Source organism: Equus caballus, chromosome 9 (assembly GCF_041296265.1).
Source record: "Equus caballus isolate H_3958 breed thoroughbred chromosome 9, TB-T2T, whole genome shotgun sequence".
Classification (NCBI taxonomy): Eukaryota; Metazoa; Chordata; class Mammalia; order Perissodactyla; family Equidae; genus Equus; species Equus caballus.
Genome location: NC_091692.1, coordinates 68,161,184 through 68,305,362, shown reverse-complemented (window position 1 = coordinate 68,305,362; position 144,179 = coordinate 68,161,184). Strand labels below are relative to the sequence as shown.

The 144,179-nt window shown below is 36.8% G+C and overlaps 1 long non-coding RNA gene across 1 annotated transcript; it reads right to left on the bottom strand.

Annotated features, from left to right (window-relative positions):
• Window positions 1-53,761: 53,761 nt before the first annotated feature.
• On the bottom strand, window positions 53,762-129,136 carry LOC102149631 (uncharacterized). The gene is made up of 4 exons (XR_001377473.3): window positions 129,012-129,136; window positions 112,331-112,398; window positions 97,308-97,390; window positions 53,762-56,578 (listed from the first exon to the last, which is right to left on the bottom strand). It is a non-coding gene; the product is annotated as an uncharacterized lncRNA (long non-coding RNA).
• Window positions 129,137-144,179: the final 15,043 nt, after the last annotated feature.

Below are 144,179 nucleotides of genomic sequence, written 5' to 3'. Positions count from 1 at the left end.
TCCATCCAGAAACACGTAGGCAGTAAAATAGATTACATCACCGGCTCCGTTAAAGATTTGCCACTAATTGTGTCTTACACAGGGGTATTAGATTTCTATTGTGGTAACAAATTACCACAAATTTATTAGCTTAAAACAACACAAATGTATTATCTTACAGTTCTGGAGGTAGGAAGTGTCGGCAGGGCTGCCTTCCTTCTGGAGGCTCTAGAGGAGAATCGTTTCCCTGCCTATTTTCAGCTTCTAGATACCACCCGCATTCTTTGCCTCATGGCCTCTTCCTCTATTTTCAAAGCCAACAGCATCTTCAAATCAAACCCAACAGCATCTTCAAATCAAACCCACACATGCTCTTCCTCTCTGCTTCTGTGGTCCCATACCCTCCCTGACTCTGATGAGGCTCTTTGTGATTTTACTGGGTCCAAACGAATAATCCAGAATAATCTCCCCATCTCAAGATATTTAATCACATCTGCAAAGTCTCTTTGCATTTTAAAATAAAATATTCACAGGTCCCAGGGACTAGGAAGTGAACATTTTTCGGGGCCATTATTCTGCCTACCATACCTGGTCAAGAAGGAGATTAGACACTTAGAAGATTACACAATCAATAAGCATGTCTTGACTTTCAGCTACAAAAGAGCTGACACTTCAAATGGGGAAAGTAACATTTGGCCTTTCTAATTTACAAGTTTATTGTGAAGACTAAAATAATGTGGAACCCTCTTTACATTCCGCATGCATGTAGAATGCAGAATATGCCTCAGTCAAATCCCAAAACACAATTATGCTTGAACTTTCACCTGTCAGGAGTAGCAGGAGTTTTGGTCTGTATTTCTTCAAGGTCTTAAGCCTCTACATATTTTAATTACAAGGAACCTCTTGTGCTTAATAGTTTCCCGGAAAGAAGAAGAGTACTTACCACAGTGGAGAGCTACTGAGTAGAAGCTGGGTTTGACTTGGCTGGTCACAGCCACAGCACAGTAGCTGAGACAAATTTTCCTTTCATCTCCATTCTTTGAGGAGACGGGGCTCCATTGCCCAGTGTAACAGTCATAAAGAGTGCTGGGGCTCCCAGGATCAAAGAGTTTCACTTCTCTCCCTCAGCAACTTCCACAGGATATACCGTATCAGCTGTGAGGCCTGAATGAAACTCGGGCAGTGCTGGTTCTGGGCAAAGTGGTTTCCAATAGTTGTACCCAGAGATGTGATTAGAAATAAAATCTCTTTATACTTCCCACTGCTGGCTCCAGGGTTCCTTTACAAAAGTGTATTTTCTAAGCCTCAGTGTAGGCCTGACCCCCAAGCACTATGGCCTTGGTTTTCAGATCACTTGGCCTGTTGTTCCCCAGAACAGATCATCCCCAAGCAGAGCTGAACTAAAGCTGATTCCAGAGTTTGCTGCCTCAGACATAGAAAACAACAGTCACTTTTTTCCTCCTTCTAAAGGCCATCTTTCTCTGAGCTTGTGTTAATTTTATTTAAAGGCTCTGGTTGCCTTCTCTCACCACTGGTGTTTGGTCAGGACCACCCTCAAACAGTCAGAGCTCCCTAATTCTGAATTTCAGGGAGCAGGAGCTGAGGGAAATGAGTTGCTTCTCTCCCAGACAACTCTCCGGGCTCCTCATGCAGGCCAGCCCAGTCCCATTTAAAAGTTCCTCATACTGACAGAAGGTTTGATGAACAAGACAGAAGCTCTCCTTACAACTTTTTGTCACTACAGCGGTCTATCTGGCATATATTTGGTTACTCGAATAGGTACTAAGGCCTCTTCCATGGTGACCTTTCAACTCTACAGAATGTGGTCAGCAGCTACTTTCTGTGATTGAAAATAAATTACTCAAATTCTGGTAAGGCTTTCTGGTTCAATGATAATGTATACGAAAAGACTCCATAAACTTTAAAGCACTATTTAGATAGAAATAGTAGAAAATTTTATCTTTTATCAGGGAATGACAGATGGACATCACAAAAATTAGCCTCTGTCCACTTGAAAGAGAATTTATAGTAGTCTCTGATCCTTGATGAGTTCACACTCTAATTGGAAAGATGAGGCTAACTGTTATTAAAGTATTCAAGAAAAATACAAAACAACATTCAATTAGAAGAGTGAGATTAACAGAAATTCAAAGAAGTTAAAAAATCAGTCAAGGCTGAAGGCCAGAGTGGCCAGAGAAAGCTTCATGAAAAGGGTGAGAGCTGAGATTTGGATTTTAATTAGTAGGACTTGTATAAATAGAAAGTATTTTTTAAAACCTTCTAAGTGAGGAAAGATATGAGAGTTAAAGATAAACCCAAAGTTGGTGAGGTGAATGAGAATTATCTTTTCTGATGCTGAGATGTGTTTAAGGGAATAGCAAGAAAACAGGTTTGGTAAATTTGGAGAAGGTTCTATAACACCTTAAAAATTAGCAAAGCATTTAGAGTTGATTCAGGAGATCCTAGATCCTACTTCAGGCTTCTGAACAGAGGGGAAACATAAGGAAAACACTGTCTTGAGAAAAGTATAAATATGATATACAGAAAGGATTGGAAGAAACAAGGCTAGAGACAGCAGTATTAGCAAGGACATGATTACAGTTTCCTGGATGTAAAGGCTGGGAGAGCATCAGTGGCAGGAAAAACAAATGAACTAAGACCAGCTATACTATGGAGGGAGAAGAAATAGATTTTGTCCTTTTTTTTTTTTTTTAAGTGGACATAGCGTGGTTAAGAGTGGAGTCTCCCACCCTTTTCTTTTTTTGATTTGAAGATTGTAATTTTTCTTTTGATGGGAAAGATTTGCCCTGAGCTAACATCTGTTGCCAATCTTTCCTCTTTTTCTTTTTCCCAAAGCCCCAGTACATGGTTGTATATCCTAGTTGTAAGTTGCTCTAGTTCTTCTATGTGAGCCGTGGCCACAACATGGCAAGTAAGAGATGGGTAGTGTGGTTGCACGACAAGGAAGCCAACCCGGGCCACTGCAGCAGTGAGCACCGAACTTCAACCACTAGGGTCATCAGGGTTTGCTCATGTTTTTTGTTTTTTTGGGTTTTTTTCAATTGAGTTGATATTGAGAAGAGAGATAAGGATAAGAATTTGAGGCAGCAGTCAAAGATTACTTTTTCTTAACAGACATGGGAGAGATTCATAAAGAGGCCAGCCAGTTGAGTGGGGAAGGTGAAGGACCTGGTTTGGCCATGATATATTTGAAATTATGAAGAGACATTCTGAGGGTGGGCAATATGAGACTAGAAGGCTATGGAATCAGGGCTGGAGGTGAAGATGAGACCAGCTACAATGGTGAGTGAGAACAAGAAGGAAGAGAATCTTCTGATAGCCCCTCATGCCAGAGTAAAAAGACTTACTTGGGGGGCAGGGGTGCAGAAAACTCTCAAATCACTTCTACTGCTCAGACTAGAAAACTGAACTCTTCACTCTGAAGGGTGGTTCATTTGGAACACTTGGTGCTATGAATACAATACTGTGCAAACCCACTGGCATTGCCAAGATTTTAGGGCTTACGTGTCCAGGTCAGCTGCAATGTCAAGTTGAGGGAAACTCTCTCCCTGGATGCTTAAAGAAGAGCAGCAGTTCTCAGTTCTAAGCAGTTCTCCATTCTAAGAAAACCAAGAATAGAGAGTCCCCCGAAAATCAGCCATATTGCCAAAATAAAGAAGAGAAATGGAGTGGCTGGCCATAAACAAAGGAAGAGGTTTGACAAAAACTAAATATCCTTTGAGCTGGGGTGGGTAGCCTTATCCTGCAGAACATTTTCAACAGTTACAACAGGCCCACAAGACAGCAGCTTCTTTCTGAAATGGTTAACAGATTTTAGGCTAATGTATAGTATTGAGAGAGGAGAGGAACAATTTATAGGTGGAAAATAAGAGTAATATTTGGTTGAACATAGCTAAATAATGCTAGAGCATGCTAAGCAACCCCTTCTGCAAATGCCAAAACATGATTTTCTCTTCTTGTTTTTAGGCATGTTTCATCAGCTGTCCTTTGTTAAATACCATTTTGTTGGGGGTGGGGACAGGGAGGAGAGTTTATTATTGCAGTTTCTCCAATTATTCTGTTTCTGTTCTGATTCCTCCAACAGAATGTTGAGTCATGTGGCCATCAAAATACTCCTGGCTGACTGCTTTCTGTTCTATGCCCACACACTTGCTTTTCTCTCAACCACCATATGAAATGCCAATAAGGATCCTCAATTTGTCACTGGTTTTTTGTCACCTACTCAGTAAATTCTCTTTCTGCCTTTGGGTTATTGTCACTTCGTATTGACAAAGATACTTGTCTTTAAGATTTCTGCAAAGCAAACCTCTCACTAAAACCAAACAAAATAAAATACAAAACACTTACCCCATCTAAATAATGTTTAGTTGCTTCAAAAATGCACATGTTGAAATGTTATGCCCAACCTCATGGCAGAAAGAAGAGATTTAGCTCCCCCAACATTATATGTGAGGGGGGTAATCACTGAAACATGTTAAGGAATATGGCCAAGCTCCATGAGAAAGCATGAACTATCATTTAGAAATCAATATTGATACTTATTTAGATATCAATATTGATCCAAGAACTATAAAATTGATACCCACAACAAGCATGCTTATTGGGGACCAGCTAACTTTTCCCTAGAGAGAGAGAGAGAGAATGATTTAGAACAAGGACTAGTGGGAAACCAAACCTGGGTTCCGATCCGAGCTTTAATATTTACTAGTTATATGGTCTTGGGAAAGTTATCTCATATCGCAGAGTCTCAATTTCCTTACCTGTGGAAAGGGGATAATGGTATCCTCTTCATGGATTATTATAAGGAATACAAGGGCTCATTTTCTCAAATTCATAATTAGTGGCTGATAAGCATCAGTCATTCATTGGCTACCAACCTAAATGAGAAGCAGTCGAGGTGAGGGTAGAGAAAAAAAGGAGGAGTCCTTAGCACGATCAGGGAGGGAAGGAGATACAAGCACAAATTCTATTTGCTTGAGATATTTCCCCAAGCCCAGCCATGTTTCTCTCAACACTTAATATTTTCACAATTGAGTCATAATTGCTCATAAACTAAGATGTAAAAAATCCTATTGTTTCTTGGGGAAAGAACGAGTGTAAAAATGTCTATGATTATTACAGTAACCCTCTGAGTGATAAAAACCAGTTTCCACAGAGACATGACAGATTTTTCACAGAAACAACGAATGCTCATGGTTTTTATTTCATACGAGTCATAAATGTGTGACTTTTATTACTCTGGGAGAAAGAGATTGCTGCCTAATGGGACTGTTATTTAAACACTCTTCTTCCCAATATGGAATTATTAACTCGGTATACTCAGGGCCAGGCACTCTGAGTTACAACAGTGGGGAAATGAACCAACCCGGTTCTACCGGTTGGTTCTACCCATGTCAACTAGGAGAACATGTTCTTCTGACTGTTCATGGCAAGAACATTTTAGAACTAAGAGTGACCGTGGTTCAGCTCTTTCATTTTGCCGAAGAGGAAATTAAGTGCAGATTCTCCCACTTTAGGTTAGTGACTTGCTCAGAACCCACACAGCAAGGAAATGACACAGCCAAGAGGCAGACGTAGACCTTTCCCATGAGGTGAAAAATAACCACTCTATCCACTAATCCTAACATATTTAGAACTTTAATAAATATTTATTAAATGAATGAATTCTAACTCCAAAATTAGTTCATTTTCTACTTCATGTGGCTACTACACGTCTTCTTTCTTAAGCATAGCCTTTCCTCTATCATACCCCACCCTCTAGTAACTGCCCATCCTTCTTCTTCCCTCCCTAGTTAACCTCTTCTTGAAGAAAAATCATTCGCACTTCGCAGATGTGCCATGTTCTCTCATTCCTCTATGACACTGCCTATGTTATGCCCACTGTCTGGGTTTCCCTCTCTTATCCCTCCACCTCTATTCACTTAGGTAGGAGGGCCTATTAGACTTTGTTCAGGTATCATCTATTTCTTGAAGCCTTTCATAGCCCTCCCCATCCCCTCCAGACTGGGGTAATGCCCTTCTTATGTGCTCTCATAGCATCCCTGAGTGACTCAGCAACTGTTCCAGTCTGCTATAGCCCTCTGTTTACTCACCTGCATCCCTCTCTAGACTAAATCCTCTGAAGACAAGAACCAAGTTTTATCTGCCACTGAAGCCCTAATGTCAATGGACTCAATAAATGTCTGACAAAAGACTGGATGAATATGTTACCAATTAATTTCATCCAACTATCTACAACTCCAGTGGGCTGTATCATTCAAAACAAAAGTAGAAAAATTTCTATTTTTTGTTTCCTATCATCTGAGTTTGATTTACAAAAATGGAGGAGGGAGGAGTTAGGAAGTAAAGTTCTTACCTTCTTCTTCCCATGTGAGTCCCTACAAATATGTTGAGCCCGTTTAGCATGCTTTGGACACCAAGTACAAAGCAAATGGAAGGGTTATTCCCAATGTGCTCCAGGAACTCTTGGAAAACTAAAGGAGAGAAAGGTTCCAGGATCCTATTTCTCCCAAGCAACATAACAGGATCAAACCACGTCCAAACTGGCAACTCCCCTCAGATACCTTTGAACTCCACTTTGGGACAACTTTTAATTAAGTATCTGCATTAGTTTGCTAGGGCTGCCATGACAAAGTACCATGAACTGGGTGGCTTCAACAACAGAAATTTATTGTCTCACATTCCAAAATCCAAGGTGTTGGCAGAATTGGTTCCTTCTGAAGGCTGTGAGGGAGGGCTCTATTCCAGGCCTCTCTCCTTGGCTTGCGGATGGCTGTCTCCTCCCTGTGACTCTTCACCTGGTGTTCTCCTTCTACTCATATCTCTCTGTCCAAATTGCTTCTTTTTATAAGGACACTAGTCATATTGGGTTAGGGCTCACCTTAATAACCTCATTTTAATTTGATTACCTCTGTAAAGACTCTATCTCCAAACAAGGTCACATTCTGAGTTACTGGGGGTTAGGACTTCAATAAATGAATTTGGAGGGGTCACAATTCAGCACACAACAGTATTCAAGGTCCTAGACAAAGGGGCTTTGCTGGGCTGATGAAAAAGGTCTCTTCACTCTACTGAGCATCCAAGATGTCCACATGTTAAGTTTGATTTGCTGGTTTTCTTAGACACTATAACCTTTTGCCGCTTCTCTTCCAGCCCAAAGTGCTAGCTAGGGTATCCTCCTCCATGTTTTTAGTTCTCTGGTTCCCTAAGGATCCCACCGCTACTACATTTAACTCAAAGACAATTTTATCTCACTAGATTAGCTTTCTGAAATGGAGTCAACAGTGTTTCGAAAGGATTAACCACAAAAACCCTAATTTGTCGAGCAATTAAAATGTTCCAATAAATGAGCTAAATTCTTTACTTTAATTTCCTGATTTATCCACAAAAAAACCCTAGGAAATAGATCTCATTTTAGAGATGGAGAAATTAGAGTTAAGAGGCTAAAAGATTCCCAAGGTCCCCAGGTATAAAAGTAGCTAAGTTAGACTCTAAATCCAGGCGGTCTAAGTTCAGATGGAGAATGCTTAACCAACTCACTAGGCTACACTACTTCCCTAACTAGTGGGGTGACTGATTCTTTACTTTGATACTGTAGCTGAGAAAGGAACTAACCCAGAGGAGGAAGTTCTAAGCCAAAAATGGTGGGATCTGGAAATGCCAAGTTCTTTCCAAGGCATCACTCTCCTTATTCATGGAATGTCCTTCACTGTGATAGTTTCTCTCTTTGCCTGGCCTCTCCAATTGGCTTGCTAAGCTTAACTAGCCTAATGGAGACTACATGGTGGTCTGCTCATATAAGCACATCTGTCTGTATGTTCCTAATCAAATTTGGGAAAGTGGAAAGACTCATTACACAAATTCTCCTAAAGACACCCCACTATCCCCACTATGCGTACCTCCCATAGTGAATGTGGAAAGCATTTAAACAAACCTCTTGATAATGCCTGTTGTGCTCAAACATACTTACAAGGATGAAAACTCCCAACTTTTACGGATTGCAATAGATGATGTCATCCAAAGGTCCTTTTGCAGTGTTTATAACTGAATGATGACAAATTGGTTTGAATTAGCTCTACAGCTTCTAAACAGGGGTGTTGCAACTTTGGAGACCATTGAAGACAGTAACTTCCACTTTTGACCAGATTTCTACTAATATACCAAGTTTAGTGACAATACTGAGCATAACTCAGAGAACAAAACTGCAGACCTTTTTATGAGCCTTTAATTGTATAGTTGTATGTGACTCTTAACAAGCTCCAATAAATAGCACCATTCCCCAGCCTGAGGGTCTCAGTGAAAATTCTAGTCTCTCATTTTGGGGTTTGTTTTTAACTTGCTTAATATATTCCTACAGTGACCACATTGCACAGGGGTCCTCCTCTTTGAGTGTGAGAAGTCTTTCTCAAAGTACTTTCTCAGGTACGGAAATGGGAATAAGAGTAACAACTAACCTTACTCGGTACTTACTGCATAACAGGAACTGTGCTAGGAGTTTTTATTTATTATTCCATTTATTCTTTAACAACCATATAAAGTCAGTCATCATCCCTGCTTTACAGGTGACTTGCCCAAAGCACACAACTAGAGTATGGTCGAGCCAGGATTTGAACTCCATCTGTATTATTCTAAATCCCATGTTTCTATGTTATATTATATCCCACAGCACTGTAGATGATTCCTCAGATGGCACAGGTACCCATAGGAACTTGGAACTATATTCAAACTCAATATTACTAAGCGTTTTGTCTATAGCTGCTTTTACTCAAGGGGCCAACCAGAAGCGTGGGGAGAAGGATAATAATCAGAATTCCTCGCTCTCTTTGTAAATTATAGCACTTTTGCAACTTCCTTACTTTAACATCCAACATACTGTAATAATGGAGAGTGAAAATGGAATTTTCCCATTTATAATACTGGTTTTACTGAGTGGTAAACATTTTGTACCATTTTTATATACTCAAAAGGGAAATGATAGTATTAACAGAAGAGAATAAGAGAATTCGCATATTAAAGATTTCTTTTTTTGTCTCCATACAATGACTTCTAGCCAGTCCAAGATTGTTTAATACTGATTAGTAATGACCATTAAGAAATCATTTATGGATTTTTTTGTGAGTGTTCAGAGATACTAATGGGTTTTAGAATTACTTGGGAATCTTCCTGAGGTCAAAGGAAGAAAATAAAGTATGAAGTGATAATAAAATGTATGAGGTGACTAATGGACAGGTTGTATATATATAATGGTTCCAGCAAAAAAACATTCAGTTTTTACAGCATACATTTAAACAAATGGAAATCTCACTGCCATAACCTCTTATCTTCACTCAAGAGCCAGGAAGGATGACAACTGTGCATCACTATCATCCATATCAGATTCTCAACCATTTTCAGCCATCAGATCACTAGCTGTAAACACCTCTGCAGCCACTCCCACCCTCAGCTGCCAAAAATCTTATGAAAAGTATTGGGAAAGTAATGCCACATTTGATGAGACACCAATAAAATGATTTGCTCTTACATAGCACAATAAATACCTAACTCAAACAGAGTTTTTACATGGCAAACATTAATACTCGAAATAGCTCCCCATAGCCCAGCTAGGGATCAGGTATCTCTCCAAGCTTTTGCTACATGTGTAAGCCAACAAGGTGACAATAAATCAAATGAAACAAAGAGGTGTGTGATATAAAATTCTGAACTGTAAGAGAAAAATTCAGAGTAAAATTTAATTTGAGGATTCTATTTTACATCACACAATAGCCTCCTGATTTCCCCACTATGGAGACAAACACACAGAGTAATGTTTTACTGAAAATAAATATTAGAGATAATGTAATAATGTAAATAAGGTAGAAAAAAGATGTAACAGAAGTAATAGAATAATGGATGTTGTTTTATTTTTAATTTTTTTAATTGAAGTATAATTGACATACAATATTATATTAGTTTCAGGTACACAACATAGTGATTTGATATTTTTATACATTATGAAATGATCACCATGCTAAGTCTAGGTACCATCTGTCACTATATAACATTATTACAATATTATTGACTAAATTCCCTATGCTGTACATTACATCTCCATGACATTTATTTATTTATTTATTTATTTATTTATTCCTTTTCTCGGTGAGGAACAGCTAACATCCTTGCCAATCTTCCTCTATTTTGTATGTGGGATGCCGTCACAGAAGGCTTGATGAGCGGTGTATAGGTGCACCAAGGATCTGAACCCGCAAACCCCAGGCTGCCGAAGCAGAGGGCGTGAACTCAACCGCTATGCCACTGGGCTGGCTCCTGACTTATTTATTTTATAACTGGAAGTTTTTCTTCTTAATCCCCTTCACCTATTTTGCCCATCCCCTCACCGGCCTCCCCTCTGGCAACCACTAGTTTGTTCTCTGTATCCATGAGTCCGCGTCTGTTTTATTATGCTTGTTCATTTATTTTATTTTTCAGATTCCACATATAAGTAAAATCACACAGTATTTGTCTTTCTCTGTCTGACTCATTTCACTTCACATAATACCCTCTGGCTCCATCCATGTTGTTGCAAATGGCAAGATTTTATTCTCTTTATGGCTGAGTAACACTCCATTGCATATATATACATCTCCTTTATGCGTTTATCCATCCATGGACACTGAGATTGCTGCTGTATCTTGGCTATTGTAAATAATGCTGCAATGAACATTGGGATGCTTACATCTTTTCAAATTAGTGTTTTTGTTTTCTTCAGATAAATACCCAGAAGTGGAATTGCTGGATTGTATGGTAGTTCTATTTTTAATTTTTTGAGGCAACACCATACTGTTTTCCATAGTGGCTCCACTAATTTACATTCCCACTAATAGGAAGAGAGGTTCCTTCCTCTCCACTGGATGTTATTTATCATTTTGAAAGAACTTTGTCTGGAGTAATCAGCAAAGTCAATGAAGGAGGCTGAATGAGATGTTTAGTTGTTGTTCAATAAAACCATCTTGATTCTGGCTCTCAGTAAATTAGTTCTTAATATATAAGGTCATCAAGTCAATTGCTACATTATTGAGTTATTTAATTATACACTAATTGTTCTTCTGAGGCTTAGAGTGTATACATAAAGTTTACATTAAGTATGCTTGACCTATTATGTACCTCTTACATACTATTTCTGTATTTGAAGAATGTGTTTGTTTGAAATAGAATGTAATTGGTATTTTCCAAATATAAAATCTCTTTTTAGATATATCAGACTTTATAACTACAACATCCCTATAGTGAGATTAAGCTTGCATCTAGGTTAATATTGAGTAGAGAGTCTTAAAAATGAATAGATTTCCTCAAGAGCAAAATAATTCAACAAAAATTATATTGAATAGTGGCGACAGAGTAAGCACATTGGGGACGTTAAATGATATATAATTGATAAAATATACCCTGCAAAGATTTTGACCTCTATACTTTATCTTTTAAACCTTAAACTACAATCCTATTTTTAATCTAAAGAATTCACATCTGCAATATATAATGTTATGTCTTGTTTGGAAAAGAAAATTTGAATAGTCCAAAGAATTTTTAGTACTGAGAAGGGAAGAGTAAAGCTACTTGTGAAGTGGAAAGCAATAGATGAAAACACTTTCAAGGGAATACTGGAAAGAAATATGCTAGTGTTTAACCATGATCTCATCGCATGACTATATAGAATGTTTACCTCATCATATTTTGATTTGTTCTTTATGGTATGAACATAGTTAGGGAAACTTTTTAAAAAACAAATGCAGAATTGCAAAACTTGGTGCTTTATTTTCATGTTTCATTGCTACCCTCTCACATGTGTGGTTTGCGCAGCAGTTAGCAGTTTAAAATCTATGAGCTCCCTCTTCCACATGATTAACAAATATGTGAGATAAGCTCCAGGGATCCAGGCCAAAGTCTCCCACCATTTTCTGCCCTGTGAGAAACACACATCTAAATTCTTATCTGTCCTCACCTCTTACCCTCCACCTCTCTCCCTCCATAGTTTTCATTACCAGGAAAGAACATTCTATGGGAAAGGTTTGTAGAAAATCTAAATGCTTTAAAGTATACCCAAAGCAAGATAATTCATGCTTGTGTGGCTCTCTGTCTTTCTAGCATTGGATAATAAACTCTTTCTATCTTTTTCTGGTACTTTAAAACATAGTGAAATCATCTAAATGAGGGTATTTGAAAGACAACAGAAGTTAAAATGAACAATAAGTAATTCTATTCAGCATGTTATAAACATACAGTTCCTCCACAATAAGGAATGTTATTTTAGTAATATCTTTATCTTTACTATGGTTTTGAGCTCCATGGGAAAGGAAAACCTGCAAATATCCACTAATCAGCCTGAACTATCGAATGCCAATTAAGTGCATATTCAGTATAGATGTTATGAGAAAAATAAAAGATATAAAGTAGAGAGTCTTACCTTTAAAATATAAAATATTTAAAATTCAGTTGCAGGCACTATATATTTTTAATAAGATACACATGTTTATAAATACATATGCATATATTTTTTGACAGAGGACCACAGAAAGAATGCTGGAATCCACAAAATTCATTTAAGGAGGAAGCAATAATTTTTTCTTGGGCTAGACCAGAAAGGTTTTACAGAGAGCCAGACCTTGAGGCATGGATAGAATTGCAATAGTTAGAGAAGAGTGGAATAGTGTGAGCAAAGGTCCTAAAGGAGGAAACCTTAGGGGATTCTGGGAAAAGTGAAAGTAACTCGCAATGGTCCCCAAAATGTTGATGCTTTAACAAGTGGTGGTCACATTCATTATTCTTCTATGTTTCTACCTGACCAACCAAGACCATGTTAAACCTTTAGAGATCTTAAACACTGAAAAGATCTTGGGTCATTCCTATCCATACATAAACATATACACATACAACATTTAAAATAAAAGCAAGAAAGCCTTTAAAATGAGTCAAAGGAAGTCAAAATTCTGATTTGTTTCATTTTTGGAATAATAAAATCTATTGGGTGAGGTGTTGCTGGGTCCTCTACTTCGCTGATGAATTAAGTTTACAAGATTGCGCTTATCCTGATAGTGGGAAATCTAAGACTATGGCTGACAGAATTAACCTTAAAGAATGCAATTATATCTCTCAAAGTTTTCAAATAAGAATAAGGTTAGATTTGCAGTTTCTCAACCACGGCATTGTAGATATTTGGAGTCAGAAAATTCTTTGTTGTAGGGGACTGCCCCATGCGTTGTATGGTACTGAGCAGTATGCCTGGGGTCTATACCTACTAGATGGTTGTAGCAGTTGTAATAACCAAAATGTCTCCAGATATTGCCAAACGTTCTCTGGGGGCAAAATCACTCCTTAAAAACCTCCAGGCTAGAGGAAGGCATCAAAACTTTAGTGATATACAGAAAAACCCGTCAACTTTCCTCTGAAAATTTAGAAATACATTTCCAAGCTCTATTTGCACTTATATACTGATTGATTATTTAGGAGTGAAAAGGCATTTATTGTGTGTATTATCTGTTAAGGCCAGTATTGGGCCAAGAGATGGGTAGGTAGATAGCTAATTATATACAAGTGGAAAGATTAACACAAATCAGGAAACCATTAAAGGCTATTCACAGCCAACATAGAAACATTGTTATCTGCACCTGTGAGAAACTAGGCACCAAACAATGAAGCCCATTAGAAAGTTCTCAGTTTGGAGGATAAGTCATTTTTTTTTAGATTGTGGCTTCCTTGACCTTCAAAAGCCAACAAAGGCAGCAGAACTAGTCTCACTTGGAAAGGGGTTTGTTTATTCTGCTTATCTACAGCCAAAACTAACAATCTTAATGGTTTTAAAGATCTTACTGTTTCACAGCATTAAGAAGGCCTAATTTGCAGATAGAGGTGTCTATCTAGCAATGAGCACACATGTTCATGAGAGTCTTGACACATAGTCAAAACTAACTTAAAAGCATTTAGACTTTATTTCTAAACAATAAGGAGAGGGCAAACACAATGGTGAGTTGGCTATCGTTTTTTCTCAGTTAACACAGAGATTACAAAAGAAAGAGAGAGAGAGAAAGAGAGAGAAAGAAAGAAAAAGAAAAAAAGAAGGAAAGAACGAAGGAAAGAACAAAAGAAAGAATGAAAGAAAGGAAGAAGGAAGGAAGGATGGAAGGAAGGAAGAAGAAAAGAAAAGAAAGAAAGAAAAGAAAGACAGACAGGGAGGTGAGAAAACAAAACCTCACCACCATAATTTCCCTGCCACTCTTTTGAGAAAAATTCTGAAAGACATTGTTTATGATCCTAGTTTAGGTAATTTGAATGTAGGTACCATGTGACTGACTTCATCTTTATATTCCCAGCTCATAAAACATGCCTTATCCAGTAAGTATTTAATACAGGTTTGTGAAATGAATCAATAAGACGAAAGAGAAGGAGAAAGAATATAAATTAGAAACTCTAAAATATGTAAGTATGAAGTTTATTATAAAATAATTTAAAATCTGAACTCCCTTGTCACTATTTTCATTCATACAGACTCTCAGCCTCTCATTTAAAAACTTTTATCCTTTTATATGATCAAATTTTTATCGTACTGAATTATAAAGTACTTATATAATTTCATTTGATCCCCAAAACAACCCTATGGAGTAAATACCATTATTCCTCTTTCACAGAAAACATAACATAATGGGCTCAAGACCACAAGTAATTGAGTAAGATTCAACACAAGCTTCAACTCTAAACCACCCTGAGTACACAGTATCTCAAGTGATGTCAGTGGACAATAGCATTTAGCTTGTTGCAGTGTTTCAGCTGCACATAGTGGTTAAAAGACATGCATTGGTGTCAGACTCCCAGCCCCACAAATTACCAGTTGGGGGATCATGAGCAAGTTATTTCAATTTTCTGAATCTTTGTCTTCATCTGAAGAACTGAACTGATAATATCTACCCCATAGATTTGATATAAAGATTAAGTGAGATAATGCATGTAGCACATTTAGCACATGCCCGATTAGTAGTAATCACTGTCATATTTCATCCCTAATACAAAGGAATCTATGTCATAGCGGGTACTGTTTATGTGGAGCTCTGAGGATATCCAGACTGTTTATGGCAACACCAGCACTTTCTGGTTTTCAGAACCTCTTGTCACTATGCCCGCCTATAAACTTGTATCCCTTAAAAGTTTAATCTCTGATGACTCAAAATTTGGGTAGATTACATGTTAAGATATATGGGAAGTCCTGGGTCTGGGAGAGTAGAATTTGATGGTGGAATGTAAAAGAAAGCTTTATAGTTAAAGAATTTACTAGGAAGATGTTTGAAATTCCAGTTCCATATCTGTAAAATTTAGGAGGCAATATAGGTCTCTTGCATGACCAGAAATAACATGCTTGAATGCTTATTTTGGGATTGGCACTGTTGTAAATGCTTTACATATGGTAGCTCATTTTAACTTGACACCAACACACTTGAGGTAGGCTTTATTATCATCACTTCACTATATACAGATGAGGGAACAGGTACTGAAAAGTTAAATAACTTGACCAAGTTAATCCAGCTAGTAAGAGATGATCTCAATCCAAAGCTGCCACAAGGGTCCATGCTTGTACTCACTGCACTATACTGCTTCTCTCCAATATCCTATCATTAATCTACCACACATATACTAGGAGTCTACAGAACAGAGCAAAGCACTTCTATACTTTTCCCATCAAATTTCCTGTCAGTTCAGAGATGTCTGTAGCAGATGCTGCTGATATCCTGTCCCATACTCCCTTGGCTCCCCAGTTCACGTACAGCTACAGTAAAATTCATGATAAATGGATAACTTCTCATTTGGGTTTCTCTTGATCCTGCCTGAAGGCTTTTTCAGAGACTATGGAAGTAAGACCTACCAAAGATAGGCACAACCTAGAAGTGCAAGAGAATTAAAGACCCCAGGGGCAACCTTCTACCAAAACAAAATAGGAATTGATAAATAAATGCCCAGCCTCACCATCTCATTCACTTTCTCAGAGGTTACCTAGTGGAACTGGATCTAGTTGGCTCACAGCAACAACTTGTTCATTAAAGCACCTTGTATTGGCTCTTCCCCCTTTCTTGTCTCACTTTTCACCCTCCTTCACCTGTGTTTTCCAGAACACCTTTTAAATAAACTACCTGCACCCACAGTCCTGTCTTTAGGTCTGCTTTGGGGTAACTAAAGTCAAAACAACCTCAGCTGGGCATCTGGAAGTTTCCTACTCCCTCCAATCCCACAATCCGCTTGACCCTAGCTCCATCTACATCAGATTGCCAAGGATCAGGCATCATGGGAGGAGCAGAAGTGACACGAGGAAGGGCTTCAGAAACAGACTTTGATCCTTTGGATTCTTCAAACTGAAATAAAACACTTCCTCTTGCTGATGTTGGTCATTCTCATAATATTGCTTCAATATGTTATGCTGATAACCAAGTTTCTTTCTCTTTACTCTTACTAGGGACTTCCTACTAAGAAGGCAGAGTAGAGGTAGAGAAGGGGTAAGAAGGGAATAAAGCACAATACCACCAGACAAGGATTCTGAAAACCAAAGGAGAGTTATTAATGTATCTAAAAATATTGTCTTGAATGTGCTGCCATTAGGAAGCTTAATGCTTCTATTAAGAGATACCCTTCTGAGAGATGCAATTCAGTGGGAAGAATATGCACAAATCTGAAGACATACAGACCTGAGTTTGAATGCCAGCTTTACCACAAAGGGTATGACATTAAGAAAGTTAACTTCTTGAAGCCTGATTTTTCATACATATACAGTGGAGTGGGAATATTTACCTCCCAAAATTGTTAAAGATTTAAATGAGATGCTGTATGTGAAAATTTCTGGCAGAAGTTTAATAAATGTTAGTTTCCTTTCCTTGTCTACCCCTGCCTCATCCCAACCCACCACGCCACAGAGAAAATACCATGGGAAATTTTCTTAATGATCCTCAGTCTTACACATGTAGGGATCTCTGCTGTTCTATCAACCATCTGTAAATTCTTCCAAATTTTTATGGTCAAAAAAATTAATTCAGTGAGCATTTCTTTTGTGGCCTTTATGTCCCAGGTTCTACAGGTTAACTAAGGAAAACTAAAGAAGTTAGGGAAAGTCAGGAAAGATGAAAATAAACATCAGATATTAAAACAAAAAAGTACCTACGTTAACATAGCCAAAGATGTGGGAAGTCAATTTAAGACAAACGATAGCTTCTATTAAGTGACATTGATAATAGCAAGGGAAATAGATAAGCCCCCCTACCCTTATGACAAATGGACTAGTTTTCACCAAACCATTTTAAAGAAAAGAGAGAAGAAGCAAAAGACATAGACCATCTTTTGTCTCTGATACCAGCATAGGCTCTCCTGCCTTTCACATTTCTCCCACAGAGTCAGGTGGCCCATGATTAAGTGATGCAGACTTTTAAAGGATCAGCTCAAGCAAGTTTTGTACATAAACGTGCTTTTTAATGTTTTGAATAACTTAGCAAAATAATCTAGCTTCAAATCAGAAGAGAATGCATGTATGTGAATAACTGCTCTCCCAGAACCTGAAGGCTGGACTCTGAGAGTTCCTTTAACTTTTAAAGCTTCAATTTTCTCAGGGCAGGAGATACACTTAAGATTCAACTAGAAAGCTGGAGAGAGGATAACTACCACAGTTACATCCATTCCACAGAGACAGAGAAAGCACAGGGAGCTATGGTCTAGGGTCGCCCAGCATCTGGCTTGCACCACAACTTATGACATATATTGCAGCGGCCCATCCACTTCTTTGGTGACTGGAAATTGTGGACAATGGACAGGCCTTAGCCCTCACGAGTCACATGACCAGTGCAACATCTGTATATGCATGTGGGATTCAGAGTAGTCCAGAACCTTCAGTAGGACAATATTCCATACCTCCAAACTTTAATAACTGAACTTCTTACTCTGCTTTTTCTTGGATGTTTTTTACTATTATTCAGAGTTCTTAGTTTCTTTTTAGTTTCTATTCCTGGAAGCAGTGTTTTATAGAGGCAACAACATTTGTTAACTAGAAATATAACATCTGGATTTGAATATTTACTCTGCCACTTAATAACTATATAAGCTCTCTGTGCCTCAATTTCCTCATCTATAGAATTAGGATTGACAGAATTTATACAATAAAGTTGTTCTTAGGATTAAATAAAGGTTTAAAACTGTGCTATAAACCAATATGTTTGGTGAAAACATATAATAATTTTCTTTCTTAGAAATGAACACTTGCAAAAAGGAGACCATGGTTTGCTAGGTTCTTTAACGTGGCCCTTGGCCTTTCACAGCATTATCACCTTAACAGATACTGGACAATGGTGCTGACAATGATGGCCCATTATCATAGCTTCCATTTTGCTGACTGCGTGAAATGGTTTGGGTGGTTACTAAAACTTCTACATTATGTCTACTTTGTCCCATTAATCCATCTAAAAATCAAAACTGTGCACAAAGTCACTAAATCATTCTTTCCTGTCTCAACAAATAATAGTCAATGTAAGTAACTCCTTTCAGAGCTGTGAAGGTGAGTGGTATTTCAATTATCACAGCACTTCCTGGGGTGTTTCAATGAATATGTGGTATTTTCAGTGCATCAGTCCCTACAGGCTGCAGTGTGTTGGAAAAGACTTAGTGAGCAACTTCAAACAGTATAGAATCCAACCTTTACTGAAGTACTCCAACAACCACTGATAACCAGTGACAGAACTACCATCATATAGTACAAAGAACTATAATACGTTCAAGCTGGAACAGAAGAGCCATCATGATTGTCTATCCTTCACCTCCTTAGGTCACAGATGACAAAACTGAGGACCAGAGAGACCAAATTGTAGTAAAATTGATTTCCCATTAAGAAAATTAAGTTCCAAAACCACAAACAAGCAAAGATCTAAATCCAGATCTATATCAAGATAGGCAAAGATCTAAAAGGAGAATTATGTCCATAAGAATACATAAAATCTAGCAACTAGTCTGGATCCCCACCATTAAATCCTTTTCATCCATTATCACTGCTTCAAAGTATTTAAACACTGAATGCATCACATATGTTATAAACAATATACTACTTACTTTCAAAATATAGACTCTGCAGTCGATGGGAGAATCATGGAGTACACCAAGGGCAAAAGGCACAAGAGACTGAGTTGCTGTGAGAGAGGCAGTGGAGAGAGAGTGCCTGGATCATCCACTTCTATCATTTCTGGAAGCTAACATAGAGGACAAAAGCTTGCTGTTTGATAGTTTCCCCTTTAGCCTTTTGCAAAGCAGTAAAGATAGGAATGGAGTATGCATTCCTTTTGCCACACTACAAATCTTAACATCATGACTCGAATAACGATATACCTTCAATATCTTTAAGGAACATGACTGTAAAGTTCACCCATCAAGAGTCTGCATATTTCTGAGACTCTCTCTTCCCAGCTCCACACTAGTGCTTCCAAGACGAGCTAGGAGAACCAGAGCGGGAAAGGCTTTAGGAAAACTACTTGAGAATCAATGCTGGTAAATTTCCCTTGTAATTAAGGGAGTTCCGAGTCTTTGTTTTACACATTTGCATGCCCTCTCTCAGGCTTTGGTTCCCCACTTCCTCTTCCTCCCTCCCTCCAGGGCTCCTTGTGTTTCGTTTTCATGAGGCTCTTCTGCTAGATCATCTGTAAGAAAATTAAATGCCCCTCAGAACATTTGCTTTTTTAAATGATGACTCCCTATAAAACCAAGAGGCACTCAAAAGCCAACCAAATGAATTTTAAATGATCTGATAAATGGATAGGAGGTCAAAAAGACAGTATGGGGTAGCAGCTTTCCTATATTCCCTGAGCAAAATCACAGCAGAAGCAACTGCTTCTGTGTTAGCTTCCCAATTTGCAGGACTTAGTTTAAAACAAAAAGGTCTTCAATAATATTAGCACTGACTCCACCAAAATTAAAGGAGATTAGACAACTCATAGGAGTACTTATAGGCCATGGTGCCATTTATGCTCTGAATTAGATAAGTTTCATGAGACCAAAGAGCCAAACTAAAAAATGAAGTAAATAAACCTCACCCTTATCTGCTCCTTCCTACCTCAGGTCCTTTGCATCTGCTTTCCTTTGCCTGGAATGCTCTTCTGAAGGTTCCCCTCAGTCCCTACCTTTGCCTAATTGATTCCTACTTATCTTTCAGTGCTCAGGTGATACTGAATGAGGGAAGAGTTCCCAGACGTGCAGAATAAATCATCTCCTCCTCCCACTCTAAACTGCTCTGCTCTATGACTCCATATAAATATATATAGTCAGATGAAGTTGACCAACTCCAGATATCTTTATTTATAATAGTCATCTGAGGGAGGATCATTAACCAAGAATTTTATAAAAACAATACTCTTGGGAATGATAGTACCTACACCACTGAGCAACAACTATATGAAGTTTATAGTAAGTCAATTTAAGTATACTTCAATATAACAACTCACAGTTCCAGCAATGGCTTAGCAACAAACTTTTGGAACTTAGCTCACTTCTAAGTTGGTACATGTTTGTATATTTTCCTATTTTAGTATGAAAGTCAGTGTACTTAAAAGTCTTATAATGTAGAAACACAGAAATAAATTTTTTCTCCCGAAGCATAAACCTATCATAATGCCATATTCTAGTATAGTAGACCATAACTAAAAATTCAGTATTGCCTATTTTATGAATCTGATTTTTAAAAGATCTCTCCCAAACTTTCCATTAAATACTGATAAGAATTTTGGACAATATTTTTCTAAGGAAATAAAATGCATTGTTGCATGACCACGCAAAATGTCCAACAACAATTATACAATGGGGATTCCAATTAAACATAGTATTCTGCCTAATTTGACGTTTCCTTTTGAATTAAAGTTACCCTTACAGTCTCAAGTTTTGTTTACTTTGATCTCAAAGGGAAATCACGACAAATACATAAGAGGTACCTGTGTAGCCAGCTGTGATGTGCTGCCCAGATTCCCCTTCAAGAATGTGGGAGCTATCTCCCCAGCTGCTGGGAGTGCTGATGCGGGGTTAGGTGAGCCAAGGAGTCAAAAGAAAGATTTCTTAGACTCTTAAGATCTGGCAGTAGTGCTCTTTTATTTAGAGAATAGAATAGCATGGGTGCAGGACCCATGGGCAGTCAGAGCTTCTGCTGCTGGCATGGGGACAGGACCCATGGGCAGGCAGAGCCACTGCTGCTGCCGCTTCTGCTGCCTCTGCTGCAAAATTGGGTGGAGAGTAAGGCTAAATTTAAGGCATAGGTATGTGAGTTATCTCTTTACAAGACAAAGGAATATGTAAAAAAGTTAAAATGGTGTCAGTGCCCATAGGGTCCGGCCATTTGGCGGTCCCACAAATTTTAGATAAGTGTTGATGAAAATAATCTATAATCAATCTGTAAATGAAAATTTGGGTGAGTTTATTCTGAGCTGAAATCTGAGGACCATGGCCCGGGGCCTATCTTCCCAAAGGAAGAAAGGGCACTGAAGAAGTGGGGTGCACAGAGTGGTTATATACCCCCAAACAGGGTGTTTCACATATGATTGAAATGTCCCTCCCACAATAGTCACAAGATTGGCACAGCACTTGATGGACACAGCAGGTAGTGGGTCTGCTATCTTGGTGGGCGTAGCAGGAGGCAAGTCTATTGTCTCGAGCTGGGGGTCACAGGTGAGCGCAGCAATCAGTTCCTAGCCTAAGGAAAGATGCTGAATCCTTAAGGAGACGCCAACGTTGGGAGGGGCAGGGAAGTTGCAGCTTTACCTCAAGGGCCTTTGTTCTTGCCATAGGGAAAATCTAAAGCAGATATACAATGCATGCTCAACCGGCCACGGTCAGGCCCTTTTGGAAAGACAAGGTCAGGCCGAATTAGGTTTATGCCAAATGGCTTCCTCATATTCTCCAATATATCCTATTGCTTGCCATTTTTATTTGTCATAAGAATCAAACCGGATTGAGTAAATGGCAGAAGTCACCGCTTGAATTTTATCCTCAGCTAAAGACAAAGGAGGATTTGGCGGGGGGTGCGGGGGGGGGGGGGGGGGGTCAGTTACATGAGGTTGCCAGACAGTAACCAACTTAAGTTCTTGCCTCTGGCATTAAGAGTTTCTAAAAATAAGGCCATCCTCCTTCTTCCTGGCACAGAGAGGGAGGCATCTTTACAGATAGAGGTTTCCCTTAGAAATGTAAATGTTTCCCAACAAAGGGACAAGCAAATTCCACTCCTCAGAGCCTGCTTCTCATCTGTAGTTTTAAAATTAACCAGCCTAAAAATCCTCATCAGTGCTGCCTGAAGATGGCTATCTGCTGTCAGCCCTCTTGGAAGATTGTCTCACCTGAAGAAAATTGCATTACCTAAGGTCATCTCTACTTTAAAGGGAAGCCCCTATCCAATGTCCCCATCCCAACTCATTCAAGGTAGGGATATAAAAGTCCAGCCACCCTGCCCCAACTCTAAAGTGTCATCCCAGCTCCAGAGCTCCCCAAGGGATTTGCTGAGGTCTTCAGTGGAATCGCATCACATCTCAACTTCTCTGCCTGCCCAACTCTGCTTCCTTTCCCTCCCGTCCACTGGCATTCATCTCCAGAGTGCTTCCTAATAAATGTCCTGCACATTAATCTCCATCTCAGAATCTACTTCAGGGAGAACCCAACCTGCAACAACCTGGAAGTAAAGGTCACCTCCTAACATGCAAACACATTTTGTTTAATAATAATCTGGGTGCTAACCATTCCCTAGGTGAAAGATTTGCTGCCATGAGATATGAGGCCCCTAGGCCACATTCACCTTGGTGATTTCTATTGGGTCAGTGACCCTCTCCTTTGAGCCATCATTGGAAATCAGTCTTTTGCTTTCTGTGCAGCTTCTGGACCTACAGGTTGCCCAGCATCTCCTGGGATGGAAAGGGTGGGTAGCAAACATTTACTGAGCCAGTTCACTATTCTACCTGTCTCCTTCTCTCACAAGCCGAGAGAAGAAAAGAATGAGCCATTTGGTTTATTTTTCCTTTCATTTAGGAAGATCCAAGATATTGACCTATCAATATAATGTGTGTTAGTCTTTTGTACTATTCTAATAAGGCAGTTTTTATAAGAATAGTGCAGGTCTCAGAACATTCTACGAATATGGTTCTATACCTGGAATACAAATTTAAATTTAATTACATTTTGCTCTTAACATCTATTTTATTATAGCATTTAATTTGTTTGTTCATTTTCATCCACTTATTCAAATATTCATTCATTTGACATATCTATTCAGGGTCTACCATGAAGCACATACTTTAATATTCCTATGAAGTAAATATAGCATTCAATGCTCATCTGCCAGCCCTCACCTAAATACACTGCCCCTGTTGAAGTCAATTAAATTTTTGAGCCCTCACTCTGAGTTTCTTACAAAAGCCTCTATAATTACACAACTCATCTATCATCAGGATCTATGTGAATTCTACTAAAACTTTGCCAACCTAGTTTACTAGCACTCAGATATTAAGTAAGTTTGATCCCCCCTCCCTCTTTCTTACAGGAATTTTCATACTTGGACTTTCTGGCTCATTCTCTTTGGCATCTGGACCTATTCCTCCTTCTTTCCTCTTGCCTTTTTGTCTTTGCAAGTCCTATTCCTATTCCCTTTTAACCTCTGGCCACTAACAGTGCATTTTCTCCAGAATATATTCTTAAAATCAAAGTAAAATCATGTCAAATGCACTTGATATGCACTCAGGGGTATGGGGACAAAGGAAAATGTTGATTTGGCCTTAGTGAAAATGAGAAAAGACTTTAGTTTGGGCTAAAGCATAAAAGAGAAAGAGAGGGAAAGAAGCAGTGACAGTATTGCAATATGTTAGACAGAAATTATTGTATAAGTAATACCCATTCAAGATTTTTTAAAACTAAGTCTGTAATATTGTGTAATTGCTTATTTAGCCTCCTCTAGTAATAAGATTTCAATTCATTTACATGAAAAAGGAAATATGCAAATGAAAATAAACTTTACCAGAAAATTGGTTCTTCCCAATCTTCTCATAAATTGCTTATTGTGTATCAGTAATTTTGAAAAAATTATTGTATTCCATCTAATACAGTATTGCAGGAAATTTGGTACTCTTACTACCCCACTGGAAGATGAAGTAAACTGAAGCTAAATAAGATGAAGCAATTTGCTCAAAGGTACAGTCAGGGGATTTGAATTCAGGTGGTCTGTCCCACAGTATGCGCTCTTCGTTATGACATCATACTGTCCTATTGACGTAAGGTCTGTCCCTGGAGAATATTTCTGGCCAAGAGTAGAAACCAATCAGAGTTTGTGGGTTTGGACTTTCAAAGTGAACTCAGACCTTTTGGCATTTGTGTTCTCTTTGTGGTGGACAAAATGCAAACTTCTATTTGAAAAGGGGGAAAGAAAGCGGTCTAAATGGCTTTAAGGTTTTTGAACATCAAATAGGTCTTACCAAAGAACAGTACAATCACTGAAGTGTGTCTGAATCAAAAAATACATGGATTTGACAGCAATCTGATTTAGAAAATATCCAGAGCCATTTCGTGGTTATCATGGTTCCAAGTTAAACAGAAAGCTCCGTCTTGCCTTCTTCTCCCCATTAATTAATTCCTGACTGGGTATTCCTGCTCTTCCAAGGGCATGCCAGTGGACACACATTGTGGAGCTTCACCATTTAGGAAATACTGTTGGTAAGACGGAGAGGTTTGGAAGGGTGGGTGGTGTGGGGGCAGGCCTGGCTGGAGCTGCCGTCTCTCATATGGCCCAAGTCAGCAGCAGCAACAATTGTAGGTACTTTCAGCCTGGAAGTTTCACAATGGGTGAGTATTTTTCCATGTCCTTCAAAGTCTGTGGATGGAGGGATGGACAAGTAATTGTGCCTGCAACTTGGCATGTGGGCAGCTCAGATCAAAGCAAGGGAAATTGTACAAATTGTCCACTTGAATACTAAAGAGATAAAGAAAGCCAAGCTAACTCAACCAAATATTGCTTCTTTTTCTTTGAATTCTTTATTTTTCTGGTCCAGAAGTTTATGTTCTAAATGTCTGGTTAGCAAAGCAGCTGAAGTGGCTCACTGTCAAGATTTTGAGATTGCTACCAGAAAACCTGACTTAAAAAAATAGAAGACCTAGACTTTTTATTTTGCTGCCAGTGAAGATAATAAGCTGGCCTAATTCAAATAATCATGTCAAGCAAATTTAAGCTGTAATGATTTACAGAAGAGCACTGAGTTAGAAAGTAGTATCAGCTTGAAGAAAAAATGTACTAGAGCCAGATTGCAGCTGGAGCGACAGTCTCACAGAACACATTTCTTATCTAAAAGATGAGAGATTTGGACTACCTTCTCCACTGTGCTTTCCCATTCTAACCTTCCATGACCATATTTTATGTTAAATGTGCACATGGAGCTAGATAAATCACTTTATCTTGAGTCTAGGGGCTTTCAGTAAGAATCATAGGTAGCATCTATCATTTCTTACAGGATTTTTACTAAAGCTCTGATATTGTAGAATATTCCAGAGTCTGATGCTGAAAGTGAGAGAAACTAGACTTAACCTAGCTCAAATATTGGTTAACTATGTGAAATTGGGCAAGCCAAATAGCTTCATTTCTTCATCTGGAAAATGAGACTAATCCTTACACTTCTAATATTTGATTACCGAATAGTCACTATTCATTATTCTTGTGACCCTTTGTAAAATTACGTTAAATGTCATTTTAGTATTTCTTGAGCTAGAATAATTTTAGCCAGCCCTGGTGGTCTAGTGGTTAAGATTTGGAGCTCTCGCTGCCACAGCCCAGATTCATTTCCTGGTCAAAGAACCATACCAATCGCCTGTTGGTTGTCAGACCGCGGTAGCGGCATGTTGCTGTGATGCTGAAAGCCATGCCACTGGTATTTCAAATACCAGCAGGATCACCCATGGTGGACAGGTTTCAGTGGAGCTTTCAGACTAAGACAGACTAGGACGAAGGACCTGGCCACCTACTTCCAAAGAAACTGGCCATGAAAACCCTATGAATAGCAGCAGAGCATTGTCTGATATAGCGCCAGAAGGTGAGAGGATGGCACAAGAAGACCAGACAGGGTTCCACTCTGCTGTCCACAGGGTCACTAGGAGTTGGAATTAACTCAATGGCACTAACGAAGGATAATGTTAAGTAGGTTCCAGTATCTTTAACACCCAGGAACCTAATTTAATATGGGTAGCATCTGTAATCTCATTTTCTTTAACGCAGAAATAATATGGACTTAAAGAATCCAAGAGTCAATGCCCAGGAAAAAAAATAGCTATCAGTCATGAACAAATATTTGAAGATATGTATACCTTTCTGGTAGTATATGACAGATCAGTTCGTTGACAGAAAACTTTAGTCACACTGGTTACTTGGCATTATTAGTTAATTAGAAGAGAGATGAGATCAAAGATATTGCTGAGCAAGAATGAAATCAGGCAACAACACACACAAGAGCCCTCACCTAACCAAACTCTCTCACCAGCTCTTGTTTGTGCATTAAGTCTTATTCCAATGAGAGCACTATTTATTTATTTGAAACATCAGCATGTTTCCTATGAGCCCGGCTGCACCTTAGCAAACTGGAAAATAAACACCCCTTGGCTCTATAATCTGAAATATCAACTATAATTTACTAGTGACTGAACAGTCATTGTGTTGAAGAGGTCAGGAACACTTTGTTATTCCCAGTTATTTTACAAGACTTGTTCACATCTTCTTGGGTTCCCTAGCTTAGGAAATTTAATGATTCTGATTTATTGTTCTTAATGTTCTCTCTCATGTACTAGCTTTATTTAAAACCCAAGGACTTTGAAAATGGAAATGGAAGATTTCACTAACCATGGATATATACACTCTACTTTAATCCACAAATTCAAATACCTTTCCAAGATGACCAAACTCTCATTTCCTTCATACTTAAATGAAAATACTCCACATTTACATGCTTAAAAGAATTCTGAAAATTGAGGCAAATATTGACTAGCCTGGACGATAACTGTTCAGAGACTAAATGATTTATATAATCCCCAGCTATACTGTAACGTCATTTGAGGACACAGTCAGGTTTTTCACATTTTATTTAGCCTTTTCCCTCCTCTGACCACCATCCATCCAAACATCCCCACAACGCAAATACTGCACACTGCTAGCTCTGTGAATGTTATAGAGTGAATAATTGAATTGGCACTTTATTCCTACTTCACTTATGGTGGAAACATTCTATGTAAGTTTTGCCTGTGCTCAAACCCTCTAATAGCATCCCTACCACTCAGAGGAGAAACCTAAGTCTGTGATCTGGTAAATGCCACTCCCATTTAGCTCTCTCTCACCTCTTTGCCTTCTACTCTCCTGGCCCCCTCCATTCCATGTACACCAGCCATGCTTCCACTTCAAGGCCTTTGCAATTGCTGGTCCCTCAGCTTGGAAATGTCCCACCTAGGATATTCCAGTGACTGTTCCCCATTCCCTTGTTTCCTTTAAGTTTTACTCAAATGTCACCTTCTTAACAAGGCCTTTTCTCTCCATTCTCCCTAAAATTTCAACACCATCCCCACTTCCTTTTTCTCCTCGACAATTATCACCATCTGATATACAAGCCATTTTACTTCTTTTCTTTTTTTTTTTTTTGAGGAAGATTCGCCCCGAGCTAACATCCATGCCCATCTTCTTCTACTTTATATGTGGGATGCTGCCACAGCATGGCTTGACAAGTGTTGCATAGGTCCACACCCAAGATCCAAACCGGGGAACCCCGGGCCACCAGAGCACAACATGCAAACTTAACCGCTGCACCACCTGGCTGGCCCCTACTTGTTTCCTTTTTGTAGAATGTGTGCCCCAACTAGAATGTAAAATTCATAAAGGCATGGACTTGTGTTTTTATTTTTTCAGAATTTATTTAGCATTTAATGAAGACTTATTGAATGAACAGATGTATTTCTGGAAATTCATGATTATAGTCTAAAAATAGCATCTATACAGACTGGTTCTGGTTAGGTGGTGTAACTGTCCTTATCTCCTTATGTCTTGGGGTAGAATTTCTTCAGTCCTTCTTACCAATATTTATCTCAATAAGTTTTCACTTCTCACTTCTAAATCCATATTTGTACTACTCGGATAATCTTCATCACATCAACTTGGATTCTTATTGAAAAATGTAGATTTCTGGCCCCTGATTCAGGTCAAAACCTCTGGGCAGGGCAGGAGAACTTTCCATTCTGTATTTCTAATAACCTCTCCATAAGGGTGATAGGCACACTTAAGTGGGAGAGACACTGACAGAAATATTTTGTGGCCCATTTATTTCTTAACGTCTTTCTTCTGCTATGGTAGGGTATACACATCCATGTCTGTCTAATTACAAGGGGCCATATCCACATGGTTCTCCTTAAATTGAGCTGGGCACAGGGACATAAATGCTTAATCAATTATTTGATGATTTTTGACAGAGAAGATGAGAAGAATGATAACAACTGTTACAATGAAACTTATTTTGACCCTAAAACACTTCCTTTCACTAAGCAGGATTTGGAGACTAAATTACTTTCAAGTTTGTTGTTTGAAGGATAAAGGCGTTTTCTCCTTTTCACACATGTATATCATGTCCAAGCTTTGAATATTTTAGGGATAGTTTAAGTTGAACAAGTCAGCTGTTTCTCTTATGAAGTAACTTTTTTGGGATAAAATCTTCAGTTAACATTCAGAAATCAAATAAATCTAACAAATACACCTTACATCACTCAATCCATTGAAATATATTGAGAAACATCAGCATCACTTACATTCTCAGGAGCATTTATCTATATATCTATTTGTCTCCAATGATCAGGCAAAGGAGGAAGCCATAGACTTCTCAAAAACCACTATGAAATCTGCCTACGAGCTGACCTGAGGTTTTTACAGTGAGTATGAGGTTTTACAAGGCAAAAGTGAAATAAAACTTGTTTGTTTGTTTATCGAACCAGTACATGCATTTTTCAAACAATCTGGGTTTGGCATCACCCACAACACATCTAGCCAAACACTTTTTCTCCTTAATCTTTATAACCAAAGAAATTTTCAGGGAAATTTAATACACATGTTTCTGATTCGTTCCATATTCAGTAATATTTCAGTAAAAGGTATTTGATTTCAAGAACTTTGGAAAAGATTCATCATTGGCAGTTCTTATGACTGCAGGTAAGTCAGTGTAAATAATAGGGAAGCTCAAGGAGGTAGACTCAGGCATAGAAAGACTCACCCAAAATGCAACTGGACAAACAATCCTAAGGGGACAAACGTTTTCATCAAGGTTCTGGGAAGTTGGAGTAGCCTGTTTTGATTTCAAATTCCCAGTGTGGTCAAATCAGAATCAGTTTACCAGCAGGAGTAGTTCCATTTGCACAGAAACTCCACTCCAGAGTTGAATATTCAATATTTATTGGGTACATAAAATCTGCCAGGTACTGTTGCTGTAGAAAAAAATAGATGCATAAGACATAGTGTTGACCTTCAAGAACTTCTAATTTAATGGTGAGGATAAGACCCAATGAGATAATACCAATATTCTACCTTGAAAAGATAGGTTGTCTAGTTCTCTATGTAGCCTACATCAGCAAACTCACTCAAATCCTTATACACATAAATACATACAGACACCTGCACAGGACTGTAATCTTAGAGTAGGGAACTATGATCTCATTCCACTCAATTTAACCAAAATGTATCTTTTATCCTACATGACACACAAAGCATTTTAAATACGTACACATTTAAAATGTATTTTAGGGGCCGGCCTGGTGGCATCGCCGTTTAGTTTGTGTGCTCTGATTCAGTGGCCTGGGGTTCGCAGGTTCAGATCCCAGGCGTGGACCTAGCACTGCTCATCAAGCTACACTGTGGTGGCATCCCACATACAACAGAGAAAGATTGACACAGATGTTAGCTCAGCAACAATCTTCCCCAGGCAAAAAGAGGAGGTTTGGCAACAGATGTTAGCTCAGGGCCAATCTTCCACACACACACACAAGATTGTATTTTAATGGTAATAAGAAAGTGAATTATAAAATAATTTATTTTCTTGCTTGTTTTATGGGTTAATCTGTAGAACTAAAAAGAATACTATAAGATTGGAATTGATGACACTTGAGACTGGAGAGCTAAGCTGGAAAGGCGATGAATACCTTTTTAATAGGTTAGACTTCAAACTAAATTCCAGGCCATTTACAGAGAGAACACCATGGCCATGTCATTACTATATTTGACCCAGCAAGAGCTGTTGAAATAGAATTAGTAATTACTGCATTCAACCTAATCAAAGAACAGAGTCTACCGCAATACCAATAGCCCATCATTTCATAGCCACCAGGTAGACCACAGTACTTCAGGCTAGAATCTAACCATGCAGATCCTCTTAATAAGATATTGGTCTATACGTTTGTTTTTTATTGATTGGTTGGTCTAAAATAGCATTCATTTTACACATTCTAACTTTTGATTCTTTAATTTCTATATTGTACATTTTACTCAAATGCATTTCTAAAATAAAATCACTGAATTCACTCTGCAGATTGTCACATTATATTTTTCAAAAGTGGCCTCAATAATAAGTCCTATCCTGCATGCTCTCCTGCATTGTGAGCTTGTCATGCTCCCATCAAGAACTGAGTCCATTTCCTCCTCTTGAATCTGAGGCCTTGTGACTGCTTTGGCCAATAGAAGAATAGGACCGAAGTATTACTGTGCCAGTTCTAGGTGTATCCCTTAACTGGCGTGGCAGCTTCTGCCTTCTCCCTCTTGGAAGCCGGCCATCATGCAAGAAGTGTGATTATCTCAAGGCAACATTGCTGTGAGAAGCCCAAGCCACACGGAGAAGGCTTGTAGGATAAGACACCATGTAGATAGAGACAGGCCAAGGACCACCAAGGTACCTAACATGTGAGTGAAGAGTCATCATGGAAGTAGACCCTCCAGCCCCAGCTGCCCCAGCTGACATCATAGGGATGAGAGACAAACCATCAGCCCAGCCATTCCCAAGTTCCTCATACCCAAAACCATAAGGAGAATAAAATGGTTGTTTTAAGCACTGAATTCTGGAGGTGCTTGTTATGAAGCAACAAAATTGAGACAGACTATTAAGGAACTGTCTGCTCTCTACCTAAACCTGTACTAATATGTGAAAAGGAAAATCTAAGAGATCTAGAAGGCAAGTCAGTGCAGAAGTTTGCAATCCAGTGAGTGTCAAGAAGTATATTACTACAGGAGAATGACCAATAACAAATCAAGAACTACAAACAACCAGTCACTAATGGTAACATAATCATAACTTCTAGAATAAAAGAGAAAATTAGTACTCTGACTCAAGTGTAGCAGCCAGGGAAGGTTTCTCAAGGGTAAATGACATCTATAAATGGTGATTGGTTAGAACTGTTAGAAGAGGGGAGGGAAGTCTTTTAAGAGGAAATAGTTTGGGCAAAAGTATTACAGAGAAAATAAGCCAACAGAAAGAAAGTTGGGAGGGAGGGAAGGAAGAAGGAAGGAAAAAAGGAAGACACAAACGAAAAAGGATCAAGAAGAAAAAAAGGAAATTAAGGGGAACAGTAGGAAAACTGGCCTGGCAGCTATAAAGGGCCAACTGGGGCTGGGAAAGTGTATTTTGGGACAAAAACTTGTATTTGAAGCAGAGGAACAAAAAAATACTTGAACAGATATATACACACAGTGAGCTCTAACCTAAGAAGCTAGAAAAACCACACAAAGGCCTTGTTATAAACCCCAAGGCATTACACCACTAATTTGGATGTGGGTTTGATTTCACACAGTAAAGACATAAAATAATAAATAAGTAAATAGATAGATGTCACATTCAGCTTTACTCAAACAAATACATTTGCATTTATCACCACTGAGAGTGCCAAGTGAGGCAAATGTCACCAGTTAGCAACCAGCTCTGGGAAACCTTGCCCCACTTAACAAGGTTACTAGATCTGGCTGTACTTGGGAATCTAAGAAGCAGATTAGCATATTTGGTAGGCTCCCTTGACCTGCTGATACTCCAAAGTGATTTTTTAGTTGAACCGATGTTGAAGAATTGGGAAACTTTTGCAGTGTCACTTGGCTTATTTGGCTCTAGAATGGACCTTACAGATTATCTACTTCAACTATCTTCTGCAAGCCAAAAACTGTGGTGCCCAGATTCTGCCTGCTTAGGGACAGGGCTTGAACTCAGACTCCTGCCAGTCAGTACAACTTTCTTCCCCCCAGAAATCCTGATATCTACCAAGAGGATTCTGTAAACATGTCTAGGAGGAAGCACAGGATAGTGAAAAGAAAGGTAGAGTGGAGTTCAAAGACCTGAGTTGTATTCTGCTCCTCCCTACGAGACATTGAACAAGTAAGTTACTTTCTCTAAGTATTGGTATTCTCTTCTAATGGGTAGTCATGTGCTCAGTCATAGGGCAGAATATATACCAGGCACTGCTCTAGGAGATGTAAATGTGACAATAATAGTGACATGATCTGACTGCTATGTTAAAGGACTGTTCTGGCTGCTATGTTGAAAATAGACTGTAAAGGGGCGAGACTGACAGCAGGAAGACAAGTTAGGGCCTACTGCAATGATCCAGTGAGAGATGAGAGGTGACAGAGGAGGCAGAGGAAAGCAGTTAAATTCTGGACATATTTTGAATGTAAAGCCAACAAGGTTTCCTGATGGACTGAATATAATATGGGGAGTAAAGAGTCAAAGAGACTCTAAAGTTTGAGACCTGAGCAACCAGAAAGATGCAATTATCATCAACTGAGAGGAGGAAGGCTCTAGGTGGAAGAGGTGCCAGGGAAAGATCCAGAGATTGTTTTTTAGACACTTCGAAATTTGAATGTCTAAAAGATAGCCAAGTGGAGATGTTGAGTGGGAATTTGGATAGGCATATCTAGAGTTTACCTGGCTGAAGATGTTAATATGGGAATTCTCAGCATATAGATAGCAGAATCTTTTTATTTGCTGCAATTTTTTTGTGTAGTACCTACAGAGGGAGAGATAAACCTTGTTTAAACAGCATTTTGTAGGGAGTACAAATCACCTGACTTTGTTCAATTCTGGACTCAAAAATTTTTCCTTAAAGAGCAAAAAATACTCTTATCAGTTAGTCAACTGTAATGAAAGTTGCAGGGAAATTTCAGTCTTAGACTTAAGGAAAGATAACAAAAAATAATTTTAAATGACTAAAAGTGCATTATATACTGAATACTGTACAGATTTTAATAAAATGATTCAAGCATAGATTTTTCAAAGTTAATTTCATATTATTTACAGTGGGTTTCTGATGTCAGTTTCTAGTTTCTCCTTATAAAACTTTTATCCAGTTATGCCTAAGAAGATGGGTTGCAGTGTGTACTTCTCCTTGTGTTTTCCAGTTTCTGAAAATCTGCTTCTTTATCTTCCCAATCTTCTTCCTACTAATCTGCACCGGGAACTGTCTTTGTCATATCATGGCCATAGCAATTCGGATTTTTCTTAGTTTTTTTCTGGGCTTTGGACCCAAGTTCACTCTTACATACCAAGTCACAGGATTATTGAGGAGCTTTCCTTCTTAGGGTTTTCTGCAAAAAGCTGATCGTCTGGCTGCTGCTAAAGCTCTGTTCTGCAATCTTGTAATCTTGGCACTCCATGTCCTGAGGCTCCTCTGCTTTCGATCAATTATTTGATCATTTGGTTTTTATTTCCTGCCTCCTTTCACAAAGAGTTTAAGGTTTATTTCAATCATTCTTAAAATCTGAAAGGATATCATACAAATGTATGCCACAGAGCAGAGACTTCAAATGATATACCATGCACGGTTTTCAGGTGTGCAAACATATTGAACTCCCATCTCTCAGGGAAGCCAGGAGTGGTTGGGTGACCCAACCCTGAGCTGGCTATCTCTGGACACAAGCAACCTCTTCTCTTTTCCTCAGTGTGCCATGAAAATATAAGCATTTCCTTGTTGTGCCTGACCTGATAAAAGTTCAGAAAAATAGAAAGTTGCTAGAAACAACAAGATTCCTAGTGGCCAAAGCAAATAAGGAACCAGAATAAGATTTTTTTTTAAATTGTTATAATGAAGGAATCACAATTTTCTCTAAGAAATCTTAGAATAATTTTTCCAGTGCTCTCCTTTATGTAGCGGATAATGTCTTTAACAATGCACCTACAGTAGACACAATGATGAATTTGGTGAAATTCAATAAAATCAGTTTTATGATGGCTCCAAACAATATAGCAGTAGTACCCCCTTCTGGTGGTGTTCCTTGATTTCAGAGCTCTATTTTGAAGACTTCACGTCAACTGGATAATTTTCCATACATATGAGTTTCTTTTTTGAATAACAGTTGGTCATCAGGGAGTTCAAAGAACATTCCCCAGAGGAAACATTCAATGCAAATATCCCATTACATATTTCACAGCCAGCTAGGCAGAAAGTAAGGTTAACGTTTTCTTATGAAAAAATCTAATTGAGACACATATCTGAATGAAAGGCCATCTCACTTGAACAGCCAAGAGATTACTTATATGCAGTGCCAACACTTTCCTCTGATAACAGGCCTAATTTCAAGCTACATATGGATGAATGGTCAGTCAAACCTTCAAATCTCTGGATCTATATGGCATACCATAAGAATTTTAGTTGGAAATTTTTAGGCAGGAACTGCCAATCATCTCTCAGAACAGAGTCAATTATAATGATTTATTATAAAGATGATGTCTAATTTTGGAAAATATAATACACATGTGTACTTTCTGAGATGTTTCCTGTATGCCTGGGGTTAATAAATGATTTGTCTTGCTGTACTAAACTATTGGACATAAACCAATTAAACATCACGACATCTCTCAGGATAGATGATTTCAATATCAGAGTGCTGATCTTAAACTATCCTTTCTGGCAATAACATATAGCAAGACTAACTACATATGGGGGTTATTTCCAGGGTATGATAATAAAATCCAATCATCGGTAATAACTCAAAATAACCAACGTGCTGAGTGTTTATGACATGCCAAACTCTGTTCTAATTGCTTTACTTTTATTAACTCATTCAATCCTCAAAACTCTTAGAGGTAAATACATTGGTATCCCCATGTTACACATAAGAAAACTGAGGTATTGTGAGATTATTTCACTTGCTAAGGTCACATAATTAGAAAGCAGGGGAACTGGGATTCCAACTATGGCAGTCTGGCCCTAGAGCTCACATTTTCATTATTATTTTATACCTCCTCTCAGTATAGAGAAGAATAATCTTTCTATTCTCACCACCAGGAAACAGCGGTCCACCTCATCTAAGCAGTTATCATTAGCCTACAATTTTAAAGGCAGAAAGAGCTAAAAAAATCACTAAAAATTATCATCATTTCTGCCATCTCTGTAGTCTACTCTTGTGTTTTCTGCAAACTACTGTGGTTTTGTTGTTTTTTGGTTTTGTTCTTGTTTTGTTTTACAAAGAAGTGCAAATTCCTGATTGACATTCAACCTATTTAGTCTTTTTCCTAAAAGGGCAAAAACCTGAGCACTTGGAGCATCTCTATATAGCTCCATTAAGTTTTCTCTGAATGATAAAACTCCAGGTGATTAATGTTTAATTAAATTTCATGCTCAAAATTATGCAAGGTAGAGCTTGAAAAATAAATTCTGCAAAAACGCTTTCAGTAAACCCATGCAATGTTTTGGAGGTATTCTTTGGAGGCTTAAGTTTTTGAAGGTCCTTCTCACATTTGGGTAAAAAGCAAGACTATCCTTGAATTAACCACCCTTGCTGTCAAGGAAGTCTTAGTGTTTTCTAAAACTTATACTTACAATAAAATACGTTAAATAAGAAATTATTGCTTAACAAAGTATCTTATCAAAGGTTGATGTGGAATACTGTCCCCTGCCCGGTGGTTTCCGTTCTTTCCATTAGAAAAGAGATAACAGCTGAGGTGGAAGAGAAATCACTAACAAATGGAACTGAAAAATGGCTTCCTGACATGGCAGAAAAGAGTCTTGTTGACTGCTCAGAGACATTTAAGAGAGATCTATTTCTCTACACATAAAAACTGTTTCCTAATGTTAATGGAATAATCATGTTACAATACAAGCATGTTTTTATGAGAACTTACACCAAAGAATTACTGTACTTCCTCTTTTTCAGAAGCTTTTTCTAACGTTTGGTTTTCTCTTTTGACTCCTTTTTCCAACTTTGCATGTTTCTTTTAAGTTTTTCTTCTTTAGGAGAGAGAGATGAGCCATGGGAGTGACTCTTATCTGCAAACAATAGATTGGCAAAGATACAGAAAAAGAAAGAAGTATCAGAGAAATTACCACAGATATTCACTTGCTATCATAAAAAAGTATAGCTAGACTTAGTCTCAGAGGAAAACGAACTGGAGAGCTGAAGATTCCATTACGTGATGTCAATTTTTTTTACTAGGACAGGGGACAACTAACCAATTTACAAATTAAGAGTTTTATTTCTTTCATGTTAATTTAATACAATACCTGCTACCCCCATTTTTACCTTATTTCAGACATTTTACTAGGTCCCAGGGATAAAATGATCCATTAAAATTGGGCTCTGCCCTCAAATTGTTCACAGTTTAGTGGGCACGTATACATGTATATAATGGATTTTAATTATATGATCATATACTCAGTTGTGCAAAACTGGAACCAGTTCAGCAGTGGAACGCTTAATCTTGGCAATTTGAGACACTTCTGGTTTCAAACTTAGTATCTTCATTGGTAACAAGTCAGTTCGTTCTGGAGTCTCACTCTCTTCTCCTTCTTGGGTGGTGTCTGGTTTTGGAGGAGGCTCAGAATACCGTGGTACCCCAGAAGGTGGGGGTGGAGGGAGTGGGAACATGTCCTGTCCATATTAATCACTTGACCTCCCTGATGAAGTTTAATATGTCCTGCCTGGTCATGGCCACTGGCCACTGAACCCATGTTTTTTAAAGCTGTTGATATTCATGGCCCTGCAAGGAATCCAGGATTCAGGGCCACACAGTCTGGGTTCTACAAGGTCTCTTCCAGGTCATCTGCCACTCTTCCCTGTCACACTGATGGGAAAATGTTGACTGTTCTCCCAGACCACTAGAGGTCAGGGCCTGGTCTCAGGTCTTCTCGCTGTCATTCCCTGCCTTTTTGTTTTGCTATTCCAACTTCTGCTCTATCCTGGATGTGGGATGTCTAAAAGGTGGACAGCATTTCCTGTGGTCATCCTACAGGGTAAGACACAAATATCTGCTCTTGGGTCCCCAAAACCTATCTGTAGTTTCTCTCCCGACACAGATTTGGGTGGAGGGAGACATGTGAGGATTCCCTCACCTTCTTCCAAACCTTGTTTTTGTGTCTCCCTTTCTTATGAAGTTTCTCTCCCCCACTTCTCTGCCTGGTGGCAAAATCATTTTTACATCAACAGGCAGTTATCCACACTTTGGTAAATGATATAAAAGCCTGAAATTTCTAGACTCTGAAATTCAAAGCAGCGCAATGACTCTTTTCTTTCTCTTTTCATTTCTGCAGTGACGTCCAATCCTGAGGACAATGCATGTAGAAAGCCCTAACTGATAGTGCCATTAGAATAAAAAATACTAGAATATTAGAATATAATGGTAAAGAATGTAACTAGTACTCTATCATATGTATACAACTAGTCTGTTTCTCCGCTAAGTCACCAGGTACAATTGATACATGATTTATCTTCTTCCAGCTAACATGTGCTATCAGTCACGTAAAGATCAAAGGAATTATTTATAAATGTAATAGGAAGTTAAAAAGAGACTCATCTCTCGGTTTTGGTTAGGTTACCTACTCACATTTCAAAGTAAGCTGCTACACTATACAAGTAGGACTTGTAAAGATAGTGGCAGAGAACTACTTTGTGACCTTTCCATTAACCCCCCCCCTATAAAATAAGCTGGAGAGTCTGAGACAAGTTAGTAGAAAATCAGAGTCTATCTTTTGGGAGAATTGTTGATGTGTTATGAGTTCCACCGGGCATAAGACTAATCTAGAAAGACTCAAGAATGCTTGCATGGTTTAGGAGATATGGTAGACTGTGGTCTGTCTCACACCTGAGACATTTAAAGAATAAGAAGCCGCAGAGTAGAGAGCTATGCTTTGAGACGTTAAGTGTATTTTCCAGTAGACTATACGTGTATGTGAAGAGAGAGGGACAGAGGAAGAGGATGAGAGAGAGAGAGGGAGGAAGAGAGACAGAGAGAGCCCTGGCCTGGAATAATCTTAAATCAATTTTGCCTAAAAGAGCCACCTGGATGGGTGTTGGAAGCCTAACACTGAGAGTTTATGTGAAGGTGGTGCATCACCTGTGTCATAGAACTATAGGTGAGAGCTGCAGTGAGGGAGGAGAGTCTGAAAACCCAGCAAGTGGGAAAGAGTCACTTAAGCTTTAAACATCTGCCAAGACTAGGGCCAATGTCAACTCACAATAGTGCCAGCCAAGTAATACTTTTCCTGACCCTTAGTTCTTCTCCACATTTCTAACCCTACCCTTCAGTCCTGAGGAAGCCCAAGTTGCCTAGTGAGTGGAGGAGAAAAAAAGAAGTGCTGGTAGGCAATAGAGAAAATGACAACTCTGCCTCCTTGCCCCTATTGGACCTTGGTCTGGAGGAGGCCCAAGGAAAAACCTTCAACTTTAAAATGAGGCTGGAGTTCTGATTATTATATAGGGATGTACATAATAATTCCTGAACCAAAATGGTTTGGCAGAATACAATGACTGCAGGATTTTCTTTCACCTGAGAGTGACCAGATGAGTAATGAGGCCGCCCAAATTTGACTGAAAGGCAAGGAAAGAATTAGCCCCACTATGTGTGTCTGTTTGAGCATGAAGAGAAAACTATTTTCACCTGTCCCCTATAATCATTTGCCTTAAATATTGGGATATTTAACACAAAAACCCCACCCTTCAAGAAACACACACAGAAAGAAATGCAAAGAGGAGAAAATTTTTTCCAAAGTATTTTTTCTATTTTCAGGATTAAAACATTTTCCCCAAAAATCCCCTTAAAGTTACTCCCAAAATTTATAGAAACAAAAAATTCTCTTAATTATAAAACATAAAAGGGTTCTGACTTCAGGTAAGATGGAGGAAACACACTCCATCCTGTTTCTCCCAGTGAATGCAGCTATAAAACGCAGACTAGACACTTGGAGCATATATTTGAGGACTTGGAAAAATAAAGGGTAGTAGGTAGTTTACGGGAAAATACTATAATTCAAAGTATTGCCAAACTAGTGGTAAGATCACAATTTCGTTTTCCTCTGCTATCACTTGGCCTGGACACAAGGCAGCCTGAAACCTGGAAGTGGCATCAGTGTGGAAAGAGAAAACTAAAGGAGAAGACCTCTAGCTCTGTCTCAAGGAGCAGGAAAGGGGTTCCCTAACATTCAGAGAGAATAGGGAAAAATCCTCTATAAGATTGAAAAACAAGTCAAAGATGTCTCTTTCTACCACTCCTATTCAACAACACACTGGAAGTCCTAGCTAGTGCAGTAAGGTAAGACTAAGTAGAAGGCACACAGATTGGAAAGTTAGAAATGAAACCATCCCTACTTACTGACAATATATTTCTCTACATAGAAAATCCCGAAAGAGCTACCAAAAACATAATAACTCCTTAAACTCGTGAGTTTAGCAAGATCACAGCATAAAAAGTCAACACTCAAAAATCAATAGTATTTCTATATATAATCAATAACTGGAATCCAAAATTAAATCACAAGCCCATTTATAATAGCTCCAAAATATGAAATGCTTAGGTATAAATCTAATAAAATATACAAGACCTGTTTTCAAAAAACTACAAACGCTAGTGAAAAAAATAAAAAATAAAGAAAATAAAGACCTAATAAATGGAGAAACATTCCATGTTCATGGATTGCAACACTCAACAATAATACAGATGATAATTCTTCCCAAATTGATCTACAGAGTTAATGCAATTCTAATCAAATACTAGAAAGGATTATTTTGGAGATATAGACAAATTTATTTTAAAATTTACACTGAAAAGCAAAGGAACTGAAATAGCTAAAACAACTTCAAGAAACAGGAGTAAAATTGAGATTATCTCATCACCCAATCTTAAGATTTCTATAAAGCTACAGTAATCAAGACACTGTGGTATTGGTAAAAGGATAGATACACAGATCAATGTACAGAATAGAGTCCAGAAGCAGAGCTTCACAAATACAACCGATTTTTGCAAAGATGCAAAGATAGTCATTTCAATAAATAGTATTAGAAAATTTGAACATCCATATGCAAAAATAAAAATGAACTGCTCTAAACTTCAATCCTTATACAAAAATTAACTCTAAATGGATCAAAGATGTAAATGTAAAACATAAAGCCATAAATGTCCTAGAAGAAAACGTACAAGAAATTCTTTTTGATCTTGGGTTAAGCAAAGAATTCTTAGACATGACACCAAAAGCACAATCCATAAAATAAAAATTAATACATTTGACTTTATAAATATTAAAAAATTTTGCTCTACAAAAGACACTCTTAAGAAAATGAAAAAGAAGCTACAGACTGAAAGAAAATATTTAAAATATTTGTAAATCACATATTCAACAAATGACTTCTATCCAGAATATATAAAGAACTCTCAAGTACTGAAAAAACAAATAGCTCAATTTAAAAAATGGGCAAAAGATTTGAATAAAAACTTCACCAAAGAGAATATAAGAAAGGCAAATAAGCATATAAAAAGATGTTCAACATCATTAGCCATTAAGGAAATGCAAATTGAAACCAAAATGAGATACTGCTACACACCCATTAAAATGGCTAAAATTAGAAATATTAATAATAAAAGTGCAGATGAGGATACAGAACAAATGGAACTCTCCCACATTGCTGATAGGAATGTAAAATGGTACAGCCACTCTGAAAAACAGTTTGGTAGTGTCTTATAAAGTTAAATAAACACTTACTAAATGATCCAGCAATTCCACACCTTGCTATTTATCCTAGAGAAATGAAATTCACATTCAACAAAAACCTATATATTAATGTTTATAGCAGCTCTATTAATAATTGCTAAAAATTGGAAGTAACTGAAATGTCCTTCAACGGATAAACACCCTGTGGCACATCCATACAATGCAATCTACTCAGCAACAAAAAGGAACGAACTATTGATATACACAACTTGGATGAATCTCAAAGGCATTATACCAAGTGAAAGGACACAGTCTGAAAACGTTGCATATTATATGATTCCATTTATAGGATATTATTAAAAAGATAAGCTATAGGAGGCTGGCCCAGTGGTATAGTAGTTGAGTTTGTGTGCTCCGCTTTGGCAGCCTAGGATTCACAGGTTCGTATCCCGGGTGCAGACCTACAAGCTGCTCATCAAGCCATGATGTGGCAGCATCCCACATACGAAATAGAGGAAGATTGGCATGGATATTAGCTAAATGACAATCTTCCTTAAGCAAAAAGAGGAAAAATGGCAACAGAGGTTAGCTCAGGGCCAATCTTCCTCACACACACACAAAAAAGATAAAACTATAACTATAGAGAATAGATCAGTGGTTTCCAGGGGTTAGGCATAGAATGAAAGTGTGGCTATGGAGGGATACAGTCCAGAAGAGTTTAGGGGCAATGGACTACTCTGTATCCTTACTGTGGTGGTGGTTATACAAATTGATGCCTATGTTAAAATTTACATAATTGGACACCAAAAAGGGTCAATTTTACTCTTTATTCAAAAAACTAAAATAAAATAAAGGGGAAGGTAGTTGGGAAATTTCTTATTCACTCCCTTTACTTTCTGGTAACAGACAATTCAGAACGCCAACAACTTCTAACCAGGCTAGATTGCCCTCCCGGACATGCATTAAATTGTCTAGCCGAGATGTAACTCTTAATCACACAGGTCCATTACAGAAGGTGTTATCCAAGAATTACAAAAGAACTTCCAAAAAATTTGCCAGAATGAGAACTGCAAAAAAAAAAAGACTGAGGGAAGCCAGGTTCTGTTATTCTTGGCAAGTTTGATTGCCAAACCAAACCCCGTCAATTACAAGATAACGTTTACACGGGATTGGGACAATTTCCCTTCCTACCAAGGGAATGGGGCACTTACATATTGCTGATTTAAATACGTCAAACTGAACGTTATTTCTATTGAGAAATAAAGACCTCAATTTATTGCTCAATTCTGATTTCAAAGTTAACTTTACCATTATAAAGACTAAAACTGGGCCTCTTTTAAGATACATCATGATCACATAAAGGGCAGATCTGGGGGAAAAATGCACAGGAAACCTACTTTTCGGTCATGCATGTGGGTTGGTAAAAATATATAATTTATTTGCTGGACATATGTTAATTTGTTCTTAAAATGAAAACACTCAACAAGCCTAGGAAAGTATTAAAATAAAAATAATGAAAAAAGGGCAAGACTATTTCTCAAAAGACGTGTAGAAAACACCCACCCTCACCAAAGCAGGGTCCTTAGAAGTGGTTTGGCTTTAAGAAAAAATGTCAATGAGTCGGTCAAAAAGTGGAGGATGTCATCCAGCCTGTGTGGTTCTTTCTCATTATGAATGTATTATAATCTCATTTCAGTAACTATTCGCGGTCTAATTTCTATCCACTGAAACAATTAAAACATTCCAGCTTTGAACCTCGTCTTCTGCTTTGCTGATTCACATACGACAAACGTGAATACACATTCTGATAACTGAACAATCATGCATGACAATATTCAGAGCCATTCGTTATTTTACAACTAATGTGTTTCAGGATGATGTTGTCTGAGGACGTAGCATTTACACTGAGCAGGTATTTGGATACCTATTCAAGGTTTAGCCGTCTTGACAAACACTGATGCATTTTTAAAAGTGTTGCCTGGCTGGTTTGAAGGAATGAATCAAAGTAAGTGTTCGTGTATGTATGTGTCTGATGTGTGTGCTTATTTAGCTATAAATAAAAAGTGCTTTTTCTTTTTTTGAGGAAGATTAACCCTGAGCTAACTGCTGCCAATCTCCCTCTTTTTGCTGAGGAAGACTGGCCCTGAGCTAACATCTGTTCCCATCTTCCTCTACTTTATATGTAGGACACCTACCACAGCATGGCTTGCCAAGCGGCGCCATGTCCACACCAGGCATCCGAACTGGTGATCCCCGGGCTGCCGAAGTAGAACGTGCGCACTTAACCACTGCGCCACCAGGCCGGCCACCAAAAAGGCTTTCTTCCTAATGGAGAGATGGGCGAAGGAGAGGATTGGTTCCTTAGCAGGAAGATACAAAGCCTGCATGGCCATTTATACCATTTAGGGAAGGGGAAGCAATTAATCCCAGACCTTTGCAGCTGAGCTCTTCTAACCTGCCAGCCTCTATATGTGTGGCAAAAGTTCTTCCCACAAACATACCTATTCCCTCTTGATCCCTGATCTGTCCACGGTGTTTTAGATAAGTATGTTTTTGATTAGATTAAAAATATATAACAATGATATATCTGGCAAAAATACTTAATAAAGTTAGTTAATGAAGTGCAAAATTAACAGCAACTAGCATAAGATGCCAGTAAATTGCCTTTCTCTCTCCCACTGCCTCATGTTCCGAGTTTTGTCATGTCGAATTCTGGGATAGGGAAGATTCTTTCCCTTTGGGAAATTTTTTTGTCTCCTTGTTCTCAGGCCCTTCCCATGCAGACTTTCTGTGTGCCTTATGCACTTAAAATAAAAATCCAGGGCCAGCCCCATGACCAAGTGGTTAAGTTTGCGCGCTCTGCTTTGGCAACCCAGAGTTTCACCGGTTCGGATCCTGGGCGCGAACATGGCACTGCTCATCAGGCCATGTTGAGGCAGCATCCCACATGCCACAACTAGAAGGATCCACAACTAAAAATATAAACTATGTACTGGGGGGATTTGGGGGAAAAAAGCAAAAGTAAAAACAAAACAGGATTGGCAACAGTTGTTAGCTCAGCTGCCAATCTAAAAAAAAAAATTAACAATCCCTATTTACTCCACACCGCTTATACTAAGTACTTTAGATGTATTTCTTTGATCCTTAGTACAGCCCTGAGGTATAGCTTTCACTAACACCCTTCCACAAATAGCTAAGTTGAGGCATAACCGATCATGGCAGGTGTAACCATTAGGAACCCAGTGGGGATTCTGGCTGAGGTCTATGTGACACCATGCTGCTTAAGGCCCATGGGACTCCTACAGACAAGATGATCCTATGTCCTGGTTTGCTCGGGACAGTCCAGATGTATGTCTGTTCTCCCAGCATCCCACCTAATTTGGCATTTTTTTCCCTGTCTTTTTTCACTTTCAAAAGCATCCCCGTTTTGATATTAAAAGATAGGATGGCCCTGCCTTTGGAACACTGACTGATATCACCAAATGGAAAGATGTGTGTCTTGGTTTCTTTATCTCTCTTCACAACTTTGCCCTTGATTGATTTTCCTCTTCTTCTCAGATGAGACCGATACCCTCTCTTGGGGCCTCCCTTCCAACTGGGCCTCTGACAGCTTTTCTCTATGTTAGAATTTTATAATGCCCATCAAGAGACCCAACTGTAAAAGTGCTCTTGGTGGGTGTGAAAAAGAGGATGATGACAGCTTTCAAAATCACATCCTCACTGGTTTATTATGACAGGAATTAAGAAAGAAAATTAAGAAAGAAAAACATTTACAAAATGCTCATAATGCAGAAAGTACTATGCCGAGGCTTTTAAATGAAGAAATTTCTTCTTTTGCCAATGAGAAAACTGAGATTCAAAAAGATTAAGTAACCTTCCCAGGGCTGACTAAGGATGCTAACCTTCATAGGTCTGACTCGCATGCCTTACTTTCCTTTCAACACACTGCCTCCTATATAAATGTTAATATTACACATTCGTGCATTAATATATAAATGTTGCTGACTGGATTAAGTAAAATCAATATATTCCATATTTAAAGAATTTGTATTTTTCCAAGGCATTTTTTACCTATATGCTATTTTCTGTATCACAAAGCCATGTGTTGACATGAGATGAGTTTGTGGTAACCAGACCTACATTTATTCTTCCTTTTGTTTTCTATACAGAATTACCAGTGATGTGCACACCTTTGTGGCCAGCTTCAGTTGTTTTGGTTTGGGATTGAGGCTCTTTAATTGCCAGAGATAATTCTGTAAATTTATATATTTTTTAAATAAAGTTAGAAAGAAGGAACAAAGTAAAGCTTCCCTTTAAAATGTAACACCACCAACATTTACTCACCCCCCACTTTGAATGGTTTCTTTCAGATATACATTCTACCTAAAAAGTTCATGAAAGAGGAACTTTCAGCTTGCTATCTATACCAAAAGAGCCTATAAAAGGCACTGAGCTGAAGAAGAGAAGTACAAGCCAGAAAGGTCATATTTCTGTCGATTGCCCAAATTTCTCAGTGCCAGTTCAAATGCAGCCTGGGCTACTTTTCTTCACAGTTTACTGTCACCAGCCTTGAGGCTGATTGTGGCCCCCTGCCAGAAACAAAAGGCATTTTTGTCTTCTTATATTCTGTTTAAGAACTCAACTCCCATGTGAATTTGGTGGTAGCCCTCAATACAACCCCCTCCATTCTTCCCAACCTTCCACATATACAAAGGTTCTGCTTTGTGGTTCCTGTGGCACTTTTGTGAATCTGGGAATACTCCAAGTAGTGACTCAAAATGTTTCAGGAGCCAAAACCAAGGCACTGAGCATCTCTGGCTCAGCTGCAGAAACAGCTTTCCATTAGCCAGGTTACCCTTGGAATCTATCCTTTGCCCCCAGATAAATAAAAAGAAAACATCAAGATTTCACATGTCACATTTTTGGGACTTGTGACCAAAGGAAATTGTGAAGTAGACCAAGTCTCCCCCTGCAACTTCTTCCATGGCAGAGTTCCAATCCCCTTGACCCCAGGCTGGAAATAGAACTTTGGAAGGAGTGTGGTGTGGTAGGAAGAACACTGGTCAGGAGCCTGGGCTCTGGTCCTAGCTCTGCCACCACCTTGCTCTGTGACCTTGGGAAAACCACTGTGATGCCCAGATGTTCAGCCGTTTCACTGTCAAACTAGGAAGAACTCTGCTTCCTGAGTTTCCTCCAGCTTGGGAATTGTAGGATTTTCTGTTTTTCTGATTAACCAGTCCTTCCTAATATACCACTGAGATAGGAGTAAGTGTGGTGTGGATCTCTTCACCCTTTCCCCACTTCTAGTGGCCTTTTTCCCTTCTCTGATCACATGTGAACACCAAGCACAGTTATTTGTTGTGTCTCTCTTCCATGAGATGGAGAGCTCCCTGAGGACAATCTATGTCTTATCCATTTCTACTTCTCTTTTAGATCAGACATGATGTATGACACATAGTAAGTACTCAGCAAAAGGCACTCACCTATTTCTTGGCTAGCCAATGGCTGTAACTGAAGGCCGTTTAAGAAGGTAGGATGGTACAACCGATTGTAAGCAGGAAAGTTACTATAGAATAGGAAGCACTCTGCATTGCCTTTCAAATCGTATCCCAATGCTGCCTTCTGTATGTAATCATAGGGCTATTTGTTTTATTTTTAATTTCTTCAACACACTGTATATGTGTGTGTGTAGGACGTATATGTGGAGAGAGAGAGAGAATGCACTTCCCCTACTTTGTTAACATTTTAACTTGGAAATACTTTCATTGCTGTCTCATTCATTCAGGTTTCACCCTTGAAAAATAAAAACTGGTCACAGATGCTATTCTCCATTCTCTAGCCCTTCTCTATTTTCTACGACTACAGTGTATTAACTGAGCTCATTAATTAATATGTTAGTCAGCAAGTTTAATGGAAGAACTCAAATTTCAAAAGATAAGACTTAGGAAAGTGAGGGAAAGTGTTGAATCAATAACATGGGTGGGTCATTAAATAATATTCTGTTCAAATTTGATTACCAACACCCAGGCTTCTGATGAGTAAACTGTGACAGTCAACATACCAGATTCCCCAAATTAACGATACTTCTCTGTAATTAAATATCACAGCTTTATTGTTCCGATAACAAACTGAAATATTTTCCACCATCATAATATCCTTAGCAGATAATGTCATTGGAATAGAATGATGTTACCACATGATAATAGGCTCTCGACGCCAAAGTCAAGTTATACTGTTTATTTTCAAAGCAGATCATTACATTGACTTTTTTTCCATTACCAAGTGATTGATGCAGCTTTAAAGGTGACCAACAAAAATTTCATCAAAAAAAAAATGATCTAACGATGGGGTTATGTGCTGATTCAAATACCAAGAAGATGCCACATATAGCAGCATAGAATCCATTTAAAAATTAACCTTTGCCAAACCTTCAGCAGCAGTTTGCTCTGCAAAATGAGAACAGCTGTCAGAGGCCCCAAGGGGCCTCAAAACACAATAAAACCCTGTGTTGACATAGTCCATTTCTCAATAACTATGGAATTCTGGAACAGAACACCCGCCGACAGAGGAACCTGGTGTGCAGTTAACAAACATGAGCCAACTCATCTTGACGAGCAGCCTGAAGAAGGGTGGCACTATAAACACCAGGCCCTGCAAACAGGCTCTCACAACAAACCAAAAGAAAGCCTTCTCACATGCCTCCCAGACCACAGCCATTTCAGTCTCTTGGGGATACAACCCTACCGGTGAGCTAATCTTCAATATGAGAGATGAACAATGAACACCTTTCTCTGAGACTCAAAGCACCTACACAAAGGTCTTTCAGCTGGAACATGCTTGGTACAATGACTGCACTATCACATTTCAAGTCTCCCCTCTGGAGGAAGGCAAAGGGACAGGGGTACTATCTCTACAATAAAAACTGTAGGTGATTCGCCTTGGACTGGTTGACTTTCAAAATCAAATGTGGCATTGGAAAAAATATACCAATGTGTACCAAAGTGTACCAAATTCTGTACACTTTCCATTTTAGCAAATATTTCATGAGTAAGTCACTGTGCTAAGGACTGCTGGTGGTAGAAAAAGAAAATAAAACAAAAAAAAAAAGTCTACTTTACCCAGATCAAGCAGCCTGCTTACTGGTATTTATTTTCTCTGCATGAAGTCATTAGGGCTGGGTGGGTTCCAGTTGAGAGTACTCTGTACAGTCAGTGCTTGCTGCTTGCATGAGATGTGTGCCATGCACAATATTTTTGATGATGATGTTAATTGGTGCTGAATACAACTTATTTATAATTCTAGAGAATTAAACATGTGTTAGGGATGCCTGAAGCTACAGGGGCCTAAGTTACATGTTAAAGATTAAAAAGGACAGATTTCTCGACTGGACAGTCCAAAAGGCTGACACTAACTGATTATTTGCGAGTTTGGTAGCCACAGTGTCTATGAGGGAGTGTTAGTAAAAGAGAAACATTTTAAATCACAGCTCGTTCATGAGAGAAAGCACAGTAATCCAGAGTCCCTCAGACATATTCCAGGAGAGCATGTCTCAGTGTCACCTACTGCCCTGAGAAAGATCTTGTCCATGCCAGGCTAACTGAGAGCTCTTCAGCCTTGATTGATGCAGCAGTCCCACAAAATTCACATCCATGTCCCCATGTCAAGCTCCTGTCCAGCCCTCTAGCAACTTCTGCTGTGATGTCTTCTGCTGGCAGAAAATTCTACCAATAAGGTCCCTACTTCTAAGCATGCTTTACTTCTGATTTTTCTGTAATGCCCTGTCTGGGTCTCTTGCTCCCACAGTCTTTGTGCTACTTTCTTAGCACAATATACTTCTTTTCAGTAGCACTTATCCCACTTGTTTTTGGTTCAATGTCTTTCTCATTAGAGAGTAAGCACTGTAGCCTAGGAGTTAGCATCTGGATTTTTCTCTACTGTACTCTCAGTACTTAGCATAGTCACTGACCCACAGTAGGTACTTAATAAATATTTGTTGACTGTCTTGATCCCCACATGCACATCCTTCCCCAAGCTCTGGGACCTGTTCCTGATCAGGGGAGAAACTGAATTCTGGCTTAAAACTCTTGGGACTCATAAGTAAGTCACACTTCCTGCCAAGGCCAGCTTTTATCTTGTGCTAGCTTATAGTAATCCAGTATCTGACTTATTCCTCAGAAAAAAAGCTCTGACCCTAAACCCTAGTTTTAGTTTTCTTGGGCTGGGGCCATGACTTGCTTTTGCCAGTTCTCTCATGGTGTGGGAGGAAAGCCGGATACTCACTGACAAATTTCCCTGGTGGCCCATCTTGCCTAGTCTCCATCTCTAGGCTCTGCCTATCAGTTAGATTCCTCAGAAGCTTTCTCTTGAACTTCCCTGATGCTGTTTGTATGGACATCTTTCTGTCGCTTAGCATCACACTCTAATTCAAGTTAGGTGAGCCTTGGGCAACCTTACAATTGTATCAAATATATTAAAATGCTTCTACGTCCTTTGCTAAAAATAATTAATATATTTTGCTGTAAAATTTTTGAAAGATCTTTATAACTTTGTTTTAGAAATTATGTGGTACACATAATAAATTTTCTATAGTCATCATTTATTCTTGAGAATTTTGGCAAGGTAAAAAAAACCCAATCTACAAATTGTTTCCAAACAAAATCAATATTTAATTAGTAAGAAATTTAACAAGTAAAAGAATAACATGATGTTATACTTTGTATACATTGAATTAAACATTTATTAATTTCAATTTTGCTGTTGTCTTTTCATATTCCAAGGCAACACTTTTTTTTTCGGTCCTCAAATGTTTTCATGCGCCCCTAAAAAGCTCATGGTCCCAAGCCAATATTCCTACAGTGCCAAAGGCACAAAATTGCCTTGTCCCAAAAAAGCTTCTATTCTTCATTTTCATGAACTACTGCAAAGTTCCATGGCCTGGACTTTGCCAGCCTGCTAAGAGTTACAAAGCTGACCCCTTTGATGGGGAGCTGTGTCATATCATGGATAATAAACTCCAAGCTCTTCTCTTGGGCTAGTGAAATCTCCATGCTCTCCTGATTTCCCTATCATTATTAAACACTGTCTAGTTTTTATAAAGACTTCAGAACCTAGTTGGTGATTTCCTCTGAAGACATGTCTCTTTGCCTATAAAAGCCCCACTCATACACGATGTTGTCAAACAAGTAATTCTTGAGGCTATGTCATGTACGTTCAGAACTCTGCCCCAGATAGCTGTTCAAAACCCAGAAACAGATTGCTTTTGCCTCACACAGTACACATTCCATTCCCCTAACCAGCTTCTATGCTGAGTTTGATCAAGTCACTCTCAAAAATATTCTCAAAAGGGTGTCTAGTTCTTCATCCCAGCGTTGCTGCTCTGCTCACCCAACCTCCTCAGAGTGGGGTGGAGTAACTGTTTTTCTAAGGGATTATTTTTTCATTCATTCAACAAATAGTTATTGAACATCTACTATGAACAAATGAGTGAATGGACAGTAAGGATGTGAGCTGGAGAGTCTGAGCAGTGCTGTGACCCACGAGAGGTCCCTCAGTCACTCAGTAATGCAAGCATTCAACAGGCTCAGACAAAGTACTGTCTCCTGCATAACCCAGGGCCCAGGGCAGACTTTTTCCTGGTAACCAGGCAGGCACACAAGGACAAACATGCCATACCAACTGCAATTGGATTTGGGACCCAAAATAGAAACTTCTGGTTATAATATTAATTTACTTCAAATTACATATGCATCTCTGAAGTATTACTAAATAACATGTTTCACAGATATTGGAGATGGGAAAACCTCATTAGATCATGCAATTCTGGGGGTTTTTTTCCTGGTGTCTAAATGAGTTTTCTAGTACATAGCCTATGATTAGTGGGATTTGGTTATGACCAAACTGTCAACCGTTTGGAAGCAGTTACTTAATCATGTAAGCAAGGAACAGGTAAAAATGTGCACTTAACTGAGTCTATGTTTGCTGTTCTTTGGGCTTTATTTCTACCCACCGTGTTATGCCCTACAAGTTAGAGTTTACTTCATTCTCTTTCAATAGCAATATATTGTTAATGAGTCTTTCTAATTCAGTTAAGTCTTCTAAAGATCTGAACATGATTAATCAATAGTTTTGTTTAAATCTCTAGGAAGTTGCTCCTCCATTCCTCCAAGGAGCCATCTGCTCATTTGCAGATTTATCAGTGAAATACAAAGGAATTTGTCCACCAAAGGCTCACAGTTCCTTTGGACCAGACCTACTGGATATCCCTGTGGCTGGTTACCATCTTTTTTGGGCAGATAAATAATCAATAGGAACAATTTGCTGAGTCTGAGAAACACAGAGGTTGAGAGCCTGGCATCTGCACACAGACTAGCTGGGTTCACATCCTGGATATACTATTTACTATTTGTGAAATATTGGGAATTTTACTTAATCTCTCTCTGCCTCTCATCCTCATCTATAGTGCTGGTAATAGCACCAGCCATAAGGTTGCTTGTAAGGATTAGATCAATTACAGTAGGAAGCTGGGTAGCTGCTGACACGGTAAGTGCTCAGTAAATGAGAAGTGAACTTGTAAAAAAGTGATTGAAATTTCTCAAGCTTTCACAAGTTGACTTTTTTTTAAATCACTATTAAAATCCTAAGAGCAGAAATTAGTATTTCCAATTAACAGATGAGGAAACCAAGCTTCACAGTCATTAATCAATCACCTTTTCTAACATCACAAAACTAGTAAGTACTAGAGCCAGGATTTGAACTAAAGTCCCCTTGAAGGTAAAGTTTGCGGTCTTGACATTTATACCAACAAAAATAATACAAACTAGAACTTAAAAAACTTTATGCTCTTTTGTATCCACATATTCATTCAGCACTTAGTGAGTGCATTCCATGTGTCAAAAGTGAAAAGATATGTTCTGTCCTTAAGTAGGAAACAAAGTAAAAAAAAAAAAAATCACTTCTAACTAAGGATGAGGGAAGACTTCATGAAGGAAATGTCATTAAGCTGGGTCAAGAAAATGAGTTGGACTTCTCCAAACAATCCAGAATTGGTTTGAAAGGAGGCTGAGAGTTCACTGAGATCAAATTATATCTGAGACTTAAATTCTCTCCATTTTTAGTTCTTCTCCTTTTACACATGGCTTCTGCTTGGATACCTCCAGAGAGGAGACAGATATTCCACTGGTGACCCTTGAAGAGTCTTTCAATCCTTGGATTTTATAGTGCTATCATTTTTATGCACTTGTTGGATTTCTTTCCAAAATGAGTATTGCATTATATAGCAACATAAAGCTAAACTTTAAGTAATAAAAAGCCTGATTATAAAGGGAGTCAATTATGGGAAATGATCAAAGCAGGATACCAACATGGTCAGATTTGCATTTTCAAAGATCTCTCCAGCAGAAATGTGGAGGATGGATGGAGTTGGGGAAGGAAGGGAGATGAGATAAGACTCTAAATTAGGGTAGAGCCGTATGGGTGGAAAGGAAGAAATTTAAAATATTTTGGGGACATAAAACTGGCAATAGCAGGGATTGACTGATGATAGAAAGGGATCAATCAACAATGACTTGAGTATCTAGCTTGGGAGATGCGATGGATAGTGAAATGGAGACTAAAAAGGATGAACAAATCTGTAGAGCAAAGGTGGTTAATTGATTTCCCTACCTAAGGTATCTGAGGTGCCCATATGACATACAAGTGCAATGTTACTAGTCTAGTGATCGGAGAAGCGAGGTAGAGAGAGAGAGATTGGGATGTCATCTCTCCTTAGGTGACAACTAAATCCCTGTTAACGGGCAGAATTACCTGGGAGAGGAGGTAGAAGGAGGAGAGCAGTGACCAAAGGATGGAACCCCAAACAACATTAACATTAAGAGCAGGGAGAAGAAGAGAGTTGGGAAAGGAAAGAGAAATCATAGGAGAAGCAGGAAAAACACCAGGGAAATTCAACATATGTATTCCTCCCCTACTATGGTATGTATACACAAACACACGTTAAGAGAAATAATTGGGAAACATTATTTCCCTTATTTAATCACTCTTACTTAACTCAAGGAGTTTTTGCCCCAGTTTTGAAACAGTATGCCACTCACTCGGTTCCAGAGAGAACTAGTCAGTACTTATTTCTCTGTTTTCCAAGGCATCAGTGCCAATTCCCTCTCCAGTTTCCCACAGTAAAGGGGTTTCCAGGCTGTAGCTCTCTCCTTGAACGTTCAGTACATGAATATTTGAGCTGAGGCTCTGGCAGCTCTAGGTCTCTTCTGCATCTTATTTTTTCTCTTACATGCAGCCTTGATTAAACACTCTTTGCCTCCAAGTAAGGAACTCAGTTCTTGAAAAGGAAGAAATGCAAATTCTAGATTTAAATTAACTTACCTAGTGATTGCCGTGTCAACGGGTGAATCATGCCTTTTTGAGAAATGAGATCCTCAAAGAAAAATGAAGGTAATGAGGGTAGCAGCCAGGGTAAAAACATCCTTTCCTTACATTACTCTCTGCCACAATTTTCCATTGCTCATATCAGGAGGAAGAAAAAAAACTTTCGAAGGATTATATATGTTAATCCTTCTTCATTAGCAAAAATAAAGTCAAAAAGGACATATGCTTCTTTGATTCCGTTCCAGTATATTCAGTTTCCTCACTTCCAAAGCCTTGGTTTCATCAGCTCACTCCACACACACCGGAACATACAACCCCCTATGTTTCCCCTCCCCCTTCTCTACTTGAATTTGCAGCACCATAGCAAACCATTGTGTAGTTCATTTATGTATAGGTTTAGAATCCATCTTTCACTACAAGGATACAAAGTTCATGAAGATTGAGATTTTTTTCCACTTTATTTCCAGCTTCATTCCCAGTATCTAGATCAATTGTTGACACACAGTATATGCTCAATAAATATGTTCAATAAGTAAATTATTACATTGTCACATCACTATCAGATTTATTTCTACTATTATCTTATGCCTTAATAATCTAAGATATAAAGTATTATTATAAATGATTATATTAACAAATGTGAGAGGAATATGTAGTACAAGTACTTCTAGCAGTGTTCCTGTACAGCTGTGTAACTTCGAAATGCTATATAGCCTTCATCAGGTGAGGTAAATTGATCCTTAAGATCCCTTTTTCCTCCAGAATCTAATGATCTAGATTTAGGTTAAGTCAATGAAATGAAAGAGGAGAAGGGAAAAGTCAATATCTACGAGAGCTTTTTATAATGGAATTGTGGCCTAAAGACCTGGCATGCATAAGGGCTAATAGTGAGGACAGGGTGGGGGTAAGCAAAGGAAGTCGTCAGTCAACTCTGGTAAAAGTAGGTCCAAGTAGGACGGAAATGTGAGAATTCAAGAGGAGAAAGTTCATGAGGTACTGTGCTTAGGGCAATCAGTGTGGGATTCAGGATGAAGGAGGCAAGACATAGGATGTCAACTGCCATCTTTTGGGAAGCTGCAGAGCTAATATATGTATTACGTATAATAATTATTATATACCAATTTTATATAAATATATATATACACAGTCAGAGAGCAACAATTATGCAGGAACAAAGTTTCTGTTGAAACCCCAAAATGACCATGAATCACTGAGGATCCTAAGTTTCGTGGCTGAGTCCATGCTCCTAACAGTTTCTAAGTGGCCCTTCTAGAAAATCTAAGCAAATTGTTCATCTATTCCAAGCCCTTTCCCCTCTGTCTTGCCTCTGCTCACCACCACAAATAAAAGAATGTTTTTCTGAATACTTATTTTGTTTAGTTGGAGTTTCACAAGGCCCCAATCTCAAACTGATATGCAGTCAAAACATAGAAGTTAGAGGTTTTTTCTTAGAGAAAACTCAACTTTCTCAATAAGCACATACTTTTGCAACATTCAAAATGTCTTTAAGTAAATATTTGGTTTCATTTCTACCATTCTTAAGGAAAAAAGAAACCTCAACTAATACCATAACATCACTGAAATTTTATTAAAGAAAAAATCACTAACATCCAATATAATCAAGTAAAAACATACCCATTCCTCTAGCTTGTACAGCTATCCACAATTCCAGTAGGGTTTCCTAATTAAAACCAAAAAGGAAATAAACTCACTAAATCCCACTGGAATTCACTGAACACAGCTATAAATTTTAAGAATTTAAAACAATGTTATGAGCATCTCTTTTGAATAAGTGTCTGCATTCTTTCACTTGTTTATTTAAACTATAATTGCTGTGTTGAAATATTACTAAGAAAATAAATATACTCTTAATTGAAAAGAGTAAAAACAATAATTTTAAATGGATCTAATTAGCTCTACTAATCCATTCAACTACTGCTTTTTAGCCAGTACCAGTAGGAAACTATGACTTCCTGGATTTGGAAATGATACACTGCCCTTAATAAGATTATACAATAATGCTGCCTGCTTTTTCCTTACAAACGAAACAGCAACTTATCTTTATTCATGGTGTCTAAAACAAAATTTTGCATACTACCTAAATTTTTTTCCAGTGATTTCTAGTAATATGTGAAAAAACGTATTCAAGGCATGCCTTAAGGGGCAGGAGTGGAAGGTGGGCCTACTGGTTTTATTTCCATAAGAACTTCATGCACCTTGTAGTAAAAAACACGGCTGGGCCTCTTGGGATTGATGAGTGGCCCCAGAACAATCTGGGAATAATGGCTCCTGCTTAGCTTCCCAGGCAGTATACTATTCTGGAAAGGAACTCATTTGAAAGAAAGGAGAGTCAAGGCACTTCCTTGGTCCATTAGCTAGGGTGTCTGTGAAGGTGAGTGGTTTTGAGCACAGTATAACGTAGTATCATTGAAATTGTAATTTGTCCTAGCTGTACAGAGAATGGACCATGGAAGCGAGGACAGGGAACAGTAATTAAAATTTATCAAATGAAAAAACACATTACTAGAAATACTGTAGAATACTTAGAACATACTGCTACTCTAACAAAAGAGTTTTATTCAGAGGCAAAGAGCCCCACTGCTTTTCCTCACCTATCACCGCCATCAATGGAAGAGAGTCACGGTTTCTAAACATTTCACAAGTAAGTCAATTCTTCCTGCAAGTGTCATGTTATGCAGACATAAGACAAATCAAAGGAAAGCTACTGTTTTAGTTTTCTAGGACTGCCATAACAAAATGCCACAAACCGAGTCACTTAAAATGGTATAAATTTATTCTCTCACAGTTCTGGAGACTAGAATTCTGAAATCCAGGTGTCAGTAGGTTGGTTCCTTCTGGAGGCCCTGAGTAAGAATCTGTTCCATGCTTCTCTCTTAGCTTCTCGTGTTTGCCATTCCTCTTTGGTATTCCTTGGCTTTTAGATCCATCACTTCAATTTCTGTCTCCATCTTCACATGGTGTTCTCCCCACTGTGTCTCCTCTGTGTCTAAGTCCAAATATCCCTCTTCTTATATGGATATCAGTTATTGGATTAGGGCCGACACTCATTTTGACTTGATTACATCTGCAAAGATCCTATTTCCAAATAAAGTCACATTCACAGGTACCAGGGGTTAGGAATTCATCTACAATCGCTACTCTGGTTGAAAAGTTGTCTCAAGAAGGAGAGGACTCCACCCAGTAGGTATCCGTCATCCCTAAGGAGCATGTTGAAGGATTTCCAAGGAATCCTAAAGTTCTACAGAGAGAAGTTTGAAAGGAGAGAATTGTTAGAGTAATTACAATTATATTAATACCAGGAACATCTCCAGGCAACTTTCAGAGTAGCTGTGGCTATAAAGAATTATAACCTTATGACCAGAAAATGATGATTATAGACTCAGAAGTTAATGATGGGATTTAGTAGGTCTAGGGTGAGGCATGCACTCTTCCATTTCCACCAAGCTCCTAGGTGATGCTGATACTACCAGATCAGCTCACTTAGATGAGGCTTTGAGCAGCACAAGTCTAGGGGAAGATGACTGACTGTCCGGTATGAAGAAAACTGATTGAGGAGAAGAAAGCTGGCACACATCCTTGTATTTCCAAGGCTATGAGGCTTGCCGGAGCCATGGGGATACACATGCACACACACACACTCACACACACACACACACACACACACACACTTGATATCACAGTTTCTGAGCTGAAAATGTAGATGTGTGGAGCTGCTGGACTGCTCGCCCATCACCACCACCTTCCTTTCACAGAAAATGGCAAAACACTTAAAGGGGTGTTTTTGTTTGTTGTTGGATTTCGTTTTTTTTTTTTTTTTTTAATGTGAAAGATGGTTAGGAGAGAATTATATTAAATAGACAGTGCTAACACTGGGAAAAAAATCCACCAAACTGAGGGAAATTATCAGAGCGAATTAGCAAATCTCTGGCCTAAGGAACTGAGGAGGGGCAGAAATGGCCGGACATGGAGACTATGTGGCCACATACAGGGGAGTATTTGCCACTTTCCTGCATTCCCTAGAGTGCCAACATAGCCAAGCTGAAGGAGGCCCTGGGAGCAACGTGGGAAAAGTCAGATAAGGCTGGTGAAAAGGAAATTGTGCTCCTCAGCTGCCAGAATAAAATGGCAGCCCAAGAGAAGAAAGCGGAGGAGGCAGGTTCAGTAGGAAATTCTAAGAACGCCTTGCCCCAAGGCAGATTGAAATTGAGCCCAAAATGTCCCAGAACACCTGTGCTCCTTCATGAACCTGACAGCAAAATGGCCTCAGATGGGCTTTCTCCTGCTTACACACTAGCACTAATGAGTCACACAAAGTAGCAACCTCTAGTATTATTGGCTCCCTAGAAAATTGTCAATCTGAAGCAGTTAAATTCCTGGGAATCCCTCGAGCAGTTCATTAGGAATGAATTACTAGCTCTGGATCTGTCCAGTCCAAGTAAGAAGTCCCAGCGTCTAGTCATCTGTTTGAATTCTGGCAAAAGCATTTCCCACATTTGGTGATTTTATTGGTTACTTTCCATCAAGTTATGCAGAAAAAAAGTGTTTCATCTATGTGGTAATTATTCATAACACAAAATGGTGGTGAAGACATGGCATTTTTCAGCCATGCAATAATTTGGATATGTGCCCTAAGTTTTTCTCTAAAGGTATCACATTAAATTTTCTGTTTGTGTTTTATAGGGATAAAAAAAAACCTGAAGATAGGCCAAAAATGACAAGAAGTTATTTGTATCTGATTTGTGATCTACATATAATCTTTATAAATATAGATTATATAGTATATAAGATATTTATAAGTATAAAAGTATGTATTTAAATATAAAATAATATAGAAGTATAACTGAAATGTGTTATGACCCAAATGCACTGATTTTCTTTTTTTATATAAACTTATTCCCATGAACCCCAGACACTGTTGTGAAAATATGGACCTATAAAAATTTTCCACTTAAATATTTTGGATGAAGTTTTTAAAGTCTCTGGTATTTCTTATTTTTAGTCACATTAAATTATGTGACATACTTATTTGACTTTTAAAATTATACACAAGTATCTGTATTTATCTGACTATTAAGAAAATGAATGTTCAATACTAAGTTTCCTATACTATAAATAAAGACACTGGTGTCCATAATAAAAAGAGATAAAAGAAATTTTGGCAAAAATCTCAAAAGCATGTACGTTTTGCTCTTTTAAACTAGTACTTAATTATGTTTTAAAATAATTTATTTTTAAAAATGACTTCTTAAAGAACATACAATTCCATGTTTGTGGCAGAAAAATTCATGATAAGCCTGGGACATTTTGTTGTCAAAAAGCAAGATGCATTCAGAGACATCTGACAGTAATGTACAAAATGATAAAACGTTCAATCTGCAGAGAGGGCAATGAGTGAACGAGTAGTGCCAACCTGAACATTAAATAAAAGCCCCCATCACTATAACCAGATTGTTCATTCATTCATGTACTCATTCATTCAACATGTTGAGTGCATATTGTGTGCCAGGCACTGTTTTATACTGGAGATAAAACACAAAGAAAACGGACAAAAATCTGTGGTGGGTAAAGCTTATTTCTAGTTGCAGGAGACAGAAAATAAATATATAAACAAATGAATATATAACATATTAGGTGCTGATAAGTACCATGAAGAAGAATTGAACAAGACAAAAGGACAATGAGTGACAGTGAGGGATGCTATTTTATGTAGAGGTGTCAGGAAATACCTCTCTGATGAGGTGGCATTGGAGCCACTTAAAGCATAAAGGAGTGAGCCATAAATATGTGGGAGGAGAGTTTCTCATGCAGAGGAGACTAAAAGGCAAGGTGGGAGCATGCGGGGCAAGGAGATGAACTCAAGGAGGTAGAAGGGGACAGAACATGTGATGCCTGAAAAGCCAGGGAAAGGATTTTGGAATTTGCTCTGAAAGAGTTAAAGGGTTTGACCAAAGGAGTGACAAGTTCTGGCTCATGATTTAGAAGGATGACTCTGACGACTGTGTTGAGAATAGACCATAAGAGGACAAGAGTGAAAGCAGGGAGACCAGTCAGGAGAGTACTGCCACAGTTTAGGGCTAAGGTGGAAGCCTAAACCTGGTGAGGACTGATTGGATTTGGATATCTTTTGCAGATGGAGTTGACAGGATTTGCCAATAGACTGCTGTGAGAGAAGAGAGGGAGTTTGTTAGAAGCTCACATATCAGAAATATATATATATACACACATACCGCTTTTAGGTTGAATCATTGAACATATAAAATTATCATATTTGTATATCAAAAAATGGTCAAGTGTTAGAAATCTCATATGGTTCAACCAAATAAAAATAAATTCAGGAGTAATTACCATATAGATGCTATTTAAAACCACAAGACTTAATCATATTATGAAACAATTATAAGAACTGAACCCTGGGACATCCCAACATTTACAGGTCAGGAATATGAAGAGGAAGCAGAAAAAGCAGACTTAAAAGGAGTAGCTAGGAACATATGAGAAAAATGAGGAGAAAATTGTGTCTTGGAAGGCAATTGAAGACAGTATTATAAGGAGGAGGGAGTATTCAACTTTTCCAAATGCTTCCAGTAGGTTAAATGACGTGAAGACTCAGAAATGACCATACAAGTGAAACCGGTTATGTCTACAAAAGACTATTCACCCATGCTGCAAATAAAGAGACAAGTATCTACAATGCACTTTAAAAAATAAAGTCATTACTAATAATGTCAATTAATTGGTGCATGATTTCTTACAATTTAGTTTTTCTTTTCTTAAAGCTAATATCATACATTTCCCCAGCACCCTAACAGGTTTGAATAAATATTTTTATAGGTTAGATCTACTGCATCAACAGTGAAAAATATAAAAATCTTAAATCAGCAGGTGGATTAGACTTCAAGTAGCCTGAAGCATGTTCTGGTGAGAAATATTCAGGCCCAGGAAATTGATCTTTAATTTGCTCAGTCTCACAATAAATGATTAAAAAATGTACTGGAGCTGTTTGTACTAGTTATCTGCACTTGTTATGAAGAGACATGTTGCCAGAATTCTGCAGAAGTGGGAAGGTCAAGTAGGCATATTAAAAAAGTAAAAGAAGGAAAATGTCAAAGTTGTCATGCCTAGTAAAATTATCAATCTGTGAAGTTATACTATGCTATATGGTCTCCTACTTGTGTAACTAAATTTGTAAGTCTCTACATCTTTTGCCATAACAAGGATGCATCTTGACCCTCAGACATGGTACACATATGTAACCTGTATATATAGGTGCACAGAAGAACATTATGTACTGGGAAAAAGAACCAGAGATCAAGAAGATATAATGATCATGAATATATTTGTACCTAACAATATAGTCTCAAAATATGTAAAATAACAATGAAAAGATCTACAGAGAAACCCATAGTTGGAAATTTTAATACAGTTCTTTTAATTAAAGCAATTAAAAATAAACAAAGGTATAAAAAATCTGAAGAACATAATCAATTACATTGAACAATAAACATATAGAGACATTTACACTAAAGAAAAATAAAAAATACATTTTTAGCAAACATGTGGCATTCACAGAAACTAACTAGTACTAGGGAAACTAAGGCACAAAAGGAGCCTCAACAAACACTAAGTAATAATTAGCATATACACTATCTTCTCTAACCATTATACAAAAAAATTAAAGGGGCCAGCTTTGTGGCATAGTGGTTAAGTTCATGCACTTCACTTCAGTGGCCTGGGGCTCACCAGTTCAGATCCTGGGTGCAGACCTACACACCACTCATCAAGCCATGATGTGGTGGTGTCCCATATACAAAATAGTGGAAGATTGGCACAGACGTTAGCTCAGGGCCAATCTTCCTCACCAAAAAAAAAGGATAGCTTTAAAAATCATATATCTGTTCCATATAGGGAATCTGAAAGTGTACAATTAAATAATCTTGGGATAAGGAGGAAATAATGTGGAAATTACAATATACTTCAAACTGAATGACAATGAAAGCGCTAAATGTCAAAATTTGGGACAGAGCTTAATTTGCACTTAGAAGAATATTTAAAGCTTTAAATAAATCTATTTAAAAATAAGAAAGATAGAAAATAACTGAAGTAAGCCTCCAACCATAAATTAGAAAAACGGCAACATAATAAAACAAACAGGGAAAAATGAAGGAGACAAAGACCAGAAATCAATTATGTAAAACTTATTTAAAGATGTTTAAAGATTAAAGATGGTTAATGAAACTAAGTGATAATTCTTTGATTAGATTAACAAAACAGAAGACACTGAAACATTGCTTTTTAAAATGTGGAAAAAATAAGTAGCAATAAGCTATAGATGTAACAGAGATTTGTAAAATAATAGAACATTATTAACAACTATAAGCCAAGACATTTGAAAACCTAGCTTAAATGGATACATTTCTGGAAAAATATAAGATGACAAGATAAACCCAAGAAGAAATACAGTACTTGAATACATGAATCACCATTAAACAACTGGATACAGAAATCAAGAATTCCCCCTCCAAAAATGACCAAATCTTGGTCCCACATGGTTTTTGCAGTTCAGTGCTACCAAATAAGAACAGGTAATCCCTTTCTCATACAAGTTATTCCAGAAAAATAGAAGAAAGGAGAAAGTTGCCCAATTGATTTTATGATGCTAGTGTAACCTTAAGTCCAAAAATGAATGAACAATAGAGGGGGAAAATGTATAGATATGTTTGACTTATAAACATAAGTTCACAAACATAAACATGAAAAAACTCTAAATAAATTATCAGACAACTGAGTATATCAATTTATTTCAAAATTAATATAGCATGATCCAATGTGATTATTTACACAATCCAAGACAGTTCAACATGAGAAAACTTAATGCAATTCACAACATTAATAAACTAAAAGAAAAAATCACATGGTCATCTTAATAAACGAAGAAAAACTATGTTTGATAAAGGCCAATACATATTTATGACTAAACTCTCAGAAAAATAGAAGTGAAAGGAATTTTCTTGACTTGATAAAGCTTATCTACTAAAATCCCACAGTTATGTTCCCTTTAAGAACTGGAACAAAATAAGAATTTCCATTTTCTCTATTATTATTCAGCATAGGAAAACTGAACATCCTAACTAATGCAGTAAGAAAGATAAGAAAAATACAAAAGGTTATGATAATTGCAAGGGAAGGTGTAAGATATTATGTCCTGATGGTATGATCATTTTAAAATAAAAAGAGCCAGCCCTGACGGCCTAGTGGTTAAAGCTTGGTGCACTCTCAGCACTTTGCTCGTCTGAGTTCATTTCCTGGTCGTGGAACCACCCCACCCGTATGTCAGTTGCCATGCTGTGGCAGGAGCTCACATAGAAAAACTAGGAGGACTTACAACTAGCATATACAACCATGCACTGGGGCTCTAAGGAGGAAAACAAAAAAAAGAGGAAGATAGGCAGCAGATGTTAGTTCAGGGTGAATCTTTCCCTGCAAAAAAAACCAAACTATTGGAACTAATAAGAGAATTCATCAAGTTTGTAAATACGCTATCATATGGAAATCAAAAACCTATAAAGTGAGGGTAATCTAATAAAGAATTGGCAAGGCATTTATGAAGGAAATGTTCAAGCACTTTTAACTACCACACTTACATTCAATACAATATCAAGACCAATAAAAAAAAGGTCTATAGCATTTTTTAGGAGAACTTCACAAACATTTTAATGTTTATATGGAACAATAAAATCTCCAAATAGCCATGACTCGTTCTGCCAGGTATGGAGACATATTCAAAAGCCATAGCAATTAAAGGAGTGGAACTGGTCTAAAACACACAAAAAGAAAAACTAATGGGGTAGAATGAATAGTATAGAAACAGCCCTATGGATCATCTTTATATAGAATATAAAGTACAAATCTAAATTTTTCCTCACCATATAGAGTACTAAGATTTCTCCAAAACATCTACAAAAAAACTTGGCCTTTCTCCACAAATTTGTATTGTAGGGGAATTATTGGAATCCCCAGTAGAGATTTATTTAAAAAAATAAAAGATTTTCATGTTTACACTCAACTCAATGCACTGGTTACACTTGTTACAATGAAGACTAGGAGCGCTTTGCATCTAGTAGTTTAGATAATAAACATGACAGTGAAGGCAAGGACTCTCAAAGCTCAAATCAAGATGCCTCAGAAAAAAGCAGTGTGGTATTTGCAAGAGAATTCAAATAGGGGCACGATGGGTAAAAAGAGAAGTGATTGATTTGATGCTTTCAACGTCAGTGAAGAATCTTCTAAAATATTTTCTCTTAATATCATTTTGTTGAGGCAAAATAGTTTCTTCAACATTACAGGGAGCACTGAAGTTCACACTGGAGGTGTTCTTTCATAACTAAGGAGTGTGAGACTTTTGATGAGAAGTGTTCCATGTCTTGTTACATAAGAGAGTGGCTAAAGTGGAGGGACTTCTGCTTCCAGGAAGATGGAGCAGACATAATTTTCCCTATTTTTCCTGCTAAGTACAAATAAAACCTTAGACACTATATATAAAACAAACATATGAAGACTCTGAAAGATGGAGGGAAGATGACAGATCAGCAAGAGACCCAAGAATCAATAGGGTGCTGAGTACACTGGGTTTTCTTTTTGCCTCAAAAATCCCAGACTTTGAGGTGAAGAAGCTGGTAACCCAGAAACACCAATGGGCACAGACAAAAAACAAAAATAGAAAGCCTACTCTCTCTAGCCAGAGAACAAGGAGAAGGCAGTTTAGCAAGACAGAAAACTATTAGAAAATAACTGTATCATTCCAGCCAAACATAAGAGAAAAAATCATGTGATCCCATCTCCACTCACAAGAACAAAACCCCATGATGAGTCTAGATTTCCACTCTTGATGGACTGTAATGTGCAGCCTCATTACTAAGGTGCCAACCAGGGTGGTGTCAGAGAAGTCTAGTAGAGGGCTGGGATTTTTGTCCTTCTAGGTGGCAGTAAGTCTCCCCATTCCTCACAGTGTCAGTGGAAACCACATGGGGAGCCTGGATTTCCACCTCTACCCAGCAGTAATAAGGTACCCCTCTCACTCCCCAATGGAGTAGCATCAGAAAGGCCTAGCAGAGAGTCAAGATTTTAACCACAGCCCAGTAATAATGAGGTAAACCCCCTGCCATGGTATCAGTAGAGGCCTGGTAGGGAGCTAAAAGGCTACCCAGCAGTAAGAAGAAGTACTCCCCTCAGCTGACAATAGAGGTCAAGTGGGGAATCTCTAGTTCTATTCCCACCTGACAGTAATGAGGTTGCACTCCTCCTTCCTCTGTCACAGGAAGCCACCTAAAAGAGAAGGTTTAAATAAGATCTGGGTTCTCACAACATAATACCCAAAATGTCCAGATTTTAATCAAAAATCACTTGCACACCAAGAACGAAGAAGATATCAAACTGAATGAAAAAGCACAATTAATAAGTGCCAACACTGACATGAAAGAGATGTCAGAATTATCTGAAGAAGATTATAAAGCAACCATCAAAAATATGTTTCAACAAACAATTACAAATATACTCAAAACAATGTTTTTTAAATAGAGTCTCAGCAAAAAACAGAGGTATAAAGGACAACCGAATGTAAATTTTAGAACTGAAAAATATAATAACTGAAATAAAAAACTCAATTGATAAACATAATAGCAGCAAGGAAGTGACAGAGGAAAAGTCAGTGAACTCGTTAACAGAACAATGAAAATTACCCAATATACAACACAAACAAATAGACTACAAAATTCCTCAGGGACCTGTGGGACTATAACAAAAGACCTAACATTCACGTCATTGGAGTCTCAGAAGGAAAGGACAGAGAGGAATGGAATGGAAAAATACTCAAAGAAATAACAGCTGAAAACTTCCCCAATTTGGCAGAAGACATAAACCTACAAAGTCAAGAAGCTAAGTGAACCCCAAACAAAGAAATCTACACCAAGATACAACATAGTCAAATTTTTCTAAACTAAAAACAAAGAAAATTCTTGAAAGCAGAAAGAAAAAGAAAAACAATACCTTACCAATAGGGAAAAAGTGATTCAAATAATAGCAGATTTCTCATCAGAAACCAGGGAGGCCAGAAGGAAGAGAAACAACATTTTTCAAGTGCTTAAAGAACTGTTAATCCACAATCCTATACCCAGTAAAAATATCCTTCAAGTATGAAGGAGAAATCAGACATTCTCAGATGAAAGAACTCTAATAGAATTTGTCACCAGAAGGCTCACTGCAAAAGAATGGCTAAAAGAAGTACTCCAAACAGAAAGGAAATGATTTTTTAATAAAGGAAACTTAGCACATCAAGAAGGAAGAAATAATATGGTAAACAAATATACAGGTAAATAAAATAGGCTTTCCTTCTCTTGAATATTCTAAATTCTGTTTGAGAATTGAAGCAAAAATTATAACACTATCTAATGTGGTTCAAAATGCATGTAGACGAAACATTTACAATAAATAAATGGAGAAGAGTAAAGGGACACAAAGGGAGGAAAGGTTTTTATACTTCACTCTCACTGGTCAAATGTGGACACCAGTAGATTGTGTTAAGATAGGTAAATGCAAATACCTACAACAATCTCTAAAAATGTTATACAAAGACATACTCAAAAACACTAGAGATACACCAAAATGGAATCCTAAAACACACTCAAGTAACCCACAGAAGGTAGGAAAAGGGAAACACAGAGATGAAAACAGAGAGAACAAAGAGAAAACAAAATGCCTTTGTTTCCACACCCATGAGATTAATAGATGGGAGCATCCAACCTTTCCCACAGATTTTGGATCTGACCTCTGAAATCAGTTTCAAGTCTCAAGACGTTGCACTCCCAGTGCTATGCATTATATCTGGCTGCTACACAAAGGCAGGGATTTTGACCAGCTTCGAAGTATTGAACACAGCTCACTAAGGCCAGTTTCATTCATCCCAAGCACCCTTCCCCACAGTTAGTGCAGGGGAGATAAAATTATGATGGACCAGGATTCCTCTGCCTTCATACAATTCAAAGTTCACTGAACACATCCTGGGAGGTGCTTTGTCCTGGACTAATTCCATAGTCTGGGGAGGGTCTTGGAAGTATCTTTTTTTCCTCAGACTCTGTAGGGGTGAGGGAATAGACATACACCAATTAAAGACAACATAACTGAGTCAGTCCACCCTGTGAAAACACCCACAATAGTAAGAAATCAGATCAACCATCTAGGGAAACCCAGAGTTTTAAAAATGATGTTTCTACAATCCAAATTCCCAAAAAGATTCATTACAGTATTCTCATTTTTTAAAAAAAAACCTCAAATGAAAAATGCTTTTAGCACTGATATTGCAATCTGGTTGACAGAAAACATGATTGAAATAACGCCTTGTGATGTTCTTGAGTTTCTGAAATCTGCAGTGATGACAGGCATATATGCTTGGTTTTGTTGAGGAAGTCGGTAGATGGCATTGGTGGGTTTACACGGAGAACTTACAATACATGTAGTAACAAGATAATAGTCCAGGGGTCCTCTAAATTATAAGACCATATTCAGAATCATAAGCTCAGCTTGAGTGGTCTAGTAAGATTATCACACTGTTCTTTAAGATGCCTTAAAAACAGTGGGAACTTACTCTCTTGGTCACCTATGATTTGGAGTATCTTGATAACTGGTTATTTATATCACTTTTAGGTTATTAACATTACTATGGTGGAACTTGAATTCTTCAAAGATGTGATACTGACTTTAAGCAAATATTTGGAGTGTCAAATTGAAATTCACAAACATTCTTCCCCTCTGCAGTCCTAAGATATTGACAGGAAATTTGAAGTTGGATAAAAAGCATTTAAAAGTAACTTATAATCAGGCATACCAACTGTACAATTTGATCCCAATTTTAAAACAACTCAAAGTCTTTTCCATTTTTTCTACAGTTCTACTGAAACCCACTAAAACTAAGCACTATAGAAATCTTTCACAAATAAAAACATGTGAGCGGAGCTAGGGAACAGACATTTCCTTCCAACTAGTTGAGTTCCCAGCCTCTTATTTCCCAGTATGATTTTCAGGTAGGACGTAGCCATCAGAAGGTAGATCTAAGATCTCAAAATTGGCAGGGTGCAGAGCTAAATATTAGCAGCGTTTTTATAGGAAGCCAACTTTCCCAAATGGCAGGTCAAAAATATTTGGTTTCTTTTAAGGAATTTTAGGTGTGTTTCCATACCCTGCTTTTACACCCTCTTCTTTGCCAATTTTTATCTAGGAAGGAGGATGGCAGAGATGTTCACTCTTTGATGGACTGAGAAGAGGAGAAAGCATGAATATATATATGTTCATGTAGCTAACATATACAGATTCATCGCCCTCACTTCCTCCACACATGCTTTGTCCACTTAGTTTCTTCTCTCTCTACTCCTCCAACACCACTCAAGGAAAAAGTTGTATGAATGGATTGTTGAGAAAAGCAATCATTGTGGAAGAAATGTTCCACTCTTCAGGGCTATTTGTCATGAGAGAGAAGGCATAACGTGTTAAGAGCAAGAGGTGTATGACTTCACATTGTTCAGGACAGAATGGCATGGATAACAGCTGTTTGTGACAGATGACAGCTAGGCTCCCAGGAGTTTAGGGATAACAGATACAAGAGAGAATAAGAGGCTTTAGTATAATTGTGGTAGTTTATGTTCTTGGACTCCCATAAATTTTTGTGAGAAAGATTGAATTTCCTGTCTGTGCTCTGTTTATTTAAACTCCAACCTTGCCCTTGGGGTGGAGGGAAAGCTTATATATAAGATCCTGAGTGAAAGTCAACGGAGGTAAATGTGAAAGAGATGAGGAAATGTCAAAGCTCCAGAGAGTTTAGTTGTGTCAGAGAGACATTTTTAATATATAATTTAACATAATGTAAACAAAGTAAACTTTTTAGATATTTTTATTCACTGAAAATTTATCTATCTCAATGCCAGCATCTTGATCCACATGAGTATTTATCCATTTTATTCCAAATGATTGAGAGAAAGAGATAAATTTATGGATTTCTGCATACACACACTTATTTTCAGATTCCCCATCATTAGAGAGTACTTTTTTGCTTTCTTCCAGAACTCATATTCAGGAAGCATCCTGATATTTAGCTAACATGCCCCAACAGTTTCCATGGATGTATGGCTCAATATTCTGTGTCAAAATTCCCTGTATCAGAGATTGAGTCTATATGTATTTCAACATTTGGTGCAGTGCTGGAACATAGCAAGTGTCCAATAAGTACTGGTTGTTGTTCTTGTTGTTATTATTACATGTCAACATTATTTTTTAAATAATTCATTATTTTCTAACTGCTCTAAGTAGCTAATCTTTCCTTAGGAATTTCCCATGTGTACATACGCATGATTTTGGAATCTCTATTCTGTTATAATAGTCTATGCGTCTGCTGTTCTGCAATGCTAGAGTAATTTAATTATTACATATTTGTAATAAACATTTATATCTGATGGGTTAGCCTCTCATCTTTGCTTTACTTTTCCAAGTTGTTTTATTTATTTATTTAATATTTATATATACATGGATGCCGGGTATTTTGATTTGAATTGCATTAAATTTATAGATTGGATTGGGAAGAAATGTTATTTTTACAACGCTGTCTTCCAATTCAGAGACATGGTGTATCTCTCCCTTCATTTAGATCTTGTTTTGTATTCTCTAATAGCATGGTAAAATAGTTCTCTATAAAAGTCTTACTCATTTTTGTTAGGTTTATTACCATTGTATATGGTTTTATATTTTCTGTTTAATAATTACTGGTACAGAGGAATGCTATTGCTTTTTTAGGGTGTAATGTGCCACTATTTCAAATGAATTTTATAGAGTTTTATTACAAAAATTGTTATTATTGGTTGTTGAATTTATCAAATATTGTTTCTACATATGTCAAGATGATATGATTCTTTTCATTTGTTCTGTTAACATGGTGAATTAGATTGACTTTCTAATGTTAAATCTATTTTTGCTATTGGCTAATTTTATATTCAGCCATCTTGCTTAGTTTTTACTAGTTTTAATAATTTTCTGTTGAGTCTTATAAATATTCTACATAAATAATTATAACAACTTTCTTTCTAACCTTCATACTTACTCATTTTGATTTTTTTCTATTGCAATATATGAGCTCCAGTATCATATTGAATATTAAACATAAAACTAAAAACTATTATTAAAAATATAAAAGAATATCTTCATAGCATCAGGGAAAGATCTTAAGTAAGATGCAAAAGCACAAATCATAAAGGAGAAATTTGATGGATTTGATTATATCTGGTGACAGATCCAGAGAAAATATTTGCGTCTGGCAAAGAATATATAGACTATACAAGGATCACCTGCAAATTAGCAAGAAAAAGTAAGAAACCCAATAGTAAAATTGGCAGAGAATAGAATATGCAATCTATATACAGAAAACCTAAGTGCCTGATATGCAAATAAAGTACTGAACCTTATTAGTAGTCAGAGAAGTATTAAACTAAAACAACAATGAAATAATACTTCCTGCCCATCATTTTGGCAAAAATAAATTGTTGGGCAGTATTTAGTCCAGACTAAGATGTAGGAAAGTCAGGCCTGTATACTGGTGTAGTCATACTGAAGAGAAAATTGGAAACAATTATAAAAATGACTATGTGCTTACTCTGAACCTAGTGATTATAATCCTGTTATATTACCATCATCCCTCCTCCCAATAAAACGCCTTAGACTGGTAAAGAGATATATGAAGGATATTCACTGCAGCATTGTGCTAATTAAAAACAAACTAAAAATATCCATCAACAGGGGAAATAGATAAAGTACACAAAAATCAAGAAGAATGAACTTGTGTCACATAGTTGACATAGATAGATTTCAAAAACATAATGTTGAATGAAAAAAAGTAGCAGAGTGTATCAAATAAGACTTTCTATAAATTAAAAGCATATACCTAAAGCAATACTATATATTGCTTATGGATATATATATATTTGAAAATAAATATGTAAAAGGTGGTTTGGGAGGACTCATATTAAATATTCAAGAATAGATGTCTATGGTAGGAAAAATGGATTTGGAAATGGGCACTATGGGAAATAATAAAATTACCCGAAGAAATTAAATATAAAGGAAAGTTGGGCATGGATCAATGATGACACTTGGCGATACACTGAGAATCAAGATCAATTCAATTCTATGAACGTAGGCTCAAAAAACTTGAGAGGGAACAAGGAAGAGAGAAAGGAGAGAAAGAATAAATGAAAAAAGAAAATGAATAGCTGTAGTGAAGGCTCAGAATAATGCCAAGAAGCACAAAAAAGAGAAAGAAGATATTAGCTTTAGGTCTCAGCTAGACAACGGGTTCTACTAAGTAAACTTAAAGGATCTAATAGAACTATCCACAGACTAGCTAAAGAAGAACTGGTAGGAAAATTAAGCACATACCTTTATGGTGAGAAGTGCCTAACACCCCCAATCCCCAACTACAGCTATCTTGCCAACTCTAAAAATATGGAAGTCTTTTCTGCCTAAGGAAACCTTTTGAGACTTTTTCAGTTGGTTTTTTAAATGATAAATGATATATATGGTACTATATCTTAGGCAATGATTCAAGTATGGTGAATCACAAGGATTTTCTAATTTCAGTCATCAATAGCATTGTTCAGTGGAATTTGTACTAGTGTGACTGAAGTTTTCCCAGAAGGATGTTCAGGAAGCTCCCTTGAATCCTATCTACTCCCAAAAAGAAAATCCAGTTGACTAAATTATCTTATTTCCCTGCAGTCAGCTTTAGGCTCATAACAGGAATAACATTCATGCAACTGTGGTTAAACCTCTGGAAAACAGACATATGCGCAGAGGAAAAAGAAGTGGGAAAAAGCAGCCTTAGCTAGGATAGGAAGAGCTGGCTTTGTTAGGAGTCATGAAAAGACTAAATGAGGAGACTCACATGGCTTAATAATTTGATCCAGTCCTGAGAAATTAAAAGTTTTCAAGCCAGAAAGAGCGACAATCTCCCAAATGAGGAACATTTTTGTGATCTTGTTTGGTCTTTGTGAGAGTTGCAATGACTACCTCTAAATGAGCAAGACTTAATAAAAGCCATAAAATGTTCTTGCCTGTCCTGACCTATATCATGTCCATACAGTGGGCACCCATGAGGATGAAGAATCTTTATACAGCAATCTCTTTTGAGATGGCACAACGCAAAGCAAACCTTTCATTCACAAACATTTACTTCCAAGTCCAGTTCTGAAGCCAGGACCTTGACGTAGAGACTCCAGACTCTCCTCCTCTTAATTCCACATGCACATACACACGTCCACAAACACTCAAATGGAAAACTCAAGGTTATATAAGGTCCATCCAGGTCCAATGTGTGCCCTGAATCTCAAATGCCAGGTGTTTTATGGCTTTAAAATGAACTGATAAGGACTAAGAAAGAAAGGACCTAAAATTTGAGACAACGTCCCAACTTTGCCAGTTCCCAAGCTCTGCAATATCTCAGAGAATCCTCACAACCACAACACTGTAAGTATAGTATCTGTTATCATTATTATCCCATTGTAACAGAGGAAGAACCCAAGCTCAGAGATGAAATGCCATGCTCATGATCAGAAGGCAAGTAGCCAGGGCCAGCACTTCCACCCCCTTTCTGACTTCACAAGCTGTGCTCTTTCTTTTGTAAAATGCCCAAAAGATTCAGTGGAGCAGCAGACACAAAAGTAAAATAACTTCTGCGGAAGTAAACTGAAATTACAAATTTCAATTCAACTATTTCTGGCTCCTCCTTTTTTGATGGACAACCAAATGACACAAATGTTCCCCAGGCAGTAGCAATGCTTAACTGATATTTTGTTCCCCAATAAAATGAGGAAGATTCCTTGAACAAGTTTTTCCAGGTCTAACTCATTTTGTGGTGTTTCCTTCCCAAAGGATACTCTCTTTCCCATTCCCAATTAGGATTTCTCATGCATTGTGGGTGCCCAGTAACAGCCTTCATAGGGTGGTTTGTTCAACAACACAGACTTTGCCTTGTTCTAGGACCAAATAAAATAGCTGCCCACTACATTTACCCCCAGGAAATCTTCCCCAAATTGCCTGGTTTAATTTACTTTAGGGTTTCTGAATTGCCACCAACTATTGATTCTTTTGGTTAGATTCTTCTTAAAATGCAAACATTCTATAAGTAATTAGAAGGCTTTCAATTATTCATACTTAAGTGCAAATTAGTTCAGCCAGCAGTCTGTCTTCTTAAAATCCACTTCAAATTCCTCTATGAGGAAAGTAGGAAAGGCATTATTAGAGGAGAAGATATAATATTTGGAAACATTGTGAAGGCAGAAGCCATCATAACTGGGGTTTTAAGTATCTGGAGAGCAATAAGAAGTACTACCCCTTTAGAACTTGAGTAGAAAGGAAGCCAATAGGTAGCAAAATAGGGTGACAAACTGCTAGATGGACAGATGCAAAAGGCAGAAGGTACATTTCACCTCCATGCCAACTGTACCTATTGAACCATCTAGATCCTGAGACTGTTCGTGGAGGCTCTCAATGAAACCAGTTCTCTGCTTCTTGGGAGTTAGCCCTTTTCCGAATCATGGTCTACAAACCAGGACACAATTCTTGTCCACCTGATCAAGAGGGAATCTTGTGCACTCACAATCATAAAGTAATTGTTCAAGAGGATTGTGTGTCCTATTCTACCAATCTAGAGACAAAACAAAAGAAAATGGTATCAAACTACAGCATATCTGAAGTGGGTTAGATACAGGAAGAAATTATTGATGACTAGACCTTCAACTTTATAGTTCTATATCTCTAGTTTGGGTGGAAAGATTTCTGTGTCACGTGTCTTACAGGAAGAATACTATTGGAGGGGTCTTTTTTATGGTTGTGGATTCAGGGTTGACCTTTTAATTGTTGTTAATTGTGTGTGTGTGAGAGAGAGACAGCAAGAGAGATAGAGAGATCAGAATGCTTTTATATGTTCTCAGGCAATATTTCTATTCTAAAACAAATGGGGAAAAGAGGTGAAGTGGGTGTTTCCCTATCCTACTGAAGTCTTTGCAAATCTTTCTAGTATCTTAGCAAGTGCATGACAGTTTAATTCTTTCCTTTTCCCCTTCCTTTGGCTACTAAGAAGTAACAGGTGATGGAAACCTATTAGAGTGTTCATGGAAAGATTATGCAGGAGTGTGCTCATTAGCAATCTCCTGTAAGTTTCTAATAAATGTGTGTGGTGACAGAGAGATGATATAATCAGTTTGTGGGGAGCGCTGCTCTGAATGCATTGCAGCTGGATCCCTCCCAGCAGTGTGCTATGATACCTCTAATAAGTATCAGACTCCAAATAGTCTGAGGATTTTTAACCCTAGTGAGTTTGTTGGTACAAAGGAGAAAAGCATCATTTTGTCTCAGAACAAGATTGTGTGTATGTGGGTGTGTGTGCTTGTTCCCCAGACCGAGATCAAACAAGTGCCTTGGATATAGGATGATATTGGTAAAAATTATACCCTAGGGAGTCTTACCCCAAAATTAAATGAATAAGGTTATTTTAGAGGGGTACGAAGTATGTTTGCAATATTTGGGAGAAAATCCTACAAAATTCACACCTTGAACCTTCTCAAGACAAATCTGACTACAATTTCTCTTTCATATTCAAAGCAAGCTGAACAGTTTGTCTTCTACTTGCAGAAACCAAGTAACAGTGGGATTTTTATAGAAGAGAAGGGCCAAAATAGCTGTTCACATGTCTGTAACAGGAGTTTCAAAATACTGTTACTCCGGGTCCTCTTTGGAATCCTATGCTTTGTGTGTTTGCTGAAATGTGAAATCTCTGTAATGACATTAGTCCTACTTTGCTTTTGTCTTCTTCCTGAGTTTTTAGTCATCCACACATGAAGAGTGTTTGTCTGCAGGATATGAAATGAGGGAATTAGTAGGGAGCAGATGATTTGTGGGATGGGCCACAGGAGCAACCTCCTGAATGAGCTCTAAACAGAATCTTCCAGCCCATGTTCCTATGATACATTTGTGTAAGGGCCCTATAGTTTGTGCAGGGCCAAACCCTTAGGAGGGGCTCTTCCAGGAAATCTGGGTTTCACACATAAGAATAAAACCTCAGGACACTCTGTCTTCATTGCTAAAAATCTCCTTCTGGGTAAAGTTTTCTTTCTTCACCAGGGTGGTCTTCTTGGCCTCATTCATGCCTCTTTCTCAGTCCACTTTTAAGGAAGCAGTTCTCATCATCAAATTATTACATTCACTGAATTGTAGATTGCTATGAGATGTAAACTCTTCCAACTTGTACTGAGTTCCAGTGAGTTAAACAACAGTTTGTGATTCTCATAAGAGAACACAGAGGAAAAAGGCAGATAATTAGGTCATTATGAAAAACAGAGCCCAAAGAACCTCTCACGGCCCTCCAATTGACATCGAAAACCTTTTTAGTAAACATAAGCTAAGCCCTCTATGTTTCAGAGTTAATCAAGTAAAGTAGCATTTCTGCTTCTCATTCCAAGATGAAAATAATACTCTAGTAACAGTTGGAAACAAACAAACCCCAGAGTTCAGTGGAGCCTTGAGTTGTGCTTATGGAAGCATGGTTAAATTTGATGGAATAAAAATATGGCATCTTTATATTCAAAGCATCTCACACACAAATTCATAAAAAGACCAGCTCCAATTCACAAAAACAATTAACAAAGCATTTGCAGAATCATAGGTTTCAGGTCACACATTTGAATCACTCAAGTATAATGAATAAACAAATAAATACTTATTGAGATCCTACAACACATTCAGCACTGTGGGACGGGGTAAAAAGAAAAGAATCAGTGATATGACGTATGCCCTCACTTCACTGGAGGTACAGAACTTCTATGAAACGACCACAAGAGATACCTACCATACTTGTGTAGTACAGGCCATGGAAACTCTAAAGAGAATTGTCAAAACGGTGGCAAATTTTTCAAGAAAGGACATAGGAACTGAGCTGAGACTTAAAAGATAGAAGAAGGGCTGGTGTCCCTGGTAAGAGGAAAAGAAAAAGCAAGTGCAGGCAAAACTGAACAGAATTTCATCATTTGCAAAGCATGTATAGACATATTTATCAATAGCTACTTTAAATGTCAATGGAATAAATGCTCCAATCAAAAGGCATAAGGTGGCCAATTGGGTAAAAAAACAGGATCCATATATATGCTGCATACAAGAGACACACTTCAGACCTACAGACACTCACAAACCGAAAATGAAAGGATGGAAAATGATACTCCATGCAAATGACAAAGAAAAGAAAGCCAGGATAGCAATACTTAGAAAAAATAGACTTTAGAACAAAAACTGTAACAAGAGACAAAGAAGGGCACTACATAATGATAAAGGGAACAATCCAACAAGAAGATATAACACTTGCAAATATCTATGCACCCAACATAGGAGCACTTAAATATATAAAGCAATTATTAACAGACATAAAAGGAGCTATAGACAGTAACACAATAATAGTAGGGGAATTTAACACTCAACTTACACCCATGGATAGATCATCCAAACAGAAGATCAATAAGAAAACACTGACCTTAAACGACACATTTGACGAAATGGACTTAGCAGATATATATAGAACATTCCCTCCAAAAACCACAGAATACACATTCTTTTCAAATGCACATGGAACGTTCTCCAGGACTGATCACATATTAGGCCACAAAACAAGTCTCAGTAAATTTAAGAAGATGGAAATAATACTAAGCATCGTTTCTGACCACAAAGGTATGAAACTAGAAATCAACTACAGGAAGAAAATCAGAAAACCCACAAAAATGTGGAGATTAAACACAATGCTACTGAACAATGATAGGGTCAATGAAGAAATCAAAGGAGAAATCAAAAAATACCCGGAGAAAAATGAAAATGAAAATACGACATGCCAAAATCTATGGGATACAGCAAAAGCGGTTCTAAGAGGGAAGTTTATAGCAATTCAAGCCTACCTCAACGAACAAGAAACATCCCAAGTAAACAATTTAACAGTGCACCTAAAGGAACTGGAAAAAGAAGAACAAACAAAGCCCAAAATCAGCAGAAGGAAGGAAATAATAAAAAACAGAGCAGAAATAAATAGAGACTAAAAAAAAAAAAACCAAAAAAATCAATGAAACCAAGACCTGGTTCTTTGAAAAGATAAACAAACTTCACAAAACTTTAGCTAGACTCACCAAGAAAAAAAGAGAGGAGGCTCAAATAAAATCACAAATGAAAGAGGAGAAATCACAATCGACACCTCAGAAATACAAAAGATAATAAGAGAATACTATGAAAAGCTATACGCCAACAAACTGGATAATCAAGAAGAAATGGATAAATTCTTAGAAACATACAACCTTCCAAAACTGGACCAAGAAGAAGCAGAGAATTTGACAAGACCAATCACCAGAAAGGAGATCAAAGCAGCAATCAAAGACCTCCCAAAACATAAAAATCCAGGACCAGATGGCTTCCCTGGCAAATTCTACCAAACATTCAAAGAAGACTTAATACTTATCCTTCTCAAACTTTCCCAAAAAATTGAAGAGGAGAGGAGGCTTCCTAACTCATTCTACGAGGCCAACATTATCCTGATACCAAAACCAGACAAGGATGACACAAAAATAGAAAATTACAGGCCAATATCACTGACGAACATCGATGCAAAAGTCCTCAACCAAATACTAGCAAATCAAATACAATAATAAATTAAAAAGACCATACATCATGATCAAGTGGGTCTCATTCCAGGGATGCAGGAATGGTTCAAGATCCACAAACCTAGCAATGTGATACAACACATTAACAAAATGAACAATAAAAATCACATGATCATCTCAATAGATGCAGAGAAAGCATCTGACAAGTTAACAGCATCCATTTATGATAAAAACTCTAAATAAAATGGGTATAAAGGGAAAATACTGCAACATAATAAAGGTTATATATGACAAACCCACAGTAAATATCATTCTCAATGAAGAAAAACTAAAAGCTATCCCTTTAAGAAGAGGAACCAGATAAGGATGCCCACTGTCACCACTCTTATTTAACATAGTATTGGAAGTCCTAGCCAGAGCAGTCAGGCAAGAAAAAGAAATAAAAGGGATCCAAATTGGAAAAGAAGAAGTGGAACTGTCACTATTTGCAGATGACATGATTTTATTTATAGGAAACACTAAAAAATCCACTAAAAACTTTTAGAAATAATAAAAGAATACAGTCAAGTTGCAGGATGCAAAATCAACATACAAAAATAGGTTGCGTTTCTATACACTAACAGCGAGGTCACAGAAAGAGAAATTAAGAATACAACCCCATTTACAAGTGCAACACAAAGAATAAAATACCTAGGAATAAACTTAACTAAAGAGGTGAAACAGCTGTACACCAAAAACTATAAAACATTGTTGAAAGACATCAAATAAGACACAAAGCATGAAAAGATATTCTGTGCTCTTGGATTGGAAGAATTAACATCGTTAAAATCTCCATACTTCCTAAAGCTCTCTATAGATTCAACATAATCCCTACCAAAGTTCCAACAACATTTTTCACAGAAATAGAACAAAGCATTCTAAAATTTATATGGAACAACAAAAGACCCTGAATAGTCAAAGGATTCCTGAGAAAAAAGAACAAACTTGGAGGTATCACACTCCTTGATTTCAAAACATACTGCAAACCTATAGTGACCAAAACAGCATGGTACCAGCACAAAAACAGACACACAGATCAATGGAACAGAATCAAGAGCCCAGAAATAAACCCATACATTTATGGACAGCTAATATTCGACAAGGGAGCCAAGAGCATCCAATAGAGAATAGAGAGTCTCTTCAATTAATGGTGTTGGGAAAACTGGACAGTGACATGCAAAAGAATAAAAGTAGACCATTATCTTACACCATGCACAAAAATCACCTCAAAATGGATTAAAGACTTGAATGTAATACCTGAAACCATGAAACTTGTAGAAGAAAACATAGGCAGTACGTTCTTTGACATCAGTCTTAGCAGCATATTTTCGAGTACTATGTCTGATCAGGCAAGTGAAACAAAAGAAAAAATGAACAAATGGGACTATATCAAACTAAAAAGCTTCTGCAGAGCAAGGGAAACCAGGAACAAAGTGAAAAGACAACCTAACAATTGGGAGAAGATATTTACAAACCATATATCAGATAGGGGGTTAATATCCAAAATATACAACGAACTCATAGATCTCAACAACAAAAAGCCAACAACCCAATTAAAAAATGGACAAAAGATATGAACAGAGATTTCTCCAAAGAAAATATATAGATGGACAACAGGCTCATGAAAACATGCTCAACATCATTAGCTATCAGGGAAATGCAAATCAAAACTACAATGAGATATCACCTCACTCCAGTCAGAAAGGCTATAATTAACAAGACAGGAAATGACAAGTGTTGGACAGGATGTGGAGAGAAGGGAACCCTCATACACTGCTGTTGGGAGTGCAAACTGGTGCAGCCAATATGGAAAGCAGTATGGAGTGTCCTCAGAAAATTAAGAATAGATCTACCATATGATCCAGCTATTCCACTGCTGGGTATTTATCCAAAGAAGTTGGAAACACAAAGGCATAAAGATACATGCACCCCTGTGTTCATTGCAGCCTTATTCACAATAGCTAAGACTTGGAAGCAACCTAGGTGCCCATCAAGGGACAAATGGATAAAGAAGATGTGGTACATATACACAATGGAATACTACTCAGCCATAAGAAATGATGAAATCCAGACATTTGTGACAACATGGATAGAACATGAGTGTATTATGCTAAGTGAAATAAGTCAGAGGGAGAAAGTCAAATACTGCATGATCTCACTCATAAGTAGAAGATAAAAACAACGACAAACAAACACATAGCAACAGAAATTGGATTGGTGGTTACCATAGACGAAGAGGGGCGGGGGGAGGGCAAAAGGGGTGATTAGACTTACATGTGTGGTGATGGACTATAATTAGTGTTTGGGTGGTGAATATGATGTAATCTACACAGAATTCGAAATATATTATAATGTATATCTGAAAGCTATATAATGTTATAATCCAATGTTGCAGCAATAAAAACATTTTTAAAAAAGCATGTATTGAGCACCATTATCTCCAAGCATTGTGGGAACCTACCTAGTATCAACCTACCTTTTCTTTGTTCTAACAGTTTGTCAGAAGCCAATGCTTAGTCCTTTCTTGATGACTTTCACACTTAAGCAGGAAACTCTTATTTAAACTTCTTCTGCCCCACTATCTTGGTGTACATACAAAAATATAGCTGAAATGCCGACTGCCAGATTCAATGGCACAAATAGAGAGTTAATTCAAAAGATTCAAAGTTAATTCAAAGAGATTTTTAAGTCTTTCATCTAAAGGTACAATAGTCTCAGTAGAGTGAGATAAATATTCTGATTCTGGAGTAGACAGCTAAATGGATTGGTACTACATTTTGTACATGAATCTCTATTAAAGGGAAAAAGATTCAACATAATCTAGGGTTTTCAAACTGAGTTCTTTAGAAATCTGAGAGTCCATAGGCATATTTCCCAATTTCTGTAAATGTTTGAATGGAACTTAATTTTATAAATATAAAAATTTAAACAATTTTTAAAATTATAGTAAAAATCCATTTATTATACACCAGATTTTGAAACATGTAAGACCAGCAATCCTAAATTTGCTGTACTGAATTATATATCCAAGGCAGAATTCTTTCATAGGACATTTTTCATGGAAAGAGCTTTCACTAAATTACTTGATTTGTTCTATAGAATCTCTATGTCATTGTAAAGCTAATATTTATGGGTTGTTTACTAAATGCTTATGTTTACACTTATGCTAAGAATTTTATATGAGATGATTTAATGCTCATAACAACTCTATGAAATAGACACTATTAATCTCATTTTGTGATGGGATAAATAAAGCTTAGGAGATAACAAACAATGGGCCTAAAGCCACAAAGCTTTATAGTGAAGCCAGGATTGGCATCTAGAGAGTCTATGACACCAGAGCCCAAGATCTTGGACACTAACCCAGTATGGCCCCTAAAGATATCTATATGGCAAAATTCAGCAAATTTGTGAATATCATAAATTCTTGCAGTCAGTGGTAATAGAACGATGTCTTTTTCCTCCCAACCAATTATCTATCCATAACAAGATTGGCTACAAGCTTCGGTATTTTTCAGATAACAAATTCATTTTCATCCTCAGAGATGGTCAGAGCACTTTGCCTCCCGTGTACATTGCTTATCATGCACACTAATTATGAAGAAAGTAGAGGAATTTTTTAAAGCTGTACCTTGTTTACAATTCTTTGTTCTTTAGCTAAACATTATTTATTTTCATGTTATTTATGTTCAAGACTATTTTTTTCTCATTGCTGAAAAGATGAGCCATTTTGAGTGTGTATCCAACTGCAAGCTCTTCAATAAGGAAAATCCTTGATATAATAACAATGTGGAAATTCTATTTTAAAAATAAAAGAAAATAAAAAAGCCCATGTCAATAGCTTTAAGGTTGTCTAGACTAATGAAAATGCCTTGTTTTAGTCCAGCTAGGGTATATCACTGGCAGCTTCAGAATTCGTTTACCTTTTTCCTCAGAAGCTTTAACTTATCTTACGACCTTCCCAAATCTACTGTCTGAGGAGTCAAGAATGCAAACTGCACTTCATATCCCCTACACCTCGAGTTTATCTCCTCCGTTTAGATGATGTGATATCCTGCCAAAATTGTAGGACTTACTAAATGCATTCAGCAGCCCAGGTTCAAGTAGCTAATTTTCTCTAAGAGGTTTTTTGTTTTTTCTTACATTAGACATCAGCAGGACATCATTGTATAAACATAAACTGTTGAAGAGAGTTTTCAGATTTCAATGACATCATTTTTATGCACTACTTAGAAGGTTTTGTTTATTTTTGAAAATCATTTAATTTTTATTCTGATAACTAGCCACATGGTTTTAAGTATCCAGTTGAGAGTAAAAAATGGACATTACTTATCATTGTTTTATTCTCATAAAACTAGATCTTTAAAGAATTTATCTGTGTCTGAATAGGATTCTTTTGTGTCCTTACCTTGGAAAGGTAGCAAGAGTATGGCTTAAAGTCCTGGATTTAATTTACTTTGAGTTTCACAGACCTCCAAGAAACATCAAAATATGATCCTTGAATTATTAACCCACTGTGGACAGAAACGTGATTTTCAATAGACATAAAGCCTATAAAAGGGAAGCCATTGTAAGACATGGAGTTTATATCTGTAAAAGATCTAACAGAACTCAAAAATACATGAAGCTACCTTTGTTCAGGGCTGGTGGTATTGTTTCAACTTTACCATTAGGCCAGGATGGCAGGGCCAGTACTTATTAGACACACTAGCTATTTCTCTCTTGTTCCCTTCTCTTTGCACTTCTTGGTTTCTGATGCCTCATCTTACAGTTAATTTCAGATCTCTTATCCTACAAGGAATTCTCTCAGTACTCGGTGCTTACCCAAGACAACTGGACCCACCATTTACTTCCTTGTTTGGTACCAGATAGAGTATAGGCTTTGATCAAACAAGAAAGGTACAAATTTTTAACAAAATGACTTCCCCTTTCAAACTCATTCTAAAAAACTTTTTAAACTTTGTCATGCTAGAGGGAGAATGTGTTTTAGAATTCAGTGAGTAAGGAAACTCAGACCCAGAGAGAGTGGGGCAAAACCCCATTGTTCTTTTCTCTATCTCTCCTTCTACCAATGGGCCCCAGATGCAGAAGCAGTCATGAGAAGTGGGCAGCAAATAGCTTAAATAAAGTTCCAGCCTTTAGCAAGAAAACCAACAATGGGAACACCAGGAAACTTGAAAGTTCTGGGGACAGGAAAGAGCTTGGGAAAGTAACACCATAAAATTATTTATGAACTCCTGGGGTCACTCCTTAAGTTGCACATGAATGGATCAGATCTTAAGCAGCATAACAAAGACTTTGAGAACTGAAGTAAGAGATAAGTCCCAGACTGGCCATTGAATAGTGTGTACATGGGACATATTAGAACAGTATGGCAAAGGCTTTGAAAACGGAACTGACATTGAAACTACAACCACAGAAGACTGGACAGAAACTTGTGATCTATACTAATTGGGTCAATTGCCTGCTAGAACAAACATAACATTCTCCACAGGATTTTAAAAAAAACAAGGATCTCATAATGTAACTTTTAAAATATCCAAGATACAATCTAAAATTATTTGGTATATAAAGAAGCAGTGAAATTTCAACTTGCATGAAAAAAGACAATCAATAGAAACCAACACTGAAATGACACAGATGTTGGAATTTTCTGACAAAGACGTTATATCAGCTCTTAGGAAAATGCTCCAACAGGTAATGGAGAATACTCTAGAAATGAAAGAAAAGATTAAAAAATCTCAGCAGAAAAGTAGATAGTATAAAGAAGAACTAAGTGGAAATTTTAGAAATGTAAGAACCAATAACCAAAAATTAAAGACTAATGTGAAGGCTCAGTAGCAGATTGGAGATGATAAAGAAAAGAGGAAGTGAACTTGAAGATAGACACATAGAAATTTTCCAAACTGAAAATAAAATTGGGGGAAAAAAATAAGTAACAGAGCCTCAAGGATTTATGGTAATAAATCAAAACATCTAATGTTTGTGTCATTGGAGTCCCAGAAGAAAAGGAGGAAGTCTAGTGCTCAAAAAACTTGAATATATAATATCTGAAAACTTCTAAAATATGGTGAAATACATAAACCCGCAGATACAAAAAGCCCAGGGAACTCCGAACAGGAGAAACTCAAAGAAATCTATGCTTAGAAACGTCAAATCAAACTGCTGAAAATTAAGATAAAGAAAATTTTTGAAAGTAACAGAGCAAGTGACATATTATTTATGGGGAAATAACAATTCAAATTCACCAGAAAACATGCAGGCCAAAAGCAAGTTGAACAACATTTTTAAAGAGCTGAAGGAAAAGAACTGTCAACCTAGCACATTATATACAGTGAAAATGCCCATCAGGAATGATGGTGAAATAATGTCTTCCTTAGAACAAAAAAACCCAGAGAATACACTGCTCTGAAATAACTGATACAGGATGGGTTTTTTGACAGAAGGGAAATGATAGCAGAAAGAAATTTGGAACATCAGGAATAAAGGAAGAGCAATAGAAACAGTAAATATCTGTGCAAATATAGTATGTTATTCTTTCTTTTCATGTTCTTTAAATTATTGTTTTAAGTAGCCTTCTCAAATGACTCCAAATGTGATCCCTGCTCCCTAATATTCATGCCCTTGTGTAATCCCCTCTCCTTGAAGGTGGGCTAGACTTTGATTCTTTTATTTTTATTATTTTTTTTAATTGCAGCAACATTGGCTTATAACATTATATGACTTTCAGGTGTACATCATAATATATTTCGAATTCTCTGTAGATTACATCATGTTCACCACCCAAAGACTAATTACAATTCATCGCCACACATGTGTGCCTAATCACCCCTTTCGCCCTCCTCCTTACCCCCTTCTCCTGTGGGAACCACCAATCCAATTTCTGTTGCTATGTGTTTTCTTGTCATTGTTTTTAATCTTCTGCTTATGAGTAAGATCATACAATATTTGACTTTCTCCCTCTGACTTATTTCACTTAGCATAATACACTCAAGTTCCATCCATGTTGTCACAAATGGCTGGATTTCATCATTTCTTATGGCTGAGTAGTACTCCATTGTGTATATATACCATATCTGCTTTATCCATTCATGCCTTGATGGGCACCTAGGTTGCTTCCAAGTCTTAGCTATTGTGAATAAGGCTGCAATGAACACAGGGGTGCATGTATCTTTATGCCTTTGTGTTTCCAACTTCTTTGGATAAATACCCAGCAGTGGAATAGCTGGATCATATGGTAGATCTATTCTTAATTTTCTGATGATACTCCATACTGCTTTCCATATTGGCTGCACCAGTTTGCACTCCCAACAGCAGTGTACGAGGGTCCCTTCTCTTCACATCCTGTCCAACACTTGTCATTTCCTGTCTTGTTAATTGTAGCCATTCTGACTGGAGTGAGGTGATATCTCATTGTAGTTTTGATTTGCATTTCCCTGATAGTTAATGATGTTGAACATCTTTTCATGAGCCTGTTGTCCATCTATATATTTTCTTTGGAGAAATCTCTGTTCATATCTTTTGTCCATTTTTTAATTGGGTTGTTGGCTTTTTTGTTGTTGAGATCTATGAGTTCGTTGTATATTTTGGAAATTAAGCCCTTATATGATACATGGTTTGCAAATATTTTCTCCCAATTGTTAGGCTGTCTTCTCATTTTGTTGATGGCTTCCTTTGCTGTGCAGAAGATTTTTAGTTTGATATAGTCCCATTTGATCATTTTTTCTATTGCTTCTCTTGCCTGGTCAGACATGGTATTTGAAAAAATGCTGTTAAGACCAATGTCAAAGAGCATACTGCCTATGTTTTCTTCTGTAAGTTTCATGGTTTCAGGTCTTACATTCAAGTCTTTAATCCACTTTGAGTTTATTTTTGTGCATGGTGTAAGATAATAGTCTACTTTCATTCTTTTGAATGTGGTTGTCCAGTTTTCCCAACACCATTTATTGAGGAAACTCTCTTTTCTCTCTTGGATGCTCTTCATTCCCTTGTCAAAAATTACCTATCCATATATGTGGGGGTTTATTTCTGTACTCTCGATTCTGTTCCATTGATCTGTGTGTCTGTTTTTGTGCCAGTACCATGCTGTTTTGGTCACTATAGCTTTTTAGCATATTTTGAAATCAGGGAGTGTGATATCTCTAGCTTTGTTCTTTTTCCTCAGGATTCCTTTGACTCTTCGGGGTCTTTTGTGGTTCCATATAAATTTTAGGGTGCATTGTTCTATTTCTGTGAAGAACGTTGTTGGAACTTTGATAGGGATTGCATTGAATCTATAGATTGCTTTAGGAAGTATGGCGATTTTAATGATGTTAATTCTTCCAATCCAAGAGCACGGAATATATTTCCATTTCTTTGTGTCTTATTTGATTTCTTTCAACAATGTTTTATAGTTTTTGGTGTACAGCTCTTTCACCTCTTTGGTTAAGTTTATTCCTAGGTATTTTATTCTTTTTATTGCAATTGTAAATGGGATTGTATTCTTAATTTCTCTTTCTACTATTTCATTGTTAGTGTATAGAAACACAACGAATTTCTGTATGTTGATTTTGCATCCTGTGACTTGACTGTGTTCATTTATTATTTCTAAAAGTTTTAGTGAATTCTTTAGGGTTTTCTATATATAAAATCATGTCATTTGCAAATAGTGACAGTTTCACTTCTTTCTTCCAATTTGGATCCCTTTTATTTCTTTTGCTTGCCTGATTGCTCTAGCACTCTTCCTTTTTTTTTTTTTTTTTTTGAGGAAGATTAGCCCTGAACTAACTGCTGCCAATCCTCCTCTTTTTGCTGAGGAAGACTGGCCCTAAGCTAACATTCGCGCCCATCTTCCTCTACTTTATATGTAGGACACCTACCACAGCATGGCTTGTCAAGCAGTGCCATGTCCGTACCTGGGATCAGAACGGTGAACCCTGGGCTGCTGAAGTGGAACGTGTGCACTTAACCACTGCGCAACCAGGCCGGCCCCTCTATGTTAAATAAGAGTGGTGAAAGTGGGCATCCTTGTCTGGTTCCTTTTTCTCAGAGGGATAGATTTCAGTTTTTCTCCATTAAGAATGATATTAGCTATGGGGTTGTCACATATGGCCTTTATTATGTTGTGGTGTTTTCCTTCTATACCCATTTTATTTAGAGTTTTTATCATAAATGGATGCTGTATCTTGTCAAATGCTTTCTCTGCATCTATTGAGATAATCACGTGATTTTTCTTGCTCATTTTGTTAAGGTGTTGTATCACACTGCTAGATTTGTGGATGTTGAGCCATCCCTGCATCCCTGGAATAAATCCCACTTGATCATGATGTATGATCTTTTTAATGTATTATTGCATTCGATTTGCTAGTATTTGGTTGAGGATTTTTGCATCAATGTTCATCAGTGATATTGGCCTGCAATTTTCTATTTTTGTGTGTTGTCCTTGTCTGGTTTTGGTATCAGGATAATCTTGGCTTTGTAGAATGAGTTAGGAAGCCTCCCTCCTCTTCAATTTTTTTGGAGAGTTTGAGAAGGATAGGTATTAAGTCTTCTTTGAATGTTTGGTAGAATTCACCAGGGAAGCCATCTGGTCCTGGACTTGTATTTTTTGGGAGTTTTTTGATTACTGTTTCAATCACCTTACTGGTGATTGGTCTACTCAAATTCTCTACTTCTTCTTGATTCAGTTTTGGAAGGTTGTATGATTGTAAGAATTTATCCATTTCTTCTTGATTATCCAGTTTCTTGGCATATAGCTTTTCATAGTATTTTCTTATAATCTTTTGTATTTCTGAGGTGTCTGTTGTAATTTCTCCTCTTTCATTTCTGATTTTATTTATTTAAGCCTTCTCTCTTTTTTTCTTGGTGAGTCTAGCTAAAGTTTTGTGAAGTTTGTTTATCTTTTCAAAGAACCAGCTCTTGGTTTCACTGATGTTTTTGTATTTCTTTAGTTTTGATTTAATTTATTTCTGCTCTGATTTTTATTATTTCCTTCCTTCTGCTGATTTTGGGCTTTGTTTGTTCTTCTTTTTCCAGTTCCTTTAGGTGCACTGTTAAATTGTTTACTTGGGATGTTTCTTGTTCGTTGAGGTAGGCTTGAATTGCTATAAACTTCCCTCTTAGAACCGCTTTTGCTGTATCCCATAGATTTTGGCATGTCGTATTTTCATTTTCATTTTTCTCCGGGTATTTTTTGATTTCTCCTTTGATTTCTTCATTGACCCTATCATTGTTCAGTAGCATTGTGTTTAATCTCCACATTTTTGTGGGTTTTCTGATTTTCTTCCTGTAGTTGATTTCTAGTTTCATACCTTTGTGGTCAGAAACGATGCTTAGTATTATTTCCATCTTCTTAAATTTACTGAGACTTGTTTTGTGGCCTAATATGTGATCAGTCCTGGAGAATGTTCCATGTGCATTTGAAAAGAATGTGTATTCTGTGGTTTTTGGAGGGAATGTTCTATATATATCTACTAAGTCCCTTTGGTCAAATGTGTCATTTAAGGCCAGTGTTTTCTTATTGATCTTCTGTTTGGATGATCTATCCATGGGTGTAAGTTGAGTGCTAAATTCCCCTACTATTATTGTGTTACTGTCTATTGCTCCTTTTATGTCTGTTAATAATTGCTTTATATATTTAAATGCTCCTATGTTGGGTGCATAGATATTTGCAAGTGTTATATCTTCTTGTTGGATTGTTCCCTTTATCATTATGTAGTGCCCTTCTTTGTCTCTTGTTACAGTTTTTGTTCTAAAGTCTATTTTTTCTAAGTATTGCTATCCTGGCTTTCTTTTCTTTGTCATTTGCATGGAGTATCATTTTCCATCCTTTCATTTTCGGTTTGTGAGTGTCTGTAGGTCTGAAGTGTGTCTCTTGTATGCAGTATATACATGGGTCCTGTTTTTTTATCCAATTGGCCACCCTATGCCTTTTGATTGGAGCATTTAGTCCATTGACATTTAAAGTAGCTATTGATAAATATGTATTTATTGTCATTTTCTTACTTTTATTTCTGGCTGTTTTAGTATTTCTTCTCTGTTCCTTTCTTCTCTTACTCTCTTACCTTGTGGTTTGATGGCTTTCTTTAGTAATATGTTTGATTTCTTTCCTCTTCCTTATTTGTTTATTTATTATAGGTTTCTGATTTGTGATTACCATAGGTTCCTATATATCCTTCCACATATATAACGATCTATATTGAGTTGAAAGTCTCTTTAGCTTGACCACTTTCTAAAAGCTCATCTTTTACTCCACTCCTCTCACATTTTATATTTTTGAAATCATATCTAATCTCTTATCTTGTGCTTGTCTATCCATTACCCTCTTATCATCGAAACAGGTAATTTTAGTACTTTTGTCTATTAATCTTCATAGTATCTTCTTAGGTGGTTAATCTGCTACCTTTACTATATTTTTGCCTTTACCAGTGATTTTATCGCCTCTGTTCTTTTTTTTTTTTTTTTTTTTTGATAATTTTCTTATCCCTATTTGTGGTCTTCTTTTTCCCACTTAAATAAGTCCCTTCAGCATTTCTTGTACAACTGGTTTCTTGGTGATAAACTCCTCTAATTTTTGCTTGTCTAGGAAACTGTTTATCTCTCCTGCCATTCTGAATGATAATCTCACTGGGCAAAGTATTCTTGGCTGTAGGTTTTTTTCCTTTCAGCCCTTTAAATAAGTAATGCCACTCTCTTCTAGCCTGTAGAGTTTTAGCTGAGAAGTCTGCCAATAGCCTTATGGGCTTTCCTTTGTATGTCACTTGTTGCCATTCTCTTGCTGCTTTTAGGATTCTCTCTTTATCTTTAATTTTGGACATTTTAATTATAATGTGTCTTGGTGTGGGCCTTTTTTGGTTTATCTTTTCTGGTGCTCTCTGTTCTTCCTGTATATGTCTGTTTCCTTCCTTAGGTTAGGAAGCTTTTCAGCTACTATTTCTTCAGATAGATTCTCTGCCCCTTTGTCTCTCTCTTCTCCTTCTGGGACACCTATAGGATGAATGTTAGTGTGCTTGATATTGTCCCAGAGTTCCCTTAGACTGTTCTCATTCTTTTAATTCTTTTACCTTTTATCTGTTCAGGCTGGGTGATTTCCTCTAGTCTTTTGTCCAATTTGCTGGTCCATTCTTCTGTATCATCTACTCTGCTATTGAGTCCCTCTAATGAATTTTTCATTTCTAGTATTGTATTCTTCATTTCTGATTGGTTCTTTTTTATATTTTCCATTTCTTTGTTGATGATCTGTGTTCATCCAATCTTCTCCCAATATCAGTGAGCATCTTTATGAGTTTTTGTTTTAACTCTTTGTCAGGTAGATTGCTTATTTCTATTTCATTTAGTTGTTTTTCTGGGGTTTGTCCTGTTCTCTTGTTTGGACTGTATTCCTTTGTCTCCTCATTATGGCTCTTTCTCTGTGCTTATATCTACATATTAGGTGAGTCACCTATGTCTCCTGATCTTGGAGAATTGGCCTTATGTAAGAGATGCCTTTTGAGGGCCCACAGTGTACTTCCCTCTTGTCACCAGTCCAAGTGATCCAGGAGTGACCCCTGTGTGGGCTACTTGTGTCCTTCTGCTGTGGCAGTGTTGCTTTTACTGCAGGTACCCAGGGAGTCTAGGCTTTCCCTCCCTGGCTGGCTGTTTGTAAATTGGGTTTGGGGAGCCCCAACATCATTGGCAACAAGGTCTAACAGCACACTCCTGTTTCAGTTTTCCCATTAATTGACTAGGCACCCAGTGTATCTTGTTACGAGGCTCAGTGGCTTACAGTTGCTGTAGGCCTGAGGTTTGCAAGGCTGTTGTCAGTGTTCTTAGAATTGCAGCTGAGTGGGGCTGGCCCTAGGCATGAGAGCACCCAATTGTTTCAGGCTTTGGAAGCTGGGGAAAATCCCCTTTGTGGCTGTTTGTGAAGCACAGGTTTTCTGCCACTGATAAGCCCCACCACCCACAGAACCACACACACCATCAACACAGTCCTGGTCCATGCACACTTCTTTATCCCCTGGAGCATACTTAGTTGCCCCACTGCAGAGGCCCCCACCTTTCCACCAACAACCCCACAGTTCACCTGGTCCTCACATATGCCCTGTCCCACAGAGGCAGACATGTTAACCTGACTGTAGAGGATCAAGGCACCCAGTCTATACAGGTCAACAAATAGCCTGAGGGCTTGCTGCTGGGTGGGGCCAGACCCTAGGGTGGGCTGCCTGCCCTGGCTGAGCTGGATTAAATCTGCGCCCTAGTGGGTGTGGCAGATGCCTGGGCTAACAGGCCAGGGGAAGAACTCCAATGGTGTCTGCCAGTAGCTATGTCAGAATGCCTGTACTAGGTCACTACAAGGGCTACCACCAATGTCTCAGTCTCTGGAGAGGTCTCACCTCTCACCGAGATGCACCCAGAACTTACTAGGTGAGTCTGTTTTCACCAAAGGACTGTGCACCCTTCTTTCTGGTGACTTTAGGTTGCCCTCTGAGATCGGTGGATTTGTGCATGGGCACTTTAAGAGCTGGCTTTATTCTCCTTATGTTGACAGCTTTTCTGGGGGTATTCCCCATTGCAGTTAATAGCCAGTGAAGCCAGAGAGTAGGACACTCATCTCGGTTGTGCTGAAACTAAAGGATGCTTATAGCAGTAATGTGCCCCCACTAAGGTCCGCACTTCTCCAAGGAGTGCTGTGTACTTTAGGGTTGCTCCTAGGCAGCTGGCTGTGAAGCTCTGTGGCTGGCAAAGGTAGCTGTTTTTCTCTCTAGAAGGAATTTCTGCCTCTTCCGCCTCAGTCAGGACTGTCCCTTGTTGTGGGGGTTCTTTTTATCCAGTTTTCAATTCTCTCTCCAGGGTAATTTTTCCAAGAACAGTGGCAATCTGGTTGTGTTCATGGGAAGAGGTGAGTTCAGGGTCCACCTACACTGCCATCTTGACAAGATCTCCTAGATTTTGCTTCTAAAAACAGAATATGCCAAAGTGATGCAATATCACTTCCATGATCAGATTATCAAAGACTGTGACCCACCATCTTTTCTCATTCAGCTGTACCATTTTGCATGCCCATCAGCAATGTATGAAAGTTCCATTTTCTCCACAGCCTCTCCAACAGGTGAATGGATAAACACATTGTGGTACGTTATATAATGGAAGATTAATCAGAAATAAAAAAGAATGAATTATTAATATATGCAACAACATGGATGAATTTCAAAGGCACTGTTTCCAGGTGAAAGAAGTCAGCCTCAAAAAGTTACAGACTCTATGACATCATTTATATGGCAATCTCAAAAAGAAAACTATAGGGACAGAGAATAGATTAGTAGTTGCCAGAGCTTAGGTAGGGAAAGAGTACAAATAACATGAAGAAGATTCTTAGGGTGATGAAATGGTTCTATACCCTGATTGTAGTGGTAGTTACAGAATCTACACATGCGTTAAAATTCATAAAACTGCATAGCAAAACAAAGTCAATATTGTTGTATGTTAATTTATGAAATAAATTTTTTAATTAAAAAAAATTATGGTCATTGTCTCAAAAAGATCATAGGCAAGAAGATGTTGAAGAGTAGTACCTAAAACACTGGTAGAATGCTTTCTACCAAGTTGGTGCTAAAAATACTAATCAAGTGGAATTATATTATACATGCCTCTAACTTAAACAAAATCACTTATTTCTACTTTGCTAAGAAAGAGAGAATTTTCATGCTTTTCTTCTTTATACCAGGGATCTTCCTCGTCTTACCCCTACTTTCTCCACCTTCTTTAAACTAGACACTAGTTTCCATTACTCCCAATGGAAAATCCCATCAGAAATACAAAGAAAAATAAAATAAGTTAATTATTGGCTTGGGAACATCAAGAACTCAAGGTCATCAACCAGGAAATTTCTGGGATAATTTAGCTAAACTGAAATTTCATCTTACCCCACTAGTGTACCCACCACCATCATAACTACACTCCTGCCCCTTCCGTGCCTCTCCTCAAGTAAGGAAATTTCTCTGTATTGGCCTGTTATAGTCTCTACATTCTACATCTCAGCTCTCAATCTATAGGTGGAAGAATTAGGCTACCTTTTAAATACTTATAAAAATTTCCCCTTGGCTTTAATTTGGTTCTCTTTTTCTTCTTCTTTTTGTCTTTTGTTTTTTCTTTTTTGGTTGGAACGCAAAAAAGAATTTGCCCTAGAAATGACGATGCTTTGCTTTACCTGAATAGCCAGGAAAAAGAAAAGAGAAAGCCTAACTGTTTTTCACAGGTTCTAAAAACCCAACCAAACTCCTCAAGAAATTTTATTTTTCCTATACAAGTATACTATTCCAATTTCTTACCTCCTGCTTATTTCTCAACCTCTGCAATTTGGTTTCTACCTTCATCACTTCACCAAAAGAGATCTTGTTAAAGTCACTAATTCCTTCCATGTTACAAAATCTGTAGACATGTTTCAGTCCTCATCTACTATCATACCTATTAGTAATCATCTCTTCTTTTGAAATTACCACAACCACTTGGTTTTACTCCTCTATCTCTGGTCTCTCCTGTATCCTTCTTTGCAGACTCATCTTCATACACCCAGCTATCAAACATTAGAGTTCCAAAAGCATGGGCAGTAAACAACCTTTTATCTCATGTCTTGTGCTTTTCTGAGACAATCACATCTACATCCAAAGCTTTAATCACTATATATATTATAATCACCCCCCATATTTATAATCTCTAGTCCAGGACTATTCTCTGAGCTTTACATCTTTATTTTCAATTTCTTATCCTAAATCTGTATTTGGAAGTCTCAAACTCAACATATTCAAATTCAGCATATATAAAAACAAAAGTATTGATTTTTCCCCTAAAATATGATTCTACCTCTGTTTCCCCTATCTCTGACTCTTACAGAACTAAGGGTTCTATCCGAACCTTCCTCACGTCATTACTCATATGCAGTCCATGACAAAGTCCCATTGATTTAACTTCTAACTCAAATCCATTGACTTTTTGCCCTCTGGATTACTACTAGTCTACTCTAAGAATCACCATCTTTCACCTGGACCACTGTAGTAGCCTCCTAGCTGATCTCCCTGCATTCGTCTGGCCTTTCTCTAATCTGTTCTCTGTCCTGCAGACAGTGTGATCTTTTCAAAATGCAAATGTAGTTATTTTCTACCCACCATTCTCAGCCATCCTTATCCCATCTAGCTGAGTCCAAGATTGCCAATAGACACAAACTGGTTCAGGCAACTGCGACTGCATGTATGTGTGGGTGGGAGTAAAAGAGAAAGATCTACACAAGCAAGTTTGAGAATATGTCTGATTGTGAAGATTGAGAAGATGCCTAATCACATTTCAAAGCCTCCCAGAACATTTCTAGTCTTGTTCACCATTTGAAATCATTTATGCCTTTTCACAGGAAATGTCAAATTTCCCCTATGATAAAAATCTTCATAATTTTCCATTTTTATTTTACTCCCTTCATAGCACACAGAAGTCATATAACATGCATAAATTTCAGGGGGCTTTGCCTTTTAAGAGGCAGCATGGTGGAGCAGAAAGAGCTTGGATTAGGGAATCAAACAGCTGTGGATTTAAATCACAGCTCTGCAACTTGTTATTATTATTTGAGCTCAATTTCTTATTTTAAATGAGAATCTCTCATAGTTTTGGAGGGTTTTTTTTTTAGACTTTGGTGAGCTCATCTATGCAAAGATTCTAACATATCATCTGACATGCAGTAGGTGGCCAGTGAATGTTTGTTCTTTTCTACCAGGATGGGTGGTGCCAAAATAGTCCAGTCCAAAGAAAATTCTAAGATCATTGGCAAAATTTCTCTATAGCCTAACTTTGCTTCACAGACAACTGGAAGTGAGTGTTGAGTTGAAATTTCATTTTTGTTGATTCATTTTAGCTAACATATATTGAGCACTTCCTATATGCTAGGCTTCATGATATGCAATTTACATTCGTTATTTAATCACCACCAATTCCCTGTGATGTATCATACTATGCCATTTTATACCTAAAAAGTGCCAGAGCTCAAACTGAACTCAGATCAATTGACTCTGGAACTTGTGATTCTATCTACAGGATTTTGACCTCTTTCACTGAGAGACTCAATCCAAAAAACTCAGAGGAGAACTGCTGCCTTTGATCACCTAAGTTTCATCAGGGACCTACGGAACCCTTCATTTCATTTTGCTAAAGCCCAGAGCCAGGAACTCAACCATATGAACTTCTTTACATGAAGCAATTTCACTTCATTACATTACAGGGCAATTCTAAGATTAGAGAACTAAAATGCACTTTATTTTTCCATGTTTGATATGACCCAAGTAATCTTTCTGGAATTACAGCATTTAATACCTCTTTTTGGCAGTATTAAATACCAATACCCTAAAGGATTATCCATCCAGTGTTAAAGATAGGAATTTGGCAAGGAGAGAGAATTTTAATTGTGATCTTTATAGGATCAAGAATAGTTTAGGGATCTGATTTTGACAGCATTGTGTATGAAAGCATGTAAGTCTCTATCTTTAACAATACTGATAAGTTTTTAAGCAAACTATCTCTGAAAGGAAAGTTTGAACCCAAGAGAATATTCTAAACGTACAGAGACTTTGCACCCGGAATAGTTATGCAACATGATATGCACTAAATTCATATATAAGGAAACATTTATTTTTCCCTAAGGCTAAGAGTTGAAATTTATCCCATAAGGGAGTTCTATGGCAGTACCCAAAGAAAAACACATGTCTGTCTGAAAGCCCACAAAGAAATCCATAGGAAAATATGAGAGATGTGTTTGGAACCTTAGTTCACAAATCTGACTGCATTTCCTAGTACTGATGGAAGTTTGGATTCAAGAACCAATGTGAAAACCACAGAGTCCCTATAATAAATACAGTCATTGCTTTGCTTTGTTGGTTCCTGCTAACCCTTAACTGCATTTCTGTGAAATCTAATAAATATAATGGAATCTACTAATGTTTTGTGTAAGTATATCCTAGATAATCTGAGGGCAATGACTTTTGCTGACTGACAAGTCTCAGCTTGGCTTTGACTACATCATTTTATCATTTGAAATAGTGAAGATATTCTAAAGTATACTACTCTTGTACAGTGCTGAGTAGATGGTAGGTGCTCAATGGAATATTGATCAGTTGACCAATATCTCTTAGAGTGCTAATGTTTTTAAGAGGGTGGTGCTTAGGTAATAAACTTCTCTGTTTCTCTTTTTTATATTCTCAAATGGTCGAACACCTTTCATCTTCAGAACAACTTGTAGTCAAAGTATCAACAAATCCATTTTAAAAAGACAATTAAGAGCACATAAAATGTCAAGAGTGATGGACTTAAAGAAAAGAGTCATTATTTTTAAAAAACATTCATTACACTGAAACTTTTTAATAAAATATCTCTGCAGATAATTTTGAGATAATTAGAAATGGTAAGGAGAGTTAGACAGGGATGCCTACATCAATTTCTACCTAATAGAAGGGTCCATCTTCACAAAATAAGATAACCTTGCATTGATGTGGCAGATACATCCTAAGGTGATTTCAATTAGGCATTGCCTTATACAATCCTTTCCCCTTCAGTGTGGGAGGAATCTCTGACTTGCTTCTAATCAATAGAAAATGGCAACGCTGATAGGATGTCAGTTCTTGATTTGGTTATATTATATAGCAAAAGTAATGGGATATTGCTATTCCCATGATTACCCTATGTTATTGTATTCATTGTCTAGGGCTGCCATAACAAAACCCACAAATTTGGTGGCTCAAACAAGCAGAAATTTATCCTCTCACAGTTCTGGAGGCTAGAAGTCTGCAAACAAGGTGTCTGTAGGTCTACGCCCTCTCTGAAGGCTCTAGGGGAGGAATTTTTCCTTGCCTCTTCTAGCTGCTGGTATTCCTTAGCGTTCTTTGGCTTGTAGCAGCCTAACTGTAATCTCTGGCTCTGTTGTCATTTGACCATCTTCCCTCTGTGTGTCTATGTGCCTCTATTTTCTTATAAGGATACCAGTCATTAGAGTAGGGCCTACTTAACTCCAGTATGACCTCATCTTAACTTGACTAATTATGTCTGCAAAGACCCTGTTTCTAAATACGGGCAAATTGTGAGGATCCAGGTAGATATGAATTTTGGGGGATACCATTCAACTCAGTGCAGTTACGTAAAACTTCATGTTAGCAGACAGGAGGAAGAGATTATTCTTTGTTGGCTTGAAGAAGTAAGCTTCCAGGTTTTGAGATGGCTTCTTAGGGAGCCAAAGAGCAAGAAATGGCAGGCAACCTCTCGGAGCTGAGAGTCACCTGCTCTCAGCTGACAGCCAACAAGAAAATGGGGACCTCCATTCTGCAACCAGAAGAAAATGAATTTTGCCACCATAACTTGGAAGAAGACCAAGCCCCAGAAACGAAAGTACCCACTGACACCTGGATTACAGTTTTGTGAGACCCTGAGCAGAAGACCCAGCTAAACCATGCTGAGACTCTTAACTCATGAAAAGCATGAGATAATAAATGTGCATTGTTATAAGCCACAAAATTTGTGGTACACAGCAATAGAAAACTAATACAATTGGCATAGTGCTTTAAAGGTTTCATTCACTGGACCTCATTTATACTTCCCAAAGCCCAATTCAAAGAGATTTCTTTCAGTTCTGAATTATATATACCACCAGCATTTCACTGTATTCACATAGATCATTGGGAATGACCTATAGAACATGAGTGTGCTTAGTAAAATCATAGAATTTTAGTACTCAGAAGAACCTCAAATGATACATTTTAATCCTCTCATTATACAAACAAAGAAAATGAGCCCTGGACATAGAAATTGACTCTTGATCACCAAGGTACCAAGTGGAAAAGGCAAACACAGATCCACAGGTCTCCTGGGATCCAGCCCAACATTTTTTCAATATTCTAGATCATCACCAACTTACTGGGATCCTTCGAAATCCCAAATGCCAAATAACAGAAAAGCTAAAAATAAATCACAGAGTTTTAGAAAATGCATATAAGTTATACAGCTTAATAAATGTCAATATTCACAATTAGCACTAATTTGCTCTCAGAAAAGTGCCAATCACATTGTAGCACTCAATAGATATTTGATAAATAAAAAAGTTAATGTCATGTTTTCATATTCAATGGCCATTATGAAACATAAAAGATATGAGCCCATCCCCACATGTCTTGATCTGAAGGCTGCACAGCCCGTGGGCAAAAGCCACGGCTATGATGTTGATGTCAGACCCACCTGAGTTTGAATGCGAGCGCTAACATTTATTCACTTGTAAAATTGGCAGATTTCTTCAAACTCTCAGCTCTCAGTTTTCTCATCTGCAAAATGAAGGTAATAACAATGACCTCCTATTGTTGTGTTTAGGTTCAAACAAAATAAATGTAAAATCCCTCGCATTTACAGAGTACTCAATAAATGTCACTCTATCGCCATTTGTTGACAAATTTGTTTTTAAATGAAGAACAGTTTTTCACTTAACTTCAGCTATTTCTCTGAACTACAACCTGTGTCAGAGGCATTTAATACAAATGTACTTTTAATTCTACATTAAAAGACATTTTCTTTGAAAGGAATTTTGTTGTAAGCACTTACTCTTTGGTTCTAACTACCCATCTTTTGTCCTCTCAATAAGCTCAGTAGAAAATAAAGGCATAAAAAGTCTAGGGAAGAAAAAAATTTCATTTGACTAGGCCTGAATTTATTGACACTTAGGAACCACACACAAAAAAGGAAAAAAGAGGAAGCAGCTTGAAGATTCTTAAATTAATCACTGACTAGGAGTTTACATAATTTAGAGGTAGTAATTCAAAACCTGTTTCAAATTAGATGAGAGCAGAAAAGTGATGTGGAAGTAGTTACTGTTAAATGGGAATTCTTCTGATTACACTATTTATCAGGTAGTATTTCAGATAATTAAATAGAGCTATGAGTAACATGAAAGATTATAGTTATGATTCTTTTTTGCACAGGTCTGTTGAGACTTAGAAATTATATGCAGGCAGAGTTGGAAAAATTCCAACACGGACCATTTTGAATTAGGCAACAGCTGGTGAAGAAGGTTTAGTTTAGGGACTGCCCTGACAGCTGGAGAAAAAGTGATATGTGGTCCATACTAAATGTCACATTAAAAATTAGCAGTAAAATAATTGCAAGTTAATTGGAAATGTACTGTCTTCATTTCAAAGCTTAAACAATCTTCCTTGGGGCCATTTTAAGACCATTTTAAAGTTCTTTAATCTCTGCTCAAGAGAATTTATTTTCAAGCAGGTGTGCCTTAAAGCTAAAAATGTAGACATGACTTAAAATCATTTCCATGAGTTGCAAGCACTTCCACATGTTTAAAAAAATAGTCATTTCAATGTTGCTTGAAACCCAGGAAAAGTCATGAAGAGAGGAAGCTGTGAAAACCTTAATCATGCAAATCTCATGACACAGGGCATGATGCAATGGGGGCTGGAGCCAGAAGGCTTGGTTTCAAGCCTCTATTCTGCTAATTACTAAGTAGGAGGTTTGGGGTAGAATTCATGCCCTTTTCTAACCTTAATTTTCTCATCCAAGTTGCGAATGATAACACCTACCTTCCAAACTACTGGGAGAAGAAAGTGATCTATATTTAGTACCTAGACAATAGGCCTATGGTTTCCAAATTGTGTGTTGAGGCACTCCAGGGCACTGCAGCACACTTACAGGGGCATCATGGGATTTTTTAAATTTTCAGGGGAAATACGCAAAATTTGAAATCTGTCAGCCACTGTGTGAACTAGTAGCTCAAGTAGTTCACAGATTCAACATTAGACCATACTACATTCCTGTCAATGACATCACATCTTTGTGATGCTGAGTTTTGGTTGTTGCTGGACAAAAAGCTAATAAGCATGAAAATCAAAGCAGAACAGGAAATGGGGGTGTTTTGTCAAATCTGATTTCAACACCTGAAGAGGTGCACGGTGCCCAAAAGTCCTACACATCTTTTTAGTAAGTAACTGTGGTTAAGACTAAAATTAAAATTTTTTTCTTTCAACTTTCAACAAATTTATTTTTTCTCAAGAAGCAGCTAAGTTGTTAGTATATAAATACATTTTAAGACGTTTGGACCTAATCACTCAATCAACGTCATAGTTAGTTATTTATTTTGGCCTACGAATCCATACAAAAACAACCAAGACACTGAGGGTGCCATAAATTGAAAACCTGAGGAACTTCTGCAGTAGGTACCCAGTAAATGTTCATTTCCTCTCAGACTTGATATTCTTTCACATGACTGAAACCTTTCTCTCAAAATCCAGATAAATTTAGTTCTGTTCTCATTAGTAATGGTCACCACTATTCTCAGCCTTTGCAATTTGATGGTACCATGTGATTACCTCTGGCCGGTGGGATTTGAAGGTTATGAACTCTCCATTCACGCTTCCCCTGTTGAGGCATCCTACTGAGGTGAGGAGAGAATGGAGCCTCAAGATCTAAGTAGCTTCAATTGTCCAGTTACTGTCTGGAAGATAAGTTTTCCTGGAGACTCATATGGACCCACTGAGTCAAGCCAATGAGATTTGGTGGTTTGTTTGTTATGAGGCAATGGCTTGTACTATCTTGACTAATACTCAAGCTTGTTTATTTCTATTGCCCTTCCCACCATTCTCCTAAATTTGGTTTTCTTACTCTTTTTGTGGCCAATTCTAAAAGATAATTAGGTAATACCTGGTACTATAGAAAATGTGACCATAACAATAGAAGCCTGGATGGTGGAAAACTCAAATAGTCACTAACAGCAACAACTAAAACAGCCTGATCATAGCGTGATTCCCTATATCACAAACTAGAATCAAGAGCACATTCATTCAGTCAACGTCAAGCTGTGGTTCGTAACATCTTAAGGGTTAAAAAGAAAATTGAAACATTTTAACAAGATGATTTCATTTAGTACAAGGACATATACAGTAAGATAAACCCACTTTTATACAAAATGTTGGAAGTGAGGATGTTCAATAACAAGTTATTTTCTGTATTCTTGGGAATTTGGCCTTATACCACAAAGGAGGAAGCAACTCAAACATGCACACATTTCCATGGTGGGGAAATTTCTGACTGGACTAGAGGGTATAGAAGTCAATTTTTCCAGTGGTTATAGAATGAGAGTAGGAAGATAATGTTTTAAAAGGAAAATTTAAATAAATTCCTCAATATCTCAGATATTAGAAAGAAGATGAGGCTGACTAGGAGGAAGTCAGGAAAAGAAAAAGAATTGCATCCATTGATTCATCAATTTTTTTAATATCTTAATATGCATTCCATAAATGCTACCAGGTAGCTGGGACTTGCTATCTAATTCTAAAGGGCTACTAACATAGCAAGGAGACAGGCTTAGAAAGGCATAATCACAACATAATTTGTCAATTACTAAAAAGAGCAATACTCTGGAAAATCACAGATTGACAAGAATAAGTTTGTCTGGAAGAATCAGTGATATTTTCCTCAAAAAGGAAACACTTAAGCTGGATCTTGAAAGAGGAATAGTATCAAGAACTCTGAAGTTTTGAGATTTTACCCTACTAGCAAACTAGCAAATTATCTTGCAACAGTTTCATGGATGCTGACAGAAGACATGAGATTCCTGAATCAAACAGAAAGGTCTTTATCATTCACAGCCATAACCACAGCCAGAGTATTAGCACTTTCTTATACCAGTTCACTGAGTCCTAGTTCCCATAGTGACCCAACAAGGGCCAGGTAACACTTGCACATACAGTGGGTTGCATCACAGGGGAGAAACCTTGAGCTTAGGAAGCCCAACTTTTTTATAACAGGCAATAAATATGCCTGCCCTTTGCTCCAGAGGAAGATACTTTTGATCTTGCAAGGCTGCTTGCCATACAAACATCCTGGAACAGATAATCCAGAACAAGGGCAGTGAGTGTCTTTGTCACAGGAAATGTAGAAATGTAAGAGATTCATGGAGAAGTGTCTCTCAATAAGCAGGAGTCCACCAAGATGCTAGATAATAATATCTTAGCAGAATATATAAAATATCTGAAAAGCTGGAGTATAGAATACCTTTCAAAGAATGAAGCAGTAGAAGGTATAGGCAGTGGGGAGGGTGTGTTGGGAAGAAGAAAATAAATTCATAGAATTATGTTGGAATTAGATTGTTGAGTAGAGGAAAAAATATAGAATATTAGTCTTTGTTCATCAATATTTATTCAGTGTTAGCCTCATGGTAGAAATTCATTATATTAATTGAATGAATGAATGAAAGATCTGCTTTGCCTTGTAAGCATAGGAAGCCATCATAATTTTAAACAAAGAGGCAAATGATCATATCTGGCACCAGTGTGACTAAAGCATTCTGCTGAAGGAGAACAATTTAGGTACTTTGCCTATAGTTAGTAGGCTTTTGCAATAAGATGGGTTAGAAGAGGTAAAGGTTTAAACTAAAAAAGAAGCATTGAGAATAGAGAGTAGTTGAATTAATTTAGAAGAACCAACAAAATAAGCCAGCAGTCAACTAGACGTGAAAGTGAGAGTTCAAAGATAAATATGAGTTATCCATCAGATTTAGGAGGGGAGAGTTGTTTAATAAATGGTGATGTCACTAAGTGAGATAGAAAATGCAAAAGAAGACGCAAGTAGGAGATAATGAGCTTGATGTTGGGTTTGTTTCATTTACATCTTAAGAGGATACAAGTGGCAATGTCCAGAAGGATTTCTGAAGCTTCAGAGAGAAGATGAACTGGCAGGGAGTGGTAGATATTGAGATAATATAGATAGATATTTGTCTTATAAATAAAGACAAAAGAGTGAAAAAAATAACCCAAGGAGGAACTCTAGACAAATAGAGAAGAAGTTTGCTTATATACGGGAAGTACCAATAGTACTGTATGGGAAGAAAAGAAAATGCTCATGAGAATGACTGGAAAAAACGTATTGAGAGAGGTGGAAAGACAACGAAGAGAAGATATGCTGAAACCAAAGACAGTTTCAAAAGAGAAAATCATTAGCAAGGAGGTTTCAAACTGGATGGGAGCTAAAAAATACTCATTGGATTTGGCTTTTAGATCATCACAGATTTCAAGAAGACAGTAGGGGGCAGAAGACAGATTACAGAAAGAAGCCACCTTCTTCTTATTTCAGAGGAGAGGGGAAAGATAGGTTCAATCAAGTTGACATCAGCTTATCTGGTGTGATAAGCTGTGAAAAGAAAGCATTTTTCCAAATATATACCACAAAAAAAACTTTCCAAATGGCACCCATAGGTCATCATCTAAAATCTCCTCCACTATACATTGCTACTTGAGTCATAAAGGTGTTCTCGTATTCAAAAAGCCCCCTAATAAAATGCAATTACTCCTCAAAATAGTAATACCTTACACACTTCCTCTGAAGTGTTATTTGACAAGGATTTAACAGAGAAAATGTTCTTGCCTAATAAGACACCAGAGTGGTCTAAGTATTCTAAAAGCAAATAACAGAGGAAAAGGCCTATTAAATGGGGTCCCAAAGAAACAAGGCTCCTATTTGATGACTTGGTTAGAGTCTGGCTAAGCTGTCTTCTTGCTGACTGGCTTTGCCAAACTTTTTTCCCTTTCTTGACTATTTGAGAACACTATCCTGTGTTGAGAAAATTTAAGTATGTAGTAGAAGTGGATTTCTTAAAGCACAGAGTAAGTGGTGAAAAGTGACTGAGGTGTTAATAGTTGCTGCTGCTACCCAAAATATCAGCTAAGATTTTAAGCTACTGCACTCCCTATGATCACATCAAACACACTTTTCTGGTACCAACAAAAAGTATTTTGCTACTAATCTTCACAGCAAGGCACTTCCATAACGAGAATGCTCAACAGCTGCTTTCCAAGTTAATGAATTAATTAAGCATTTACTAAACATCTACGATTTACCTAGCATTTAGCAAGATAGTATTTGAAGAAAAAGAAGAATGGGAGTTCGGTATTATTTTAATTGAAAGGTAAGTTTGTGACATGTAAACTTGTAACAAGGAATTGTATTAAACACAAATGAGACGGTTCCAAGTCGGCCATAATGTTCTCATTAGAAACATAAATGCCATTGTGGGAATAAGACGTCTCTGGTAGGCAGTACATTCAAGATCTTCTCCACTAAGCAAATTCTCATGAGTATCAAGAGAGAAGAAAGAAATAATAGAATAGATATATCATCTTTTTTTAATCGGTCACTGAGTTTCATTTAGCCTTACTGTGATTTCTTTAAGTTTCAGAAGCAAACGAGAATGCTAACACTTGAGGCTACTATGAAATGATAGATCCTTGTTGTAAGCAGTTCCAAACAGTAACTAATTGTAATATTATCTTCTAAAAGATTTAAAGGAAAAATAATAATTTTCCTTCACTTCAAAAATACACACCTATTTATGTCTCTGATTTTTTTCTTTTCTTATTTCCTTTTTTTAATAACTATAAAATGCTTGAATTTTTCTGTGAACCTAAAACTGCTCTAAAGAAAGAAAATCTACTAACAAAAATCTTACATGCTCGAGGGCAGAGATTATGTTTTTCATGTCTAAGATAGATAAACTTTTATCTATTCTATCACATTATGAATAAATTGGAAAATCTGGTATATTTAGATCTACCAGGGATTTAAAAAATGGATTCTTAATTCAAATTGAACAAGTCCTTTCCACTTCCAAATTTTAACTTTAGTGTCTGGAATAAGAGAGGTAACTGGTGCACTGATTATTTATAAGGTACTTTACATCGTAAGGAAGAATCACAACTAATAATTAAATTTGGGGAGAAGAGCACATGCCGTGTGGAGATCTTGCATACAACTCACAGGCAGCTCCTTGGGTATTAATTATACTGCAAAAGGAACTTGAATTTCAGCCATGTATAATTTGGCAACACTGCAAAATTTAAGGCTTTTGAATACTCTTTGTCCCAGAAATTCTTTTTCTAGGAAGTTATATCCTAATGGATGTGAGCAAAGATGGATTTACAAGGACAGTCATAATAGTAGTATCTGTTGAAAAATAGAAAACTCAAATATCCATCAATAGGGATGATTCAATAAACTACTATAATATACTGCCACGAGGGAATATTATGTGGCCATTAAAAATAAATATAGAAGAATAGCAAATGGCAAAAAATGTTCACAATAAATTGTGAAGTTAAAAAATCAAAGAGTTTAAATAGTATATATGGTATAATTGATTTTCCAAAAAAATATATAGATAAAGTTATAGGCAGATATAGATATGAATAGAACAAAGACTTGAAGGACCATGCTAGTCAAAGTTAGCTTTCAACTGGTCTACTGCAATAACCTCCTAATCAGTTTTCATCTACACTTGGCTTCTAATAATCCTACTTCTTCTAGACTGCAACCATATGGTTTCAAAATGCAAATCCTATCATATCACTCCCAATTAAAATACTTAAAAGTGTTCCTTCTGGGCCTAGTGATTAAGTTTGGCATACTCTGCTTCGATGGCCCAGGTTCAGTTCCCTGGTACAGACCTATACCACTTGTCTGTCAGTGGCCATGACATAGCAGTGGCTCACAAACAAAAAAAGCAATACTGGCAAGGGATGCCAGCTCAGGCAAATCTTCTCGAGCAAAAAATACCCAAAAAAACAAATGTTCTGTCCACTTCTAAGACAAAGAACAATTTCCTTCCTGCAATTTGCAAGAATTGTTCCCTGTCTAGTTTTCTCTCTCTCTCTCTTTCTCTCCCCACTTCTTTTTCTCTCTCCCTCTCACCTCTTGCCACTCTCCTCTAGATCTCTTAACTCCATTGTCTGCATTCCTAACAACTGCACCCCAAAATTCAGTTCAGGCAGACATGAGTGAGGTATTCTGGTCAGCCTGCCTGATTTGTATGGTACAAGAGGTTTCAAAAACCCATTCCTAAAAAGGAATTCATATTTCCTATCATACTGAGAAACAGGCAAACGGGTTTTCAATCAACCCTGACACAAGGTCTTGGCTAGACAATAAACAAAATGTACAAAGGCAGTTGGTCTCTCTCTGAAGGGTTTCTCTGGCAAGCTGTTCAGTGTACAAGAAGAACAAGAACAGGGCTGCCACCGCTTGGGTACAGAAAGTGAAGGATCTAGTTTTTTATCTCTTTCTCTGAATCATGGTCGTAGAAGAATGTTGATACATTAGCAACAATCATATCCTTCCTCATCATATCTACGGCTGTGTGTCTTTAGGAAAATCCTTTAACTTCTCAATTACCTCAGTTTTCTATACTGCAAAATGGGAGTTGAACTCGGTCATATGTCTATTTATACATTTTGTCCTGATAGCCATAACTCTAAGAGTTGCTGGCCTTGGTGTTCACTTTAACTTGGTTTCAGCTGTACACAAAATTGGGCGTGAAGGACACACATTGATTTTCCCAGGTCCTATAAAACCCTAGGAATGGATTTGACCCATAGATGCCACAAAGAAAGGATTTCTGTGAGAAGTAGACAGTAAATGGCATTACTAGACAAGGCAAAGCATTTAGCCAATACACTCAAATCCATAGGCCAAACCTGGGCAGCCAAAATGTTTCATGAATTTCAGTGGCTGAGTGAACCTCTGAACTTGTACAAGGTATGTTTGTGTGTCTTCATGTATGTCTGTTTGATCTCTTACAAAGGAAACCCCCCAAAAGTGCAAACAATCCTCCTCTTGTGCCCAAGGCCTAGATTGTTCATGGCAACATTGAGATAAATTCAACAAAAGGTTGTAGTAAAGGGCACCTCAAGAGGCTGATAGGCTAATAGACCCTACTCCTCACAATACTGCACATTAAAATTCCTTTGAAAAAGGAACTCAGAAAAGGGAAATAACATGTCCTGCAGGGAGAAACTAAGGTAGACAGTCAACTCTTTCCCTCATAATTTTTCTTACTAGTCTTTCTGATTTTACAGCATAATATGTTCTAAACTTTTAGTAAAATGGAGGTTTCTCATTTCAGCCAAACTGCTGTTAATCTATTCCAAATGTTACCATTGCAAGTAAGGTCTGGTAACCATCGCTGTATTAAGTTGATAATAGGAATAGAACTGATCACCATCTGGTTTGGTTCAGAGTACAACTTGCTCCCTAATATTGCAGAATTTGAGTTGGAAGTCCCCTGCATTTCATGAGTGCCACAAAAAAGAATTTAAACAAACAGCACTCTCCAATAGTCATATGTCCTTATTTATTGCTCTATACGTTTGCTAAATATGGAATATCACATTACTAATTTTGGCAAATTCCAGGGTACATAAACAGGCCAAAACCTCTTAACATAAATTATGCCAGAGCTGCCTAATGATAATTTGAAAAATTCATGGTACTGGTTTTCCAGAGTTATGACTGAAAACCATTTCAGAAATAAGAAACAAAATTTGAAATTGGTTTCTTCTTGCATGCTTCCCTTACCAATGCTGCTGTTGCAGATCTATGAAAATATACTTGATTCTACCACATTATGAATAAATTGGAAAATCTGATTTATCTACAACTACCAGTGATTTTTTAAATGAATTCTTGACTCAAAAGGAAACATTTTATGAGTTCTTTCCAATTACAAAATTCTCTGTTGTAAGTATTACAATAATTCTGGTAACAATCTAGCTTTATACAAAGGAAACTTTCCTTTAATTATATTAAATTATTACTAGGTATGATATTCTCTAAAGAGTTTGAAAGTCCAGACGATGACTATTTAATGACAAAGGCCATGTTGATCTATCCCCATTATATTCCCAATGTTTTGAATTATGCCTGGCATATAGGTGTCTACTTAATCAATGGAGCCCAAGAGACCCATATGGGAGACCCGCTTGTTACCCAAAATAACAAGTCTATGAATAACAACTTCCTATTTGTTTGAAATTTCTATTCTTTAATCAGGGGCATTTTTGAAAGACAATCAGAAAATTTAAAGTCTCCATAAACTGCAATAGCATGAGATGCCCCTTTCAGGCATAACATCTATACTGTGTCCCCAATTTCCTGAAGACTCATTGCTTATTTATTTAGGGATGCATGCCCCCAAATCAAAAGCTAGGCAGAGGCACAGTAAAGGACATAGCCCTCTTCGACAGACCTTTTTCTTTATAGGGTTTTATAAGTACAGAATATCTCAAGGTACTCCCTCTACCGCAAGGAAACAAGATTTATTTAGACCTGACTTTCTCAATTAACAAAGGCTTCAGGAATTTTTTCTGAAGTTTTTGCCTTAGGCCTGCAATTTTTTAACTATATTAATAATTCTGTCATTTTGACAAGATAGACTTTCTAATATGTCCCCATTAAAAACTTCTAAATATCTAAAGGCCAATTCCTTTGGTTAAATGACTTGAACGTAATAACAGATTTACAATGTTGGAGTATAAGTCATCTAATCCAGCTTTCTGAATCCATTTGTAGGCAGAACTATGTTAAAAAGTATCAAAGAAGATATGAATGCTTCACTCCTATTTTTAAAGACTTCCCGCGTAAATTGTAAGAACATCCATTGAATGAACTTCCAAGAATCCTCTTTAAATTAGGCAGTTCTTTAAACTTCACTTTCCTTATACACATTCTGGCCTACCTGTCTGCTAAAAAAAGCAGTTCTCATCTCCTAGCCAAAAGCTAACGTCTGTGAACTATGGACTGCTTTTTGTTTAGTTTTGTTTTTAACAGTATGATTTCTATAATAAGAGCAAAGTTGAGATAAAAGAGCAAACTTATCTCCCCGTGTCTTTTTTTCTCCTTCCCTTTCAATCTTTAAACTTCTTTCTTTTCAGGTTCTGCACATCATACCTCAGAAGCCTATTGTGTATTTGCTTTGTCACCTACCAGACATAACTCAGGAGAGAGAAAAAGTGCCTCTGTAGCACATTATAACGTGTGCCAATAAATCCCCACAGTATCAAGAAAACTCCTTTGTACCATGATGAAGGTGCTTTCTAACAGCCAAGAAAGGAAACACCAGTCCACATGTGCACCTTAAAAGAAACTTCACGTACTTTGTTTTTCCTTTCCATCTGACAGCCCTGTAATCTGGGAAGCTAAGCAGAATTGGGTCTGCTTAGTACTTGAAAAGGAGACAGTCTGAGAATACCCAGTACTGTAAGCTTTCTCTCCTCTCACCCCCATTACCCATGACCTGCCCAAAGCAGTATGGTGGTGGAGAAAGCACACTGAATTCCAGATAAGCAATAGAATGATCCAATAACCTTCTATGAATTACAAACGCTCACTGTGCCCAAATTCTCAGGAAAGATTTTTAAAGTTTTCTCCAGCTCTTGAAGTCTAAAACAGATTTTCATAGTAAAAGTCTATTTGTCAACATGGTTGGAAATGGGATATGCTGATGGGTTACTGAACTTAAAGAAGTAGATAAAAGTTAAATATACGCAACAGTGAAAATACTCTGAATTTACATTCTGTCTTTTTCCCCTCGCATTAGTTTGTTCTGACTATTTCTCCATGACTAAATTGCATTTTCCTCCACTCTACCTATGCAAGTTCTAGTTCATCCTCAAGACCTAATTCAAGTCTAACATTCTGCTTGAAGGTTAATTGTTATAACCCCTGTTAAACTCTCTGTCTTCTGATTATTATACTCATAGCCCCAGCCATACGGTTCTAAGTTTAATTATTCTCTATTTTTTCATATGTTAGTCTTATCTTCCCATGCAGACTGTCAATTCCTTGAGGAAAGTTAAACTACTGTGAGTTTTGGTGCTACTCCTTCTTTCACCACTTTCTAGCTGTGTGACCTTGAGTAGGTTCTTGAAAAACACTGTGTCTGAGTATCCTCGTCTCTAAAATAGAACTAACAATACTAAGCATGCTTGGTTGTTGGGACACAGTAGATAATCAATAAATACTTGCTGATGGATCACTATTTCCTTAATGATTTGAGAAGTATTTTTTAAATATTTCAGGATCATCATTATAAAAATCAGTTTCCACTGGACAGCATTTTAAACCTAAGGATAAGATAGTCAGGTGATGCAGTACTGATCTTGCTTTAGATATTGATGTTTAGGAAAAAAAATCCCTCTTAACAGTTATACTTGCTTTGTCTCTACCGGTCTCAAATAAAAGAGAAGGGCCAAAGAGAAATCTGTTTAAGCTTTGATGAGTGTTTCTATTCAAAATAAAGTGGAATTTACCATATCTTCACTTTATGAATTGAATACGTCTTCTGAAAATCCATAAGAGGCAAAGAGGGCATGTTGAGAGAATCTTTATAGGCAAATATTTAGATACCTCAAGCTTTTGATACATCATTCAAAGAAGGGGTGAGTAGTAGGATTGTAAATACCGCCAAATGAATATGATTAGGGCAGGCCAAAATACCATTCATCTCAGCTGTCCTTCCCTCTGGTGTAGTGCAGAATAGTCCTTTGGGGTTAATGGACTTAGCTCACTAGAAAGTTTTTCCTATTTTATCTTCTAAGAGTAACAAAACAAAAGTGAATAGGAAGAAAGGTTAGTGAAAACCTGCTTACCTTTAATTGCTAACACTAAGATGTAAAGAAAAAACTTCCAAGCTAGAAGAGTGTTTTCTATTTGTGTGTATGAATTCTATCATTTTGTTGGCTAATGAAAGTTAAAACACTCAGTATAGTTCCTGTAGGAAGACCACAAACAACTAGGCACTTTATTGTTACCATCCGACATATAACATGCTGAAAGAACAACAGGTAACAAAACCAGGGACATGTTCTTCTTACTGTACACACCACAAGATTCAAGACCCCAAGTTATGGAACTAAATGTTGCTGTGATTCAGCAAGCACATGACAAAAAGGCTACACAATATGAGAAAATGACTACAGAGGAAGGAAGGATTTGCCAGCAATACAACTGGAAAAGTAATTCTCTAAAAAACTTAGCTTGGATATGAGTTCAGCTTGGATCTGAAAGGAGGAATTGCCCAGAATTTTCTGAATGCTAGCATTGCTGGAAAGACATGTAGCTCCACCAAGCAATGCAAGTTTTCTACCCACTCATAATAACTCAGGGTGAGGAAGATGATTCTGAAAAAGTCATTCCTGCTCCTTTGATTTCATACTGAATCCTGGAGTTTAGTATTATATGAGCTCAACTAATTGAAGAGAAGCCAGATTATATTACCCTTGATTATCTAACTTTAGAGAAGAGGATTAAAGACACAGACAATCTAAAACTATGACAGGACAAAGGTCATTCATCTTCTCTACTATTGCCAGTGTGATCTTTCTTTAAACCCTGCCCCTGCTCAACAACTTTCAATGGTTCCTTATGGCTGATAGGAGACAATGTAAATTTGGTAGCAGGATATACAAGCCTCTTTATGATTTGGCTACTTCCTATTTTTCCAACTTCAGCTATCACCACTTTCTCTCAGATATCTTGAAGTCTATCTATACCAAAATACTTGTATTTACCTGAACATACCTACTCTTTTATGCTTCTGTCCATTTGCCTGAAATATCCTAGCCTCTCACCACTATTCTTCCTGAATTAAGCAGGGAGTAGGCTAATTTACCATAATAAATACTCCCCTCAGTAAATAAAATAACGTTATTATATTATACATATAGTATATACAAAATAATATGACTGTCTCTTTCTTGTATATAAAATTATATAATTTTATATCTCCCTCATATAACAGTCCAGAGGTGGGTTGGCAGAGCAGCTCTGTCATTCACAACATGCAGCTCCCATAGCTCTGTGTCCAAGGCAGCTGCTCCAATTCTCATCAAGTCACAGCTAGTGGCAAAAGGGAAGGAGGATATGAAGGCCATCAATTTCCTTTCTTAAGGAAGTGACCCAAAGTTGCATAAATTAGTTCTCATATAACCACTGGCCCAAATTTAGTCACATGGATACACCTAGTTGTGAGGAAGGCCGGAAAACATAGTTTCTAGCTGAGCAGCTTTGTGACCTCCTAAAAGTCCTGGGGTTCTCTGACCAAAAGAAAGTAGAAATAGATTTGAGGTAATTAGATGTCTCTGCCACACTTCCTTAAATATCGACACCATATTATGACTTATATCAAGACTTTGACCATCTAGGAAATTAAGACTGTGTGTATTGCCAGTAAGATGGTAAGATGAATCTGAAAGACCCACGGTACAACATCAAAAAGAATCTCCCACCATCTTTTGGCACAGTAGGGGGTAATAGTGCCCTTATCTGAATGAAAACTTGGGTAGTCCCTTCATTTTTATTTCTTCTGATGTCAATTTGGAAATAGAATGTCATATGCTTACTTAGTTTGCAAAAACACAGTCTTGATTTAGAAATTAAAAGAGCCAGCCCAATATATTCGCCAACACTTGTCTTCATTCAAAGGTAAGAATTTCTTCCACCTCCCCCAGGTAGGCTTGGCTGCAGATAGGGTGTAGAGAAGTGGGTGTGACTTGCCTCTTCTCCCGTTCTTACTCATTCTCTACACAACTCACTAGCTGCTATTCCTGAGTCCACCTTATTAATGCTCCCTCACTGTTTCATACCATCTGTATCCTCTTTGAGTGATAAAACAGATTTCCAGATATTTCATTTGAAATCTTTACCTTGGTCTAGATATTCACTTGTAATTTTAAATCTACTAAAGCATTTTTTGAATATATGTCAGTCTCCTCCACCAGACCAGGAGCTCTCTGAGCTCCAGAACTGCAACTCTAGTAACTGGCACACAATTTTTTAAATGAATTCTCTGAACCCTCCAATATGGGTTAAGTTGCTCTTTCTGTGTATTCCCTAATACTTGGATGTACTTATACCCATTTGAAGTCCTTATTTCTGTGTATTCTAATTGCCTATTTACATGTCTGCTCTCCCAGTCAACTGCAAGCTTTTTGATGGCAGGCATTATGGATTTGTATGTGGCCAGCACTTAGAGTGCTCAATAAATAAGTGCTCAATAAATATTTAGCTAATGAACATTGTTTCCTCACAAGAGGAATTAGCAAAGAACTATAAGGCTCGGTACCTCTCCTAAAGGAGTAAACAGTTTTATTGAAAAGATAGTTACCTCCTCTTCCATCCTTAATCTTCCACCCTAGCATTTTCTAATTCCACTACTGACCTGTTTAAATACTGCAGTTATAATCCTAGCATAATATATGACTGAAGTGAATTATCACTAAAGCATTAATTGCACTTTGGGGAATGAATGTCAAGGAATTAATCCAACATACATAAATGGCTATAGTCATGCAATTGTCTACTACAGCATTATTTATAATAGCAAGAAGGGAAAGAAAGGGTAGATAGAAATATACAATAATAAATAATTAAATACTCACTTGAAGAAGTAGTTTTTTAATGGTAATAAATCTTCTGTAATAGCACATGAAGTACCTACAACATAATGCTTAAAAAAAACAAGCAGAAAAAAAGTTAAATGTCTGCTAGAATTACAACCATGCAAATATATGTTTATTGAAAAACAGTTAGAAGGGAAAACACCAAAAGGATAATAGAAATCATGTGACAGCAGCATGATTATAGGTGGCCTTTTACTTTATCTTCCAAACTTTCCGTAGCACTGCTAAATTAGTAATGTGTTTTCAATTTACTTTTTTTTTTTTGAGGAAGATTTGCCCTGAGCTAACTACTGCCAATCTTCCTCTTTTTGCTGAGGAAGACTGGTCCCAAGCTAACATCCATGCCCATCTTCCTCCACTTTATATGTGGGACACCTACCACAGGATGGCTTTTGCCAAGCAGTGCCATGTCCACACCCGGGATCCAAACCTGCAAATCCCCGGCTGCCAAGAAGCAGAACGTGTGGACTTAATTGCTGTGCCACTGGGCCGGCCCCTCAACTTACTATTTTTAAAATTACCTTTGAAAAAGACCTTCAGGTGTCTATCTTTTGAGGTAACTAGTTAGAGGTAGAGCTTAAAACCAGGATGCAAGTAGAAATGTTTGCATTTTTTTGCATTCAACACCACGCTAGGCACTGTGGATATAAGAATGAATTAAATATGGTCTCTATCTTTGAAGATTTTCAAATGTACAAGGAAAAGGTTCTTTAAAAAATATAGCTATGGTATATATATACAATGGAATACTACTCAGCCATTAAAAAAAGACAAAATCATCCCATTTGCAACAACATGGATGGACCTGAAGGGTATTAGGCTAAGTGAAATGAGCCAGACGGAGAGAGAAAAATGCCATATGATTTCACTCATATGTGGAATATAAACAAACACATGGACAAAGAAAACAGTTCAGTGGTACCAGGGGAAGTCGGGGGTGGATACAGGAGGTGAAGGGGAGCACTTATGTGGTGACAGAAAAGAAATAATGTACAAATGAAACTTCACAATGATGTAAACTACTACCAATTCAATAAAAACAATATATAGCTATGATACACTGTTATGAACCCAATTATTAGTATGAATATGTAATGTGACTCTCAGAAGAGAGAGTGATTAATTCAGTTCTGCCAAGGAAATCTTCATAGAAGAGGTGGCATTTAAATAGGGCTTTGAAGAACAAGTAGGAGTTCATCAGAGAAAACATAAGCAGATCTTAAAACTTATAGCATAGTAACCAATCAGGATGGTGGCTGAAATACTGAGAAATAAAAATGAAAACTAACATATTGAATGCCTACCACACGTGAGCACCTTAAATAGACTATGGGTAATTTAATCACCACAAAAATTCTAGGAGTTGGAAACTATTATTGTTCTTATCAACCAATTTATTGATATGGAAACTATTCTTGGTAAGTTAGAAAACCTGCCTGAGCAAATTACACAGAAAGTGGTAAGGGTGGAAGTTGCATCCAGGTCTGTGTGACCCTAAGGTCCTACCCTTACCTACCAACGATAAAAATCAAGAAAATTAGACCTAATTCCACAAGAAAGGCAAAATAATCAAAGATTCCTAAGGTACTTTTGGAGGCTAGAGAGATTGGAAGACCAGTTAGGAGCATAATGCAATAGCTCAGTAAAGTTCTGAATCAAGAAAATGAAAAGAGAATGGAGAAGAGACATTCAAGAAGCATTTCAGAAGCAGAACCACAGAACTCAACGACTATGAAGAGGAGGAAGGAGTTTAAAGTTTATACTTTGGTGACTAAAGGATAGTAAATAAATTAACCAAAAAAGGGAACACAGGTATAAGGAAAAATAATGAAATTGTTTGGGGCACTTGAATTTAAGGTGTCAGCAGTACATCCCAATGAGCATATCCAAAGGCAGTTATAAGCACAGCCAATGGACAGAATTATCTTCTAGAGTTCTCCTGATGTTTTCACTCAGTTGAAATTCTACATTTTAGTGGAATTCCTTTTTACCTTGATAGTTGGTACAATTAACAGTTTAAAAATAAATCATTTTGGGGAGCTGGCCTGGTGGCAGAGTGGTTAAGCTCGCACGATCCACTGCTCGGCAGCCCGGGGTCCACCGGTTCAGATCCCGGGTGTGGACATGGCACTGCTTGGCAAAAGCCATGCTATGGTAGGAGTCCCACGTATAAAGTAGAGGAAGATGCGCATGAACGTTAGCTCAGGGCCAGTCTTCCTCAGCAAAAAGAGGAGGATTGGTAGCACTTAGCTCGGGGCTAATCTTCCTCAAAAAAAAAATCATTTTGAAATAATGAGAATTCACTGTTTGATGAAAATGAAAAATGAAATGAAAAATACATTATTTTCTTAATTAGCAAAACCAAAAAAAATCCACATTTAAAAATCATGCAAAACATGAAATGACCCACACAATTTTAGTTCTTCTAAGGACAAATAAACTGTAGAAATATATTTATGCAGCTCAGTTGGTAGCATTCCAGTTAATTCATCAATAAATGTTTATTGATAACCGACCGTGTGAAAGGTACTATGCTAGGAATTTACATTTCAAGAAAGACTCCTTCAGGATGATGGAAGTGATAGCATGCATGACGTATCTAAATGTCTTGAGATAAGAATTAGGCAACTAGGAAGAGTTTGGGTTTGAATTAGTAATAATTGCAAGAAAATAAAATAACAAGATTGGGAACACAAAAAGTTGTCCAGGAAGAAGAAGAATTTAATTTAATATTTGGACCAGCTGTAATAGCATTTCCATAGTCAAAATGATATAAAATTATAAATATCAATATGATCAAAATTACAATGTTAACTGTATCGGGAAGATGGGGATGTGGGAAAGGTGTTTATATGTGGCAGGGATGGAGGAAGAGAGCTAAATCCTCATCTTCCATAATGGCAAGTCAATATATAATGCTTAAAACTTAAAGATCAAACAGAAACAACACAAACTTGGTAAGTAAAGACGGCAATGTAATGGCAAAAGTCAAATGGACATAAGTTAACAGGATGAAGCAATGACTTTATAGAACCATTTGACTCTTTAAGCTATGTGTATGTATAATTTGATAATAATGAAAATGAACAGCCATGATTTACAGACCATGGTGAATTTCTGAGTAGAAGAACAAGCTTGTTCTAAATCTATTAAGAAAAGTTTCTGTTAGCATGATTGAAAAAGAGAGAGAAGGAAATCAGTTGGAAATCTAGTCCCCTAGTTTAAAGGAAATATAGTAAAGATTTGAACCAAGTTAGTGTCGGTGGGATCAGAAGGAAAGGGGACTATCTATAAGACACTTCAGAAATAGAATCACAAGGACTTGGAGATTAATTGTATATAGAGGTGCAGAGGAGGATGTGTAGAACAATTCAGAGGATGTTTAAGATAATTCAGAAGTTATAACCCAAGTTACTAGGCGGAGCTGCTCTCTGGGTAGTTTTTCCTATTGATTCACAATAATAACATATTATTATTATGTTATATATAAATATATAAAACATATACAATTTTTATTATAATATAATTATAAATAATATATTTCTGGAGAGATACTAATATATAAAATGTATATATTCTGAAGAGAGATTTATCCCTAGTTGATTCTATGTATTTCAAGTATCACCTCCCAGTGGCTTATTTTTTCACTTTCTTTACGGTGGTTTTTGTTGAAGAGAAATTCTTAATCTCGGGGTTTATTTGGCTTTCTTGATCTGAGGATTAGTGTCTTTTAATAATTCTGAGGAATGCTTTTTGAATACTGTCTTTTTCCGCTTGGCTCTATAAACACCTTCTAAACCTCTGACTAAAAGTATATTAGACTTTCTCCCTCTTTTCTCCACAACTATTTCTCTCTGGACTATATTTTGGATAATTTCTTCAGAAATTAGTTCACCAATTCATTCTTCTGCTGTGTCTAATCTGCTGATTAATATTTTCAATATTTTAATTATATGATTAATTTCTAGAATTTCTATTTAGTTATTTTTCAAATCCACTTGTTACCTATTTATGTTTTCAAGTTTTTATTTCTTTAATCAAATTAAATATGGTTGTACATTCTGTCTGGTAATTCTAATGTTTATAGTTTTCGAGGGGGTCTATTGTTTTGGTTGATTTTTACTTATGGTATCTCGTCTCCTTAGGTGCTTTATGACTTTTTACTGTGAGGATTCATTTTTCTTGACATCCTATCAGTGGAATGTGGTTGAACCTAGACTGAAGTTGAATTCTCTAAATAATTCTCATTTGTTTCTGCCAGTCATCTGGGGCCACTAGCAGCTGGAAACATTCTAGGCTAAACTCTCCACTTGAGACTTTTTCAGACCCATTGAGGGCCAGCTTGTATCTATAAATTCTCAAGGATGCTTTTACTTACTATTCATTTACCTAGCATTAGTATTAGTACTGGCAAATTTCCTTGGCATTTCTTTCTTTGTGTCGCTTCTACACATATCAGCTTTGTGAAGGGTGTTCTATGAGGTTTCCTATCATGGGTGGATACTGAGTTTTAACTCATATCCCCCATGTCCCAAGAAGATGTTGAAATGGAAAACTAATATTTCAAGATTCAGCAGAAACTCTCAGAACAAAAACTAGGTTTGGCACTTATCTTTTACAGTTCCTGGCTTACTTTGTTTTGAATTTTACTTTTTTTGCCAACTTATTAATGCTTTTTAAACATATTTTCATCCAGTTTTATTTTATTTTATCCAGTATTCTTTTTATCTGTTCAAAAGATACTTTAGGGTAATTAATCTCCAAAAATACACATCCAGATCTCCATTATCCTTTAGTGGTCAACTCAACTTTCTTGCTTCCACCTTGTAGTATACCTTCTGTTTTAACTCTATTCTACTGCTTATAGATCTCTGATGTAGACTCTGTAGTTCTCTAGTATAGCATACTATGCTTCTTTGCTACAGTGAAAGGCTAAACTGATTTAGTCAATATACGTAGCTAAACCAATTCGACACTGCTAACATGGCAGTACAAGTACTGGTACATTGTCTCCGGCTTCTGAAAAAAAAAAAAAAGACAGTAAGTGCCTTTTAATAAACCAAGGATCACGATAGCTAGTGTAGAACAAAAGGACTGTGAGGGACCACTGATGTATACAGTGCTTTTATTTACTTCCTGTGTCAGTGTTTTTTCAGATGCCCTATGTTGTAGAGAGGCTGATATTTGGATAAGTAAAGCTGCATTGCACATAAGAGGCAATTTCAATAACTTGGGTTAGCTTATACCTATCAAAACTGTACTTATTTGAAATAAAATTCATTGGTTTAATCATAATAACTGATTTTATCAGTAAATACACATGTGTATGTCCAAAGGTGACTGTTTGTGATGACTGCTATTTCAGTAAGGAACTAAGTTCAGGCAAAAACTACACTGTTGATTCCTATAATGAAGCAAGGTTAAAGATTAGGAGAGATCAGCAGTTGGAAGCGAATTAAAATCAGAAAAAGGGAAAGTGAGGAGACACCTGCCACTTGAGAAGAGAAACAGGATGTGGTTCTCCATGTTACCAAAAGCATCAGTAATTCACACATTCACCATGAGTGTGAAAATAGACCTACCAATGTTAGTATGGAGAAGCTTTATTTTTTGTGCAGAATTAGGTTGGATGATTTTCCCAGCTACAGTGTTTCACAGCAAAGAATTACTTCATCACTAAGTAAAGGTCCTATATTCAGATAGAATCATGGCAAATTGAGAAATCAAAAGCAAATCAATAATTTGCATGTCCAGCCTAAAATTTAATGTCACAAAAATGGTTTGTTCTTAATCCAGCTAGCTAATAAATATGTCTAACCACTCTTATATTGCGTATGAATAAAATAGTAATGTAGAATAAGGAAATAACTTTTAAGCTCAATCAATAGAAACATGAGATAACTGCCTGAGAACTAAGAGAATGTACTTTTGATCCTGTACAAAGGAAAACTTATTCTTACTTATATTATGCATTTAAAGTAAAGTTAGAATTACACAAACATCTAAATTCATGGTGTTAAATGAAGAGAAATACAATTGAAGGAAGAACTCAGCCACTACTCAAAGATTAGAGGGATTGATAGATTTAGTATATTCTAATTTTTCTACTTTCTGAACATAATTAGATCCTGTTATTTTGCTCACCAGAGATCCACACAAACACAGACTTGGGCATTTTAGTGCCAATGAGCTTTACACTTAACATAAACTTTGGGTTGAGCCATAGCTTTTTTTCCCCTGAATCAATTTTTCTCCCTCAGTTAATCATAAGAAAAAAGAAACTGTAAGAGCTAGCCAGATGCTTCAGTGCTGAAGGAAATTGTTTTGGTGTAATCCAAAAAGAGCAAAAAAGCCAGGAAATTTGGAAAGCTCAGGCCATTTTAGACCACATCCACTCTACTGCACATAGGCTGTGTGACTCCTGTTTTGCAACTTCCAAAACAGCTATATATACCATACAGGTTCAGCATTTAAGTCTTAAATATACGTGGCCTGAATTGGCTTCCACAAGTTGGCTACCTTATTTCAGGCAATCCAAATCAGCCACAGTGTTAAACATCCTTCTAACTAAATCCAACTGAGTGCAAAACTGCCAGGCAAGAAAATGGCAGAATAGGACCCTTATGTTTAAAGACGCAAGAACTAGTTACTGACTCGTTTAAAGATGCAAGAACTAGTTACTGACTCGTCAAAGAAAAAACTGGATTTGTAACAAGGCTTCAATTGATTAAAGTGAAACTGAATGATCCTAAAAACTCAGTAAACACCACAGCAATTCAGAGATGGGTTTAGAGATTGAGGAGAGAAAAATAATCATTGACACTTAAGATACTTCGTCAGCTAAGGAGGACATTTTTCATCATAGGTATGATCAGATTATACCTCTGACCTCAGTACTGTTGATATTAGTACTGTTGAATTCCTTTCCTACTAATATCTTTGTTCATTGGGAATTTAAATTATTAAAAATATAGTGTTTTGTGGTATAGAATGTTTTGTACAAGCAACATAATTTATGCTCAAAAAAACCATATTTTATTTTTGCCATACTGGGAAGTAAGGTTGTCCAGGATTTGTGTTTTTTATTTTGTTTACTCTGCAGTCCTAACATATAAAAGATTTCTGCCCTGCTACTTTTGAAAGGAAAATATGAGGTTTTTTTGGTCAATGTAAAAGTGGAAGAGTAGAATTTTTGAACATATAATATGATAACTCAGGTCCTAAAAGACATTTATCTGTTCCAGATTCCCTTTGATGTCATTTGTTGCTGTAGAGTGGTCTATCTGAACTTTTACTACCTGAACTTTTAATGCCAAAAGAAACAGTCCTAGATTAAAGTATTGAGAGAAGAAATACCCAGACTCAATATGGAAAGGGAACACTAGCTCCTACTCCCATTCTACAAAAATCCTGATCCTATTTTGTCATTTGTTCTTTAGAACTGAAGGTCTAATAAGTTGAAGATAACATTTAAATAGTAATATATTTACTTCTTTCATTTTCAAAAGCAAAGCTCTGATGGAACATTTGTGTTTCTAATTTTTTCCCTCCCTGGCATATAACCAGCTTGCTATTTTCCAAATGATATTTCATTTCAGTGCTTTGTTACAATGTTAATAATCTTATTCATTTCCTTCTTACCCAGATTCAATAACTTACTTTGAGCCATAGCAATGTTTTAAGTGTTACATCAAAATCTAAAATTAAATAAAACTGTTTATTAATCTTGTAACATGTCATCATTTACATGTGTGCCACAAATTGGTGTTCCTTGTTTTCTTTCATTCAGTCTCCTCTATTTGATAATATTCTAAGTCAAGTCAAATTTCAAAGCGTAAAAATAGAATTTCTGTGAACTACCTCTCTATCAAATCTGGGTAAGTGGCAATGCCAAAGTAGAAGACACTGATCACTTTTTAGCATATATTTTCATGTTACTAAATGGATTTTTCAACAGGTTTTACATACCTTTTGAAAGAGCATTTCCATAGGCCATAAAAACTGAATGTTAAAATTGTTTACATAGAAAAACATCTACATATCTTAAATGAGCTTATTTATTTTCTATGGTTAACATGAAATTCTACACAGAGGAAATGATACTATGTTACAATAAAGAATCTCTAAATCAAAAATTGTTACCTGATAGAAAAGGAAAGTGCTAAAAGACACCTGTACCTGTTCTAAATTCTCTAAGTGAAAGGAATAAAAGTACTCTTTTTTATTTTAAACACCAACCAGAACTAAATCCAATAGCCAGAACCTTAACAACAACTGCGTTTTCAGTCATACTTGAAGAAAATATTTACCCTATCTATTTTTTATATGACTATATTAATAAACATTTCATCTTACAAGTAATTTTTAAAATTGTATCCAAATTTTATCTTATTTGTGATTCTAGTTGGAGGATGGATGGTATTACATCTACAACTAATTGACTAATGCAAAACTTCCATATAGCTCCAATTTAAAAAAAAAAACATATTCCGGAAAAGGAAAAACTATGGAGACAAAATATCAGTGGTTGTCAGGGGTCAGGAACCTGGCACAGGGGGTGAAGGAGGAGCGTGGAGGGACGACTAGGCAGAACACAGAGGATCTTTAGGGCAGAGAAAATATTCTATATGATATTATAAAGATGGATTTAAGTCATTATACTTTTATCCAAATCCATAGAATGTACAACACCAAGAGTGAACCCTAAGGTAAACTATCGACTTTGGGTGATTACGATGTGTCAGTGTAGATTTCTCCTTGGTAACAAATGCACCCGTTCTGATGAGTGATGGCTGTGCATGTGTAGGGGTAGGGGGTATATGGGAACTCTCTGTACCTTCCTCTCAATTTTATTGTAAATCTAAAACTGCTCTAAAAAAATTGTCTTCAATAGAACAAATACATTTTGAATTTATTTTTAAAAGTAGCTTTTTCAAGCTCAATTTCAAAAACTTGAAATAAATGCATGTGCCATTTCTTGTTTATTTTCTACCAAATATTATATCACCAAGGTAGCCACACAAGTGACTGAGAAAAATAAAACTTCCCTAGACTTCTTGCTATCCCTTACCTTCTACTACATCTATTTCATCAACTCTTACTACTTAAGTTTTAATATTTCTTAAATCTGCCCATTTTCTCTCATCCCTTTTATCTCTACCATAGTTTCATTTTTTTCCTCACCTGACCTTGTCTGCCTACCCCTTTCTCTACTAGCTCAAGTCTGTTTCAAGTACATCAACTACAATGCTAATTAGCCAATTTACTGCAATTAACATCAGTCACAAGGTTGCAAGATCTTAGCCTGGTGCCTACTGTATGCAAAACTCTGTTAAGATTTAGGGATACTAGGAAAAAATGAGCAAGACACAAGACTAACAGCATAAAGCACAAGTCGTGTGTGAAAGAGAAAATATATCTCCTTAACTCTACAGAATATGGTTTTGCCTCTTCTGGATGGTTGAACTGGCCCTTGAAGGCCTCTGCCAATTCTGATGATCTTTCCTGAGATCTCATTTTATTTGCTCTTCCCGCCACATCTAATGCAGAGCACTTTCTTGTTGAAATTCTTCCTTTAACTTTTATTATATCACCCTCTTCTCATTCTGTTCTGACATCACTGATTTAGAGAGATAGAATGCTAAGGAGGAAAAAGCATGAGCTTTATTACAGATTTTGCTTTGAATCATTATTGCTCTAGCATTTACTGGGTGACTGTGGACAAACTATTTATCTGAGTTGCAATCCGTTCATTTAAATTAGTTTAGGATTATTGTGAGTATAAAATTAAATAAAGTATGTAAGATCATTGATTCAATGGCTACTGCTCTGTAATTGTTATAGTTCCTTAGTTCTCCAGCCTTCTGTATTTTTTCTTCTTCCGGTCCCCAAATTTTAATGTCTTAAACTTCAGTCCCTAACTTTATGCTCTCCTCTCGTGGCATTCTCTCTTTTCCTTAAGAATTGCATGCAAGTTTATGTCTATATCAGTTATTGTTTGGCCATTTCCTAAATAGTTAACAATGGTATCTGTTTCTGTATCTACTTTTTAAAATGTTAATAAAAATTATTTTAGAAACAATAATTTGGAACATTTGGAGAGCCTGGGAGTGCAAATGCTATAAGAATGCACAATTACAGGAGCCAGCCTGGTGGTGTAGTGGGTAAGTTTGCACCTCTGCTTCAGCGGCCCTGTGAACACAGGTTTGGGTGCCGGTCCTGGACCTATGCACTGCTCATCAGGCCATGCTGTGGCAGCATCCCACATATAAAATAGAGGAAGATGAGCACAGCTGTTAGCTCAGAACTAATGTTCCTCAGCAAAAAGAGAACGACTGATAGCAGATGTTAGCTCAGGGCTAATCTTCCTCACCAAGAAGGAAAAAAAAGGGAGAATGCACAATGATTATCAGAAATCAGAGGATTTACTCTGATTTTTCCAGATAGAGTCACTGTCAGTTTATAACTCAGCAGAGTACTGCTGGTGATCATGAAGGTATTAATCATTAAGTTTTAAATCATCTATTCTTGGTCCCTTATTACCTAATTTATACACACAATCAGTCATTAGTTAAAGAAAGATAACACAAGAAAATGATGAAATACATATTAATGAGTACAAATATGATAAATGTACAAATTTGCCTCCAAATGATCTTCTTCAGATCCATTAGTTCAATCTATCTGATCAAAATTCTTCAAAAGTGCATCAGTATTTCTTGTACCTCAAAAAGCAATGCTAGGGGCTGGCTCAGTGGCATAGCAGTTAGGTTAATGCACTGCACTTCAGCAGCCCCGGGTTCCCCAGTTCGGATCCCAGGCACAGACCTATGCACTGCTTATCAAGCCATGCTGTGGCAGGCATCCCACATATAAAATAGAGGAAGATGGGCACAGATGTTATCTCAGAACCAATCTTCCCCAGCAAAAAGAGGAGGATATGCGGCAGATGTTAGCTCACAGCTGATCTTCCTCAAAAAAAAAAGCAATGCTAATAAAATAAACTATAGTGGCAATGATATCCAATTTGGCTCTACTTTAACTGGGAATGAAAACCACTAACATCTATGATATATTTGTGGAGATATACTAATAAACAGCATCACTTGAGAATAAAATACAATAATCATGAAAATTTTTTTGCTAAATCATTTTGTTACATGCCAGAGGAAAACTGAAAAATAATTTTTAAAATTCCTGAGTTTGCAAAGTCATGTATTACTGTGAAAGAGATGATTCAACCAAAAAGGTTAAGAAATAATTATCTCCATCAGTGGTTCCCAAAGTGTATTCCTCAGAACAGTAATTGCATGGAATTTTTTAATTTTACAAATAATGCCTTTATTGTTTCCAAAAAAAAAAAAAAATGATGCACATTTAGTTTAGAAAGTACACTGAAAAGTACCAGGAAGAAACTAAAAAACATCTAACAATATTCCATCACCCAAAAATAACCATTGCCAACTTTTATTGAATATCTTTACAAATATGTACAATTTGCAGAAGAGTACTTCAGATGAGCAGATATAAACAATTTCAGGAAAAAAATGGAATAATCATGATTATTTTAAATTAAATTTTTTTTTTTTAAGATTTTATTTTTTCCTTTTTCTCCCCAAAGCCCCCCAGTACATAGTTGTATATTCTTTGTTGTGGGTCCCTCTAGCTGTGGCATGTGGGACGCCGCCTCAGCGTGGTTTGATGAGCAGTGTCATGTCCGCGCCCAGGATTCGAACCAACGAAACACTGGGCCGCCTGCAGCAGAGCGCGCGAACTCAACCGCTCGGCCACGGGGCCAGCCCCTTAAATTAAATATTTTTTAAAATAAATGGAAGGCATTACTGAAATTCAGATAAATTTTAACCCCCACTGAAGATATGGTTACTAAATAAAAGTCTCTCTAAGGTAAGAAAAAAACTATAAAAATCTTTGATGTCACTTTTGCAACTGTTTTACCTTTAAACTGTCTCCTTGCAATGATGGATTAAATTGTCACATTTTACTTGCACCTAATCTCCACCTTACCCTAATTTTTGCCATATTTTTCTCTTTAAATCATCAAAGCTTTCATTTATATCTTGTAACTATAATATTTAGTTCTTAAATATGAATAAAAAAAACCTTCACCATGGGTATTTAAGTTTAAATGAGAATTACACAGAAATCCCTTATAAATTGTAAAGTGCTAGAGAAATATTAGTTCTAATACACTGATACTTCCCACCATTCTTCCTCTATACTCACTTTTCTAAGTTCTCATCCTAGCAAAAAGGGTCTACTCACTGTGCTTCTAGAAACTGGTTTTCTCCTAAGATTGATTCATAAAATATTGCCCCTACTTAGAATGCCAACACTCTGTCTAAAGCTGTCCATCTTTCAGTATCAAGACCAAGTCTTTCCCCCTCCCTGAAGTCTTTACAGAACCTTCTAACCTGCAGTGACATCTTCATCTGAAGCTGTGCAGCACTAAGGTATTAAGTCACCAGGCAATAAGAAGTACTCTTACATTGTCCTACTAGACAGTTATTTGCTGCTTACACTCATAGAATTTCCATTCTTATACATTGTCTTTCAAACTAAATTGTAAGCTCTTTGAGGGCAAAATTTAAGTTTTAGATTTTGTTTTCATATTGCCTTCTGTTTTATATACACTGGCACCACCAGTGTACTCATTTCATAAGCTTCTAAAGACCAGAGAATATAATTGTGTAACATAGTTTGGGTATACACAATCTTATAAGTTAACTTAGTAGATATTCAACTAAACTTTGTCTCAGAGACTTCCAGTGTTCAAAAAATAAAATGAAATACATAAATTACAATGAACATAATCTACAAATATAAAGATTACAATAAATATAATTTAATATGTCAACATTAAGGAGTGAATTCTTGGTTCTTTATATTAAGAAGGTGCTTCTATATTCTTAATATTAAAAAGTATTTCTTGGGACACGTGAAAGCAATCTTTATGAACATCAAATATCACAGGTTTATGTGGTAGATATAGATGGGTTTAGAATATTGGCTTGAGCTAAATGTGTGTTGACTCTAAAACATATACTGGAAGTTGTTTTTAAAAAGAAATTTCAGATATTAATGGGTTCACTTTTATTTTCTATCCTATTTCTCTCATAAAAGTTGAGGGAAGAATTTTTTTAATTAGTTCATTTAGATTTTCACTTGTTTTAAGTAAATGAAAGCTTACATACCGATACTGATGATGATAATTTTTCTTTGATTAAAAAAAAAAACAAGCATCATTCTACATAGGCTACTTTCCCAGATTAAAATTCCACTTGAAAATTGCCATGTCAACTGATAAGATACAATATTCAGTTTTAATATTATTATACAAGTTATTCTAAAAGTATTATTCTACAAGTATTATAATGCAAGCACAGTCAGTTATAGGTAGAGTAACTATGGCACACAACCGCAGTTACATTTGGTGTTCTTGGAATATATGTGTCTAAGTAACAAGAAGCTACTGCTTGACTGCCAAGAAGTCAAGTTTAATTTGCTTTCTTTTTCCCTCCCTCTTCAACTGGCCGAAATTCAAGTTCCACTGCAAATGCAACAACCAGCAAACACAGATGCCATCATAAATACATAATGCTGCCAAGTAGGAAACCCTACATTGACGAATAACAGAACTCCCCATAGCAACTGGAAGATATTCTGGGCAGCATATTTAAAGTCTTGAAGCTATATTACAAATAAAATGCATGCATCCCTTGCAACTGAAAAATAAGGTAGTTTTTTAAAAATATTGACATTTACTATTACTCAATGGGTAATTTTTCTGTCTGGTTCATATTCTTAGTCGCTTGAGAAATTTTATAAATCTTTCATTGTGAACTTCTGCAATACATAACTGCTATCAAGGAGGTCCTGCTGTGCCTTAAATAAAATTTGTCATATTCAATTAAAAAAAAACACACAAACAGTTTGAAAACTTTGCTAACTAAATTCATAGTCTGATAACCTAATTTGAATATTGAAAGTTAGCAACTGAATGACACACCTCACCAACATCAGTTGGCTTGAAGACAAAATGTGAAACCAACAAATATTTATAAGTATCCACTGTGGCGACAATATACATTAGATGCCATAGGGAAAGGAAATTGAAGACAAGACCTCTACTCTGCAGGAATGTTTTCCTCTAGTTTGTAGAAATCACTTATATAGGACGCTAATAAATCAAAGCAGAATTTCATTGAAAATCTGATCCCTTGAGGGATGTTACAAGAAACATCATTTGCCCACAATTGCTCTAAATTCTAACTCCCCAAAACAAAACTTCCAAACATTACATATCAAGAGATACAAAAACTAGAAAAGGAAAGGATCTTTTAAAGCGGAGATAAGATAGAGGCTCATGACCTCTCCAAATAGCTTTGGTTTTAAATTCAAAATATTTTGCATTTAATTTTATGAAACCTTTCCCCATCATATTCACTATGAAATGTCAATGCTGAGGAGTGAGCATTGCCATCATCAAGATGCCAGAGTAGGAGACCCCAGCCTCCATCTCCATCTCCCCAAGAAGGTCGACAATTAGACAGCTATCTATGAACAAAATCAGCTCTGGGAGAACTCAGGAGTCCACATAAGAAACTTCAGCAACACAGCAGAACAAAAAACCTGAGAACAACCACACAAAAAGGAGAGGAAGAACAGTTTCATTTTGCCTGCCTCATTCTCCCAGGCTGGCACTGCTTCTCAACAAGAGGGAACTCCGCAGCTAAGAGTAGTTCCCCCAGCCAGGACTGGGAGATCAGAGTGAGTAATCAGCTTCCCCAGGCTTTCAGGGCACTGTATGAATAATCCAATTCAGTTTCACCCCTCCCAGAGACCAGCAAAGCTGAGACATATAGATATAGCTAGAAACAAGGAAGAAGGGCAGGGACTACCAGAATCAGCCACAGAGCAGGAGTGACCACAGTTCCCAGTGACCTCCTCTTCAGAGGACCCCAGCAACTTTTGCAACTGAGGAAACTGGCACAGCCACAACGGACAACTTGCATATTTCACTGGTTTTTGCTCCACAGGTTTTTGCATTCGACGATGCCAGATGACTGAGGCCCTCTCTCCACACCCCTCTCCCTCCCTACCAGGGTCTGGCCTCTGCACTGGCACCCTGTACTAGCTTCTGTGGCTGCACGAGTACAAGATGGCAGCCTAGACCTCATGGCTAACTTCCACTGCTATGTGCACACTTGGGGTTAGCTCCTCCAGCTGTGCACTTGCACACCTCCAGCCTGACTCTGTCACCACCCTCCACTGCCATGCATACGCCCAAGGCAAGACTTTACAGCCACAGGAATGCATAGCGATAGCCAGGGATCCCGCAACTACCAGTACACCCACAGTTGGCCATAGCCCTTGCTGCTTGCCCTGGCCCCCACCACTACAAGTATGTCTGCAACCAAACCCTGTCACTCTGCAGGAACCTGCAGCTGGCCCCCAGAGCTGAGTGTTTACATACCACTAGCTCCTGTAACCACCACTGTTTGCCCTGGTCCCTAGGCACTGGACCTGGACGCACTGTGGAGGAATCAACAGGCCTGCAGATCCCCCACAGCACTCACCAAGGACCACATAGTTGTGCATGTTATGGACTCCAGCAGGCTGAGCCATTGAGATGCCATGCTCCTCAAAACTCAGAGCCACCAACTACACCCAAATTTGGTGCCCTGACCCACTAGACCTGGGGTCACATCATACTCCAGTGTGCTCCCTGACACAGGTGAGGGTCCTTCCTTACTGAAGTCAGTCCATAAAGTTTGGAATAGGTGACTGCTTCTTCAAGTGTGTACACACCTATGTAAGGCTACTGGGATCAAGAAGAATCAGGGAAACATGATCCACCAAAGGAACATAGTAAATTTCCAGTAAATGATGCCAAAGAAATGGAGATCCAGGAATTAAGTAATAAATAATTCAAAATAATTGTTACAAAGACACTCATAGAGCTACAAGAGAACAGAGATAAACATTTAATGAAATCAGGAAAACAATATAAGAACAAAATGAGAAGTTCAACAAAGAGAAAACATAAAAAAGAACCAAAGCGAAATTTTGGAACTGAAGAATACAATGACTGCACTGAAGAAGTCAATAACAGCTTCAAAAGCAGATTGCAGCAACCAAGCAAAGGAAAGAAACAGTGAGCTCAAAGACAGATCATTTGAAATTCTCCAGTCAGAGAGGCAAAAAGAAAAAAGAATGAAGGGGAATGAAGAAAGCCTATGGGGACTTATGGGACATCATTAAGAGAAACAATCTAAGCAACACTGAAATCCAAGAAAGACAAAAGAGGAGAAAAGGGCAGAAAACTTATTTAAAGAAATAATGTCTAAGAATGTCTCAAACCTGGGGACAGATTTGGACATCTGAATTCACGAAGCTAATAGGTCACCCCAAAATTTCAATCCAAAACAATCTTTTCCAAGACACATATAATAAAACTGTTTAGAATCAAAGACGAAGAGAGAATTTTAAAAGCAGCAAGAGGAAAAAAATTCTCTCATACAAGGGAATCCCCATATGGCTATCAGCAGATTTCTCAACAGAAACCTTGCAGGCCAAGAGAGTGTGGGATGATATGCTCAAAGTGCTGAAATGAAAAAACTGCCAACCAAGAATACTTTACCTGTCAAAGTTGTCCTTCAGAAATGAAGGTGAGATAAACATTTTCCCAACAAACAAAAGCTGAAGGAGTTGATCACCACTAGACTTGCCTTATAAGAAATGCTGAAAGGAGTTCTTCAAGCTGAAAAAAAAGGATGTTAATTAGTAGCATGAAAACATGAAAACATACACACACTGGTAAAGTTAAGTACATAGTCGGGTTCAGAATGCTCTAATGCTGTAATATGGTGGTGTGTTAACCACTTAACTCTACAATAAAGGTTAAAGGAAAAAAGTATTAAATATAGCTATAGTTATAATAATTTTTTAATGAATACACAATATACAAAGATGTAAATTTTGACATCAAAAACTTAAAATTTGGGGGAAGAAGTAAAAGGGTAGAGTTTTTGTATATAATCAAAGTTGTTATCAGCTTAAAATAGACTGTTATATTTGTAAGATGTTTCATGTAAGCCTCAGGATAAACACTGAACAAAAACCTATAGCACATACACACAACATAAAAAGAAGAGAATCAAAGTACACCACTATGGAAAATCATCAGTTTACTAAGGAAGAGAGCAAGAGAGGAAAAAAGGAACAAAGCAACTACAAAAGAACCAGAAAACAATTAAAATTAGGAAGTCCTCACCTATCAATAATTTCTTTAAATGTAAACAGAATTTAAATTCTCCAATCATAAGGCATATAGTGGCTGAATGAATAAAAAAACAAGACCCAACTATATGATGTCTACAAGAGACATACTTCAACTTCAATGACACACACAGGCTGAAAGCAAAGAAGTGGAAAAAGACATGTCATGCACATAGAAACCAAAAGAGAGCAGGAGTAGCTACACTCATATCAGACAAAATAGACTTTAAGTCAAAAACTGTAACCGGAGACAAAGAAGGTCACTATATAATGATAATGGGGTCAATTTCTCAAGAGGATATAATTGTAAATATATATGTACAAGACAAACATATTCAACATCACAGCACCTAAATGTATTAAGCAAATACTAACAGATCTGAAGGGAATAATAGACAACAATACAGTAATAGTAGGAGACTTCAGTATCCTACTTTCAACAATGGATAGATCATCTAGACAGAATATCAACATGGAAACATTGGACTTAAACTACACTTTAGACCAAAAGGACCTATCAGACAGATACAGAACAGTCCACCCAACAGTAGCAGAATACACATTCTTCTCAAGTGCACATGGAACATTCTCCAGGACAGATCATATGTTAGGTCACAAAACAAGTCTCAGTGAATTTAAAAGACTGAACTCATACCAAGTATCCTTTCTGACCACAATGATATGAAATTAGAAATCAATAACAGGAGGAAAACTGGAAAATTCACAAGTGCATGGAAATTAAATAGCACACTCCTGAAAAATTAATGGGTCAAAGATGAAATCAAAGAGAAATTAGAAAATATCTTGAAACAAACAATATTGAAAATGTAACATACTGAAACAGATGGGATGGAGAAAAAAGCAGTGCTAAGAGGGAAGTTTGTAGCAATAAATGCTTACATTAAAAAAAGAAAGATCTCAAATGAATAGCCCAACTTTACACCTGAAGGAACTAGAAAAAGAATAAACTAAGCCCAAAGTTAACAGAAGTAAGAAGATAAAGATCAGTGCAGAAAACAATGAAATAGAGAACAGAAAAACAATAGAAAACATCAACAAAATTAAGAGTTTGTTTTGTAAACAGATAAATGAAATTCACAAACTTTTAGCCAGATTTACCAAGAAAAAAAGAGAAAGACAAATAAAATTATAAATGAAAGAGGAGACAACTGATACTACAAAAAAACAAAAGATCATAACAGACTACTATGAACATTCACGTGCCAACAAATTGGACAATCTAGAAGGAATAGATAAATTCCCAGAAATATTCAACCTACCAAAACTGAATCACAAAGAAATAGAAAATCTGAACAGATCAATTACTAGTAAGGAGATTGAATCAGTAATCAAAAACCTCCCAACAAAGAACAGCTCAGGACCAGGTCGCTTCCCTGGCGAATTCTGCAAAACATTTTAAGAGCAATTAATGCCAATCCTTCTCAAACTCTTCCAAAAAATTAAAGAGGAGAGAACACTCTCAAACTTATTTTACAAAGCCTGCATTATCCTAGTATCAAAGCCAGATAAGGATACTACAAGAAAAGAAAACCACAGGCCAATATCCCTTATGAATATACATGCAAAAATTCTTAACAAGGGGCCGGCCTGGTGGCACAGCAGTTAAGTTCGCACATTCCGCTTCTCATCAGCAGGGGGTTCCCCGGTTCGGATCCCAGGTGTGGACATGACACCGATTGGCACACCATGCTGTGGTAGGTGTCCCACATATAAAGTAGAGGAGGATGGGCACGGATGTTACCTCAGGGCCAGTCTTCCTCAGCAAAAAGAGGATGATTGGCAGCAGTTAGCTCAGGGCTAATCTTCCTCAAAAAAAAAAAAATTCTTAACAAACTGAATTAACAGCACATTAAAAGGATCATATACCACAATCAAATGGGATCTATCCCTAGGATGCAAAGAAGGTTCAATATATGCAAATAAATCAATGTGATAAACCACACTAATGGAATGTAGGACAAAAATCATATAATCATCTTAATAGATGTGAAAAAAATCATGGGACAAAATTCAAAATCCTTTCATGATAGAAACTCTCAACAAATTGAGTACAGAAGGAATATACCTCACATAATAAATGCCATTTATGACAAAGTCATAGCTAGCATCACACTCAACAGTGAAAGAAGAAAAGTTTCTAAGATCAGAAACAAGACAAAGGTGCTCACTCTCACTGCTTCTATTCAACATAGTACTAGAAGTCCTAGCGAGAGCAATTAGGCGAAAAAGAAAGGAAAGCTGTCCAAATCAGAAAGGAAGAAGTAAAATTGCCTTTATTTGCTGATGACATGATCTTGCATACAGAAAATCCTAAAGACTCCATCCAAATTGTTTGAACTAACAAACGAATTCAGTAAAGTTTCAAGATACAAAACTAACATAAAAAAAAAAATCCGTTGTGTTTCTATACATTAACAATGAACTATCTGAAAAAGAAATTTCAAACTACCATTTACAATAGCATAAAAAACAATAAAATACATAAGAATAAATTTAACCAAGGAAGTGAAAAATCTACACACCAAAAATTATGACATTGATGAAAAAAACTGAAGATCCAAATAAATGGGAACATATTCCATGTTTATGGATCAGAAGAGTTAATATTGTTAAAATGTCTATACTATCCAAAGCCATCTATAGATTCAATGTGATCTTTAACAAAATTTCAATGAAATTTTTCACAGAAACCAAAAAACCCACAACAATCCTAAAATTCACATGGAACCACAAAAGACCCTGATTAGCCAAAGCAATCTTGAGAAGGAACAAAGTTAGAGGCATCACACTTCATGATTTCAAACTATATTGCAAAGTTACAGTAAGCAAAATAGTATGATAGCAGCATAAAAACAGACACATAGACCAATAGATCAAAATAGAGAGTCCAGAAATAAATGCACACATAGATGATCAAGTATGGAAAGGATAGTCTCTTCAACAAATGGTGTTAGGAAAACTGGACATCCACAAGCAAAACAATGAAATCAGACCCTATCTAACACCCTTCACAAAAATTAACTTGAAATGGATTAAGGCCTTAAACATAAGACCTAAAACTGTAAAATTCCTAGAAGACAATACAGAGAAAAAGCTCATTGACATTGGTCTTGACAATAATTTTTTGGATATGACACCAAAAGGACAAACAAAAGCAAAAATCAACAAGTGAGACTACATAAAACTAAAAAGCATCTGCACAATAAAAGAAATAATCAACAAAATGAAAAGGCAACCTAAGGAATGGGAGAAAAATATATTTGCAAAACACATATCTGATGAGGGATTAATATCCAAAATACATAGCAAAAAAAAATAATAATCTGATTAAAAAAGGGGACAAGGACCTGAATAGACACTTTTCCAAAGAAGACATACAAATGACCATCAAGTACTCAATATCACCAATTATCAGAGAAATGCAAATGAAAACTACAACAAGATACCACCTTACACATGTTAGAACGGCTTTTATCAAAAAGAGCAGAGATAACAAATGCTGGAAAGGATATGGAGAAACAGAAACCTTGGTGCACCATTGACGCGAATGTAAATTGGTACAGCTACCATGGAAAACAGTATGGAAGTTTCTTAAAAAATTAAAAATAGAAATACCATATGATCCACCAATCACATTTCTGGGTATATTTCCAAAGGAAATGAAATTACTATCTTGAAGTGATATTTGCACTCCCATGTTCATTGCAGCATTATTCACAACAGCTAAGACAAGCAAGCAACCTAAGCTTCCACTGACAGATGAATGAATAAAAAAATGTGGTGTATATAAATGCAATAGAGTATAATTTAGCCATAGAAAAGAAAGAAATCCTTCCATTTGTGACAACATGGACAGACCTTGAGGGCAACAGACTAAGTGAAATAAGTCAGACAGAGAAAGACAAATACTGTATGATCTCACTTCTATGTGGAATCTAAAGACATCAAACTAATAGAAACAGAGAATAGGAAGATGATTAACAGGGGTTGGGGGTTGGGAAAAATGGGGGGATGTTAGTGAAGGGGCAGAACTTTCAATTATACGATGAATAAGTTCCAGGGATCTAATGTAAAGCATGGTGACTATAGTTAACAATCCTGTATTGCATACTTAAAAGTTGCTATAGGAACAAAACCTTAAATGTTCTCACCAGAACAACAAAATGGTAATTATGTGAGGTGAAGGATGTGTTAACCTTATTGTGGCAAATATTTTGCAATGTACACATGTGGATTAAATCATTACATTGTACACCTTAAACTTACACTGTGTTATATGTCCATTTTATTTCAATAAAGCTGGAAAAGAAATGTCAATGCTTTTTAAACATTGCCTAGTTAAAGAAGCTTATAGGCCGCAACATCTTACACAGTATTTTCTCAATAAAGATATTTAGGTCTATGAATAAATTTGGTTTTTGGATTTTCTCCTCCCCAAGGAAAAAGCATGTGCATCTTCCACTTGCAAAACCATTCAAGGCCAAATAAAAGGTTTTCATTCACATTTTACTAGCATTTGAAATATTTTACCTTCTTGTATATTCAGATCTCTAGCATCACAGTTTACTCAATGGCTATGTCTTCTATAATTAAAGTTAAAAAATTCATTGCACACACCAAGATTAATGTTTACTATATGTGTATTTATGTATATACACAAACATTATAAATAATACCTCAAATATTTCCATAATTATTTTAGTTGGTAATAACATATTAAAATTAGTCCCAATGTCATTGAATCAGGTTTTAAAAATTATAATACCTGGACTTGATTTGCTAGCCATCTTAAGAGGGCATATTAGGTAAATTGCTTAACCTGGAACTATTAACAAATATATTCCAACACATATACAGCAATATTAAGAAAGTCGCATGTAAAAACAAAGAATATATAAGAAAAAAATGCCACAATTATTATAATATTTAGGTTGATTTTGATTAAAATAGGCCTACTTTTTGTAGTTTAAAATAACATCAAACCAATCCAGTCGTTTTTATTACTTTAAAAATTATAAAATTTACTCTAGGTGGCGTACTTCTATAAGCTTGTAGGAGGAAAAGAATACAATTGAAAATCAAGCTTTTTGTTATTTCTAGTCAATGACTCTGTTAAAATTATGAATTCAAAAACTAGTCCAACAACATTTGAGATTTGTTAATAGAAAATTAAGTTCAAATTTAAAGTTATTAAGCTAAATTAGGATATAATTAATAACAAAATATTCCACTATGATTCCCTTTAGACTACAAAATATTTCCTTGTGGGAAAAACCTTATTTAGAGAAATCTCATGCAGAAAAATATTAAGCAGTACCCCCCAGAATAAAAAGAAACAAGATTGTATTAAATTATTTTTACATCTTTAACTTATTTTTTAAAACTAGCTCATTCTAATATTCCTAAGACTGCATATGTACCAGCATCAGAGCTCTAACCCTTGGGTGCCACTTGTGATGCAAACACTTGTTTGGTACATGTCTATTGCCTGACCGCTACTGGATACTTTCTTAAATCAGCCTATATATTATTGTATTAAAAGTTCTTTTTAGCAAGACAATTTTTATAGTTTTTTTCAGTCACTTTCATCTAGAACCACCGAACTTTGATTCCTCTCAGAAGAACTATAGTCATATTTATCCCAGCATTTTTTTTTCAGTCAGACTAGTGGGGACATTGAGGAATTATCAACCAGTGGGGCTGTGTTGTCTCTATTTCTCTCTGTCATACTGAGTATGACACGTAGACCAGTACAGCGAAATTGGATCCAAAATCAGCGGTCATTTTGACTCCAACTCTTGAAACCACTGGCTATAGTTACCACTCTGGAGACCTTCAAATTGATTTTAAATTGAATGTGATATTAAGGTACACATTGTTACCTAGAGGTTTTAAAGAACACAATTTTTGATAAACCTCAACCTTTAGGTCATTCATTTGGTACAATCACATTGTCATATAATTCTTACCTGTGTTTTCACATAATATTTAAGTTACCTATAAAGGTACTGAATTTACAATTAAAAGAAATTCTTAGTAGTGTATCTCTCAAGTTAGTTAGGCATAAGCTTGCATCTCTTCAAAGTTACTGTCATTCTGTTTGGAAAGGTTCATTATTACTTGGACATCTACAAGTAGATCTTTCCCTGTCAGTGACTTATTTGCCAAATTACTGTCTCCAGCTTTCTTTTGGTGGCAGCAGTTTGTTGAAGTAGGGGAATTTTTCCAGGACCTAAAGACTTGAAAATGAGTTGCATGTTCTGGTAATGTTTACATTTTCTTATACGAAATAGCAGGGATGCAATTGACCCTATTGGAATTCACTCATTTGTGACTCAAATGGTTTGTTGCAATATGCTTCTAATTTAGCTTTTCGGGCATCAAAATCTAATTATTAATCATATTTTTATATTAAGAAAGAATGAGTATAGAATAGAGGACTTGATATTATTCTTGCCATCTACTATGCCCACTGTAACACAAAGCTTACACCCTCTATAGCCCATTGTGGTTATTATAATTGGCTGCAAAAAGAAATACAAATATACATATATACACAGAGAGGAGAGAGATGTATATATGAACATCTTTGTGTATGTATGTAGATAGAATCTCTCTTTTTAAAGACCACTGACACCCCCTCCATCCCCCTTCTCTTAAAAAAACTAAGTCAAAAAACAGCTATTGAGGGCAACTAACATAAATAACAGCTCGACTTCTGAGAAAGAAAATAGCCATAATTCTACATATATGTTAATTTTAAAATTACAAAGAGGAAAATATTCCATTCAACATACAAACATGCATACCTCAGTTCTTCATTATGGCATCTAGGGAAAATCAGGATTGTGGAGAAAAACGGAATGAGAAAATGTGAAAAAGAAATAAAGAAGAGGAAATAACACAAAGAACACCATACACAAACACAATGTAAGAAACAAAGGAAATAACACAGATCTCTACAGAATCACTTGCTTCTTCCAGTCTTCAAATAACTGAATCTAGTCTAGACCGATGTTTTTCAAATTTTAGGGCCTCAGGAATACCTGATGGGCTTGTTAAAACACAAATTGCTGGGCCCCAACCTGAGTTCCTCATTTAGTAGATGGGGTGAGGCTCGATAATCCACATATCTAACAAATTCAAAATGACCATACTTTGAGATCTTTTAATACTAGAACTTTAAATAGCCCATTAATCACTCTTCACCATTCACAATATCCTGAGAGTTGGGGGAAATTCTGCAGTCATTGAGAATGGCTTCAGCTTACATATCTCAGAGTAATAAAATTGCTAAGTAGTGAGGTTTTTATTCTATCATTTTTGAGGCATATATATAATCTCATTGGCAGTCTTACATAATATTGTTCATGATATGCAGATTAGATTTTCAAAGTGACTTTCTGATTACAATTTTCTTTTATCAGGAAACTAAGTGAAGAAGTGAAGCTAAACTACTTCTGGAAGCAAAGTTTGTTAAATAAATTACACCAAAATGTGCACAGTATTTTTAATTCATTCAAATATGTACTATGTGCAGGCATTGTGCTAGAAACTGGAATAACAATAGTGGGCAAAAATAGATATGGTCTCTGACATCATGCAATTAAAGAATCTACTGGGGGGCTGGCCCCGTGGCCGAGCGGTTAAGTTCGCGCGCTCTGCTGCAGGCGGCCCAGTGTTTCGTTGGTTCGAATCCTGGGCGCGGACATGGCACTGCTCATCAAACCACACTGAGGCAGCGTCCCACATGCCACAACTAGAAGGACCCACAACGAAGAATATACAACTATGTACCGGGGGGCTTTGGGGAGAAAGAGGAAAAAAATAAAATCTTTAAAAAAATAAAAAAAAAAAAAAGAATCTACTGGGAGAGACAATCATGTGAAAATATAATTAAAGTGATAAATGCTCCAAATAAAAGGTACATAATTAATATAAAAGTAAACGACAAACTTTTCAGAGAAGCTAACCGTCTGACATTTCCAAGTTGCTCCACATAATCATCAGTACATAGAATTATCAGTACGTTTTAGTGATTCTAATAGGTGCTCAGTGGTATCACATTATAGCTTCAATTTGCACTTCTCTAATAACTAATGACCTCGAACATATTTTCCTGTGCATATTTGCCAGCCCTACAGCCTCTTCAAGTGTCTGCTCGTCTGTTGCCCATTTTCTAATTGGATTGTTTTCTTACTATGAAATTTTGTAAGTTCTTTATATATTCTGGACACTAGCCCTTTATTGAACATATGTTTGCAAATACTTTCTATTTATTGCTTGTCTTTCCATCTTCTTTAACAGGGTCTTTCTCAGAACAAATATTTTTATTTTAGACAAAGTTCAATTTATTCATTTTTTTCAAAAAAGGATTACACACCTTTGCTGTCACTTAAAGAATTTTGGCCTAACCCTAAATCGAAGAAATTTCTTCCTGTTTTTTCCTAAAACTTCTGTAGTTTTACATGCTACGTTTAGATCCATGGCCCATTTTGAGTTAATTTTTTTAGTAAGGTGGGAGGTCTAGGTTGAGGGTGTTTTTGTTTTTTTTTTTTCACTATGAATGTCCAAGTGTTCCAACACCATTTGTTGAATTTTCAATTGGCCCAGCACAATTCCTCCATTGAATTACTTATGCACCTTTCTCAAAAATTAGTTTGCCATATTGGTGTATGTCTATTCTGGACTCTCTCTTCTGTTCCACTGCTCTATGTATCTACCACTGTGACAAAACCACACAATCAATCAGTGGCAATATCACATTGTCCTGACTACTGTAGTCACATAATAAGTCTTACTATCTGGTAGTCTGATTCCTCCAACTATACTTTCATTTTTCAAGGTTGTTTAGGCTATTCTAGTTCCCTTGTCTTTTCATATACATTTTAGAACATTTCTTTATCTACAAAGAATCCATCTCGAATTTTGATAGAAATTGTATTAAACCTATAGATCATTTGGGGGACAACTAACATCTTTACTATGTTGTCTTCCAATCCATGAATATGGTATGTCTCTCCATTTATTTAGGTCTTCTATGATTTCTTTCATTAGCATTTCTAGTTTTCAACAAAAACATCCCACAAACGTTTTTTAAAATTAAAATTAAAATTTTTTTTAGCAATTGTAAATGATATTACCTTCATTGCTAGCACACATAGAAATAGTACTGATTTTCGTTGACCTTGTATTCTGTGATCTTGCTAAAGTCACTTATTAGTTCCAGGATGTTCCTGGAGATTTCCTGGGATTTTCTAAGCAGACCATCAGGTTATCTGTAAATACAGTTTTACATCTTTCTTTCCAATTTGTATGCATTTTATCTCCTTTTCTTACCCTACCATACTAGTTAAGACATCAACTACTATGCATAATAGAAGTGGTGAGTGCACATCCTTGCCCTGCTCCCAATCTCAGGAAGAAGACATTTAGTCTTACACCAAGTATGATGCTAGATGTAAGTTTCAGATTTTTTAAATCAAATTGAGGAAGTTTCCTTCTATTGCTGAGTTAGCTTTTTTAAAAATCACGAATGGGTATTGAATTTTGTCAAAATTTTATATTACTTGATATTATCATGCGGTTTTTATTTTCTTCTTAATATGATGGATTACACTGACCAATTTTCAAATATTGAAGCAGACCTGCACATTTGGAATATAGCCCCCTTGGTTGTGGAAACAACTCAAATGTCTTTCCACGATGAGTGGATTACAAGACTGTGGTACATCCATACAATGGAATACTTAGCAATAAACAGGAACAAACTATTGACACATGTAATAAAACCAAGGATCTAAAGGGCAATATGCTGAATGAAAAAAGCCAGTCTCAAAGGGTTATATATTGTATGATTCAACTTATATAACATTCTTAAAGTGACAATTATAATGATGGAGAAAAGATCAGTGAATGCCAGGCATTAGGGTGAGATGACGGTGTAACTATTAAGGGAGTAGCAACAGGAAGTTTCTTTGTGATGTGAAGATCTGTATCTTGATTACGGTGATGGTAACATTAACTCACACAAATAAAATTTCATAAACAGAAAAAAAAGAGCATGTAAAAATTATGAAATTCAAACAAGGTCTGTTACTGAGTTAATAGCATCGTTGCAATGTCAACTTCCTGGTTTGACAATGTACTGTGGTTACAGAAGGTAACAGGGAGAAGCTGGTACATGGGAACTCTCTGAACTGTTTTTGCAAATTTTTGGGAATCTTACAAAGTATTTTAAAATAAAACGTTATTTAAAAAATACAGTAGGAAAAAAAAAAAGAGGAGCCTGACCTTCGAACAATGAGTCAAGGAAGGCTTTGTTCTATACAGCGGGAACAAGCACCAAGTTTGTGGAAGAAGGAAGCATAACAACTCCATGGCATTTAAGTGTGTCTAAATTCAGAAATAGACGACGAGAGTAGAGGCAGACAGTTTAAAGGATCTGAATCATCCTTCCTGGTTCTGATGCCATATAGAACCTCAAAGGACATGTTTAGAGCAGTAAATGGAAAAACCAACTGAAGATTTTTAGTGAGGGGGAGGGTAAAAGGGCATTATTAGTTATGTTTAGTCACATTCTAACTGCAGTGGAGAATGGACTAGGGAGGATGTGAGGATGCAGGAAATCTAGCTATCTGGCTACTATTGTAAGCCAGGTCAGGTGATGGTAGTTTGGATTAGGGTAATGCTGGCAATGGAAATGGAAAAAAATGGACAGATTTGAGATGCATACTAGATGTATTTTATGCATGGAAATACATGAAACATGGTCATGAATTAAAAGACTGAAAATGTCCATTAGATTGGTGACATGGAACTAAACTATTTCAAAGGAATAATTGGGCAAGTGAAATACCAGACTGGAGTAATTTAAAGAATGGGAGGGGAAAAACAGATACAAATTTAGACAACTGAAAAAATTTGGCAGTAAAAACAAAAAGAGAGAAATGAGGTAGTAGCTGGAGGGGAGTTATGGAAATGAGGGAAGGCATTTTGAAAGTGGTAGCCAACAAAGCACATCTTAGTTCAATAGGAAAAATCTAGTTGAAATAAAAGAGAGAAGAGGTGATGAAGAAAAGAAATAGTTTAAGGACAAGCATGAAGAAAAGTGATGATGTGAAGTTTTGGAGGAAGGCAGAATGCTCTGTGGCAGAAGGGAGTATGGCAATTTCATGAAACAAATACGGCTAAAGTATAAAAATTGATGGGGGCAGTGGTAGGAAATTGTTCAGAAAAGGTTAGGGCTACTTTCTTCTACTCTAAGAGGAAAAGAGGTGAATGTGGGTACAAGAATGTCTGATACTGGGTGTGTTTTTATCTGGTGAGTTCTCTTTTTCTCTGTGAAATAGTAAGACGGCTATATTTTTTGCTAGGGCTGCCTTAACAAAGTACACAGAGGACTGGATGTCTTAAACAACAGAAATTTATTTCATCACAGTTCTAAAGGTCAGAAGTCCATGATCAAGGTGTCAGCATGGTTGGTTTCTTCTGAGGAATTGCTCCTTGCCTTGTAGATGAACATCTTCTCTTTGTCACCCCGTCGTCTTTCCTGTGTGTGTCTGTGTCCTATTCTCTTCTCATAAACATATCTAACGTATTGTATTAGGTCCCACCCATATGAACTAATTTTACCTTAACTGCCACCTTAAAAATTCTGTCTCCAAATAAAATCACATTCAGAGGTACCATGGGTTTGAACTTCAACACATGAGTTTTTGGGGGACACAATTCAGCCTCTAACAAGAGGTTATACTTGCTGAGAGTGAGAAGGGAGATAGGATACATCAGAAGGTCAAAGTGAAAGAGGTTTGAAATAGTTCTAAACAGTGTGAAATAGTTCTCAGATTGACTGTAAATGAGGTAACATCTTAAATGAGTAATTTAACTTAAATGCAATTTAGTTCACAAAATGAAATTCTGACTTCCTTATTCCATTAAAAAATTACTTTACAAATCAGAAAACATGGATTGTAATCCCTGCTCTGCTAATAAGCAATGTCCCTTGGATATCTCCAGCTTTCACTTTTGCCACTCTGAAATAGGAACAACATATCAAGGAAGAGACATATGCCTCAGAGTATACTAGACAGAGCATTGACTTGGGAAACCCTGAGACCCCAGTACCATTCCCTGCTCCATCACAGAAGAGTTCAATTTCTTAGAACCTCGATTCCTCATCTTAAAATGAAGTACAACTAAATCATCTCTAAAATCCCTTCTAAAATCCTACAGGTCTATGAAATGAAGTAAAATGAAGTTATACCGAGAATAAATGGACAGTGGCAATAGAAGAAAAAGATTCTTTGAAATATTTGCCAATAAAAACTGTATGCTTCCAGCATACTGAAACATTGGTGTTCCATTCCTATTTTTTCTACATCTTCTATTCCCAAGTCAATACTATCCTTAAAGCTGTTTTAATATACCTTTTTCTCACCTCTGTTGGTTTAAATACTGGGTTCTGAGTTGCAATAAATTATTACTTCTTTTGTTATATGTAATTATCTACTTAACTTTAAATCATTACATTCTGAAAAAGCATACCTAGTATGTCTAAAATAAGAGAGTTATGCATGTTAAAAAAAAAAAGTTGAATGGTGGATATATTAGTCAGAAACACACATGGCTAAGGTAACAGAATATCCAAACAATGGCTTGAAAATCAAGAGTTTATTTTTCTCATGTAATAAGTGCAGAGGTTGGCAATTGCTCACATAGGTTCAGGTGTTCAACAACGCCATCAGAGACCTAGGCTCCCCCTAATCTTTCTACAGAACCATCTTTGAATAGTAGCTTTCATTCTCATATTTGCTGTTTCATGGTACTAAGATGGCTGTTGTACCCCTAGGCATGTTGTTGGCATTCATGGCCAGAAGGAGGAGGAAGAGGCAAAGAGCCTCACCTCACAAAGCTTTTTTTGCCTTTTTAATTTGAAAGGAAGGCCATTCCTAATAGGATTCTGTTCATTTGAAGAGCCCTAAGCAGGTCACATGCCTACACTTTAGATATTTGTGCTGTCCAATATGGTGGTCATGAGTCACATGCAGCTTTCTAAATTAAAATAAAATTAAAAATTCAATTTCTCAGTTGTACTGGTCACATTTCAAGAGCTCAATAGCCACAAACAGCTACATATTGGACAGCACAAATACAGAACAGTTCCTTTGTTGCAAAAAGTTCTGCTTTGGCATATTACAGACCACAAGGAATAAAACCACTTCTGTTTTGGATCAGTCATTATATATTCCCTGGGGCTGAAGTAAGGTCCTAATCTCCTTGAAGATTATTATAGGACACTGTTAATAACGAAGAAGTAGAGGTAAAAGCAGTGGAGGGAATTGTCTGCCACAAGGGACATTATCAATACATTTACACTAAAGTTTACAAATTATTACACATTAAAAACGCACTTAATAAATTAAGTAGGAGGTGTTAAAGAAGGTATTAAAATTAGACAAAATAAAACTAAGTCTGATAGTTACAAGAGGCACTAAATTACTTATTACACAAATATAATTGCTAAAGTAACACTACTAATAGTGACTGATAGAAGATTAGAGGGAAGAATGGTAGTGGAATAATATGTGGGCACTATTTTCTCTATAGTAAATAAACCTGAAATGGCTGATTATATTGAAAATGTAGTTACTAATAAATTCATGAACAAAAAGAGTGCATCTTGTGATGATAAAGATTAGCTGATAACAATTATTGGGAAGAGTTATTTCACATCTGCCTCATTACTCATGGGAGAATAAAATGAAAAGGAGTACAAAAGAAATGAAAGACTAGATATGGAGAATAATTTACTGACAGAATTATTCAAAAGGTTAAAAATCTGATATTGACAATAATTTTCTTCCTAAAACTTTCAGGTTGCCCATTCCTCCATGATCCTCACTTGCCGAAATCCAGCAATGACAAGTGTGGAGTTTCTGTATAATTTTGGTGAAAAATAAATATTTACATATGTAATTATGCATATATATGTAATATATATTACAAACTAATACTAACAATATTTGTTCTGAATGAACAACTGCCAATTTTAAACTGATTTGTATCTAAATAAAATTTTTAACTCTCAAAGTTCTTACCTATTAGAATATGCAAAATACTGTTAAGGTAGTATAATGGTTGTTTTTCACGAAAAACTTAAAAGGAAGAATAAATTCTAATTATTACTATGAAGTTAATGAGATATAAGAATTGTAAAAATTTTACTTCTAAAGATAGTTTAGATTTTCTTATTTTTCCCTAAAGTAAAAATAACAGCCACTGAAACCCCTCCCCTTTCATCCCTATTCTCTATGATCTCTAAATATTCTTTTATGTAATTTATAGTTAAACGTTCAATAAATATAACTTTCATAAAGGTTAAATTTGAGTATTTTAGCATGCATGAACTTTTAAGTATTTTATAGGTAAAAATCTCAATTATGTCCTATGGCAAAACAAAAATTTTACAAAGAGATATTGCTGAACTTCAAGGAATGACATATTTTAA